Source organism: Alosa alosa, chromosome 4 (genome assembly GCF_017589495.1).
Source record: "Alosa alosa isolate M-15738 ecotype Scorff River chromosome 4, AALO_Geno_1.1, whole genome shotgun sequence".
Lineage (NCBI taxonomy): Eukaryota > Metazoa > Chordata > Actinopteri > Clupeiformes > Clupeidae > Alosa > Alosa alosa.
In genome coordinates, this window is record NC_063192.1 from 743,713 (window position 1) to 873,210 (window position 129,498).

The 129,498-nt window shown below is 38.9% G+C and overlaps 2 protein-coding genes and 1 non-coding gene across 7 annotated transcripts; 1 reads left to right on the forward strand and 2 right to left on the reverse strand.

The window, feature by feature from the left end:
- Window positions 1-9,779: 9,779 nt before the first annotated feature.
- On the reverse strand, window positions 9,780-62,866 carry kansl2 (KAT8 regulatory NSL complex subunit 2). Of its 3 annotated transcripts, XM_048240730.1 has the most exons (11): window positions 62,749-62,866; window positions 48,319-48,577; window positions 38,832-38,986; window positions 35,792-35,906; window positions 33,558-33,721; window positions 32,818-32,880; window positions 29,940-30,103; window positions 24,799-24,895; window positions 23,527-23,780; window positions 19,048-19,248; window positions 9,780-10,903 (listed from the first exon to the last, which is right to left on the reverse strand). In XM_048240730.1, the coding sequence occupies exons 2-11, from the start codon at window positions 48,567-48,569 to the stop codon at window positions 10,790-10,792; spliced, it is 1,578 nt and encodes a 525-aa protein (XP_048096687.1). In that variant the 5' UTR covers window positions 48,570-48,577; window positions 62,749-62,866; the 3' UTR covers window positions 9,780-10,789. The 3 variants fall into 3 exon arrangements, with proteins under 3 accessions (XP_048096687.1, XP_048096688.1, XP_048096689.1); XM_048240731.1 differs by lacking the exon at window positions 32,818-32,880; XM_048240732.1 differs by lacking the exon at window positions 19,048-19,248.
- Window positions 31,666-31,802, reverse strand: LOC125294073. The gene has a single exon (XR_007193485.1). It is a non-coding gene; the product is annotated as a small nucleolar RNA SNORA2/SNORA34 family (small nucleolar RNA).
- Window positions 62,867-63,081: 215 nt separating the features above from the next.
- Window positions 63,082-100,336, forward strand: LOC125293832. Of its 3 annotated transcripts, XM_048241977.1 has the most exons (5): window positions 63,082-63,227; window positions 74,529-74,626; window positions 74,732-74,871; window positions 75,947-76,034; window positions 99,649-100,336. In XM_048241977.1, exons 1-5 carry the CDS (start codon window positions 63,193-63,195, stop codon window positions 99,669-99,671), a joined length of 384 nt encoding a protein of 127 aa, XP_048097934.1. In that variant the 5' UTR covers window positions 63,082-63,192; the 3' UTR covers window positions 99,672-100,336. The 3 variants fall into 3 exon arrangements, 2 of the variants coding, with proteins under 2 accessions (XP_048097934.1, XP_048097933.1); XM_048241976.1 differs by lacking the exons at window positions 75,947-76,034; window positions 99,649-100,336 and having other exon boundaries at window positions 74,732-75,766; XR_007193438.1 differs by lacking the exons at window positions 63,082-63,227; window positions 75,947-76,034; window positions 99,649-100,336 and having other exon boundaries at window positions 73,551-74,626; window positions 74,715-75,766.
- The last annotated feature ends 29,162 nt before the right edge of the window (window positions 100,337-129,498 follow it).

Genomic DNA, 129,498 nt, shown 5'->3' on the forward strand with positions numbered 1-129,498 from the left:
TTGTCTGTGGGAAGTGTGGGGCTTTCACACTTCCCATTGCCACGTATGGCTGCTACCATTTGGCCATGTGCAAGTTGGGGTGCTACTAATTAACGACCGTCTTGGAGTAAGAGCCCCAAGTTAGAACAACAGATCACGCCCCCCTCTGTTGTAACTTACTTAAAGCTTAGGATTCCTCATGTATATAGTTAGAGATATGGGTGACTCCTCCCATTGAAGCTTGTCTCTCCCTTGATGCTCATCATTGAAAGTTTCCTGATTGACCTTCATCCTGACTGAGAGGCCGTTTACACGACACCGCCGGGTGGATTTTCTCAATGCGTTTCTCAACCGCTTTCACACCTTTAACGACTCCGGCAAGAAAAAACCTTGCGTGTACACACAGAGGTGTAACCGGCTAAATGTGCTGTAGTGCATATGCCAGACCAGTCGATGGCGCCGCTGTGCAGAAGCTTCACGATAATTTGGCGTGAATCGCGTGAGAAGAAAACATTGTTGAAACAGTTCGTTAAGCCAGAGAATGTCTAATAAGTGCTCTGGTTAAGCAGTCGCATGAAATAAGGAGACTACAGACAATTCGGTTTTCAATTCAACTGTTAAACTAATAAAGTTCATTTTCAAGGTATGTGACTGCTATGTGAAATTTCAAATGCTTTGCCTACGCATTGCATTAGGTCTGAGCACCACTGGAGAAAACACTAACATGCAGTAAGCTAATGTTTAACTAAGTTACGCTAACGTGTGCTTCTAACTTAGCCACTAAAAGCTGATAGGCTACATTGTGCACATAAATCATGACAGGGGAAAGAAAAACATTTTAATATGATAAATAAATGGTTTGGTTTGTTTTGACAAGCAACATGTCAGGTCGAGTGCCGTGGCTGAGTTGAGAGGTGGGGCTATGTCGTCATAAAGTTGCCGGCTTCGCACCTACAGGCATCTACATGGCGAAAGTTAGCCGGCGGTTTCAAAAGTTTCCACTTCGGAAGCCGGTTTCAAAAGCTATCGGTTTCAGTCTCCTAAACTGCCGGCGTCGTGTACATGCAAGGCGTAACCGTTAACAAAACCTCACCGGTTTCACAAAAACCGGCGTCGTGTGCACGGCCCCAAGGCCTAGTCCACACGTACCAAACCGATCTTTTTTTCCTCCATCTTCCCTGGAACCGTATCAAGAATATTTGCGTCCAAACGGATCCATCTCAACACGACTCAACACGTTACTTCATACCCCAGGCCTATAGGTGGCACTGTGTCTTTACAGAAATTCACCAAAACTTGCAAAACTTGCGCAATAAAAACAGACAGAATAGGCTACGGCGAAATGGCTAGTGCAAGGAAACCAGAATTGTTTGTGTGGACTGATGGTGAACTGTCAACTGTAGCCAACTGTAAAACTAATAAACTTTATTTTACGGTTTGTGAAGGGTGCAGTCCTGTCCTTTATTTGGCTAACGCAGGTAGGCCTACTAATGACCTTTACTTTCTTTGGTTGTAGGATAGTCTGTGATTTACATTAGTTTTGGCTATCACCGCAATTAGGCTACTAAACGCAAGGCTTAACGTTACCCAAGTTCTAGGCTATTCTGTCGCCACATTTATAATATTGCTATAAAACCTACGTTAGTAACAGTCAATACTTTTGCCTGCATCAAATCGTGCATTCGCATTCAGTGTGCTACCATCGGCTTAACGTGAGTTCTAAGCGTCTTTGTATGCTTATATCTGATTTTCTTTCGACTGTGAATGCATGTATATATGTTGTAAGACATGTAAAATAAATGAATGACACTGGCACTACGCACAAATTAATGTAGCCTAAACTTACACCGCACTTTCCTAATAACTTAAGTTCTCAAGCGTCACTGACAGTAGCTAGAATGCATAAAAAAACACCGGGAAAAACAGTGTTCAGTCCACCAAGTCATAAGCTATCGGTGCTTGCGCAGCATCAGTTGTGATATTTATCTTAACGGAGTGTAATCGTGAGATAATGTCATGTATGAAAACTAGTATTGTTAGGCAATACTATAAGTGCAAGTCCAGGGCAGCTGAGGTGTGGCGATGACATCATCGATCACGCTAAGCAGGATGTGCGGTTTAAGCTGTCTAAAACGAACTCAAACGGCTACGGTTTCAGATTTCTCCACTCTGGGACCAGGTTTCAGAAAAGTGCGGTTTCGGGCAGTGCGTTTACAGGATTCGTTTGGACGCTCGGCCAAGACGAAGCAAAACCTCTGCGTTTAACCTAAAAAGCGTCTCCGTGTGGACAGGCCCTGAGTTTCCAGATAACCATGGTACTAGGAAAATTACCATCAACACAAAACGATAGTCAGTTGAAGGATAATACTATGTGCTATATCACAGGGCTGTGCAGTCTGTGCGATGGATAATTTTCCAACGTAGCACTAGTACGATACAGTTTTGTGTATGGCAGTACAATGAATATGCGTGAGACTGACAGGGAGGCTACACCAATTACCTTCCACTGTGATCAGTGCAACTGGCTACACCAGATTACATTACATTACATTTGGCTGACACATTTTTAGCCAAAACGACTAATAACATGGTAAACAGTTTAAGTTTTAAAGCAATTCTCACTTTTAAAAAACGGTAGAGTATAGTAAGAATAAGTGCATCAGTGAGTGCTGTTTTCAACAGTTACGTGTCAGTTCAAGATGGCTGGTAAGTGCTAGGATCAGCAAGACTTGTTGTGAAGTGGTACTATGAGAGGAGATGTTCTCTAAAGAGCTGGGTCTTCAGGAGTTTTTTGAAAATGGAGAGGGATGCCCCTGCTCTTGTAGAAACTGGCAGTGTGTTCCACCAACGAGGAACAACAGATGAGGAAAGTTTGGATTGGCCTGAGCGTACCGGTGGTAGAGCTAGACGTCGTTCGTCTGAGGAGCGCAGCGGTCTAGAGGTAGCGTATGTCTGTATAAGGGCATTCAAGTATACTGTAGTCCGGCAGCCAAATGCCATAATTTAGGTGAACCTGGTTTTGTCGGTTAAAGGTTTATTTTTTGCTGTTTCTTGTTGTCAAGGGGTAACTCAGTAAGATTAGAGAGGGTGCCCGGTGATATCCCTTGGGCAATTCTCGATATTAAGCCTTTCTTGTCCAATGTGTTGAATATAAGGTGAGGCACCACAGGTGAATAGGGTAAAAAAAATTAACTAGCAGATATCACTATGACACTTCCCCAGTTGATTACTTACATTAATATGGAAAAAAATTTATTACAAGTTATCTATAATATAAAGTTTAAATATGCAAATTAAGCATAATCCAATTAAATATGTGCTGATTTGCATAAACTAAAAAAAAAAATTCGGAACATTGGATGAAGCCAGGTTCAAAATTACTTTTTCATTGTGTTGACATACTAGATGAAAAGTCTTTACACAGGGAATTTTAGATATCTCTTTTATTTATTCCGTAAATCAGAAAGTACTGCCAATAGCCTTAAAAAATAAAATGTTTCCATGTTTTTAGGAATAAAATGTCATATAAAAAGGCTAGGAATAATATATCAACAAACCCCTCAGTAGAAGCCTTTTAAATATAGTGACGTGTTGCCTGAACACCAACCGTATGGACCACAGAGCGGTAGCACAAAACCAATACGTCTTACAAGGCAAAAACGCAGAAAGGCTAGATTCAGTGCTAGCTATCAAGGTAATCTATCTGATCTAGAAAATATGATTAGGCAAATTAGGAAAGAAACTGACCAGGAATTGAATCGTAATGTTAAACCAATGACCTTGCAACCTACTCTTGAATTAAGTTCACCTGAAAGTGTGGAAGTGAATGAATGTGCTGAAACAGATGTTGAACAATGTGCTGGATTACTGAACCAGATTACCCTGACCTCAGAAATACTTGATGATTATTGAATGTGAATAAAAGAATGGAAAATGAACCATAACTGCAAACAATGACCCCATAATAAATAATAAAGTGCGATGAATGAAATCTGTCATTACAAGTACTTTAGTAGCCTGACATTGTAAAGTTTAGTGTCTCAAAACTGTGAAATGGGTAAAGTGCCTTAAACTGTTTAAATGAATGTATTCAGATTGCATTGTGTGAAGAGTTAATGCCATAAGTGTTTGTAACCTGTAAGAATGTAACCAAACTCTCTTGATGACCGTAAAAGTGTACGTTGCTAAATGTAATGTGTCACATTATTATAATTGTCATTGAATGTAAACTGTTTGTGTAACCTCTGGAAACTATCTGTAAACCTGAATGTAATGTTAGCGTCTCCGAAATGTAACCCGGAGAAGTAATGTGTGTCATTTTAAATTGTTGGGTAAGATCAGTGACTTCTAGAATGTGATGTACCGTGAGAATATTCCCAGCTATCGTGGGAACTTCTAGAAGGTTCTAAACTGTCGTGGGAAAATAGGATTGATTTGTCTTAGGAATGTGTGGGGGAGGTCAAGTCTACCTAGTATAAATAGGGGTCGAACCAAATGATCGGGGCTGCTTCTTTTTTCTTCTACTGCTATGTGCTATCTTTTTGCTGTTACGCTGGATTGTTAGGATTCGTCGTCTGTACTTTGTTGAGAAGCAAAGTGTTGGGACTTCGTGCCAGGCTGAAGCTGCGGACCGTAACTCCGCACCACCTGTTGCTGGAATTGCACTGCTACTCCGACAGTGAGAGACTGCAGAACGACAATCAGCGGATTTTTCCCTTTTTGAGGACTTACTTTTTTTCTTATATACCCTTTTTCTCCATTTGTAGATTACTATTGTATTCTCTTCTCCGTTTGTGGATTACTATTTTTATTGTATTCTCTTTTGTGGATTTACTCTTTTTACATTTTCTACAACATTGTAACCTGCAAGTGGATATTACGCCGCATTTTGTTAACATCACCAAAGTGCTGAAAAGTAAAGAACTCATTTAACCTTGGCATCCAATTCTTCAAGCAGTATTTTTTGTCTTTTCTTGGTCTTTCTACGAATTCCAGCAGAAGGGTAAGATAACTGGCTTCTTCTGTGGTTATTCATCTGCTCTGTCTAAGACTTGGGATAGTTGGACTTTAGCTTTAGTACTGCTGGATGGTAATAAAATCTCCATCCTTATAAAACCTGAGCAAGAAGTAGCCTATAACCTGTGTCTCTAGATAAACTCTAGGGTCAAACATCTTTGCAGGTTAGCCAACTGTTCGAGACCTAGGCGTAGTCGCTCCTCATCTAATAACATCATAAATCCACCACGGAAGCCTGATCAACTTCCAAGGGGGATATTTAAAATAGGAGTAATAGGTTATCTGCACCGCAGAGGGAAGACGTGCAACTTCGCTCGACAGTAGGTCCCTGCTACCTGCAATAACCTCTTGGGGGTATCGTGGGTCTTAACTGCCTAGGCCTGTGGTTACGTCTGAGAAACGGCTGACGTTGACTAGGTTCTGGGGGTTACCTGCAGGGGGCAACACAATAGTTAGGTATAAGACTGGAAAGTTTGGTGTATGTAGGTGCTTCTGAAGTGCAGATTTCATTCTCAGAGTGGGAGAGGAAACTAATCCATGGGTGCTACATGCTACCATCTCTCACTAGCACGACTCTTAGGTGTGGATGGAGGTTTACCAGAGACTTTCTAATGAGGAGTCACAGCACTCAAAAAATCCTCCATAGAAATGCATGGGGTTAGTTTGTAAAGCCAATATGGCAGTTGTCTACACATATCCCGCCCCTTCCGCGGTAAAAAAGTCAACATGTGAATACATTGTGCCAATTATGTGGTGTGTTGTGAATACATTGTGTCAATCATGTGTTGTGATCTCACTGCTGGAGCAAGGTTGGTGTTGTGAAGTCTTGCGCACGCCGAAATAGATGCCTGTTAAGTGCCCAAAAAGCACTACAATATGGCTGCTGAGTGGAACTTGCCTAAACTGCCCTCTATTAGCTGACAGGGTGTCTGTTCTACTGTTCTAATATGTATAAAATATAAAATTATTTTTATTCTTTATTGCAGTAGTAGTCTATGCTCAGAGACTAAACTAGTCATTCAAAAAGAGAATATTCATTTTTAAGTATTGAAGTATTTGGAGCCTGAAATAAAGGAATACTTCAGTTGGAAATTACACTGCCATTTGAAGAAAGATTCATTGATTCGTTACTGAGCCCAACCAGTGTACCAGAAAATGCACCAAACTACATTTTGGAGATGATCAGATGTGGCTGCAAGAGTGAAAATCCTTGAATCCTTGACTTGCTCTAACATGTTGCCAGGTTAATAGTGCCTTGCACAATGTTCTCTGCATGTTTTAGGGTAGGATGAGCCAGAACTGGACAATTATCAGAACTAATACTAGAGGAAAAGTGCACATATTCAGAATTATTATAGGCAATATCTGAAATTATTTGACATAGAAAAGGGTTATATTTTCCCAATTTGAATGCATGAAGTATTGTCTGAATAACTATCACACTGCAAACTGTATTTTAGTACATTCTATTTGAGTTGATTATTTGCTTTTCTTCATGATTTCGGCACATAGGGCTTTAATGGTTAATATAGGATATTGCCCAAGGGATATCACTGGGCTCCCTCCTAAATATTAAAGAGCCACCCCAAGTCAACAAGTCTAAGCAAAAATGAATAAATAAATAACCCACAAAAACAGGTCTGACCCCATGGCTCCCGGATTGGCATTATCTGAAATATAGAAATTCATTAATTCACTTAGTAAAGGGTTAAATTGTCCAAATTTGAATGTACTGTCTGACAAACTATCACACAGAACACTGTATTTTAGTACATTTTATTTGAGTTGATTTGCATTTAATATAAGTAGGTCTACTCAACTTGAAATTAGAGGTATATCCTATTTTTTCATGATTTTGGCACGTTAGGGTTTTTCATATTTAAACATTAAATTGCAGAAAACTTGTAATTCAAATTTCTTGTGTAAAATACTTTTCATCTAATATGTAAACACAATGAAAAAATAATTTTGAACCCGGCTTCATCTAATGTTCAGATTTTTTCTTTTTAAACTTTATGCAAATCAGCACATATTTAATTAGATTATGCCTAATTTGAATTTCCCCTGGGGATCAATAAAGTATCTATCTCTATCTAATTTGCATATTCAAACATTACATTTCAGATAACTTGTAATACATTCATTTTTTTCCATATTAATGCAAGTAATCAACTGGGGAAGTTTCATAGTGATATCTGCTAGTTATTTTTTTTGCCCTATTCACCTGTAGTGTCTCTCACCTTGTATTCAATACATTAAACAAGAAAGGGTTAATATACAAAATTGCCCAAGGGATATCACTGGGATTCCTCCTAAATCTTAGAGAGATACCCCTAGTCTACAAGATTCTGCAAAAAAAAAAAAAAAACTTTAACCGACAAAACCAGGTCCGACTCCATGGCTGCCGGATTAGTAGGCGGGAGCAGAACCGGAGACTACTTTGTAGATGCTAGCATGTAGGAGCCTTGAATTTGATGCGGGCTGCCATAGGTAGACAGTGTAGCTGGATGAGCAGCGGGGTAACGTGCCCTTTTGGGTTGGTTGTAGACCAGGCGCGCCGCCGTGTTCTGGATCATCTGAAGTGGTTGCACTGCGCAGGCTGGGAGACCTGTCAGGAGGGCGTTGCAGTAGTCAAGTCGTGAGATGGCGACTATTGCCTGAACCAGAAGTTGGGTAGCATCTTGAGTCAAGTAAGTCCTGATTTTCCGTATGTTGTAGAGTGCGAAACAGCCAGTCTACCAGAAAATGCATCAAACTTGCACCAAACTACATTTTGGAGATGATCAGATGTGACTGCAAGAGTGAAAATCCTTGACTTGCTCTAACAGATGCAGTTGCCAGGTTAATAGTGCCTTGCACAATGTTCTCTGCATGTTTTAGGGTAGGATGAGCCAGAACTGGACAATTATCAGAACTAATACTAGAGGAAAAGTGCACATATTCAGAATTATTATAGGCAATATCTGAAATTATTTGACATAGAAAAGGGTTATATTTTCCCAATTTGAATGCATGAAGTATTGTCTGAATAACTATCACACTGCAAACTGTATTCTATTTGAGTTGATTATTTGCTTTTCCTATTTTCTTTTATTTTCCGTATGTTGTAGAGTGCGAAACAGCATGACCGAGCGACTGAGGCAACATGATCTGAGAAGGTTAGTTGGTTGTCGAGAACAACTCCTAGATTTCTTGCAGTCCTGGTAGATGAAACAGACAGGGAGTCAAATTTGATGTTGATCGTGGTGTATGGTAGGTTTAGCTGGGAGGACCAGCAGTTCAGTCTTTGAGAGGTTCAGCTAGAGGTGGTGTGCCTTCATCCATGTAGCTATGTCTGAGGGGCAATCCAAGATCCGTGCTGAAACCAAGGGGTCATCAGGTGGAAAGGACAGATAGAGCTGTGTGTCGTCTGCATAGCAGTGGTATGAGAAGCCATGCGAACGGATAATCTGTCCCAAGGAGGTGGTGTAGATAGCAAAGAGAAGGGGGCCCAGCACTGAGCCCTGGGGGACCCATGTGGTGAGATGGTGAGGTGCAGATAGCTGACCAAGCCATGATACGTTAAACGAGCGTCCTGTGAGGTAGGATTCAAACCAGGAGAGAGCAGAACCGGAGATTCCCATGTTAGCAAGTATAGAGAGAAGGATGCGGTGATTAACAGCGCAGATGTGATAGCAGCGCGTAGACCAGCCTTCTAAACTATTTTTGCACGTAGCCTCCTGGTGTAGCCTCCCTGTGAATCGTTTGTTTGAAGTACCTGTGTAGGCTATACTTCTGTGAGAGGGGAATCGATGTAAGCTACTTTGATTTCACCTTGGTAGTTGTAGTCTACACGATTAAAAAGCATGTCTACTTGTGTGTAGGCCTAGTATCCAAACAATCCAACACTAAACCTTGCGAATTATCCTTGCGAATCGAGCAAGTGTTATAGCCTATTTGTTTAATGGTTTATAATAGTTAAGCCTAAAGTGAGAGTATCTTCCAACCGAGCCGAGGTGCATTCAGATTAGGCAAGCAGGTAGAAGTTTTTGGTAATTGCCTTGTTGCTTTGCATTTTCAGTTCAGTTTAAAACGAACAACGTAGAATTCACAACACCTTTCAAATGTAAAACTTAAAAGAAAAAAGTCCACCCAGTTTCTATCAGTCAAATTTAAACCCACTTCATGCTCAACATAACACTAGTCTCGCTTAGTAGTGCTTTATCCTTTACAAGAGTATTATCTGTTCCGAAAAAAACTTCACAACACTTTAATTAGGGCTGCTTTAGCCACGGACCTTCAGCGATCTTCAGTAGGCTACTGTGTACGGAACGGTCTAGTGACTCATTTCATGGATGCACTTTTTGACATGTCAGTTAGCCTATTCATTTGCACCACCGGTTAGATGTTTGTAATAAAAAAAAATTAAAAAAAATACTAAATAAGATGCATCATGCTGATGGCTTTAGCGCTTCTCAAACACAATGTAGCCAGGGCATTTTATCAATCCAGTTGCAGTAGGCCTAGATCCCATCCACAATTGATGAACTGCCCTATTTGTGATTGTTTTTAGAGATTTTAGAAGATTTATACCGATGCTACAGATTTTGTGGCTGGTGCTACAAATCTTGTAACCTCTGTAGCACCACTGCTACGTGCAAAAAAAGTTAACGTACAGCCCTGTATCAGATCATCTTAACCATGGCAGCATGGTATACCACATTTTAAACGACACAATACATATTATTGAAAATAATGTGCAAGAGACTGGAAATGCTATTTTAATTCTGAACTTGGGACACGTATGAAGTATTTATTTATTTATTTATTTATTTATTTATTTATTATCACCATCCCATATCAATGTAAACAATGACTGAACTAACAAGCAGGCTTTGTAACAGTGAAATCAACTGTAACTAAGAAACTACCCTTCAATATAATGTTGATTATGGCAGGTTATTGTACACAAAGTGCACACAGAGACAGCAAGGGGTAGAGAAGATAATTTACCCAAAAGTTGGCATGTTCCTTTAAGTCCATGTATTTACATCAATTTTGTCTATGTGAAAAATGCAGATAATAATTGTGATATTTGCTCTCATTTATCATCAATGCAGGAAACAGGCATTGATCCCAAGCCTTCTAATTCCTTAACCCTGCCCAGGCAACAGCTAATGTTAAATGCCACAACCAACCAAATACTTGTAAGTCTCTTAAAATCTCCTCGTTGTGGGCCAGCGCATAATGTATGTTTTAATTTCTGAAAAAAAATGAAGACATTATACTGTGAAATTACGCTACAATCTAACATGTGACTATTTAGGTCCACTATTTATATTTTCCATGAATTCAAAATCATACCTTATGGCTTTGGCTCACAGATGTGGTAACTGTACTAGGATGCCTGGACATGCACACACTTAGAAACAGAGGGTTTGATATGCTTAGAACATGTACTTGGACAAGATACCTGGAAATATTCTTCCTCCAATGACAGTCTGAGAAAGATTAAATAACTTGTATTGGTGGATACATGAAAATAACCACATTTCTCCCGTCTTAAGAGAAATACAAACTCAAATTGTTCTGTCCAAATTACATGAAATCACTATTAATGCTAAAAAGCGTGTTAAGGCTTTTGAAGGGCAATGCAAGCAGGGAGTGTTTCATGTTCAGTGACACAATCAAAATCCAGTGGTCTCACAAGAACAACGTGTCCAGATAGTGAATTGGAGAGGTTTGAAGGTTGTAGCAAATGAGACAGCAAGCAGTAGATACGTTACAGCATGTGAGAACTATGTCTTTTAATCAATCATATTCTACTGGCTACACCCTTGTCCTGTGTCCATTGTCCTGTCCTGGTCTGTGTTGAGTTCTGCTGGGCTGTCCTTGCTGGTTCTTTGGTCAACTTCCTTCCAGAGAAAATCTAGGATAAACAAACAGGGCATTGACTCTAAACAATCAGAAAATGTCATGTGATGTAAATCATTAAAATGACAACAATAAATAAAAATATATTTTTTTACTGCAGCTCAGCCTCAGAAAACATGGATTTAAACTGCATTTCAACCCTAACCAGACTAGGTCAGACTCTCACTAGGTAGGCTATGAGATATTGCATCCGTACTCAAGCTTAATTCTTTGTCCTTCCTTAATTAAAGGGACACCAGGCAACGTTTTTGTGTTAATTAATCATCTTCGTAAGTCGGTATATGGTTAAATGACTCATTACAGGGCGAATGAAGGCTCTCTCGCCCGCCCTACTGCCTGTAGGAAGAATATCCCACTTGCAAGTTGGTGTATCCTACCCTTTTAACGAGAAGCAAGATCAGTTTACAGCACAGAGGCAGGCTAACAAAAGCGCTAGAGATTGTTGCAAACGTGTGTATAATGGCAGAGCCGGCGAAGAAGCAGCGAAAACGCTTGACGAAAGACGCAAAGAAAAGGAAAAGAGCTTCAGACGAGCGAGGGGGAGTTTCGTAGAGAAAAAACATCAGGCTTGCCTGGTGTCCCTTTAAAATGTGATGGCTAACTGTGAAGCTGATGATAGACGGGGTAATGTTGCCGGCAACACAGGGCAACTAATGAGGGCAACAGACAACTAGCAACTTTGTTAGCAAAATCACTGCTAGTTAGCTAAATCCCATTCAACCTCAATGGAGCAATGGTAGCAAACAGTTTACTGGGAAAAAACAATGTCTTCTTAACCTCAGCACATAAAAATAGATGTTAGTTTTTTTTTAAGGAAAATTACGGTATTTAGCACTTCGAGTCCTATTTCTGGTTTGTTTTGGATGAACTAGAGTGGTGGACACCGAAATTTTGACGATTGGTCCCGTCTCGACTTTTCTGACTCGTTTTGAATCGCCTCTGACTTCTCAGAGTGGCTGCAAACAGGCATACTGTAGGCTACTCAAACATGTCCTAAAACAACCCTTAACGTTCGTTTTCAAAACTGTGCAACTCACCGAGTGGTTAGTGGTGTTTGTTGATTATTAAAAGCAAATATATCGGCGCAATGTATGATTTCCAGCCGTCTTATTTGCTATTGTGGAACTATTCACAACAGCTCAATATTTGAACCTGAAGCATAGACGGTGGCGCAGTAATATCAACGTGCAATGAGTCTTCCAACAGAAATCGATGGGATTTTACAAAATGCCAAATAAAACCGACAGAAACTGTATTTAAGCTCGCTACTTGTTTTGGAACATCAACGAACACCACTAACCACTCGGTGAGTTGCACAGTTTTGAAAAAGAACGTTAAGGGTTGTTTTAGGACATGTTTGACTCAAAGTGCTGACTCAAAGGGACTCAAAGTGCTAAATACCGGAATTTTCCTTTAAGCATTTGGTCAAGTAAAATGTCCATTTTGGGTTTCAACATAAACACTTAAAAAGATATGAGGCCTTTCTTTTCCCTCGCTTCCCATGTGATTCATTGCTAGTAGGGCTGAAACGATTCATCGAGTTACTCGAATAACTCGATTACAAAAATTACTCAAGTCAAAAACCCTGCCTCGAAGCCTCGTTAAATTCCTATGACGCGCACTATACGCGCAGGGATCTGATTGTTCCACACGGACAGTTGTTCAGGAAGCACACCACTAGCGCGTGAATCGTGATCTATTCTGAATTTAGCTGGCGCGATTGAGTCAAGATGTCCATAAATGGCAGAGAATGTCTAAAGTTTTCAAGTAAAGTTTTGGGATCATTACTCAAAAAGGAAAAGAACAAGCATCTGAACCGAAAAGATCCACTCCATGCTGTTTCACTAAACGTCAATAAAGTAGGCTATCTATCTACGTAGCCTATATTGATGTTGGCTAATTTTAAATCACATACTGTATTTGTAGCGATGTCGTGATATAATGTTTAGCTTTGATGTTTTTAAGTAGTAAACTTATTCACGTTCAATTGCAAGACAGTAGGTTATGCCTACTAAAAAAGAACCCCTTCTTATACACATGCATGCACCCTCATCTTCCCTCACGCGTGTGCACACACACACACAGGTTGCTAGGTTACCACAGCAAATAGGCTCACCCCAAAAAATATTTTTTAGTAGCCTAATGGTAAAAGTATTTGTTAGTAGCCTAATGGTAGGCTATTCTTTAGTAATGGTAAAATTATTTGTTAGTAGCCTAATGGCAAATGCTGCAGGTGTAGAAATCTACATAAAACAGATATTTACTTTGATGTCAGGTCTAGATTACAGCATGAAACTTGTTGTGCATATTAATACATTAAATTGCTTTCCCTCTTCTCCCAGCACTTCACAACATAGCTGGGCGAACAAAGCTGTCCATACTAAGTCATGCACAAGAGATTGACATTTTACAGAGAGAGTATAAGTGCCAGTGCCAACAATTAAATAATGTTCAAAATAAACACTAAATGGGTAAATTGCAATAAATGGGCTTAGTTTTAGAGCCAAATGTTGGAGTTAGAATAAATACCTCTGTGCCAATTGCTTGATCATTTTACAGCAGTGTCATTTTCGTTATGCATTATTTGTTTTGGTTGTTTCAAAATACAAAAAAAAAAAGTTATCCGATTAATCGATCGATAAAGTGCTAGATTAATCGATTACAAAAATAATCGATAGCTGCAGCCCTAATTGCTAGCATTGCCCAAAAAGTGGTCCTGTGATTCATCGTCAATAATAAACAGAATAAATTGAAACGAGTTCTATAAAGCACCACTGTTACAGATAATGTACATGTTAAAGCTGCAGTTGGCAAGTTGGACAGATTGAGGGGACTTAGCCAAAATTTTTAATGTTTACAACTCTCATGCCCCTCCCCCAGTACGACCAAGCATCCTCTCATCGAGTTTGTGCTCGTCAGTGTGCACCAGACTGTGATTGACAGTCAGATCTCACACAGCCCTGCTCTGATTGGACCAGAAGAACCGGGAGCTGTGGATTTTTGCAAAACAAATAACAGGCTCTAGGTGGAGGTAGAAGTGTGGGGTTTTTTCTAAAACCGGCTGATTTATGTTGTTCTGTTGGTGCATAGTGTTGGTTTAAGTGAATATGATCAAAATAATCTTGCCAACTGCCGCTTTAACATTCGTGTTCGATGTGAGTGACTGACACTTAGCTCCAAATATAAGATATGAATATCAGGCCTAAAGGCCTAATTCTTTCCGTGCTCAGTGTCTCTCAGCCAAGGGGTCCTTGGGCTAAAAAGGTTGAAGACCCCTGCTGTATTGTAATATGCTATAATGTTTAAAATATATGTATCTCAATGTATCAATACTTAAGGTGGCAAGACACTAAGGGCCCCATCTTACACCCAGTGCATCCTGGCTGCAAGCGCAAACCAATCTTGTTCCTATCTTACTCTCAACTCAGTTCACAAGTTCACAAGGTGTCAAATGGACAATGTGCTCCCACAGGTGTGTCAATGAAAAAAAAAAGGTGTGATCAGGTGCATGAACAAAAATTACTATTTTAACATCACTAAAAATGATAACATCACTGACCAAGAAATACCTGGTCTAAAGTGAAAGGCGCATATAATGCACAGCTATTTCAAAGCAGGGGAAATCCAGAAATCAGATTTGATCCTGTTAGTATAGATCTCTGAAGTTTGCCTACAAAAAAGCGGTCATGATTGCTCATATAAAAAGATCTGGGTACTTGTGATTTTTCCTATGGGAAAATAACATGGGGATTTTGAACAATGACACTTGTTAAAACTCTTGTGAAGACGAAGGCAAAGGTTTTGCCTTACAAACTTTTGTTATCTGATTTCAAGTGGGTTTTGTGAACTTCGGTATATTAAGACGTGTAACTTTGATTTTTGCTATGGGAGCTAACTTGCAGTGCAACTTGCAATAATTGCTTAGCTTCCGTTAGCTCCAGGATCTCATTATATGGGGAAAGATATTGGGTCCTTTTATAGGCAAACTTCAGAGGTCTATTATCCAACATAGCACACAAATTACCCTCTGTGTACACAAACTGTCAAAGGACTTATTTTGAACTGCCACCAAACTAGACACCAAAGTTTACAGAAACTTTAGACACACCACCTCAGTGTGGCAAACCCATTGGCTGAAGAAACATCAGGATGCAAAAGTGTCTGTTGCATTTATTTTTGAATGTAGTGTTCAGAATAAATCTAGATTAAATACAAGACAGGACGTCATGTGTAAGCAGTTTGTTTAACTTAAACATCTGTCCTCATGCTAACTTCACTTTCAAGTCTCGGTTCGCTTGGGCTACACAGGCTTGTCTGAATAACCAGTGTTGTGAGTGGTTATCTAATGTAACCTCTATGTAAATATCATGAGGAATGATTGGAGGATTTGATGCACTTAACTTACTCGCCGACTCAAAAACAATACAATTTCAATATGACTTTGGGTGTTGTGCCTTAACAATGTGCAAGTGAAAGTCATTACTATAGCCTGTGATATTAGGCTATTGATTAAGGCGAGACACGGCAGGTGAAAACATCGTTTTTTCATGCACTGGTCAATGTCGAGATTTTGAGCTAGTATGTTACCTTAGCATGTATTCTATCACACTACTACAACAAAAAAGTCAGATTTACACATTTAGGTGTTTATTTCATTATATTGTGTCTACTCGCGCCTGTATATTTCTCCTAAATTCAGCAAAAGTTAGCATTCTAACCTTGCATGCACTCCCGCGACCGTGGTTCAAAACATAACATGTGTACTACCGTTGGAAAGCTCTGTTTTTCCTGTATCACGCTATGTGATCCATATATGGACACTTCCTTTGTATCAGTAACCAATCGCGAAAAGTTCAAAGACGAAGTCTAGGCTGAGAACGGAATCTCATTGGCTGTCTTTCAAGGCTGTTTTCTCAAAATGAGTTTCCACTCACACTCTGAGCTCAAAACTCCACTTCAGAAGCATTACATACACCAAACTTTCTAGACTTATGCCTAACTATATGTGAAGATTTCTACAGAGGGGTTTGTTGATATATTATTCCTAGCCTGACTTACATGACATTTTATGCCTAAAAACATGGAAAAAAAAGCGATTTTTAGGGCTAGTGACATAATTTTCTGATTTACAGGATAACAAAAGTAGATATTCATAAATCCCTCTGTAAATGTTTTCCCATCTAATATCTGAACACAATGAAAAAACATAATTTTGAACTTGGCTGTATCCAATGCTCAGGTTTCGTGCCTTAAAATGTATGCAAATTAGCGCATATTTAATTAGAATGCCTAATTTGCATATGTAAACATTAAATTACAGCAAACTTGTAATACATTTTTTTTTCATATTAATGTAAGTAATCAATTGGGGAAGTTTCATAGTGATATCTGCTTGTTAAAAATGTTACCCTATTCACCTGTAGTGTCTCGCCTTAAGTGAAGCAACAGCCCTTAATTACACTGTGAATTCCACAACCACAAAGACCTTATATCTTCCAATGCTAATCTTTTAATTGTGCCCAAAGTGCTCCACAAGCAAGGTGGAGAAGCTGCTTTTATCCATTATGCACCAAAGCTATGGAACACTCTGCACACCAGACAGGCAAGTTCAGTTAATATCTTTAAAAAAAGTCCTGAAAATACCTGTATGAGAGCATTTAGTCAACTTTTTTTTTTTTTTTTTTATATCTCTTAGCCTATTTCTTCACACTATTTTACATTCTACTGCTGCTATTTACAGCATCTTCCTAAATTCACTACACTAGTTGTATTGTGTTGTTGTATCGGTCTCCTTACCACCCTGTGAATCTTGACTTAATTCTAAATCTCTGTTTTAATTATTTTGTTTGTTTGCATTATTTTTCTTTCTTTGCGCATTGTGTTAAGTGCTCCAAATATAAATCACTTTGAGCTGCATTCTGTGTATGAGAAAGGTGCTATACAAATAAATCTTATTATTATTGTTATCACAACGGGTCTCAATGTCTCTACAGCTGTTAAAGAGCTTGCCATACCAGATAAGTGCTCTCTTTGAGCAAGCACTTTCACAGATGTCAAGTCAACTATCAGACTCAGGGGACTTGGTGAAGAACTTTAATTAAAAAATGGCAAATATTATGGATGACATTGTTAACTTTCTTGAATTAAAATTCAAATTAAATTCAACTGACAAAATCTGACTCAACTATCTTCTCAACTACTAACTCATTTAGAACTTCTAGCTAAAAAGGGAGGGAAACTTAACTTGATGTCAGAGTTCAGCCTGATAGAAAAAAAAAAAAAGACTGTCCTGAATCTCAGCTCTTCTACATGTGGCTTAAACACTCTGCACAAGTCCCTGAAAACAGCGGTTTTAGTAGTCTTTAAACAACTAACCATGGGCATTTTGATTACTTTCAGTCTGGTTTTCAGGCAAATCACAGCACTGACACAGCTCTTATTAAGGTTTTAAATGACATATGCCTCAATACAGGTGCAGGCAAAACATCAGTCCTAGTGCAACTGGACCTTAGTGCAGCATTTGACACTGTCACAACATATTACTGCACAGACTAGAACACTGGGTTGGATTTATAGGTATAGTTATCAACTGACTATTATTCAACCTCTATATGCTCCCACTTGGAGAAATAATCAAAATGTACTTCATTTGCTTCATTCTCTCTCATCAAAACATACAGCTGTTCTAAAAGGATGAGCAACACAGAATACTGAACCAAAACCATATAAATGAGTGACAATGGGTTTGGCAGTTAATTCAATGGTTTTGGTTCAGTATTCTGTTTATACTGCAGTATGTTTGGATGAGGAAGAATGAAGCATACACTGAAAAGTGCACCCTGTCTAAACTGATGCAGGGCAATAACTAGGTAATACTCTAGGCCTATTTTGCTTCCTCTGGCACTGATAATCAGCTGCATATAAAGGGGCAGGTAGAGTCATTCATATATTTGGAAATCTTTGGAGAAAACATCACACTGTCCATAGAAACCAATAGAAATGTAAAGTGAGTAAACTTGAGTCTATTGTTCATTAGAAATGGACTGATATTACTCAGAAATACTACCACAGCTGATGTTTGACTACCCATAACCTTAGCACTGGATTTTAACAAAGAAAAGTGTGCTTTTCAGACACTTTTTGTGAAGGGTGACTTTTGACCGTCCCAGTTTGACAGTATTCACTTCCTGCAGCATTTTGGTGATATTTTGTGTTGAATGTGTGTTGATATTTTGTGGGTAATTCCCTTTGGTGAAGTCTGCACCGATGCAGACTCACGGAAAGGGCTCGGTAAGTGTGTACTCAAACACTCACACCCTTTGAAATCGACATTGGGACAGCCCTAAGCCCTTACGAAGTCTGTGAGTGAGTCTGGACTTTGGGATAGGTAGATAGATACCACTTAGCTGGCTTTACCACACATACACACTGCACATGCACTCCCATTTTCGTTGTGACATTCCATTCTCAAACTTTTGAGTAATGGATATGGCTGCAAAAATATTCCGGACTACACCGCACGGTATGAACGTTACATTTCAGATTCATGCAGAAATACGTGTGTGGACCATCAGTGGTAATGTCACTGCCTGACAATTATTAACTGCGCATTCAAAACTAGAGCTGTCAACTGAAATATCTGACATATAAGAAAGAGTGCCAGAGTTTACTGCCTTGAAATATAACAGTTAATATTATCATAGTTATTCAGAAAGCCATCTCGGTCATAGGGGGTGGAATTCAGTTGGACACATGGCGGATGATGGCAGAGAGGACTATGCTTCACAAGCTGAGCATCCTGAACAACGCCTCATCTCCCATAAATGATAGGCTTGTTGAGCTGAAGAGTACTTTCAGTGGGAGGCTAATCTTCCCCAAATGTTCCTCTGAGACACAGTAGGTCACTCCTTCAAATGGCCATCATGTCTTCATCACTTTGCCACAGTGATATGGCTGTTTGTGGCTGATGTGACACTTTTATGTTAATACAATGTTTGTGTTTATTTACATGCACAGGATGGTGCTGTTGTGAGTCAAATTTCCTTCGGCATGAATAAAGTATTTCTTAAGACTTTTTTCAACACATAATGCACCTGGCACTAATAATAATCAGACATCTAAATCTCTAAGCACATCTACCTCATCAGCAGAGACCTGTTCCCTCTCCAAGATATCTGCTCCAGGGATACGGGCATCCAATTCAGATGACTCCACCTCTGTAAGGATATCCATTGGGGCTTCTGCGATGGCGCGTATGGTTTGGTCCTCTAGAGCCAGTGCGGTGTCAAAGAGCAGTGGGGAGGGAGGACACTGCAGGCCATCTCCAACCACATCCAAATCCTATAATGCATGGGGTGGGGGTTGTTAATGTTCTGTTGACTTAAAAGCTTTGGCAGGGTAACCAGCAGCTCAGTCTTTGAGAGGTTAAAGGAGAAGTTTGGTATTTTTCAACCTAGGGACAATATTTGAGGGCCTAGCAGCAAATGCACCCAAATTGTTTATATATTTTCTTATTATTATTCATCTTCTTTCCTCCGTAACAGCAGCCTATAGAACCTTAGATGAAAAAGTTGTGAAATTTGGTACACTGATTGGGGACAGTCCCCCGATTCATTTCACAACGTTTTATATCTTCAAGCGCTCTAGCACCACATATGGGTCAAAGTTGTAGTGGAATTCATGTTTGTAACTTTTGAACCGTATGCCCGATTTCAATTACTGCCAAATAGGAGTTCCTGCCATATTGGATTTTATCAAAAACACAAAAGCTTTCACAAGTCACACATTGTGTCCATTCTTCACAAAATTTGTCACATGATACTTCAGACCAAGCCTCACAAAAGCTTCACATTTATGCAGGCGTTCACTTAATACAGCCAGTCAAAATTGACAGCAAAGCCGTCAAGCAGGAAGTGAGATAATCTCTCAGCCAATATATGGCCAACTGCCATGAAATTTGCTGTAATCCATTAAGGAGGAGGCTCAATAAATGTTATGACTTGACCACTATGGGGGCGCTATAATCACAGGAAGTATAGTCATATATTTTAGCAATGCTTTCACATATAAAAACTAAAGTCGGTACATGGGGCCAGGACGCAATAAGAAGGAGACTCAAGAAATCTGGTGACTTTTGACTACTATCGGGGTGCTATAATCACAGGAAATGAGTTCATATCTCGCCAATGCTTTCACGTATCAAAACCTAGGGGGGCACTATAATTAACAACACGTACTGATGAACACATTCTGAGGACTTACAATTAGGGTTGCAAAATTCCGGGAATTTTCAAAGGTGGAAACTTTCCATGGGAATTAACAGGAATATATGGGAATTTACAGGAATAAACGGGAATTAATGGGAATAAACTGGGAATTTTTAATATGGCAAGTTAGTCTATAACAGGGAACTTAAATGTAGTGGACAAAACCCCCCATCTTGCAGTCTAATATTAGTTAAAACAACCCGATTTAATGCAATTTCAGTCAATATCTTACCCTGCACATATGTCGATCACATGCACACAGCAATCGGCATAGGCTGCTAGAAACCTATGGTGCGTTCATATGCATGGGGAAAAAATGTTCCAACCAATCGGATTTTGTTGTTGAGTGGTGTTGTGTAACTTGGGCAGTTCAGTGTGGCTAGTTTAAGCACGCTAGTAAACCATAGGCAGAGAATGGGATTTCTGCTAGCATGCTAGCTAGCTTTGTATGCCAAGTTAAACGAAATACAAACATACAAATCATATTGCTTATTACGAAACAAAACGTTAATGTTTGTATATGAAACAGTTTGTATGAATTACCCAAAATTCCCAGTTCATTCCCGTAAATTCCCATCAATTCCCATAATTTCCTTTAATTCCATGAAAGTTTCCAATTTGGAATATTTCCAAAATTCCCCAGCTTAACTTCCCATGGTAAGTTTCCGGACATTTTCCGCCCCTTTGCAACCCTACTTACAATACATTTGGTTTGACCACTAGGGGCACTATAATTAGCAACACTTTCTCGTATCGACACCAAACTTGGTACATGGACTCATGAACAAATCATGAGAATGTGGGTCAAACAAATTTGAGATGACCTGTGACCACTATGGGGTTATAATGTAACACTGCATTGCCATTAGAACTCCTGCTCAACAGCTATATTTCTTATTATAACATAAAGCTCATTTGCCATTGAACCGTACAGTAAAAAGTTGGGAAATTTGGCACATTGATTCAATGTGTCAAATTTTGCATTACATCTATGCGCTTAACGTTTCAACCGTACACATGGGGGTATATTTGGAATCCTTGGATGAAGCCGAACTCAACGCACCCCATGATGTCAATATCCGCCATGTTGGACCTTCCGCCATATTGGATTTAATTAAAAACACCTAAAAGTTTTCACAGGTCAAAGTTTACCCAATTTTCACTTGACGCAGATGATAGTCAGACCATGACTCATAAACGCATTGCTTTTTGGAGCCATATCCAAAACCAGTCGCACGTCACGACCAATCGAGTTTGGCAAACAGGAAGTAGCCTCACAATTCGGCAACGCTTTAACATATAGTAACCAAAGTCGGTACATGGGGTCAGGACCCAATAAGGAGGAGGCTCAATAAATGTTATGACTTTTGACCACTATGGGGGCGCTATAATCACAGAAAGTATAGTCATATTTCAGCAACGCTTTGACATATAAAAACCAAAGTCAGTACATGACACGCACACACAGGGATAATGCTTTGTAATGTACTCCGTGAGGTGCTAGCTGTAGCTTTTCTCCTAGACAATGTAGTGATAGTTTTGGCTTTGGTATTGTTCCGTTGTTTGTTTCCCGAACGCATTACACAATAGTGAAAAGAAAAAGTACCAGGCGTCATGGATGGGCAGTGACAAGGACAGTAATGGAGAGAATCTCTTCACTAAGTCAGTGGACCGTCTAAATGAATTTGAAACCATTATTTTAAGGCAAAGTTGCTACATAACGTTGCTTTAACCGAGAGAGAGAAATTGGATGTTGCTTTAACCATGCTCCTTATTCCTTGCAAAATACAGAAATAATGCACCACTTTTTTGCAATAAAGGGGGCTGTGATATTTGTTTGCCAGACTGATAAATCAGGATTGGGAAGTGATGGAAATTGGATGGATCAGAATGTATTGTTCTCTTACTTGGATTATGATTAGCACATGCACATTTTCCAAGTCTCTGAAACTTTTAATCTATTGGCCAAGTTTAATAGCCTGGCGAGCCAGACCCACATTAAAATGTAGGGTCTGGGCACTCACCGTTCGCAGTGCTCAGTCCGAGGGGCGGGATAATCAGTTGTCTTTCAAATTCCCTCTGCACGCTAATAGGGCCTTAATAGGATATTTGTTTTCAAGTAGCAGGGAATTCAAGCCAAACCGTTGCAACTCTGACATTAATCATTATGTTAAGCCCACCAAACGACTCTATACACGATTTCAATGCCTGATTAAGTTTCGATTTCTGGAGCTCACAAGCCAACGGAGAGTTGCTAGACTAGCCCTGGCAGCAAATGTAATTTGCGGCCGCTAGGGGCGCGTCTAGATTTCTAGGCTACAAGTTTAAGACAACCTAGCAAAAGAAAAGCAGGAGCAGCCCCATAAATTGGATCCACTCCAGAAATTCCTGGGTGGCTTGTTGGCCCATGCTACCCCTTTCCACCGTTTTCATAAAAATCAAGCTGGCAGCTGATCCAAACAAACAAGCTAAAAAACATCACCTCCTTGCTACAGGTAGCGATATGTAATGCTGGTACATAAAATGATGTAAGGTTGTTATGGCAGCGAAGGGATTGTATTTAACTAAGTGGGGTTAAATTAATATATCAGGGCTTAATGCTTATGCAAGCACAATATTTTTTAATGAGAAACCTAGTCATTTATAACCTAGGCCCTATTTATAGATGTTTAGCTCCAAACTTTCAGTAGGGACCAAATGAATGAATTGATACAATATCAAAAGCATGCTATCTAGGGGCAAATAAAATGGACTGCTTTTCCACCACTGACTAGACTCAACATTACAAAGTGTCGTCCAACATGGACAGGAACTTTAGGGGGAAACCCCTATGCCTTTTACCTCAGTGTATTTAAAGAAACTATACAAACAAGAGTTTGTATCAGTGACCCATCGGTCTTCCTCCGGTCTAAAGTGTCAATCCAGAGAAAGTCTAGTCAATTTCATGGAGAAGATGCAGTTGTGTGAAGTCCATTTCCAAAAGTAATGGCTAAGCATGGAACTGATTATGACCATATAAGGCAACATGGAAAAGATCCCTACTGTGATAGACCTGTGCCAGTAGTGGAATACAAGAAACAAGCAAAAAGACTCAATTTGACACTTGACTGGAAGACGACAAAGGTAGGTCACTGACTATACAAACACTCAGATTTAATGACGTGTTTACAACCACGGTAGTGAGCCGTTTATAGCTGGTAAGAAATAAGTCCAATACTAGCAACACAATGCTGGTTACAAGCCAAAGCTAGCTGAATTGATAATGTCAACATCTCAAATGACAATTAATGAGCCAAACTATTTCAATGGAGTATAAGGTTTAGGCATGTGGAACAATGTTGTGTGTACGTACATCACTGAACTCGAGGGGCAAATTTTCTGTTGGCTGTAGCTCAGCAGTACTCAGATACAGCTCGGAAGGTGTGGGAAGCAATGGTGACTGTGTCAGTGGTGCCTCTTCAGGACGGTACATGGGTGGTGGAAGGGATGAATGCAGTGGACAATGAGGTTCCTCAGATTGACCCATGTGAACTGGGCGATCACATGGCATATCCTTCAGACCTGGGCACATCCTAAATAGAACCTGGCTGCTGTCTTGATAAATATCTACAGCCTGGGAGTTAAGGAGCACCAAAGTATTTGAATCCAAATTGAAACAGAAATTGTTCATATTGAAACATAACAGCATACAAGGCCACAACACAAACTATTAAGAGACACTAATACCTTATCTTAACATTTCCTTAACAATCCATTATCATTTAACATAACATTATATCTTAACATGCATCACATACATCTTAACATGTATCACATTATGTACTCATAATTTGCTGGGCTGTGGATTAAAGATGATCACAGCAGTAGTGTAATTTTCATAAAGCCGTTTTAATGAAAGTTTGTTCATGTTTTCAGACAAGTACTTCATAATCATTTATTGTTTGCATCTTCTTGTAATATATGGGCTAAGAGGGGAACATGCGCACCCCCCCCCCCCCCCACCACCACCACCTAGACTTAATTGTAGCCCTGGTCCCAGAGTTCAAGAAAAATCATGTTAACAAGAAATTAACTCATTCCCACTGTATCTGGTTGACCACTTTCTGACCGTCTGGTACCAAGTGGTGGAAAAATACCGATTTTAAGACAAATGAGTGATGAAATTGGCCATTGCTTATGCATAAAGTGGTCAATATTGAGCAAGTTGGGTATCAACACAAAGTATTTGACATGTTATATCATAATCTAAAGTTCAATTATGTATTACACCATGTTACTTTGTTTCTCTATGCCCCCACATGACAAAAATGTGTGATGGACTTTAAAACTCATTTTATGGATTTAGGTGAAAAAAAGTGTGCACCTAATACATTTTGGTCTGTACCATAAAGGAAAACTGATTCAATAATATAAACCATAAATTTTCTGAACGCTTATACCCTCAGCTTATTTTCTGAAAGATTATACCATAGCCCTATAAAAAATAGCCCATTGTTCTTTTTTTGATGCAATGACAAAACTTTCAAATATTAATAAAAAAAAAAAAAAAAAGACAAGTTCAATTTGGATATGGCTAATACCTCTGAAATGGTCCCATCTCCGAAGGTTTTAGCCAAAAGGATACGAGACACACAATGTCTGGTCATGGGGAGACACTGATTGGAGCAGCGTGTGCCCTCTACAAAGGAGATACACCTTTGACTGAGGCGAAGACAGTGAGCCTAAGGGACAGAAGACATTCACACACACACACAGTATCACTAAACTAAATACAATATATGTGTCAGATTTAAAAAAAATAATAATATTATCCAGGGCTCAGCCCTGGCACATAAGCCTGCTCGTTTGTGTCCGGATGTGCCTGCTTGCAGTCAGTTGCCTACTGGAAATAGGTCACATAAAATGTGATGAAAGTGATGTTTTTGAAAACATCATATTTCTGACAATAAATAAAAGATTTTTGAAATGGCATGAATTATGATCATCAGCTTCGCATAATGACAAAACAAAGAGGTCCATCTAGGTAGGCCTAGGCTTTATTTCAAAATGAATTCAAAATTTTGATTGAATTCATTCAATATTACAACAATTAAAAAAGCTTGTGTGTAACGATATGCGGTTCTAACCCGAAATTGCGACACTCATATCCACGAACCTGTGTCGCGGTGTGAAAAGGCAGAACCGACACACATATCCCACTTTACTTACCGGTAGCCTACGTTGTCCAAAAATGAATAAATAAATAAATTTCATACCTCTTGTTGCTTTCATTATAGACTGTGTTCAACTTTATCAAACAGTATATAAGTAAACCCCCTCTCCTTGCTCCACTCTCTCTCGCTCTCCCTCCCTTCTCCCTCTTCCGCTTGCTCGCTCGTTGGACACGCATGACTCGGCCAACACAATCCAAATAAAACATTCGCAATTGTGAAAGCAAGGACGCATAGAAGACGACTAGCTAAATTACTATAAAATCCACTTAGCATGATTAGCATGCTGCACATATTTGTTTAAAACTCTTGCATTGAAGTTGACTGATCATCTCAATACCAATGTTTCCCAAAAGGGCCTGTCCCAAGGATCACCTTGAAGCATCACCTTGAAACTTAAATACACATGGGGAAACTGAACAGTCCAATCAGTAGACTGTGATAAGCTAGCCAACTATGCTACTTTGTTTACAATATTTCCAGGCTTCAACCAGACAATTAAAGAGGTAGAGTTGTAATAGAAATAGTAGGCCTAGGCTATAGGCTAATCTGCATAAAGTGTGCCGTCATAAATATCAGATATTCAGTATTCTCTCGGTTCATATTAGGATATAAAATAATACAGATATCTTTTTATTAGTGGGTTTGATCCAGCAAGGCCACTATTGTTCTTCTTAAGTTTTCTTATTATTATTATTTATTATTCCTGTTCACCCACTTTTTGTACCAACTACTGCTCCTAGAGCGTTTGAGCTATCGACGCGGTTCAAACTCCATAAAAAAAATTCAGGCCCGAACCGGTGTAGAGCGCGTGTTACTTTCGTGTCGCTGGTCCTTGTCGTTTTCGCGTTATTTCCGTTTTTCGGCCCCATTGAAATGAATGGCGGAATGTTGGCAGGATTCTAATTCCGATTGTGACATCACAGCTCTAATTGTTTAAGCTTGCACCTGGAAGAGTTCTAAGCCATCTGGCACTGTCTAATGGGCTGGGCTGTCTGTGTATATGAAGGTGGGTGCATGTAACTTTTGACCCGTATGTCCGATTTTCATAAATGAGGTACCGTTGGAATCCTTGGATGAGGCCGAGTTCCATGCCCCTGATCAAACCCACTCTTGCAGTTCCTCGGAACCACAATTCTAGTTGTATATTATCCTGTGGTGTTCTAAGGTAGGCTATTAAAATGTTATTTAATAAAATGTCTAGCCCCCCCCCTCCCTCCAAAAAAGAAAAATAAATATTGAGGTTTGTATCGAACCGTGGGTCAAAAATCGTGATACAAACCGAATTGTGAGGTTAGTGTATTGTTACAGCCCTAGTGTGCCGTCTTAATTGAAACAAGCTTCGCACACAAATGATAACCTATGTTTGGAGCAAAGAATAGACATCAACATAAGGACAGGCCTACATTATCACTGCAAAAAATTAAATCTAACCAAGTGTTATTAATCTTATAATAAGTTCAAAAAATCGAATTGGTAGTGTGTTAAGTATGAAAAGACTTACCTAGTGCTCTCTCGAAAGATAATTTTGACTTAATTTAAGAAGACTTTCACTTATTTTAAGAAGTCTTATGAAGACAAATTTACTTAACGCACTGGCAGACAAATTTGCCTTTTTTTAGGACAAACTTGCTTAATGCAATGGCAGAAAAATGTGCTTGTTTTCAGTATGAGATGTCTTAAAATAAGTCACATTTTTCTTAAATTAAGTCAAATGATTTCACGAGAAAGGCCCCAGCTGTGGTGCAACTGGCTGGGGCACCTGCACCGTACACTGGCGACCCGGGTTCGATTCCCGCCCCGTGGTCCTTTCCGGATCCCACCCCTGCTCTCTCTCCTATTCAGTTCCTGTCACTCTCCACTGTCCTATCATTAAAAGGTAAAAAAAGCCCCCCAAAAAATATACTTAAAAAAATAAAAAATAAATAAATAATTAAAAAAAAAACTTATTTCACATTTATTTCACGAGAAAGAGCTAGGTAAGTCTCTTTATACTGAAAACAATACAAACTAGTTTTTTTATCTTGATATATGATTAATAATCTTGGTTAGAATTTATTAGATAAGCCATTTTTGCAGTGTAGAAGATGATTGGTGTAAACTTTGTCATGACATGACAAGCAGTTCTGGCGCTTAAGAACGCAACGTTCCATTCAGTCATATAAATCATTTAAGCGTAGTGCTAGTCATGAACAGAAAACAGCAGCTTAATATTTTTCAGGTGTTTAACAGTAAAAGGCGCACTTCTTCTTGGCAGTTATGCTGACGGCAGTGAGATTAGGCATTGCATCCTACAGTCACTCTGTTTGGAACATCGCAGTTCGGGTTTCAAGATTGATAAGATTCAGTTAATTTATTTATTTATTTAAGGTTTATTTAGACATGGACAGTGCACATTAATGAACATAAAAATGTAAATGCGCCAGAATTAGCCAAAATGGCTACTTGCATCTGTTGTCCATGGGCCGATGTTAACAGGCCAGATGTGCCTAAAAGAAACTCTACACCATAGGTTCTCAAAGTGCGGCCCGGGGGCCAATGGAGGCCCGCGGAAACATTTCTGGCGGCCCACGATAACATCTGACAACATCTGTGAAACTGTTAAAACTGTACAACTGTACGGTGTGATTTGAAAAGAATGAATCTCCGTTTAGTGGTTTTTCGTGGCCGTCAGGTTTTCCTGTGGTGCTTTGGTAGCTGGAATTGGCCCTGAATAAGGCCTATGCTGATAAGAAGCAAGGCACACTGAGAGTTTGTACTTGAAATGGACTGCAACCAGAACTGTTATATCCCAAATTTGTCTGTTGAGGGTAGAGAACCGCAGGGATTGTGTGTGCATTTTAGCCAGGTTTAGCCTCAGTTATGAATTAAAATCTGTTTAATGCAATAAATATAAACTGAAGAGATGCAAGCTAGTCATTAAAATGATTACAAATGGGATTTTTTTTCCAGGTTTTTTTTTTTTTCCTCTCCCCCCACCCCTTTAGCAGCCCTCAGTTCAATGTTGGGTTCCTGAATTGGCCCTCACCAATCAAAACTTCGAGAACCCCTGCTCTACACACATCATTGCAGACCTAAAAGATAAAACAACACTTTGCACATAAGATTTACTATAAAAAATACAAAGAAGTGAAAATAAGCTTAACCTATCATAATAAAATGAGGGAAAGTAAAGAAAAGAAAAGAAGAGAGCGCATGGGGCATGGATGGTAAGTGTGCAGTCGCCTGGTAAAGCTGGCAAGCAGAGTCAATAGCGGTGTGTTATTGTGTTTTTTTTGTTCAATGTTGACAGGTCTAGTTGCTGATTAGCCACTTCTTTAGGTTGGATTTGAATGTCATAAGTTTTCATGTCTCTAACATAGGATGGAATTGTGTTCCAGTCATGTGCAGCTCTAATAGAAAAAGCAGATTTGCCAAAACTACTTTTTCTCAGTTGAATTACAGTGTCTCCTCTAACTGCGCTACGTATAGATCTGTAAGTGGGTGGATTTGTTTTTACAAAATGATTTAGAACTGGACGAGCCAGTCCATTGATAATCTTATACACTAAACAGGAGTTAGTGTATTTCACCAGATATTCCCAACTTAATGTTATAGTTTTAAAAAATGTAAGATTCTGTTTGTTTAGTGGATAGAGGTATAGGAAGTGGTAGAGTGGATAGAGGTATAGGAAGTGGTACCTGACTGAGACCAGGTTGTTAAACAATATGCAATGTGGGAGAAGATCATTGAGTTGACATACAGTTGCGGATGTGTCTGAAGTTTGCCAGATTGAACTTGACTCGTTGACAAACCTTTTTTATATGAGGTTTAAATGATAACTGATTGTCAAAAAGCACTCCAATCCAATGCGTAATGCGAGTATGGATCATCTAAAAGTTTGGGATAACCAAACCGCAGTGTAAGCAAATCCTTATTGTTAGGTTACCATAGCTGTGTTTTCTCTAGGCCTATCGCAAATTGCGACATAAGGTTTCTTTTTTCTTTTCCTTGTTTGCGTGTTGGGTAGTGAAGCGGTAATGCATAATGCAATGTTCACGTCATGTGAGCCAGATCCGTATATCTCCAGGGTTGGGTCAGATTACTTGGAAATGTAATCCATTACATGGTAATTTTTGTAATCAGTAACGTAATCAATAGGATTACTCAAAAGATTTAACGTAATCTGATTACTTTGAATTACTTTTTAGACAATTTGCACACAACATATACATTCTTATTTGCCACTGTCTTTAATTCAGTTATGGCGAAGTACTAGTCTCTTTTTTTTCGAACTGGAACGGGTCTATTGGTCAACATCTACAGCTCCTCCATCTTGGATTTTGATATAAACCTTTTTCTTGTCAAGAAACTACAGCCATCTAGTAAACAAACGAATGCTGGGTGAAACACACTCCATAATCACGTCTCAGTCATGCGGTATCAGACTCAAATTCAGTATAGAATTGAGTATGGCTACGTCAGCCTAACAAAACTCCCTCAGATTGTGAGACTGTGCCCCAAAAATGCTACAATTGTTACATGCTTTTCCATGCTTACAAGAAAAAGGCCAAACCTGTGATAATCCATCAGTGACCGCTTGCCGTCTTTCCCTGAGCTGGCGATGGAGCAGTGCTTCAACACCATAACGGTACCGGTATCTTCGTAGAGCTTTCAGTTTGCGCAAGTTTTCACGCTCCTTCAGAGACAGGCCCTCAGGCCCAGTTAACAAACTGCTACCTATAGTATGCAGGCACAAAGACAAACAGAAAGACAGCAGTGGTGTAAAACAGACCTGTTTTCATGCCCTGTACTACCATGCGTAATTCAAGTTTGTTTCAAATTGCACTAGACCAGAATTACTTTTTGAGACAAGGTTCTTAACAGCCTCAAAACACCATTTGCTTTTACACATTCTAAGCAATTATCATACAGCGGGGGAAATAAGACTTTGGGGAAATTGAACACTGAAATCGATACTGTCCCCATCACATTTGAACCAATATCGGTACCGGTGCCTGAGTTTTGGTGTCGGTATTCAACAATACTTCGGTATCTTGCCCTTACTGAATCTCAAAGACTCAAAGTCAAACAATTAGTCCATTGGGGTTAAGTGATGAGGCTATTTTAGGCCATGTTCATGAAAAAGGCAATCCATCCACTTGTATGCGTCTTAACCAATTTAACAGTATGCTATTATTCCCTCCTTCCCATGTCTATCTTTAAGTTACTTGGTTTCAGTCAGTTTCTAACAGGCGTGCATAAGCCTAGTAGGCTAGTTTAAATAAATGTTCTGACTTTCGATGCTGGTTGCAGGTGGGGGTGGGCGATATGGACAAAAAAATAATATCGATATTTTTTGTGATTTTGACGGTAACAATAATTAGTCGATATCCTTTAAAAAATGTTTTGTAAAAGTCTGAGTTACTTTACAGCTCATTATTTATGAATAGCATCATTACAATAATAACCACTAACCTAACCTGTGACTTTTTAACCAAATCAACCAATGCATGGTCACTCTGACATTTCCAATTCTGCCCCCACTTGTGTGTGGCAATGACATTGTCTAGCCAGCTAGGTGTGCGTGTGACAACGTGGACCCACTAGCGATCATGACACTTGCTCTGCTGCAGCCAGGGGCTTCTCCCGCATACACTTCCTGGATTTAGTGAACGTATGGGGTTTCAATGCGTGATTTCAAGTGTTTTTTCCCCATAAGTAATTTAAGGGGGCACAGATTTTATTTGAGGGAACACTTGTTTTCAAGGCTGAAAGTTCAACAAATATACTAGCCTATTGTGATTGAATTAATATGAATTATATTTTTACTTCAATTATTACCAAATGTAGTCATAAAATAGACCTGGTCTAATATTGTGTTGGTCATAGGCTACTATAGAATGATGTTTTGCTGTCTGTTAAATAATACAGAAGATAAGGAGTTAAAAAAATAATCATATATTACGCTTAAATCGAAATAGCAATATTGGTAAAAAAATTAAAACTATTATGTTCTTACTAGGGATACTATTCTAATTCATAATTAATGCCTGCTCATGGCGCAACACATGTAGGTTTAAATGGTGCACTAACACAAATCACAAAAAATAAAGATTTTATTTTTTGTCCATATCACAACATCCCTAGTATTAACTCAGCAAATTCACAAATATAAAGAACGCACAACATTAAAGTCTGTAATTTTTTTTCATTTCCTAAAGAGGGATTTCATGGATAAACATCACTAATCAAAGTTAAGATGATCTGTAAATAAATAAATCTGTGGAGAGTGGAAGAGAACTTGTTACTTCCAAATGAATTGATTTTCCCATTTTAGGTTGAATGGGAAAGTCAACAGACCATTGGAAGAGTTTGCTGTGGGCCACAGTTTGAAGCCAGTAGCTACAACAAGCTGCTAGCCTTGATTCAGGGCCACAAATGTGATATGAGAGGAAAAGTCAGAGTGGTGTTAGGGGCCAGGTTTAGGTACTTCATTGATTCTGACAAACATTCTCAAAAAATGTAAGATGAATGTTATTTTACAATCAGCACATTTTTAACTAAAGTTTTATTTTCTTTATTTTTATTGTAATACTGCATCTAGTATGGTATATGCAAAATACCCATAGTAGCCAACTAAATAGTAGGTGAGAATTTTGAAACCGCTTTTTTATTTTGAAAACTGTTCCTACTGCCAGCAAGGCAGCTAAAGAAAACAGACAACAAGGACACGAATATTGAGAAATGAAATAACATGATAATTTGACTGTTATAACACACTCCGAAGAGAAACAAGGTTAGTGTTCACAGAATATTGCACTGTTATTGTGTGTTTTATGCCTTAAAGTAGTTTTGAACTCTAGGCTACCTAGAGACGACTTGCAAAGTTGAGTAGCCTTAGTGTTAACTGCCGTGAATGAATGAACCTCAAAATATTTCCACACAGGTCATTTCAGAGAAGCAGGAGGTGGTTCTAGTTAGGTTAACCTGTAGCGGCACGCTGTACAGCCCACTGTACGGGGGCGGGGGTGGTAGCGACAAGTTCCTTGACTGTTTTAAACACCAACCCCTGAATGCCATGCACCATTGGAAAGCTTAGATCACCAGGATTCATTTAAGACCACTCACGAATAATATGGTTGCTCACAGCTGTAATAGTATTAGCGGTTAGCTAGGTTAGCTATTCAGCTAAAGCATAGCTAGCGAACAAGCCTACATACCTTTAGTCTCCCCTTTATCCACAACGACCATCTTATGGCACAGGATGCTTTTTACAGATAGCCAAGTATCCATGCGTGTGGAATATAAAATCAGTTTTCTTCTAACATATTTCCGTCAATATCTCCATGTATCTAGCCCTACGACGTAACGTAACACAGGTAGATCCAAACACATATCGCCGCTTTATTTACATTGTATGACTCGCACTTGTATGTATGCATACATCTGACCTAATGTTGACGTCCGTGAAACTCTCCTGCGTTGATTGACACCACTCACGAGCCAATCGGTGCCTAGGATGCAGAAAAAAACGGCTGTGAATGTGAAAACCGGATGTGACTGACAACGACGGAATCGTTTTGATTAATAGTTCGAGCCAATAGAAATTTCCAGTGAAATGAAGTTGATACACTTTTAGCCAATCGTCTGAGGTTTCCAACAGTGTATGACACTATACCATCATGCCTGGTTATCCATAAACAAACCCCATGTGTACCCAACTTGCGCTAGTTTCGTATATTTACAGGCAGCGTTTGTTTGTACTGCAGTAAGGCGCATGCCCAATATGGCAAGGAAGTACACGGCTGCAGAGACAGCAAAATGGTAATGGTATCGACATGGATCGACCAGGAGGCGTCTGGCTCGGAGGCCAGTCATGTGTCTGAGAATCCAGAAGGATTTTGACCTGGAGATGTGAGTATATTTTGAATGGCCTCACGATTTTTTCACTGGAAAGTTACTGTATTTTGATTATGCACAAGTATATCATGAGTATTATGAATATGTGCATCCGTGTATGAGCCATTGCATGCATGCATAGTGTCACGCATTGCAGTGAATTTCGCTTCACTTTCATTCGGGTTGTATGGGAGTGATTCTGAGGTCATCTTTAAAAACATGCATTTGCCATAATCTGACCAACTCAGTCAAACCGGGTCCAACCTGAATGGAAAGCCAGAGGCATACTCACTAATGGCGTCATGCTCCAGTTTACGGCTATGCAAGTACCGTCTCTTCTTTTCTTTTAGTAGATGCTGTAAACGTTTGAACTGGTCAATGTAGAGGGACTGCAACCGGATAAGTTTCTCCCGTGTGATTAGGGCCACTTCCTCAGCTGTATAAACACCTGCATGTCTGTATTTGTGAACATAAATGAGAAACAGCACATTTAAAAATGTATCAACTTTCATAGCTTAAGAGTTCACTATTTGTTAAGTGGCTACTACTGGCCTTGAATGATCAATTTTCTGTCATTAAGTGATGGACAATAAAGTTTTTTAAATCCTTTGAACTTGTTTTCCTAAATAACACAGAGTATCTATCCACTAATGAGGTCATCTGTGTGTGTGTGTGTGTGTCAAACTCGGCAGAAGTCTTCCTATGGGCACGAGTGAGTGCAGTGCCAAGTTTAATTCTGTTTGGATAAGAAATATTAGAAGATATTGAGATTGAGACACCAATTGAGACACCCTACTGCACACCTTGTGGATTATACCGCATATTCATGGTTATGGTATTTAGCAGACGCTTTTGTCCAAAGCGACATACACATAACAATACAAAGTTAAATTTAACAGTAAACAGTTTAAAGGTCCCCTGTGTAACGTTTTCAGTTGTTTGTTAACAAAATCAACATTTCCCATACATAAATGTGTTAGGAGAAATATACAGGGGTGAGTAGACAAAATGTAACGAAATAAACACCTAAATGTGTAAATCGGACTTTGTTATTGTAGTAGTGTGAAAGAATACATGCTAAGGTAGAAAATTAGCCCAAAATCTCGAAATTGACCAGTGCATGAAAAAACAAATGTTTTCACCTGCCGTGTCTCGACTTAATAGAACATTTTAACATAGAAATATAATCAACTTTTCAATAATGGAATGGCTGTTAAAGTGGATGAGGTGAACAGACAGATTGCTCTTCAAGTCTAACTTTAGCTGCAGTATCAAACTAATGCTTCCCAGTGTGGGACATTTACACACTACTAAATGCACTGTGTTATGGAAACAACCATTTTCTTTTTCCTCACATCCAATATCCAACTAAAAATACAAAAACAATTTGATACATTTGAACATGCTGCCATGGAACATATTCAAATTTGGAAAATGAATACTGATATGTGACATTTTTTAAACAGATAATCGCTATAAAATAGAACTATATAAATAAAACCCAGATTTTCAACCTCAGAAAACGGCTGGTCATCTAGTGTAATGAATTACATTATCTTTCTCGTTTATCCCTTTTCCTTGCTTAAAAGAGCTAACAAAGGTTGCTGACTTGTGGATGGCTCAGCACTAGTTTGAGCTTGACATTTACCTTAAGCGTCTGAGGCCTAGATGTAGCTGGCAAATAACCGCCTATTCCGGACGCTTTTTGAACCTTACATGGCATCGTATGTACAAAACTGATCGCACATGGATCAAAGCGCATTTTGCGTTCCACTGAAATCTGCGCCATACATACATACATACATACATACATACATACATACATATCAGAGACAGTTGAATCAGTATTCAGAGAATCAGTTTTCTTTATTGTACTATGTCAAAAGCAACCTTAACTTTTGTTTTCCTTTCTCTAATATTGTATTTTCACTTTCACAACTAGGCCTACTCTGTATGTCGCTGCTTGTTGGCCTCTTATTATTATGTATGATCGCTAAACTTCTATTCTTTTTAATGTCAATCTGTTAACTCCATTTAACTGCGCTTGTAATGCAGCTGTGGGCACACAATTTGCGTTGTAGTAGGGGCAGGGACAGGCAGTGATGAGTCCTGCTTGTATGAAGTGACATCATCTTCATACACTCTAAAGAATTTCCATACAGCTGACATGTTGCAGGTTAATCCGAGAGTTTTCCTACATTTGTGTGCCACGTGCACGTGTGCTGCTGATGTTGGGCGATGTTAATCATGCAGCGCGTGAGTGCAATTAACTGGCATAAAATTGGCATATCTCAGACTGACTGACCGGCCGGTCACTCGTCATGTCCAATGACGTGAAAATCGGGCAATTCCAGGTCACCAGCCGATCAATCGGTGCATCTCTAATCATTTGAAAAGTCTTTCAGTAAAACACTTTTTTCTGAATTGGCAGTCCCATATGGGGCAGCACTAGGTGGAAATTTGCTTCAGGTAAATCAAAATAAGCAATAAATTGATGAAGGTAGACATTGTCAATTCACTACTTACTTGAGAGGGTCATCATGGTCACTGTCAATGCTGTCTGCTTCACTATCTGGGTCACCCCTCCATGTTTGATCAAGAACTACAGGATCCTGTTCCTCATCACTCCAGCTGTCCTCATCTGTACATGATCAGTCAGGTACCAACATCAGTATTCAAACAATCTTCTGGCAAAAACTGAAAAAATCCTACATATGTCATAAATGTCAAGTGATTCCCCTAGATGTTTCTCCAGCAGCGGTGCTGTGTGCCGGAAGTTGTAGTCAAGCCATGGTAGGGGGTACAGGGGCATGCTAGCCTGGGTGCCAGCCGAACTTAGTCCCGCCCACAACATTTGAGGTCGGGAAGTTCAGTCTGGCATTGCTCCGTTGTGGAGCAACTATGCTTGCCCTAGACCTGGCGGACCAATCAAATCGGGCTTTACAATGATGGACAGGTGAGCAACAGCGCCTCGTCCATCACGTCATCTGAGCATGTTTAGATTAGGCCTATGTTTGCAACAAAAACGCTGTGGCTAGAAGGAAACATGGCTTTTAGATAGATAGATAGATAGATAGATAGATAGATAGATACTTTATTGATCCCCAGGGGAAATTCAAGAAAGACCCCATATAGAAAATCCATATTATTTAAAGGTAAACTATGCAGTATTGGCAATTTCCTTACTGTTTTCTCGGTTTTTGCTTCTTTTTCGCTGGCTCTGTCATGACTGAGAAACTCCATCGCTACCTTTTTCTAGCCAGTGCCTGGCGTGTATGTGTATTTGAATGCAGTAAAGCAATTCGTTACACTCGTTATACTTCCTGACACGGAGGCCGTCGGCCCGCTGGCCCACAGTTGCAAAGGTGGTTTTTCCGCTCACAGGAGCTAGGGGGAAGCGAGATGGCCACCATTCAACCCGAAAAAAGTCATATAACCATTCCAATGACTCTGAAGCTGTTAAATGAAGGTAAATTAAGCTAAAAAACTTGCATATTAAGCTAAAAAAAACCTGCATAGTGTACCTTTAATGAGGTTTTATCACTGAAAAAGATTATTTCTGAAAACTTTGGCCAAAGTTGAGATGTGGGAAAACTCATGGTTTCACTTTCATCAAGGGAAAACGGCGTGTTGCATTGTGACATGTTGTTCCCTCGTTCGTTTGAAATCTCTGATTGACCACCTGTTCGAGGGATTTGCGACAGCCTTTTCCAGCTGTTTATAACATGTTTGTAGCATATCAGTGTTCAACAGAATTATTTTTAAAAACCGAGGGGATATAGGCGATATCAGTTATAGAGGATATCAGTTTTTTCCTAATAGCCTACCCTACTACGTATCTCTTAGATTTCGCTAATGAGTGTTGTAGGAGATTGTCAATGGCATGTGCAGTAGGCTACCCTAACACCAAGGTAATGTGTGGTATACCCCCCATGATTTGTCCTTTTTTTTGGCCATTCAAACATGTTGTAGATTTTTATTCACATAATTTATGCCTTTTCTATCCAGTAGAGAACAAACAGAAATATAATGTGTGAAGTTATTGGAATGGAAATAAATGTAACCACCTTCAACATACTTTCGAAGACATTTAGTTTCAAGTGTGCAACAAATGTAGTCGATTTAGTAAGGGAGTGCGTTGGTTAGTTTAGATTATCTTAAGGGAGTGCGACGGTTAATTTAGAGTCGGCTAGCTTAGATTCCACTCGTTCACATGATGCACTGATATATCTGATCAGTACTCTGCGAGAAGTTCAGGCTGGTTAAACCTGGACTTGAGATTTTACTGGGGCAGTTATTGTAATGCCTCCAATTATCACCACTTTCGTTCCAAAATTCTAAAACAACGATGTTTATCAATACTTCAAAATAACATTTGATAAAAGAACCTTACATTTCTCAGTAGCCATAGGTGTCTAGATTTGAACAAAATCTGGCTCTTCACGGGAGCATTTACTGCCTGAAATATCCGATTTTGTTTACCACGCTCGGAGGTTAGTGATGGCCTGGTGGGTCGCCTATTTACACAGTTTCAACGGCACATGAACGGTTAGACGAGAATTGTCGTCATGAAATTAAAATTCCACTGGAGCTCCAAGCGGATGTGTACACGCAGCCTTACAACACTGTTTACAGCTCTTCGAGTCACGGTAAAATGTCATTTTTAGTACATAGCTCATTTAGATACACCTATGGTGTGGGTGCTTGCGTTTCTTTAGGAATCCGCTGTCTTGGTTTATATAGAAATGGATATTAAGTGACACATACACGCAAGACGGCGGAAATACGGGACCGACGGCAATAGGGGGAGTTCCGATAGGGCTGTGCAATTAATCAAATTTCCATTTTGGCCCCAAACAATCACAAAAATAGTATTATCAAGAAAAAAAAAACAATTTTGCCACATTCCGTGAAGAAATAGTTTTTTTGGAAATGCATACAATTTCACATACAGCGCACTGATTAACGCTGCTTCTTTAAGCCTCACACTCGACACGCCCCTCCCCTCTGTGCACAGGCCACTCAAGTTTTGGGAACCTTGCGCAACATTTACCGGCGTCATGACTCATTTTCTATTTTAAACCATCAAAACGGCCAAGTCATACTTTTTTTTTTTATGAAACTGGTGTCAAATATTTAAATAAATCTGAAAATATATTGTAATGAGTTTGGGTGTTTTTTTATTGTTCTCAAAAAATATGTATTTTTCTCCACGTAAAGTGCTATTTTTTTGTTTTCTTCATGTAGTTTAGCTACATTTTAAGTATGAAATATAATTTATGCCCATCGATTGAAATATTGATAAGTTTGAGGACATTGTAGCCCAAAACTCCTTCAGCTCATCATTAGTCTCCATTCATTTATGTGCTTGTGTTGCCCCTACCAATATGGCGGCCGCGTTGACATATTCCTTCTAATAGAACTTAAAGGACAATGCGGCATCTATGTATATATACACTACCTAAACCTACATAAACCTAAAGTACTGGACAGCAAATCATTGCAACCCCTACTGTAGAGTATATTAGAGTTGGCTAAATGCTCTTTGAGTACCAGAGGAACTCACCTGTGCATTCCACACTATACACTTCAGCGTTGCTCCGGCCATAAGTACTCAGCTGGGAAAGAAGCAGCTCTGGGGACGGACCAGAGGAAGCCTTCCTCAGGTGTGCCTGAAGGGCTAGTGCATTTCTGTGGGTGTGCTCTGCGCAAAAAGCCACTCTGGTGCAGAAAGCCGAACAAGCAGGAAGGAAGACAGACAAACATGCTCAAAATGAGTTTGAGATTGGTCACATTTAATTCTACACCTGATTCATCAGTCTTCAGAATAGCTTTACAGTAAAGACATTTAAACACAACCCTAAAACACCACAACATACACCCAAGACGCAGTCAATGAAAGCAAAGGCAAACTTTTTGTTTGCTATGAATTCACTTTAGCAGCACACACAAATTGTCTGAGGTAGTTCTTGGCAAAAAAACTGGACACTGGATATTTCATAAAACCTATTAATCAAAATCAGAGATTTGTTTGGAAAAGTATTCCTGACATTGGAATGTGCTAGCCATCCATAAACATATAAGATAATGGCTATACAGCTTTAAGTTCCTAACTTAGGGTGCAAAGGATTGGAAAATGGCTGTTAAACGTTCCAGACACTTTCCAGGGGAAGTTAAGTTGGGGAATTTTGGTTTTGTTGGCCAATATTCCAATATACAAGTTGGATAATTTGTCAATAGAGTACCGAAGCCATGACGTAGTGTTGCCAAGGCAGCAATTTCACTGGATCTAAACAAATCAATCTAACTATCGAAATCACTTAGCGGTGGCTTTCTTAATCTATTTCAATAATTTTAAGTTTCTAAGATGTTAGTATATTTGTTTACACTGTAGGAATCATATACTACAACATATATTCATACCAACACAATCAAATTCGTGACTACAGAGTTTTATTTTAGCATGGGTTTCCTCTGTAAAAGAGACCTGCATGTAACTTCACAGCATGCGGTTAAATCCTTAAATTCACGCACGTATTTTGGCTTTATTTTTTAAGCAAAAAACGTCACTCTTAGCAGCCACCAGTCTTTGAGAAGATGTGAAATTAGGGATGCACGATATATCGGCGGCCGATATATTATTAGCCGATAAGTGAAAAAATGAAAATATTATTATCGGTCCGATAACAGAATTCTGGCCGATAATTTGCACCGATATTTTTTAAAGTCCTAATTTAGGCCTACGTAAGGTCCGTCTGGCTACACTGAGCTAGCCTACTTGAGCTTGGTTGGCTATACTTTTTCCTCAATATAATGTCAGCGGTGTGAATGTATTTCACCACTCTAACAAAATCTGTGGATATGCGTTCATTTGGGAATCTGTGCATCTCAAAATCCTCTTGTGAATGATCCGCCATTTAACCCTAACAGAGCGGAGCTCAGCCCTATCTAGAGCCGTCTTACCGCGCTTTACCGCGGTCGGGGTAACAAATAAACTCGTTAGTGGAAAGAGTACATAAGTAGGCCTAGTTCTAAGTTGTGTTTTAGTATTATATTTGCATTACTTTAGCTTGGGTTTTGTATTATTACCTAGAAATATGCTAACCATTCGTGCTTCAGTTGCAGACAGGTCATCATAATAAGTCATTAAAACCTTCGAGGCTAACGCCTTTCATTTCTGCTGCAGCAGGTTGTGCGCAACAGAGTAGACGGACACAAGATACAGTCTGAGGAGTTGCAGCTTTAGTCAGTTACCCGCAGTTGAAACTAAACCTAAGTTTCCCTCACAAACTCTGATTTGGTCGCTATACTGTAGCTTATTCCAAGCTGAGCCGTTTATGAGCGTTTAGTCCTAAATGAAAACGATTCAAACTCTCTAGCCACTCACTCGCAATTCACTGACGTCAGGTTCACTTAAAAGGAGCCACACATACTGTAGGGCAGTGGTCACAAACCTTTTTGAGCCCAAGATCCCTAACCTCGCCCTGAACAAAGGCAAGATCTACCTTGAAGCTTCAAAAGAAAATCAAAGCTAAAATACTTCCAATTGAAGGCCTTTTATTTAGGCAAATGTATCAGGTCAAAAATATCACATCCTCCACCCCCTTATACAGGCGTCAATGACATAACACTTTAACATAGTCTTTACTTACATGATTTTGGTTTTGATTTTCTAATTGAAGTGTTTGTGACAATACGTCATGATAAATTTAATGTTTGATCGCTGTTTTGGTATGAAGCATCTTTCACGTAATGAATGCGCACTCTACAAAGTGAAAGTAACCTAAGCCTAGGCCTACAATGCACTCCGTGTCTGTGCACGTCCGCAATCGATTACATTCTTCAAATGGAGAACAAATTTCTGATCGCTAAACTTTTGTTTTTTATTTTCTGTCAGTTAGCAGTTGATTTAGAAGCACCTAGCATAATTTGACTTCAGCGGTGACGAGTCCTGTTGAGAGAGAGAGAGAGAGAGAACCTGCAATGTGGTGCTATGCGCGTGTGTGTGTGTCTGTATGGGGTTACGTTCGGTTCAAGTCAGAAGTTGGTTCGTCCGGTCCCTCATTCACGCTGCTCCATTATTAGATTAACGTTATCAGACAGCACTGTAAATGTATGCAGGAATTTCTCACATTATGATGGCTAGGTCTTGAATAAATCATGCGCTATCCCGCGCTGAAATGTACGCCCTGTAAACGTTGGCGAACATGTGGGAATTTGGTGACTGTTTTTAATTGTCCTGTTATTCTCTCTACTGGGCAAGTCCAAAACATAGACTGTATAGAACTGGACAGTGTGGCTGCATTCTACAGTGTTCTATGGAATTGAAGCCGCCGAGGCGACACCATCTTGGAAAATTTGGAGCCAATTTGAAGTGCGGCTGCACAGCAAAAGTTGAAGCATGCGCAGTGAAGAGGAGTTCGCGGTCAGGCACGCCCACTCAGTTGCCACTCAGCGAAGTTAAACACGCCACTTGTCAAGTGAAACCCCCCCCTTCTCCTTTCCACAAGCAGGTCGACTTCGGCCGAAGGCTAGCTGGCTGGATGAATTTTACGGCTGTGACTGAGTTAGCTAAACAGTACAAACAACAATCGGTTTGTTCTTGTCTGGTAAGTGTTGCGTATCAACTGAAAAGTTTTTTTGTCTATTGGTGTTCTTAAATACGTCTAAGAGAGCTTATTATGTTGATTATAGACTGTGACAATTTAGTATGGTGAATACTAATGAGCTAACAGAAATACATGCTAACGTTAGCAGCTACATTAACGTTACCGTTAACGGGAGGCTAAGTTAGTCGTTGAAGTGAAGATTAGCACACAGCTCCCTTAACAGTCGATGCATGATATACTTGGTTTTATTAGTTGTTACTGTTTTCAAATATCATGTATGCCATCTCAACATGGAGTAACCATTGACTGTACATGGGGATTAATAACACTAGACAGTCAGTACAGTATATGATGTGATAAAGAAACGGTATGATGTGATAAAGCAACGCAAGTTAACGTTAACATAATGTGAAGCATGGACCTCATCAACCTCATGTTAATGTAACTACTAGCCAGTTTGCCAGCTTTGCATTTTTTCTAACGTTAACGACAGACACCTCTGTTAGAGCTACTTCTGTGATGGTAGGTCGGTAGCATAGACTGTAAAAAATAGATCGGTAGGTCAGTAGTTGTAGACCGCATAAGTGAATGATCGATAAATGAAACGCCTGCATTAAACACTAGCTGCTACGCCAAGAACCAGTCACTTCTCGGTGAACATTTGAGAAAGACCTTAGTTTGTCATCTAACGTCCATGATCAGTCATACTGATAGCGTTATTTTTCAAGCTGACCTTAAGTTAATAACATTCACACCGCATATTTAAATGTGTAGTTAACATTATAGATAGGCTGTGAAGTTTATTGCACACATATATTTAATTAATTGGTATTACTAGTGGTGTTGAGTGCCTGATTAGATGCTTTGTAATGTCGTAAAATTGTCTGACTAACTTTTTGCAGGTAAGATATGGGGCCATCCTTAAAAATATTTTTGTTTGCCGTAAACCGACCGACCCTGTTAATTTAGAACAGACCCAAATATTATTTTTTTCCCCTTTTACTCCGACCGACTTGCCGGTTGTAAACTTGCGTTAATACCGACCGATTGTTTTTTTTTACTCTAAACAACCAATACAAATGCAAAAAAATAATATTTCTTTAAGTAGGCCCAAGTATTGTGAATATAAATTGCCTACATGCAAACGTGGCTCACTTAAATAAAACCCTGTGGCGTCATCTCTACACCATTGGTTTTACGCATGTCACACTATGGCCTACGCTTCGTTTCATTCACACAAACTGATAATGCTTTTACTTGGCACGAAGTTCTGGAAGAACTGTGGCCAGATCTTTTCTCATCCCTTCTCCCCCCCTAGTCTAACGGTGACCGTGTCAGAGTATAGAAATTGGTTGTGGTCTATTTAGCATTTCTCAAACTATGGGTCCGCAACATGGAGACTGCTGGTCCGCGGAGTCGTGGAGTGAAATTTGGCCCGGTGCTTCATTTGATAATTTGCTGCGCAGTTGATCAAGAAACCACGGATCGACGAAAAAATAAAACAAACGTTTCTGCTATCGAGGTCATTAAACATGGAGCCCTACAATTAAGTGGTGGTATGAGCATTCATTCAATGCTGGCGTCTCTTGAGAGAGAAACTGAAACTAATCGATAGCGTTGGTATCAAAGCTCCGCTTCAACCTGTTGGAAGGCTATTTATTTATTTAATTAAACTTAATAGAACGGCGTTGTTTTTGGAACTTCCTTAGAAACAGAGCAGAGACTGTATAATACACTGTATAGCATTGAGTATTGTATAGTCAAATTTCAATATAACGCGTGGCCAAGAGCTATTGTAGCCTTCTTTCTGGGTACATGTAGATGAGCCCTATGACCCCAAAAGTCTGCCATGACCGGGCCTCAGGTCAAAGAAGTTTGAGAAAGGCTGGTCTATATAACCTGCATCAGAATGAGGTTTGCAATGGTGCGCCTGAAGGTATGCGGGTTGAAGACCCAGTCAGTTCACGATCACAATATGCACATTTGTGTAAATTCATTCCTACGTAATCACCATGACTAAAATTGTACTTTTTTTTTTTACTTTGAATCTTGAAAGAAAAAAAAAAATATTGACCTACCTACCGACCCACCCATTTTTTTTTTTTTTGGCTGTTACTGCAAACAAAAATATTTTTAAGGATGGCCTGGGTGATGGCTGAATGTACTGGAGGTGGCGGCAAGGTGGTCTCCATGGTCTACATTAGTCTGCAAGCAAGGGAATGCCTACGTGAAGATGTTTGGCTGGGGTGGTCTGAGGTGGCATGTCCTCCCCCTTTCTCCAAGTACCCTGACATCCATCTCCCTGACATCATCACCCACCGTCACTGGATCAACCTGAAGCCCCTTATACATGGGACATGGCACAGCACCACTACGTTCTGAAAACACATGACTTTCAATAACTTGCATGGCACCAAGAAAGGTCTGCCTCTGCTCTGAACCTTCTGTTAATGTGACATAATTTATACTTGAGGCTGTACACATCCCTTTGTTTCTATTTTCTTTATTGATGTCACCCAAACTTCAACTTTCTGTATGCCCCTGAACTCACACAAATTGTAAATTGCAATGCGCCATTTAACTAGTGGTGTAGTCGAGTTAGTATACCCACCACTACAACTAACTATGAGCAACCCCAAATGTTATTAATGTCCTTGCCTATTTTAAATGGGTTTACTGTGTAGTCCTGTGTGTCACGTAGACTATACCATACCACGGTCATTTAACTGCCTTGGTATTTAAGTCAGAGGCCATTGCTTAGTATTTAACTGTAGCCTACACAAAGATGTAGATGTTACAAGAATATTAATATCAGAATAATTATTGGTTGATACTAAATCAATATTGAATGGTTTTTTTTTTTATTTCTTTTGTGTGATCTATCATTCAGAATGCTGCAACATGACTGGTCTTCAATCAGCCAAAGAGGACACATCGTAACTCCTCTCCTAGTTACTCTCCATTGGCTCCCTACAGTAGACAGAATTAAATTTAAATCTCTCACTTTGGCCTATAGGACACTGACTGGATCTGCTCCTTGTTATTTTAATTCAATGATCAAGATATACATCCCCAACCGCCCACTGTGGTCTTCTGATGAGCTTCTGTTATGTCGACCAGTCTTAAACGCTAGGTCAAATTCAAGACTCATTTCCTCAGTGGTTCCATGTTGGTGGAATGAGTTGCCCAGTGCTCTTCGTTCTTGTGATAGTTTTTGGTCTTTTAAGCATTTCTTATACATTATGGTTTGTATGCAGTAGTACTGTTTTATTTTCATTATAGGCTGTTGATTAATTTGACATTGTTTATTATTGATATTCTCCTTAATGTAGTATTACCATGTTATTGTTATTATATTATTGATTGAATGGGCATTATTATTTATTATTGTTTTCCCCCTCATTGTTTATTTCATTAGGCTATTGATTGATCCCTGTTTTAAGTATTATATTGTTTTGTATTTGTTAAGGGTAACCATAACCATCATCATAATGTGGTATTTTCTTATGCACTTGAAACAAAGAATAAAAATGTTTCTTTAAACGTAGTACCACTTTAAACACATCACACACTGAACAGCAAAGTAGCTTCCTGATTATGTGTAAAATGTTTACAGAGTATCCGGTCCTGATGTAGTAGGTCCATGTTATCATATTTTTACAGCTGACATGAAGGCTGCAGTATTACATTTTTGATTTATAATGGGAGCACCCTCTCTGGTGAAAGACTAGCAAGCCTGTGGTAGAGGCATACGATTACAGACATATTGAGAGAGCCCATCAATGAGTTGTCACAGTTTTCAATTTAGATGTATTAATTTGAAATGATGTACGTCTACGGGAGGATTTACACATCACTGGCAAGACCTGATCAAATCATACTAATGCAAAATGCTTCTCCAGCAGTGCAATCGCAGGTAACAACGATACCTTAACGCATTTTCAGATACCGCTGTTCTGAGCATACTAAGCAAATTGGCCATTTGTAACTTTGAATCCCTCCTCACGTTAAGCTATGGTCCAATAATGTGTTCACTAAAACACAAGTAACGTTATTTGTCGGGCTTCATAAATGGGCATACCGAGGTTGTCGACCTAGCAGGCTAGGTGGCGTTTTTTGCCATTCGCAAAACTAAGCAAGAGTTAACGTTAATAAAACTTTACATTGCCTTCTCCAGTGACAAAGTGTATTCAAATGAAGTTGCAATGATGATGGCGGCAATCACTGGTTACGTTAAACCATTTGAAACAAGTAGGACTGTAAATGATGGTGACTATGGCTAACGTCACTTCGGATCAATATAGCAGAGCCCTTTTACTTTACCCATCAACTGGCTAATGCTAGCATGATGTAGCATGCTATGAGCTAATATACTTAGCATCTACGAAAGAACAGAACATATCTTTTTTCACAAAGAATCTGTCACAACTAACAACGATGTCTCTTACCAGCAACTACACAATGTATGACTATCAATATGTATTTAGTCAGACTGTGATAAGATATAGCCTAATTATGATAACAGCAACACTTTTTTAGGTTAGATTATGTGTCGAAATCAAGTGAGCGATGACGCGGTAGTGTCTACAGCCTAGACGGTAAAACATAATGGACAAAGCGTCGTGTCTGCAGCCAGCCAGCTGTCAATCATAGGTGTAAACACGCCCTTTTAGATTTGTTAATATAACATTAAAAAAAATAATTTCAGCGAGAAAAGAAAAATTGTGTGTATTGAAGCATCTTGAAAACTATTTTTTCGAATAAAAAAAGTTGTTGATACAAAAATAGTTTTAGATGAGAAAAGTGACACGGAAAGTTGGCTACTTGGCCATTGAAATACATGGGGATGGGCGGAGTTACACATTGTACTGCAGCCAGCCACCAGGGGGCTCTGGACTAACGCTCGCATCACTCTTAACAGACGGCACACTGTCCAGTTCTATATATACAGTCTATGGTCCAAAAGATCTACTGGTCGATCGCGATCGACGGGTTGGCGACCACTGCTGTAGGGCTAGGCTACTGTTATGTTGTTGACTGCCGTACTATTGAGGACTATTATGAGTTCTGTCCATCATTTGGTGGTAGGTAAAATTACTGCAATACAATTATTTGGTGGTAGGTAAAATTACTGCAATACAATTATGCTTATTAAATGCTTTCCCCAAATCACTTTTCACAATTTTTCAAGAGTAATATTATCGGTTATTGTATCGGTATCGGCCACAACAAACCAATAAATATCGGTTATCGTTATTGGCCCTAAAATTCCATATCGGTGCATCTCTATGTGAAATATCCACTGGAATTTTGTTTCTTTATGTTACACCTGCCAGGGAATCCGTGTTATGTGGGTAAGCTGCTGCCTAGCAGGCAAAGCACGTTTAAATGGCTATAGCCTACATTTAAAACAATTTATTAGCTAGAAATGATGCCACATGTCTACATTCAATGCTATTTAAGCCACTTCGAAAGTTTGTTTAGATCCAGTGATTCTGCCGCCATGGAAACGCTACGTCAGACTTCGGGACTCTATTAAATGGTATTAGGTAGCGTACATTTAGCATTTACATTTTTTGTCCAATCAGTGCCCCATTTCTTATGACTAGCATACAAAAAAATTCAGCCTGATATCTTAATTTGCTAAGATATCAAGCACAATTCGAATTGCAATTCTGCTTCCTGTTTGCTACCTCAATTGAAATGCAAGTGAAATTCAAGAATTGAATTGGAATTTAAGAGCCAGTTTTTAATTCAATTCTAGAATTTTGCACAAGCCTGAAAGATATGTCTTTTCAGTTATGGATAGACACAACCCAGAAAACTGCCCTGAAATCTAGTATTTTATGTTTACCTTTTTGTAAAAAAATATATATTCCTCTCCTTTCTCAACCAAACCATATTTTTTGCTGAATATTTACAGACTGGGGTAGAAACGTGTAGATTTCTAATCCACACTGGAATTGCTGTCTTACCCACCATTTTTGTTTTTATTGGACTAGTATGCACATTGTAGCCAACTTCTCTGCACATCATTATGCTGATAAACAAACTCAAATGTACCGACTATTGGTCATTCCAAATAAATGAATTAAATATGTGTGTGTGTGTGTCTGCCACTAGTGGCAAACTTCTGTATGCAAACATTTTATTTTTGTAAGGGAGTAGTATATTTCTTGAACTTCCAGCCTTGTAAACATGTAATGATCATCATACACTTTGAAGAAGGTAGCTAGTGTCGCGCTGGTCCCAGGCGCTTGGTGACGTCACACATTGATCGCACAGTGGTCAATGTATGATCGGAGTGTAATCGCAGCCTTTGCGATTAGAAATATGCGTTTAATAGCGTGATAATATTGCAAATGCAATTAATCGTTCAGACTTGCTCGCTTTAGCAATTTGCCAAATTTGAAATTCAACAGCGAACATGCAGAATTCACTTACCCCTCTTTCTTTTCTGGCTTGGGGGCAGCATTAGGGCAACGCTTTCCATTCTTGTTCGAGACATAGCTGCATTGCTTGTAAGGGGCACTCTTGTCCTCAAGAACATGTTTGATGCAAAACTCAAGGCCATCAAGGCATGGTTGGGAGCAAGGTCGGTGACTGTATGAGCAAGTCTGGGGCTCGATAGGGCGCACTGGCTGCACCATCCTTCCCCTGCTGGAAGGTAGCACGTGGATACGAATCCGGTTCATCGTTATATCTGAGAAAACAACAATTATGTTGTTAGTGCTTAATTTTACCAGCAGAGAAATGACAAATTTGCCATTCCTAAAACTTGCGAAAAATGTTTTTACACACAGTGCTGCAATATGCTTAATTTAGGCATCAGCCAGACATCACTTCATAAGTGGTCCAAAACACAAAAGCTGTGGCGCAATTGGTGAATTTTGTTACCCTGAATGAAAAAAATGTGTTTATGAATTGTTTTTTTTTTTTAGAACAGTATTCCCAAAGTGTCTTCTGTCCACTGGCCGGCTGTCAATGTATAACAGGTAGGCTGTGATGGGTAGCCTACTGTACATTATTACATACATATTTTTCTAATTCTGTAATTGATGTTGAAATACTGTAAAGGGTAATGATCAATAGTTAGTAGCTCACTAACACTTAGTCTAGTTGCTAGAGATATTTAACCCTTAGAACCCTAGGCTGTTTTTAGGGTATTTTTCACTACCTTTATTCATAAGGATTTATTCTGGTCATTGTAAGTGCCACACACACATATTATATATCGTTTTTTTCAGCAGAGACTAGACTATCCAGATCTGCCATCATTTCATGTATTAGTACTAGCATAGATTTTATTTAGATTTTTAAGTAATTAAAATATAAAAAGTGTATTATAAAAAAATCTTACATTTCGACATGTATCTCACCACAGCAAGCTCATAGCTCTACATGCATTTCATGTGTGTGTAGGGCAGACCGTCCTGAATCGGACAATATAATTGCCATGTTGCTGGGATACTCTGGGGCTGAGCAATTTACAGAAATATGTGGTGTGTGATTTAGGAAATAAATGCCATTTTTTATTTAGTGATGAAAAATAACCTTTCTGCGCTCCATATCTGTGACACGAACTGATCTGACTTGACCCAAGTTTGCGTGTTAGCATGTGTGGTGTGCACTGATAATGATTCTCAACTTTTTACTGCATTGCCATGAACAAAGTAAAGGCAAAAAAGGTGTTTCTTTGTTGAACAAATTGGGATGCAATGTGAGCCTTGAATTGGATGCCATGCAGGAATTTGCTAGGATCTCAAAACTGGATTATGAACATGCTTTGCCATAGAGAAACACACAATAGCGTTGGATTATAAACATGCCGTCACAAAAACGTGGGGTAAGTCCAGTTATATGAAGTTATTATTTTGCTGTCACTTCGTCTGTTTTATAACTCAGAAGGATGTACTTGGTATCAAATGATAGCTCTGTCTCCTTGCATATCTATCCGATCACGGGTCCGCGAGTAATTCAAACGAGAGTAATGGGTATGCAGCGTTGGTTTGTGTACATGACGTTAATATTTTGCAGTCACTTTGTCTGTTTTTATAAGCCAGAAGGATCGATATACATGGTACCAATGGATAGCCATGTGTCTCCTCTTTCATCTGATATGCTTGCCATATCTATGCGATCACGAGTAATTCAAATGAGAGTAATGGGTGCGCAGGTGAACGCAGAGAAGTATAGACTGTAAATATGATGCAATTTCATTTAATTTCATGATTTTTTTAAATTTTCATACTTGATCGTACAGACAAGTGCGTAGTCTCTTTGGAAAGCCCCACTTCTTCTCTGTCATGCAATAAAGGTTTCATCTCGCTGCAATGAACAGTCGCGGAGCAATGTAAAAGAGAAGTTTTTTGACGCACTTTGCGTCAATCGGGTTCTAAGGGTTAATTAAATTCAATATTTTGTCAATTGCTAAGCCGTAGCGTACCCAACCATCATGATTCGTATATTGCCAGACTCCAGACAATCACATACATCAATATGAAGATATTACTGGCATGATGCCTGGTGACATGAATGCAAAAACATGAAAAATCCATGTGAAGCAAATGTTTTTTCCTTAATAGTATTTCCACATCATACATTCCCAGATAAGGAAAGCCCAGACCGTCCTGAAAACAAGATATAGCATATAGCTGACCCTTACAATGGTACTTTAAAAATGTTTTATTTTAATAGACCTCTGAAGTTTGCCCACAAAAAAGCTGCCATCGATTTTTCCAATGGGAAAATAACATGGGGATTTTAAATTATCGCACCTGGAAAAACTCTGAAATGCAGACGTTTTCCTGAACACACTTTTGTCCTCTGCCTTCGAGTGGATACTGTGATCTCCGGTAAGTGTAGACGGTACAGTGGGCAGTGCTTCGACTTGGCCAGCTTCACTCGCGGTCCGCGCGTGGGATCACGCGACTTTAATTTGTATTTTTCCAATGAGACGCTGCAACAACCCAAACAACCGTAGATGGCTCAAGTGAGCAGGGTGTCTCAGAAAAAGAAATGGAGCCTGGAAAACCCTACACAGACTTCACTACAGACTTTAGCAGACTGGTTTAGAAATAATTGAATAGCCAGAAATATGCCTGCCCTGCCCTAATAAAGAAATATTTGGTTAACTGCGAGTGAATCCCGTTTGCAGCCGTAGAATAAACACAGGACAAATTAAACATTCTGGTTTTCTCCGAGTGCAACGATGATAGACAGACATCATTTGGACAAAATATAGACAGGGCTGCCAACTTTTCAAAAAACCTTGGAGTGAGATTTGGTGGGGCCAACCAAAATTTTGCTGCGGAAAATTTAGTTTGGCTCATTCAGCATTATACCATGCAGTAGGGGTGTAACGGTACACAGAAGTCACGGTTCGGTTCATACCTCGGTTCGGACATCACGGTTCGGTACGAGTTAGGGTACAATGGAGGGAAAAGCAAAACCAAAAATGCAGAAAGCAATTTTTTTTATTGTGCATATATCAGGCTGTACCACATAGCTCAGGGAAGAGACTGTATGACACTATCTGCAACTGCCTGAAGTGTGTAAGATGTAGGGTAAACAGTACAATAAGTACCCAGACTCCATCTGTAAGTTGTAAACAAAATAAGACAATCAGCTATAAAACTTAAAATAGGCCTACAGCATCTCTTATTTCTGAAAGTGCAAATTACATAGAATAATGATTTTTAAAAATCCACTTAAGCAAGACCTTCAACATCTGCGTTTAGTTGTATATGGAAGGGTCTACAATTTGCCTCAATATTTTTCAGTGTGTGTAGAGTAATAATCTAGCCTACTAACTGAAAATATCACACTATTTTGCCTTCTTTTAAAAAAAGAAATTGCTCCTTTCATTTCATAAACAGACTACAACTACAAGTCACATGACTTTGCCCTTCGACGTTAACTCACCGTAGCATTGTTTATTAGCCTGGTTAGCGTTGACACTTACTGTCTATGCACTTAACACTACCAGCTCCTCATGTGAGAAGTTACAAGTTACCCCAACATAAAGGTAATTACCACGCGATTTACATGGCTTTCTGTCATTACGAAATCATTTAATTTAAGCCATAGGTTTTGGCTCTATTTGTATGTGTATCCAAAGGCTGGTGAAGCGCAGGGGAAGTTTTTTTTTTCTTCTCATTTCGGTGATTGGTAGCCTACATCATCTGGGTGATTGCTTCGAACATGTGTAGCATATATTTCCACTCACATACCCAACAACTGCTGAACAACGCCGACACAGTTTTTATCCACCTCTCTCGCCTGTACTACTGTAACTGAAGTTCTCAAACTTCATGAAGAGACCAGCGGATCCTCTAATGTGTGTCGCCATCTTAGTGCTACCATCTCTGACTGACTGACTCGACCAACGACCTGACAAAAAAAAAACAGGCCAATCAGAGCTTCAGAGCTAAAGGCGAGGCTACAGATTAGCGTTAGGTGTCGGTAAAGAACTCCCGTGAATCCTCGCTACTTAACAGTATCGATGACATTAATTAATACGCACACGAATTTTATGTTTTTTTATACCGTGTATTCTCCGTGTAAATTCATGCACCGAACCGTGACGCCCATACCGTTTCGGTTCAATACGAATACATGAACCGTTACACCCCTACCGTACAGTAAAAAAAAAAAACTTACATCAGTGGTTCTCGGGTGTAGGGACCAGGCATGGACGGATTTTGAACTTTCTGAAGTGTCAACCTGGTAGGTCAAATACCTGGCAGATGAGGTTCAACTAAACTAAACCTATACATATGATATCACACATCGTGAACGTGCGGAATCTAAGCTTTCCAATGATATTAGCACCAAGTTGCTGTGATAAATGGTTCGCGAGTGCAATTTAGGCTAATCATATGCATTTTGCACACAGTGCACACCCATTACTCTTGGTTTAATATTTCACTAACCCTTCACACAACACGTGGCAAACCCAATATCAGAATAAACAGCAAACCGTACCGAATACGAGGATATAAAGCATGCCTCTGTGCAATAAGTGGCAGATGTATTAAGGGCTCCCCACTAATTGTTGCATATGTGGAAGGGGGGTTTGGGGGTACTCCCCCAGAATTTTTTTAATTTGTTTAATGTGATTTCCTGTATTCTGGTGCATTTTGGGGATGAGCAATACTAAATTCAATCAGATTCATAGGCTACATCCTGATGTGTTGATCTTGAGGCAATGATTCCATGCAAAGGCTTGGGCTTAAGGGGTCCCCTGACACCCATTTCGCCCCAATGAGGCTATGTAGAAATGTGTTGCAATTTCAAAACCGGATTACTCAGGAACCACTTATTGCACAGAGGCATGCTTTATATCCTCGTATTCGGTACAGTTTGCTGTTTATTCTGATATTGGGTTTGCCACGTGTTGTGTGAAGGGTTAGTGAAATATTAAACCGAGAGTAATGGGTGTGCACTGTGTGCAAAATGCATATGATTAGCCTAAATTGCACTCGCGAACCATTTATCACAGCAACTTGGCGCTAATATCATTGGAAAGCTTAGATTCCGCACGTTCACGATGTGTGATATCATATGTATAGGTTTAGTTTAGTTTAGTTGAACCTCATCTGCCAGGTATGACCTACCAGGTTGACACTTCAGCGTGAAGAATACTCAATAATACTCAAAGCATACCTGAAGCCGGGGAAATGCGGGGGGGAATGCGCCTGGGATGGCTTCTGAAGCATCGCAAATGAGAGCAAATGTAGAAAATTCCACAGACGGGGTGCTCTTGAACCCTCTCACAGTCTCTGACAACAGGTAGATCTAGATAGGCTAAACTCATTTTTCAGGCATCTGACCGACCGTGTTGACACTTCAGCGTAAGAAATCGGGGGTGTGGCGTGTGAGTGTGTGAAACTATTAAAATGCATGTGTCTCACGGCCAATGCGTGAGAGTTGGCACCTATGTATAGAGCATATTAACCTCCGTTGCTCAGCCAAATGCCTTCCTGTTGCGTCCTGTTATCACGGAGTTACAGGCAATAAACGATTTTTGATGGTCACAAGTTTACTTCATTAGCAGTTTATTTTATTTTTTTTGATTATTAAAGAGTGTTTTTCATTTAAAGGTTTGACTTCGTGCTTATTCAGTAGAGCATTTAGTGCTCTCCCCAATCCCAGACGATCACATTGCATGTTTGTTTGTAATGGATGCAACTGCGAGATAGGCTATGCGTTTGATGGCAATGAGTTGTTAACAGACATGAACCAAGACATATAGCCCAGCAGCAATCTAGGGACTGTTCGTTATTTATTGAAGGGGCCACCGGAGGAATTTTGAGTGCTTCAGTCAAAAGTTGCATGACCCTCTCTTGCCTGCTAAAAATTGTTCAATGACCCTCCGACAGAATTGTTAAAAAAGACATGACCCTCCCCTGCCAATTGTCGCTGTCTTCCGCCCGCGCCACAGCCACACACTGTGATTACGTTCTTAAATCAATCTTTCCCGTGAGCTTGCATGCTACCAGTCCTTCCTTTTCAAATGTATTTGCCTGTTTGCACAATTTCACAAATAATCATATGTGATTAATAGTATGACAAATAATCCCTGTGCACGGGACCTAAAACAATACATGCCAACTTTTTCCGTGTTCCTCACGATTTTAACTTCCCCCCGCTGTCTTGCCGTTTTAATGTTTTCCCGTAGAATATCCCATATTTTAATACTCTCATAACAGCCCTGCCATCGGGCCTGTCTCTGTGTTCCCCTGTTGCTACCCCTTGCCCTTCCAACTAAAAACAGATGTCTTCAAATCATCGTTTTCCTTGCTTGAAGGCTAACTTAGAGTGATGTTAACCTATTTAAGTTTAACGGTATTGATTGTCGGAGAGCACGCGATTCATTGCGCTTACATGTTCGGCCTTATGTCTACGTGCACACCTGAGGCTACTCAGCTACAAGAGAAAGAATTTCCCCTGTTTGTATGTTCACTCCAAGTTGTCTTACCATAACTTACCAACTCTGTACTGTAGACCCTAACTGGCTATTTATATTTTCTGTGAAATAAGCAAATGTATTTGTTCAACTTTATGAAGCAAGTGCGATAGGCTACTTGGAACATAATACATTTGACAAAGGACAGATGTATGTTGCTAGTGACAAAATATTAACTTTCAGTGTTTTACGATATCTTTGTCATGGGGAAGTGTTTTTCCCCATGCATTTATTCTAGGTTACCGTCAGTGACTGCCGTGAGAGAAGCGGGTTCTGTGTTTCGTTCATGTCAGTGACTGACGCGAGAGAAGCGGGGTCTGTGTTGTGTTGCGCTAATTTATTTTCATTGGGCATGCCGTGCCGTGCCGTCCACAGCTCTTCAGTTCTGACAAAGCCAAAATTACTCCTTTTGAAACAATGAGTGCAGGAAGCGCGTTTGTATGGTTATATTGCTTGACGGGGGGGGGGATCCCAAGCAGCTTTCAGCCATAAGGCTACTTTGAGAACATTTCAATTCACCCGACACCAATAATCAAAATGTTGAAAACTATTGCATGTGCAACTATTGCATAACTATGGCATAGCCTATAAAAGCAGTTTAATTAAATGGAATGTTAGTTGTAAACAAACAAGCTACTTGGTGAGGCTTGGCCTCACAGATGGGCTCGTGCCTTAGATGGCAGGAAAAACGCCACCAACAACAACCAAAACTACTCATTGTTAAAATATAAATGAAATGTAAGGTTTCATTGTGAATCAAGTGTGATAGTGTGGAATGTTCAAGTAATAACACAATCCAATGTGTGTCTCGATTGTCCCCCGCTGACCACCTCACACATTTCTCTAGATTTTGCAACAAACTTACATGACACAATGCCATAAAATATGCCAGTTTTAGGACACAGAATAATGTTTGTAATGATACCAGGTAGGCTTACGTTTAACAGTAACAAGTGTAATGAGCTATTCATTGTCGAAGGTGAAATTGTCGATGGTGAAATTCTTACTTTGGAAAACAAACATTTGCCGATATCATCGCCGATCATCAGAATTGCAACATATTCTGTGTGTTCTGGACTGCAAGTAACTTGTTAAACCAGTGGTTCTCAAACTTTTATTTCATTCCCCACTTTGATCAAGGGGCATGACTGATGATAGTGGAGATAACGTGTTATCCCGAGGATTTTGCAAGTCAGCATCTTCGACGGTAGTCTATTAAAAATATAAGTTTTCGATGTCCCAAACGGAGAGCCATACTTTATTGGTTTTTAACGATCTCTATGCTACTCACAAAAATGTAGGCACACTCTAAAAAACATTGGGTTAAAAACAACCCAATTACTGGGTAAATAGTGGTCGAGCCCAGCACTGTTTTATATTAGCCCAGAAAATTGGGTTATACGATCAACCCAATGAGTTGGGTTGATGGTCTGACCCAAACATTGGGTTATTGTAACAAAACTGTTAAACCTACATAATTGTTGGGTAGGCCATCTTTTTCAACCCAGCATTTATGTTGCTGTTTATGTTCAGTTATTTTCACTGTCCTTTCTGGGTTATATTGACCTAATTTATGAGTTATTCTAAGTAGCCCATCTTATTTTCCTCCTTAATCCAATCACTATTAATTCATAATAATAACAATAAATGTTTGCAAATTATGAATGTTACAATATAATGTTTTAAAATCCATCCAAGGCAACAATAGCCATGCAATGAAATAAAACAGTTCGACATAATTATTCATTTGGCAGTTTATTTTTTGAACAGATAGCCTAGTCTAAAAAGCATGTGATACTTCCATGAAGGCAGGCAGATTCCACGGTCTGTTTGGGAGGTCAGCCCTGTCAATCAAAGAAAAAAAAAAAAAAAGAGTGCATTAATCACTGTTATTTACAGAACTTTATATCAAGACTTTCATGAACCATTATCAGTGAATGATGTTGACTAACATTAAAAATCGACCAAGAGACAAAATATTAGCAACACACTCGGAAACCATGACCACCTATGGAGTTTTAAACATATCGTGTAAAGGTAGTGGTGCTAACTGGTAAGTTAGAAGCTACCGGTAACATTAGCTAAATGACTGTCTGATAATGTTACCACCAAGAAACAAAAAACACCCAGTAACATTAAGTTGCATGGCTATAATACGAAGCTACCCTGAATGAATTCATATACGATGCTGTTTGGCATGATTATTACCGAACGTGTGGCTTGTGAAGACACTAGCTTTACTTCGACTGTGTTAGCTAATATTAGCTGACAAACGTTAGCTGCACCCATAGGCTGCACCACCACGTAGCATATTTAATTAACATGGTCTGCTAACCAACTGTTGGTAGATAGCTATGCTAATTATAGTTTGTTGTAAAAGTTTGTTTTGTTTCTGTTCAGCAGTTCATACGCAGTGAACACAGAACTATGTTTTTATGAGTCTGTCTGTGTATATTTAACATCAACATTAGCAGTAACTTAATTGTAAGTTAATGTTAGCTAACTTTAGTTAGCATGAATGACACAATTGAACGAAATTGGCAGGCAGAATATCCATTCATATCACGAAAGGTATGTCTCTAGGTGGACTTTTAAAATGAGTATAAAAAAATATATATATAAAAAAAAGGTTAAAAGCCGATACATACCTTCCAAAATCGCCTGATTTCCATTGCATGTTGACCGCTGCTGGACTGGACGGTTGGAAGAATAGCTTCTAACGATTTTTTTCGAACTCTCAAATAACTATGCAGCTGTGTTAAAGTCACCCAGGTGCTGGGTAGTGTACTCCACGTCAGGTGGGAGAGAGGAGGGGCACTATCAACCCAGCAAGCTGGGTTACAGAAAATAACCCAACATGAGTAAAAACAACCCCACAATATCACCTAACTGCCTCAACCCAGTATTTTTTAGAGTGCATGGGGACATGATGAAGTAGGCTATCCAACTGTCGTGTGTTAAATTATTGTGATTACGAGCCAGTGGTTTTCAAACATTAGGCCCATGCGTGACTCGGACATCTAACTAAATGCAACAGGCTCATATCGTCCTCGCATTCGCAAAATGAGGACCAGTGTTTTGTCAAATTACAAATAGCTATTCGTTTTAACAAATTTTTATGATGGTAGCCTATACAAAAAGCACTTCATACTATCTTAATCTTGGAATATGGGGAGGGAAGTGGCGCGTCTGCAGTCAGCCAAATATGAATGTAATTCTGCGGCATAATTTGTTTATTGTACAGAAAAATAAAAATGACATGTCAAGCAGTCAATTGACTACATTGCAGTCAAGAAGTATGGCAAATTAAGACACTGTTTTGATTTGCGTAGTTGCGTTACCCCCAACACTGACAATAACATAGACAGCAAATTAAGATATTTTTTCGTTTTGTGGCGCGGCACCGGTAGGCTATCAAAAGCAGATTTCGAGTTTCGCTACCACCGTGTAGTCAAGCCTTAAGCCATACCCAAGTAGCCTTAATCGAGGTAATGTTTAATTACGATTTATTTTGTTATTGAATTCGTAGGCTGGGATTCCTCTCGGTAACAATTACCACTGACAGAGCGATGTACAGTGGCAGAGCGACGCACAGTGGCTGAAAGTGGTACTAAAGCTTCACGCCGCGTAATGCGCGACTGAAGTGGCCATTTGAAAGCGATGCCCACTGTACACTTTGATTTTTGCTACCCCAGAGCTAACCTGCAATGCAACTTGCCATCTAGGTAGTTAGCTTCAATTAACACCCGGACTGCACATCCAAATAAGTGCCCTTCACGACCCACAGTCCATCAGTCTCCATAGGTTAACATGGCAAAACTTGATCTCCTACTACCTAACATATTTCTTAAACTGCTTTTCCATGTCCTAGCCCCTTAAATGATAAGAGATGAATTAACAGAGATCAAGGATAAAACAAATAAAACTGAAGAGATGGAGAAGATTAACTAGCTGTAACATTAGCGAGTTGTATTTGTGTGTATTCAGGCGAATTGCAATAGAAAGTGATGAACTGTGCTACACAAACAATACAAGTAGTTTTATTGACATATACTCAAAATAAATTATAAGTAAGCTTAATGAAATTCTTATGCTCAAGAGCCAGCTCAACTTATTAGTAATTAAAAAGGTGTATTGTTGTGTATGTTGTGTGTTTGGGTGGGGGTTCTGAGGTTTGAGGTTGATTAGCTATGAGGAAGAGTATGACAGTTCAGCATCCTGGTGGCTTGTGGATAGAGACTGTCTATCTGCTGGTACGGGTCCGCATACTCTTGAACATTCTACCAGGAGGGTGAAGAGACTGTGGCTGGGATGCCTGGGGGTCAGCAAGGATTCGCTTGGTCTTTCTCCTGCAGCGCTGGCTATAAAGGTCCTGAATAGTTGGTAACTCAGTCTTTGTAATGTGCTGCGCTGCACTGACCTGACCACCCTTTGCAGAGCTTTGCGGTCATGGGCGGTGCGGTTCTGTTACCATACCATGCTGTGACGTTGCCAGTCAGGATACTCTCAATGGTACAGTGGTAGAAGTTGGTCAGTATTTCACCGTCCATACCAAACTTCCTCAACCGGTGAAGAAATAAAAGCCACCGTCTTGCTGACTTTGTGACCATACCTATGGACCCTTTCAAGAGAGTTCCATTATCAGCATCATAGTTGGCCCCACAAGACTTCCTTTTTAACATTCCATATGTTATCTTAATGCAGAGGAAGTAGATTGGGGCCCAAATAGAATGTTCAAGCATTGTTTTTGTTTACCTTGTTGAAAGGGTCTATATGGTGTGACCAGCTCGGATCCTCGCTGATGTTAATTCCAAGGAATCTGAAGCAGCTGACTCTACTGCCTAGTCAATGAAGAGCATCCGTACATAGGGTTTTTTTCTTATCCAGGTGAGAGAATCTTTGGTTTACAAGCCGGTGTTCAGTTCCCTGACAACCGTCGTTAAGGACTAACTTGGAGAACAAGCAAACCCAGAGCCGACATTGAAAGAAAGACGCAAGGTGCTTGAAAATGGTTAACTTTTGGCAGAGAAAAGCAGACTGAATTTCCCATTTGCATTACAGGAGACATGTAACTTTTTTGTGATGTGTCAGTTCAAGGCTAAAAATGTTTAAAACGCCAATAAAATAGACTATTGCTCTGTCCAGGGGCGCCATGCAAGCCAAAACAAAGCTCTGTTCTAGAATCTTTGATGTAAACCAGAGCCATATAAAGCTAGAGTTGCGACAATGGGTGTTCAAAATTCGTTAAGGTCACGTGGTTCATGTAAACTTCAAATAGTTCCCGGAAGTGATTGACAATGGATTAGAATGCATTAAATAGGCTACTGTTCAATGATGGACAGAGCCACAATTTTGGTTAATTGACAGTCAATAAATGCATTGATATACAATATTTATAACACAGTGTAATTATTGTGTAAACTATGTAGTTATCCTACCATTACAACAATATTAAATTAAATTCCAGACCTTATATCTTAGCCTGCTATATAAGGTGACGTTTTTTTCCGCCCTTTTACGTATGCGTCACTTAATATTAATTTCTGTACAAAAGAAGAGATTCTTTAGAAAACGCAATTGCACCCACCCCATAAGTGTATCTAAATTATCGCTATATAAAATAAATTACCTCGTACAGTGACTCGAAAAGCTGTAAACAGTGTTTTTGAGACTGCGTGTAGCCTACAAAAGCGCATGGAGCTCCTGTGAAATTTTGATTGCAACGAGAAACTGTAACACAGCTAGTCTAACATTACTTGTTTGAGCTTTCTACCCCGCGTTTCCTCTGGTAGTCACTGATCTGAGCTAATGAGCGAATTACCTAGCCAAGCCTAGCCTATCGTCGCGGCAGAATAAAAAAAGTTTAAAAGTTTTTTAACATCTCCAGTGTAATGGTGGGCATTCTAAGTTAACCGTAGCATTATACCTACCTATTTAGTAACCCCATGGTAGTGACTGATCATATGAGTGATTATGAGTGATCATAATAAAATATGAAACATGACATGTAAGTCCTTCGATAAATAACCAGGATATGAACTGATTAACATGAACAGCATTTTGTCATCGTTTGTCATTCACCGTGCTGTGAACAGCAGATGCTAGGCTAAAGAGCTTGAGATTCAGACAGGTGAGCACCTGGAAATGGTGTGCATTGTGTCAGAAAATAGCAATTTGATCAGTGATCATGCATCATCAGCGCAAACTTTCTGGGGATGGGGATTTTACACGATCCTTCATCACTGGGCTAGTGTGCCCTGCTGTGTTAATATGACCTGCTGATGCTAACAGCTGCAGCTCCCTCAAATCTAGGTTCTCTTATGCATAGGCTAGCTTTTGCCAATGAAAATGAATGCAAAATTTAAAAAAAACAGTCCTGCTCCTAACTGAAGAAACGTTTACGTTACCAACCATGTTAACAACAAACTCAGTTTCACTGCTGCAAGTAGGCCTACAAAGTTGGCTGTAAATATACTTAGCCATATTTAACGAACCAGCTAGCTTTGTGATAACAAAATCTTACCTTTTATGTGTTTAGTCCACTGAAAGTTATCCACATATCAAACGATTAAATCCACAGTTATGGAGGAATTGTTTTGGGGAAGCAGTTGCACTTTATCCCACTTTTGCTGCCCTTTTTAAAATTAAACCACTTATCCATAGCCTAGATGAGCATTGCATAACGTTACAACTATGTTGACATGATGGTAAAGCTAAATGCCCAAGGCACGTCACGTCATAAAAGTTGTAGGCTACAAACGCAAAAACTTAATGACAGCTCGTTTGTGGTGTTGCCTAGTGCTGCCTAATTGAAATGGTATAGGCAAGGTTTATCTTATATTAGGTTATTATATTTATTGGGCTTTAGCCTCTTTTAATTGATTTGATAAGGAACTGATAAAAACTGAGCAGCAGAAAAGCTGTCAGTCGATACATAAATAGTTTATTATTATAATTAGGTTATTAATACTATTACTTTACTACTATTACTGTTGTTACTGTTATTATTATTATTATTCGGATGAGCCAATAATGTAAATCTGAGTCTGAAATGTTGGCTACAAACAGTCTGTAACTGCACTGCTGCTATTATAAATTGTTAACTTTCGGGAACTAGCTAATATGAGGCTTCCATTAGCCGCCATTGTTGAAAAAAAAAATGGAACATTAGCGTCAATGGAGTTGTCGCAACTCTACCTTTATATGGCTCTGATGTAAACACTCGCGGTAGGAAGTACCAGGCATTTTTAAACATACGATACGGTATAAAGACGTCTCCTCTTCCCCCTAATTTTGCGCGATCTTAGTGTAAAAATGACTTATGACGTACCTAGCAGATAATACCACACTGCCAGTTAACTATAGAATCTTTGACACTGCATTTTAGTTAGCTAGTTGGTTAGCATTATATTAGGTAACGTTCCAAAAAGACGTCCAGGCACCATACGCCAGGCACACGGTTTTGGTAACATAGCAACAAAAACACCAAAGTGCTCTGAAAATGATGTTGAGGCCCGCTATCAGCGTAAAAAACAGTGTTTTTTGTTGTTTGGGAGTGCAGTAGGTTTAAATAGCGTTAAGAGTCATTCTTTTCACGTCTCAACTTAGGCCTACGTATTGCTTTATTATCTAACGCAATAATTAAAAGTGGTTGATAATCTGCTAATTGATATTTCACAATGTATTAACAACACAGATAATACGTTAATCAATTGTAACGCACGCGATTGACTAGTCGGCCATTTTTATCAACACGTCTGGTTTCAAAATGTGGCCGTCCAATCTTTCACATGACATAATGTCAACACAGGTATAGCAATATCCATAGACAACGTTAAAACAGACTTATACGGTGAAATCGTAATATATATTTTAAAATAACACGACTGAGCGCATTTACTTACCATTGCAAGACCAAAGATGAAGAAGACGTCCGTGAGATTCGACAGTTAGCAGGCTAAGACCAAAGATTCTAACCGTCTCTGCTAAGACTGTGCTTCCGGTCAAATTTAGAAAATGACGTCTCTTCTTCTTCTTGGTTTATTGGCAGATTATAACTTACGGTGCATACCGCCACCAACTGTACAGGAGTGTGTAAAGGAACTTGGTAGTAGATAACGTTAGCTACTTAATCAAAAGAAAGGGAAATAATAATAAAAAAAACAATAAATAAATAAATAAAATAAAAAAAGAATAATGCAATTCAATTATTCTAATCAATCCAGTATAGACCGATTTACAGTTAGTAAACAATGGAGCTGCGTGCGCAACCTGGCAACAGAAGTTAGTACTGTTTACCTCGCAACCGCTTGCAACGACATCAACAACCATCAGCTGATTGCCAAAACATGTCGGGTTGCTGTGTTTTTGCCTGCCAGAACAGGTATTCCTATGGCCTGGGATTAAAATTTTACCGCATACCCAGAGGGAAAGGGGCATTTAATACAAACAGAAGAAAACTGTGGCTTCAGGCAATAAAAAGGGTGAACTGGATGGAGGAAACCATTAACAACGCACGGGTGTGCAGTGCCAATTTTATTTCAGGTAAGTTTTGGAGAACAAAAATAACAATTATCTTGAAATATAATCTAATGTCAACTTCTCAATAATGCCCATACAAAAATGTGATATATGGCAATATATGTAAATCACATATATTATGTATATGTCAATGTATGCCTCACACATATAAGTCATACATGTCAAATATATTTCAAAATATAGCAAAATTGGCCGTTTATATATTTGTCACATATATTTTCCCAGATACAAATATATTACAAATATATGTCAGTTCATATTTGTTAATATATGATAAGTTATGTATTTGTACGCATACTAGGGATACCAATATATTGCAAATATATGTCTATGGACATATATTTGCACTCATATTAGGTAAATATATTGCAAAATATATGTAATGTTCTGCTATGTCACATATATGTAATGTTCTGCTATGTCACATTCATATTTATATGTCACAATATATGTATATTTCAGAAATATAACATTGTTGATGTTCCAAAGAAAACACACAAAATATTTGTTTAACCTTTTATTAAAGTTTATTTTTTCCACACAAACAGTGAGTAAACTTTCCAGGTAGAAACTTTTTTTCTCTGTATGGAAGTGGCACACATTGATTTGGCAGAATGCACTCAGTGTTCTCAGGGCAGCAGTCCTCACAAATCACCACCTGCAAACAGGGAACAGAGAAGATTAATATGCTGTAAAACACACAGAACATGAAAAGACCATCACTGAAGCACTACTACCTTCACATGCATCTTTAATAAACACACGCCTTGGCACAAGTAAGCTTAAATAAGAGCTATGAGATGAAGAACATGTAGCCTAATGATCCATACATTGACAAGATTCGGGAAAGATTCTTGAAAGTTTGGAGTCTTTTAACTAATGCCCCCCATTCAAGCTTTACTCAAAAGACTTTCAAGAATATTCCCCAAATCTTGTCAAAGTCTTCTGTTGTAAGGATGGCTTAACACTACCCAGAGGAAAGAAAATGTTAAAATGAGAGCTCCTCTCTTTCTCAATTGTTTCTCCTAGACAATAATGAGAACACAGTGATATAAAAATGAGATAATTGCTTTTGTCTCCCGCTTCTCAGGTTTGTCTCTGGAGCAAAAGAGTTAAGTTATCTCAGTGTAGACTCCCTTTAATATACAAATGAGATCTCATCAATATTTTAAATAATGCTCAGTGTTGTCTAATTTATACATCTCACATTTTACTCAGGCTGATCCATCAGAGAGCTCTCTCTGTAAACTCATGCAATTCTCATTTCAGATCTTTTTGGTAAATCTCAGATTAGGCTCCATCAGTTCTGTAAAAGAGATCTCTTGCTTGAACCGTTCTCATTCTAGTTATCTCAGTTTAGTCCTTTTTTGATTTACAAAAGAGATCTCAGCAAAGGCTTATACAATACTCAGACTTGCTCAATTTATGTATCTCATATTTTACTCAGGCTTATCCATCAGAGAGCTCTCTAAGTGAACTCATTTAATGCTCATCCAGACCTATTTGTTTTATAAATTAGTCTGATCTGTAAGAGCTCTAGCTCAGGGGTGTCAAACTCAAATTCACAGGGGGCCAAAATTAAGAACTGGGAGTATGTCGCGGGCCAAGCGCAACATTTATTGAATAACCGATGTTTTTATTGAATTAAAACTATATACACACAAGAAAAAAATAGAATGCAGGCATTTCTGAATATAGCCTAATAGAAAAAATATATTGAATATCTGAACAGAAAAAATATATTGGCCTATTTTTTGCAGGTGAACTATAAAAATTGTAAATAACATTTAACAATTATCAAAATTGTAATTGTAACTATTAACAGTTTACAAACTCTCCCTCTGAGAATGGCCGTGCTGTTTGCGCGATATCCTGTGGAACAGTCAAACTCGCTTTTGCAGCATCATCACTTGTAACTTGGCTTGGGTAGTCTGCCTTGAAAGCAGACTTGCTTTCAATTCTCCCACCTTCTGTAGCTTAAGCTTCGCATCCAGATCTTTGTATTTGTTTAGTTTCGTAGTGCCGTTTTATGTTGTACTCTTTAGAGACAGCTACGGTGAATCCACATACCAAGCAAACGGGTTTCTCCTTGAATAATATGAATGTAGCCTATAATCGTTTTCCCACCTATCTTGAAAGCTCCGATTATCAATCTTTCGCTTCGCCATTTTCGTTGATAGTTTGTCTGGTTGCATGGATACGTGTTTTGTTTATGAACAGAAAAGGCGACATTAACGATGCAACGCATTTTGGGATTTGAAGTGTTATCAATGTACAGTATGTAGCAACTTGATGGGCTGCGCTCATGCGCTGAATAGAATAGCGTGCTGGGCCAGCTCTAACGCGGATGCGCTGAAGAGAATACTGACGGGCCAGCTCAGAAATGGATGCGTTGTATAAACTACGCGGCGGGCCACTTCTAATAGAGATTGAATAATGACCTCGCGGGCCACAAATGAGCAGCCCGCGGGCCTGAGTTTGACATCCCTGCTCTAGCTGTTGTAGCTGTACAACAATTCTCAAATGATTTTCATTGGCTTATTTGTTTTAAGTTTACATTTGCAAACAGTAGGCCTAACCATGTGATGTGATCACCACACATGACGATGCTCTGACAGACCTCTGAAGTTCGCTTACAAAAAAAGCTACCATCTATGCCCATAGAAGGAGATCACCTGTTAAATTCTCGCGCAGGCCAGGGAGACGACGAAATCGGAGAGGCAGACGTTTTCCTGAACGCACTTTTGTCTTCAACCTTCGGTAGATATTATAATCAATGGTACGTTAAAGGCGGCACAATTTGATTTTTTGCTACCCCAGAGCTAACTTGCTAACTTGTTAGCAAGTTAGAGAAATCAAGTTAGACTCAGAGGTCTATGATGGTCGGACGTGATAAACTTCAAGCAGAAGACTCCAGAAAATGCAGTCTAGATTTGGCCCAGTGAAACCAAGTGAAACGGTGTGTGGGTATGAAGGATTGTGCAGAACTTGCCACCACGAAAACTCAGAGAAGGTACACTAACATTTTGGTAATTTGCTAACGTTCTTGCATATTTTTAGACTCAATATATCATTGAACAACCTGACAAAGCAGCACATAAAGTTAGCTAGTTAGTTAATGTTAGCTACTTGTAAGTTACATCACTGGCTGTGCCGCTTGTATATAAAGCTAACGTTAGACAATTTAACGTTGCTAGCTTACTTTGCCTTATACAACTTTAGTCTGTATGTTTTGAATGGTGTTAAGCCAAGCTGTAGCCAAAATGCACGGAATTTTAAAATGTCTTTTGGATGTCAGTCAAGATGACGAAGCTAACGTTATTGCCACTGGTTTAAACTGGTTCCAGCTCAATGCCACTGAAAAGAGGCCGGCAGCTTCTTAAAAAAATGGAAGACTACGCTAGACCATCAGATCAAATTGCTGAACAAACAGCGTACCAAAATGGTAAGTATATTTTTCCCCACAATATGTTCTCACTTTTGTTTAACCTGCTATAAATTACATATTGTAACAGGAGTGAAAGGGCATTCTTGTAACCCAGGTAAACTAGGAAAGTAGCGTTGCTGCGGTCGAGGGATCGAGAGATAAGCAAGTCAGCATCTGCGGTCATGAATAACTTACCAGTCAACATTTCTTTTGCAATTAATAGAATCTGTAGCATGCAAATCAAACCAGCTATTAGCCTAACTGAAATAAAACCATGATATATCTAGGTATGGTGAAGGGTAGTGCTATGTGATGTGGGGCTATCTACTGTATCTATCTTTTAATTACAAAGGCCAAGGGAACTTTATCAGGATGCATAGTATCCTGAGTCCATTCAATAACTGGCCTTTAAAAATAAAAATCTGCCTGCCTCTATGGGATTTTAACATAGGGGGTTCCTTACTTATGCCTCCTGTATTTTAAGGAATAACATTTATTAATTTACGATACCTGGTTCATTCACAAAGAATATTGGTGTGTTTAAAGGTTGGATTTTTTCCTCATTTTTTAATTGAGGCATTAAGATAAATTTCCAACAGATTATTGTATTCCTCTTTTAGTCATTTCAGCCTGGTTGTCTTACCTTATGCACAGTTGATGGTTTTATAAATTCACCCCTACACCAATAAATAGTTCATGTAGACTGTCACACAATGGTAAGTGGAACATTGGCCACAGCTTGTAACAACTTCATTTTTTACCATTCTTTGCGTAGGGATGTGTACACAAGGTTGTGTAACCTTGTGTAAGGTTAACTTGGGAATTACAACAGAAAGGAACACGTTTCAGCTAATCAAAATCAATGACTGGAACTGTCAGTTTCAGAGCTATTATTACCACACTGATAGATTGATTTTGCTTTTTATTTGCAGCCTACGTTATGCACTGTGGAACGCTCTGCGGATGGACAGCTGTGGAATCCACAAAGGTCAAAGAGGCTTTTGTTACGAGGGCTGGAGGTTCCAAAACATCCATGGAGCTGGGGTAATCTCTTATTTTAAATTATTTCCAATTGTGGTGAGCATTATTGGTGGGCTTTTTATAAAGGGTAGGCCTCTATTGCACTAAAAGTATTCAACTTTTATACAGTTAACGTCAAACTGTGTAGCTACGAAAGTTACAAAATCACATTGTCATAGAAATGATAGAGGTGAAATTTTAAGATATTTTACAGATGGGCTGAACATACATCAAAAGTAAAAAAAAATGACATGGCCAAAATGATTAACTCATCAACAATATTTGTTGTATGGTGTATACTGTATTTTCTGTATTTTGTTTTTGTTCTTGACAATTGTCAGTGTCTCTTGAGTGATCAGAGCTAAATGTTTTGGGCTAATTTAGATGTAATATTGAGTCATTGTCTTTGATTTACCGGATTGACCCTAAAGCACTCCTACTTGTTTACAAATCACTTAAAGGACAAATCCGGTAAGAATTGATCCATAGCTCTTGTTGGAAATCACTTTGTGCTGTTCATAGGAAAAAGAAAATATGGCACAGCCAATTCTGAGTTATGGACAGGGAAGTATAGCCCAGAGCCGTATAGAAGTACTTTTGGTATTCCTGACCTAATGCAGGGTAGCCGCGGGGTCTTAAAAGTCTTTAAACGGTCTTAAATGTCATGTTCCTTAATTAAGGTCTGAAAAGTCTTAAATTCCGTTGTCAAGTCTTAATTTTTTTAAACGAAGGTCTTAAATTTTAATTATACTAGCCTGCAAGCAAGGAGAAATGGGGGAAAAACAACAACAATGTGAAAATTCAACAGGGGGTTGCGTAACATCAGAGATCGTCTAATTTAGTGTTGCACGGTGCACCGATACTACAAAAGTGTCGCAATAGCTATTAGCAGTTGTCACAATACCTAATTTTATTAGTATCAATACTTTTAAAGGAGAATTCCGGTGTGATATTGACCTAAAGTGTGTTGAAACATGATACCGAGTGTGAACGTATGTTTCATAGGCCATCTCGGCTTGTCCCCTGCACTCCAAAATCTGGCGCTAGTTAGCCGATGCTACCAACAGCTTTTTCAATGGTGGTGCTTCGGCATCGGGCTAGCCATGCAAATAAATCACTGTTTTACACCCATTTACAAGGCTCAATGTATCTCCACACTTCATTGGTAGACTTCCGAGGGCCCTGACATTTAAAACGAGACATTGAGAACTTTGAAAAAGCACTGGTAGTTTACTTACAAGACGATTTATACAGTATCTTCACGAAGTTTAGCGTTTGCAGCCATCTTGAATTTAGTCACGATAAGTCGAGCTACGAGTAAGAATGAACAGGTATGATAAGGGATCAGATTCCAAAAATAATTCCGTGGAAATGCATGGATTCCAGTTGCTGCTACTGGAAGAAACTGGAATCCATGCATTTCCACTGAATTATTTTTGGAATCTGATCCCTTATCATACCTGTGAATCATTAAAATACCATTTATTTGCATTGCTAGCCCGATGCCGAAGCACCACCATTGAAAAAGCATCGAGCATCGGCTAACTAGCGCCAGATTTTGGAGTGCAGGGGACAAGCTGAGATGGGCTATGAGACATACGTTTACACTCGGTATCATGTTTCAACACACTTTAGGTCAATATCACACCGGAATTCTCCTTTAAGAATGACCGTGTTCTTGTTCGTGTGCACAAGGCATGCTTCTAGTGCCTCCTCCCCAAGCCTGTGGCTATGCGTCTTTTCTCCTCACACACATATGCGCAGCTGTCATGCCATAAACAGCGAGACATGGCTGCTAGTTTAGCTTAAGTGATTCTGTGGTAACACATAATAATCGGCTAATATCAAGTTGATTTGCTCACTTGCACCTCTCAACTTTGTGTTGCTAACCTACCTAGGCTATGAGATGTACTTAGGTCTACTATTGGGTTTAATGTCATTTAGAAATAGGCAGCACAAACTTTTACATCTGGAGAGAGCTCCTTGCTAACTAATTCTGCAAGCTCAGGTCATGTATGTCATTCGTCATTAGTGCTAAAATCATTATTGAACATGATCCCTTCTACTTAACTTGATAGTTTTTATTTACATTTATTTTATCTAATGACAGACAACAATTAATTGCATCCACATATCCTTATACATTATGTGCAACTATTATTCACTAGCCTAAAACCGTGAGACTGAAGGCTACAGTAATTACTCACGTATTTCTTAAAGTGACAAGCACTCAATTACACCTAGGCCTACACACCACATTAAAATTTGCCTAGGTGTAATAGTTTAAAAATAAATATTAAGTATTCAAATGACTAAATATGTTTAGCAATTAAGCAGATTAATAGTAATTATGCAGATTAAAAAATACTATACATTAACTGTACACTTTATATGAATTTGAAGGTATATGAAATAGAAACATATGAAATAAGCCATAATTTTCTGTGTGTGTGGAAAGAGTCAAGCAGAATCTAAGATGCCCACTAGTGTGAATGATAACACTATATTCAATATTACTGATGATGTCAAGGTGGTCTGGGCCCCCAAATCCAATAGATTTTTTAAGAATTATCGAAGAAGTATCGAAATCGCTATTCTTGATGTGGTATCGTCATCGAAACAATAATTTTGGTATCGTGACAACTACACTAGTCTAATTTCTTGGAATATGCGCATAAAACAATACTTTGGGTTTTCGTGACCGCAGCAATGAATCAACATAATCAGTCAAAAGGAGAGGACAGCACATCATGAGGAAGTGTTGTTTTAATTGTCATTATGGATTTGATCTGATCAACCGCATAATGGGTGTGATGTAGGTCTTAATTTTCATGTAAGTGGTCTTAAAAAGGTCTAGTCTTATTTGGGGTGGTCAAACCTGGGGAAACCCTGTAATGGAAAGAAGATACCGAAGGCTTTTTTGCCATATTGAGTCAGCTTTACTTTCTTGTCCATAGGTTATGACACATTTTATTGTTCTTTGTCCTTTGGACAGTGCCTGGTGAGCTCGAACAACAAGGCTTTGAATCAGTTTATACCAGATTTGCCCTTCAATGAGACTGTGTGACATGTTCCAGCAATACTCATCACTTAAACCTCACTGATCACAGGAGAAATGTTCCTGTTGAAACCCACTATCAGAACTAAACAAGGCAACGCTGCATTTAGTTGTTATGCGTCCTGACTATGGAGCCAGCTCCCAGATGACAAAAAAAAATTGCCCAAATTACTTTTTTGACATCAGGACTCTGAACTAAACTATTTTCAGATGCCCATTTTTTTTTTTTACACTGAATAGGCTTAGTCCAACCAAAACAAGGTTTTGCCTAGCGGTAAGCTGGATAGGGGTTAATCCTAGCCTGACAATACAGTTTACTCACTAGATGAGGTGAGGGAATTCAACAAACTTGTTTAAGCTTGACAAATATATCAATAAAATCTGTTTTTCAATTGGGCAACATATAGCAAATGTGAGTGGTAGCTATCACATCCCCCATTCTGTGTTTAAGTGATTAATAAGGTGTGTCTGATCTTTGTGCTGTATCAAAATTCCCACAGTTATGAAAGCAGACGGTCAAACAGATGTCTTACTTTGTATTTTTGAGTGGCTCACAAACTAACAATGTTCTATTTTCTGCTCTTCTCTCCCTCCTCCCTTTGGTTGGTTCCACCACCAGGATAAAAGACGAGATTGACCAGCCCACGCTTTCATCCACCATTGTACACAGTATTTATGCGGCTTTGGCACAAGTTCATTTTGTTTATGTTATTGTTTATTAGTTCATTTCTCCATGTTGTATGATTTATAGATAGTCTTAAATTGTCATTGTGCAGTTGGTCCGTACAATGCAATTTGCTTGTGCAGCTTTTAAAAATAATACTCACATACACACTCACACACATTATACTATATACAAAGAACATATCAAGGCATTAACATGCTTCCATTTCTTGAAGTCCATTTTAATGTGCGTCTGTGCAAGTTCCCATTGCTTAAAGTCCATTTTTAAAGTACAACTGTTTTGCTTTGTTTTATAAAATACAAGTTTGAAATGCTATGGAGTGCCCTATTTTTTGACCCTCAAACTGATATCTCAATTGTAACTCCTACTTCTCAACAGTTTCTCATTGCAATGTCTCCTCATTTGCTCTATTATTTCTCCTAAGGAGAAACAAGTTGTAAATGAGACTACACTCAAACATATAAGAGATCTCCCGTATTTCTCCTGCTTCTCAAACTAATATCTCTTATGTGACTCCATCTGCTCTATTATTTCTCCTAAGGAGAAACAAGTTGTAAGTGAGACTACACTCAAACATATAAGAGATCTCCCGTATTTCTCCTGCTTCTCAAACTAATATCTCTTATGTGACTCCTACTTGTCTTATTGTTATGTGTCTCATCTTTTGCTTGTTTTATTTCTCCTAAGGCAAAATTAGGAGAAATAATTGTGACAAAAGTAATACTTAAATGATCCTTAAAAGAGAATCACCATTTTGTCTCTTTAGCAACAGAAGGGATACAAATGAGAAGCAAAAGTTTCCTCTGGGTACCCTTCACAAACTAAAGATCCATTTAAGCCTACTAACATTCACGTTAGCCTGCATGGTTATTAGCAGCCACTTTAAATGTAGCCTAAGTTATTAATAGCTAGGTTAGCTAACTTACTTACACCTGATATTTCATTCAAACTAAAACTTATAATCATAACAACATCTCAGACAGGCTTGTTGTTGGATATGATGTTAACTATCATTCTAGATATTCCACATAATGGTAAAGTTAGTTAATGGAAAAGTTAACATTAATAGCTAACATCACTAACGTTAGCAATATTAGCTCGCTAACGTTATCGATAGCTAATTGATAACATTAACGCTAATTCTAACATGATGGTTAGACTGTTAACAAACGGATTTGGTTAACATTACACACATTATAAAAACAATATTTTTTAACTAATTCCCATTTACTAAAGGCCTTCTTACCTTGGATATGATGACAGCAGAGTTTGCACAGCTTACAAAGTCAGATGCATGACAGGACAGAAAAGTGACGGTTGAAGTCACCGTGGTTGGTGTTCAAAAGTCAATCAAGGGTGGGGATGGGTATTGCTGTGTCGCATGCGCATATCAAGATACTACAAGCATCCGTTATATTTAAAGTAGCTTTGGCCTCACACATTTTTGTATGCACATGGTGCAACGCAAACGCTCCACACAAAACATTGACACATAAGGCAAAAGATGCCGAGCAGCATAGTCGACACCATACCTGTGACACCAAGACATTAAAAAATATATTCACACTAAGTTCTCCATTTGGAAAATAAGTAGGCTAATAGAATCTAGTGTATGGATATGTATGCCACCAGATATGGAGACTACAAATATGTCTGCCACATATTCACACATAAAGTTATCCATATATTTAGAAAATAAGTAGTGGAATCTAGTGTATGGATATGTATGCCACCATATATGGAGACTACATATAAGTCTGTCACATATTCACACATAAACTTCTCCATATATTTGCAAAACAAATAATTGGATATAGTATATGAAGATATATAGCATCTTAAATGGGAAATTAAAATATTTTGTATGCATGTATGGACATATAGCTTTGAATATTTGTTTGACATTAATATTTGAATCGCATATGTCCATATAAGTAAAATTATAAGTCCCTGTTATTTGACATATATGTTCATATATTGCCATATATCACATTTCTGTATGGGTGGTCATGTTAACAGTCATGTGTTGCTTATGTTTTGTTTATTAGCTGCTAGCTAGATAGATGAAACGATGATGTTGCTTTTTCTCTGTGTGTCGCCTATTAAAGCTGCCCAGACAACTAGCTAACTCACTATCCTAAAATTGTCCTTATCACAGGAGAGGTGTCGATGGACATCGACAGTCCAGATTTTGTGCCCTCCGTGTTCGTCTACACAACAGAGGGGGAGAATCCTCAGTCTAAATTAGACAGGTCAACGTTAATGCTAGCTGCCAGCATAAGGTTAGCTAGCTAACGCTAGCATTCTCATACCATAGGCTGTAGCCTACTAAAGGTTGTGTACTCTCTCTTGCATTGTTGTGTTACAGACGAAGCTGTCACGTTTTCTTTGGCTATCACAGCCGTTTATTCTGATAAATAGCAGAATAGTGTTTCACAATCACGTTCTTTGCTATAAAAAGCTTCAGTTAGCTAAATGAAAACAAAAACGATTCAGTTCACTGTTCCCAAGTTATAACGTAAAAGTTAGGTTATCGAGCTAGGCTCCAACCAGATTAGCAAGATAGCACAACGTGGTGGACTTTTTCATTTAAGCTAAAACAAAACAAAAATGGTCTCTAATATAAAAATGAGAGACCTCCTGTGTGGATATACTGCTTGCATACCAACATATTATCACAATGAACACCTTTAGCTATAACAGTGTGGAGCTTATGTTATGACTTCCCACGAAACAGGCTACTGCAGACTGGTGATGGTGTGTAATAACTTGACCTAAAGTTTGCAAAATAGCACCAATAGATGGCGCTCGTGTTACAGAGAATGAATCTTTACCTTTTAATGGCAAGTGGAATTATTAACTCCACTACGTATGGGCAAACAGTAGTGTTACTTTGAATGAACAGCTACTATAAGTGAAACTTTGACAATGACTTCAATTTCTCTCACTGAAGGTTCAATCGTAAGAGGAGGAGGGATGAGATAGGCCTACCTAGTTCTACTATTCCAACAGACACCTCCATGTCAGAAGAACAGCTGCCAAGTGCTACTGGTAGGTATCACTACAGACACAACAAGCTAAAATATTACAGCTCCTCAACTGTTAATCTCTGAGTGACAAGTTGTTCTGATATTTGTAGTTGTTGTTGTGAAACAGAAGAAGAGGATGTGGTCCCCATTGCTGAGTACAATGCACTGCGTGTGAGCCATGACCGGCTACAGGAGGAATGTGCCAGTCTCCATCGGGATGTTATAAGACTGACAGCTGAAAACGAGAAGCTCAAAGAAGATCTCAAAGTCTCACGGTTTTGCTATAGCACTATCAAAAGTGACATTGCTCAGTTTATATTTCTCACAGGTCTTCAGACCATAGTCTTTGATTGGCTCATACAAACGTTATCTGGCACTGTTGATGTGGTTTGTAACAAAATTAGTTTCCAAGATCATTTATTGGTAGTACTTATGAAATTAAAAATTGGCTTTAGCAATAAATACCTGGCTTATAAATTCAATGTCTCTAACAGCACTATATCCAAAATCTGTCGCACGTGGATACCAACCATGGCAATTGTACTGAAACCCCTCATAAAATGGCCAAGTAAGGGAGCGGTACTCAAGAGTCTACCAAAATCGTTCAAAAATTTCAAAAGATGTAGATGCATTATTGATTGCACTGAAATTTTCATTGACAGAACTACAAATTTAACAGCAACAAACATGGTCAAATTATAAACATAACAACACTATAAAATATCTAATTGGAATTTCTCCTGCTGGGGCAATAACTTTTATTTCTGGGGGTTGGGGTGGTCGGGTCTCTGACAAACAAATAACCAAGGAGTCTGGCTTTTTGAGTCTTTTAGAGCAAAGCGATGACATTCTGGCTGACAGGGGATTCTTAATCAGAGATGATTTGGCAGCATTAGGCGTAACATTGCGAATACCCTCTTTCACAAAAGGTAAAAAACAACTTGGAGCCCATGAAGTAGATAGGTCCAGACAACTTTCACGGGTACGTATACATGTGGAGCGTGTGATTGGCCGTTGGAAAACATTTAAAATATTGCAGACCGTCATTCCCGTGTCACAGGTAGACATGCTAGATGACATTGTTGTAGTTTGTGCTGCCCTTACAAACCTCTACAACAGTGTTGTGCAGTAAAAACATGATTAAGGCTATGGTTTATGATTGGTTATGGTTAATTTTATTCATATACTAATACAATTGTAAATGAACAATTTATCAACAATACATTTTAATTGCACAGTATTGATGATGTGTTTTTATTTAACATTTGACTACAATTTCACTTTAAAGATGATGGTGAGAAAATGTAATAATTTTTATGTTTACAATTTGTATTCTATGCAGACCCAGCCCTGGTCTCTTGTAAAAAGTCCTGATTTCTCAGGATGCGCTGGACAACAAGGTCTTGCTTTGTCCATACAACAAAATCACAGTGAGAAACATTGCATACATACATCTGAAATTGAACCTGATAGTAGTAGGGGTGTGTTTGTTTCAATGTTTGTGTTTGGTCTAGACAAAACTGTTTGTCTGCCACTTGTAGAACCACTTAGGCCATCTTTGTACTTATAGGGGCATTTGATTTCGAGTACTCCTTTGCCACAACAGGAACAATTTATGATTCCATCTGGGGATGAACCAAGATGTGGCTCTTGCGGGGGCACGACTAATCCAGAGCAGGTGTCACTAAAGTTTTGATGGCTTTTTGCAGCATACATGGCATAGCACTGTCTTGCAACAGCCTCCATGTTTCTTCCCCAACGCACAGATGGAACCTCAAGTGATGCATTGCTATAATGCATAATGTCCTTGAGGCATTCTTCGCTTAGTGTGTCAGAGGTACACACACGATAGAATTTTGTACTTGTGATGCGACCTGCTCTGTATGTGTACCACACTTTGGATTGTGACTGTTGATGAGTTATTAATTCTAACTTTTGATATTGGATGGGCTGCACATTTGATTGTAATTTTTTAAAAAACCTCTTCACTTTTACTCTTAATTTCCTGTGGGCAACTCAATGTTGTGTCATATAGTGCTGTCAATCGATCTGGCAAACCCAATTCCTCCTCTGTGTCACTGCCAGATGATGCTGTGTCTGTCTCACTATTCTCCAGGCTTGGTAATACTGCAGCATGTGGAGCAATTCCACGGAGCTCCTCAATGTTGTCATCTGTTAGTACTAAAGAGTAGAACATAGCCATAGATTTATTTTATCAAGGGGCATGTTGCAAAGAATAACTATAGTACAATTGCTTTACCCTGTTGGTCACCCATTTGCCTGTCCTAGACACTCTCCACAGGAAGAGAGCTATTACAGGTAGCACACAAGATTGCAAAGACTATTGCCAATATTCTCTGAATATGTTGAATAGGCCTGTTTGTCAATCAGTATCTTTCTGTTCGCATTTATTGACATTAGCCTAATTGCGGTTAATGGCCACTAGAGTGCAATAACATCATTTGTTATCAAAACAAAGCTAATTGGTTGAGAGCACCAAATTTGAAGATCGTGACGTCGAAGGACGCGACAGTGAACTCTCAAAGTCGTGAGAAGCTGGCGGATGTGCTGAAGTAGCGAAAAGCGGGGGGGGTGGGGGGGGGGGGTTTTCCTGTGGACATGTGCCTGCAGAAGACACGAATAGGCGATTTTGCAACAGGTGGCAATGCAAACAGGAACAACATATTTTAAGCTAGCCTATTTCCCTATAGCACTACATGCCTTTTGTGATTTTCGGGTACTTAATAGTTGCCCCAGCCTTCTGTCTGCGGAGTTGACTGCCTGGTCTTTTGGGGTTTTGGAAGTTGATGTCTTTGAGTAAAGCTGGTTTCACTTCTTTCCCGCAGTCTCTCCAGAGACAAGGTCCAGATGTCACTGATGTTTCTGTCGTGCCCACTCTTTCAGCAATTTCAATTTTGAACATGACAGCAGTTGCCTGACTACAACAGGAACCTAGCCTGTGAAAGTTAATTAAATTATAAAGAAATGACGATGTAATGATCTGTGAAAACCTGTTTAACTAAGTTCGCTTGTTTAGCAACATCGCTATGGCAAAGCATTAGTGTTCAGCTAACTAACTTTTTAAGTTATTTAGACGATAAACTTCTATTTATTCACATTTCCAGTGGTTCTAATTCACTACATAATTGAGGGGTTGGTTTACTTTTTGTGCCGTTTTGTGTATGGTTTTCTTAGGCTACTTCCTTACCCAGCTATGCAGGTACAATTAGCTGTCAATATCCAGTTGTCAGATTTATGGACGATGGCCCAGGCATCATACATGTCTTTGCCACTTTGCCTCTGACTTGGCAGGACTTCTGCCCCATTACCACACAGAAGTCTGTTTCATCAAAATCGTGATACAAAATTTCCTGGACGTGTCCAGATAAAACATACTGATACGCCTCTAACGATTTATATGCTAGCAGTTTCTCTTTGGTATATACGCTCGGCGTTTCGATAACATAATTATATATATTGGGCCATTGAATATTAGGCCACCTGCTGGGGTCCTGTACCCAATTGTTAATCCTGTAAGGATCCGGAAGCACTTTACCATTTACCAAAGTCAACTTTGCAGCGTATCTTTGTCAGTCTAAAGCGGAGAGTTGTTGACAGTAATTCGCCATTTTTTGTTTTACAGTTATTTACATTGTCGGAGTGTTCTGTTGCCAGGTTAAAACTTAAAACTTCTTCCAAAATTTGGCTTGGCGAAATAAAATAGCAAATTTGAAGAGTTGTTGAGGCCCCAGTTTTTCAGATAGAAGACTTTACAGAAGATTTTACAGTAAGCATCTCTGGCACCAGGTTAAACACTGTACAAAATTTGGTCTCTCTTAGATGATTAGTTTCACAAATATTAAATGATAATTCCATTATTTAGCACTTTAAGTCCTTTTTATGGTTTGTTTTGGATGAACTAGAGTGGTGGACACAGAAATGTTGACAATGGGTCCGGTCTCGACTTTTTGACTTGTTTAGAATCGCCTTTGACTGCTTCAGAGTGGCTGGCTACAGGCATGCACAAACATGTCCTTAAAAAAACCTTAATGTTTGTTTCCAAAACTGTGCAACTCACCGAGTGGTTAGTGGTGTTCGTTGATAGATAGATAGATAGATACTTTATTGATCCCCAGGGGAAATTCAAGGTCTCAGCAGCAGCATACATACAACACAAACACATTCTTTAACAGCAGAAAGAGTAATTAGGGCCATCCTTAAAAATATTTTTGTTTGTAGTAACAGCCAAAAAAAATAAAAAATGGGTCGGTAGGTAGGTCAATATATTTTTTTTTCAAGATTCAAAGTAAAAAAAAAAAAGTACAATTTTGGTCATGGTGATTACGTAGGAATGAATTTACACAAATGTGCATATCATTGGCGTAACTGACTGGGTCTTCAACCCGTGCCTTCAGGCGCACCATTGCAAACCTCATTCTGATGCAGGTTATATAGACCAGCCTTTCTCAAACTTCTTTGACCTGAGGCCCGGTCATGGCAGACTTTGGGTCATAGGGCTCATCTACATGTACCCAGAAAGAAGGCTACAATAGCTCTTGGCCCACGTTATATTGAAATTTGACTATACAATACTCAATGCTATACAGTGTATTATACAGTCTCTGCTCTGTTTCTAAGGAAGTTCCAAAAAACAACGTCGTTCTATTAAGTTTCGTTAAATAAATAAATAGCCTTCCAACAGGTTGAAGCGGAGCTTTGATACCAACGTTATCGATTAGTTTCAGTTTCTCTCGGCGCCAGGCACTGACTGAATGAATGCTCATACCACCACTTAATTGTAGGGCTCCATGTTTAATGACATCGATAGCAGAAACGTTTGTTTTCTTTTTTCGACACGGTCACCGTTAGACTAGGGGGAGGAGGGATGAGAAAAGATCTGGCCACAGTTCTTCCAGAACTTCGTGCCAAGTAAAAGCGTTATCAGTTTGTGTGAATGAAACGAAGCGTAGGCCATAGTGTGACATGCGTAAAACCAATGGTGTAGAGATGACGCCACAGGGTTTTTTTTAAGTGAGCCACGTTTGCATGTAGGCAATTTATATTCACAATACTTGGGCCTACTAAAAGAAAGATTATTTTATTGCATTTGTATTGGTTGTTTAGAGTAAAAAAAAACAATCGGTCGGTATTAACGCAAGTTTACAACCGGCAAGTCGGCCGGACTAAAAGGGGAAAAAAATAAATATTTGGGTCGGTTCTAAATTGACAGGGTCGGTCGGGTTACGGCAAACGAAAATATTTTTAAGGATGGCCTAAAGTATATAATATAAAAACACAACTAAGCAGTAAGAACAGTAGAAGATAAAGAATATGCTAAATATACTAAAATACAAATTATACTAACACTTCATCTAAATCAATTCTAAAAACAGTATCCACATAGTGGTGATTAATAAATCAGAGGCGCTTGCAATGACTGAGGCAGGGACTGAGCCTGTGATTCTCTGTGCATAGTAAGGTATGGTAAGGTGCTCTAAGGTGCTCTGTGTGAATGAGTGTCATGGTGGTAGTACAGTAAGTCAACAGTGCAACAATGCAGAAATAAAGTAAAGTAAAGTCTATATATCTATATATTTAACTATTTAAGAAAATGTATAAGTGTGGCCACAGTTCGGCTGTGGCATGGAGGGGGGGGTATGCATATGTGCTGATGTGCTAATATAGCACATAAACAGTGAGGCATAAAGACAGTGGTACAAGTGGCTAGTGGACAGACAGTACCAAACATGGAGGGGGTGAAGAGGCAGACAGACTATGCAGAGAAGTCTATCTCTCCTCTTCCCTTAAGTGAGGCATTGAACAGTTCAGTGGCCCTGGGGACAAATGACTTTCTCAGTCTGTCAGTTGTGCAAGGCAGTGAGCGAAGTCTCCAGCTGATCAGGCTCTTCTGCTTAACAATAGTGCTGTGGAGTGGGTGACACTCATTGTCCAAGATGTTGATCAGTTTGTTCAGGGTCCTTTTGTCAGATAGTGAAGTGATGCACTCCAGTTCAGCTCCAACTACAGAGCCAGCTTTCCTTACCAGCCTGTCAATTCGCCCCACATCCTTCTTCCTTGTGCTTCCTCCCCAGCATACTACTGCATAGAAGAGGACGCTGGCAACAACAGACTGGTAGAACATCCTGAGGAGCTTACTGAACACATTGAAGGACCGCAGCCTCCTCAGGAAGTACAGCCTGCTTAGGGCTGGGCGATATGGACCAAAACTGATATCCCAATATTTTGGGGCTGATTGGCGATATACGATATCGATACGATATTGGTATTTCAAACAGAAAGAGCGAAGTGCTTCATATATTCACTCAACACAACAATTATGACAACACAGGCAGTTTTATTCATTTCAGACTGCTCTAACAGAGCTGTGCAAAAAAGTGTAAACAATAACATAGGCCTACAATAGGCATAGGCTACAGTTGCTCTGATAAAGCTGTGCAAATAACAAAAGACCAAAAGTTGACCCTGACTGACAACGCAGGCCTACATTGTACTGCACAATGCAATAGGCTATTTTGGGCACAACAATATTGAAAAAACCTGGAGTTTGGTCACACAATGCAGTTTTTTTTAACCTGTAAGGGTTTGATAGGGCCTAGATGACAAGCAAATGTAGACTATGATGGCCTAGACATGTTGCTATCAACAACAAAAATAGTTTTAAACAATTAGGCTACTTAAACAACGTAACTGAGTCACTCATCAAGAGTGTGATGGACTTCACCGTCGCTTTTGTATCGTTCATTTTGCATGTTTCGTAAGAAAAATCCCTATGCACGATTGAATGGGGTTTCAGGAATGATAAAAAATGATGCCCTAACTGCTCGCGAGTCGTGTGCATATCCTCTTAATAAAATCAGCGTGTAGGTTGTCTCCCTGAGGACTTTAGATCTGCTACTGTATATCGCTAAACGCAAGCATTCATCAGTGTATTTAAATTAGCTAGGCTATGTACCAAAAATGACATTTTACCTTGAGTCAAAGAGCTGTAAACAGTGTTGTAACTTAAATCTGCGTGTACAAAACCGCTTGGAGCTCCATTGGAATTTTGATTTTTTACAACGAGAATTCTCGGTCTAGCCGTTGATGTGCCGACGGAATAGGCATCAGCACCAACCTCTGATCAAGGTAAACAAAATCTGACTCGGTGTCCGTCATGTTTGAAAGTTTGTAGTGCTGCGAGGGAGAACGCGTGCACACGCATAAGGGGCGAGTTGAGCAGAGCTGCGGCTATCTGAATGGTCTGAACACAGAAGAGCAAGTGGCTTTGATAAAATGGCCCATTATTTGACATAATACCGGTATTACGATATTGTCTCAACTACATATCGTTTTCAAAAATATATCGGTCGTAGTCGTAATACCGATTTATCGCACACCCCTAAGCCTGCTCTGCCCTTTCTTGTAGAGTGCGTCAGTGTTGGCTGACCAGTCCAGTTTATTGTCCAGGTGGAGACCCAGATACTTGTAGGTGCTAACCACCTCCACATTGACCCCATCAATGTGGACTGGTAGCAGAGTGGGCTTAGACCTGCGGAAATCCACCACCATCTCCTTGGTCTTTGAAGTTGAAGATGATTGAGTTTGCACCATTGCACAAAGTCCTCCACCAGGCTCCTGTATTCCTCCTTAAAAACAAATAGATCGGCGCAATGTATGATTTCAATCCGTGTTATTTCCTATTGTGGAACTATTTTTTCAGATACCTCACAACCGCGTATAAACTTCCGCTCGATATATAGAGCCGAAGTCATGCCCCTTCCGTTATCCACCATGGGACCTATATCTTTTGAAAAATTATGAACGGTAGTCAATGGCGAAAGATAAATTATTTTCTGGTCTCGACCGACTTGTGCCTTGGATGTTGGTCCATTTTAAAGATAATTTTTCATGTAGACATTTGCAGTTTGTTTTGTAACTATTGAAATACAACACTATGAAAGATTGTAATTCCAATTACTACAAACCCATCAGTCGCGATAGTGACGTTAGCCCATTCACAGCCACACCGGATTGTACAAGCATACCAGCAACAGGTCTTACTTGGGCTTCACTTGCCGATGAAAATACCATGAGTCAGAGGATTAAACACATCAGGTAAGTTGTATTCGTCCATAGACTGTAGGCCTACATAAACTACTGTTACGTGACATAGCAGGCAGCAAGATGTAACTGTCAACTAGTCGTATCGTTTCACTACATACATTGTTCAAGACGAGATGTAGTCCACTGAGCGGATTCACACAAAACCAACATAACATCATATGTGAAATTCATGCCACAATTCGAAGTGGGACGCCACTCTGAAGCAATCAAAGGCGATTCTAAACGAGTCAAAAAGTCGAGACAGGACCCATTGTCAACATCTGTGTCCACCACTCTTTCATCCAAAATAAACCAGAAAAGGGACTCAAAGTGCTAAATACCAGAATTATCCTTTAAGGCTCAAAAAAAAAAAAACACTTATTCGCCCAACTTCAGAATAGGTATCAGGTCCAAACTTACTTTTATTGAATGATCAAAATCATAAACAATTGGGAGGGTCATTTTGTCTTTGAATTTTTAAAATCTTAGATTTGAGGGTGAATGAAGGTCAGATAAAGTTTAAAGAAATACACCAATTTTCTGGGAAGTTAGATTAGAATAAAATAGACTAAAATAGAATAAAAGAGTAAAATAGACTAAAAATACCAAAAAATAAAACACTAAGACTAAAATAGACTAAAATAAGACTAACATAGACTAAAATAGCCTATTCAAGTTTTATTGTCGCATATACTTTGCAGTAGGCCTATAGTGAAATTCTTGTGCCACCATTGCAATAGTGCAAGGAGGGGTAAAAAACACAGGGGGACAGTAGGGGGGACCTTAAATAAAGGAAGTTGAAGAAGGACTGTACAGTACCACACATAGCCAAACTATCCAAACATGCACACATTATACAGCCATAAATACACACACACACACACACACACAGTCGTGGACGAACCCTGACCAGTATGAACGGCTGAAGTGCCCTTGAGCAAGGCACCTAACCCCTCACTGCTCCCCGAGCGCCGATGTAGCAGGCAGCTCACTGCGTCGGGATTAGTGTGTGCTTCACCTCACTGTGTGTGTCACTGTGTGAGTGTGTTTCACTAATTCACAGATTGGGATAAATGCAGAGACCAAGTTTCCCTCGCGGGATCAAAAGAGTATACTTATACTTATACACACACACAACCACTATAAGTGCTCTCTGTGGATGATACAAAAAAAAGTGAAGACACAGCAAGAGAGATCAATGGGTCATTCCATGTCAATTCAACCAGGGCCCACGCACTTACTGTAGGTCTCAAAAAAATCAGAAAAACTTACCAGGTGTACATATGTTACCCAGGAGACACACTGTAAAATTACTTTTATGTAAGATCAATACTTTCCAAGATACAGCCAGTTTTACAGGGGGAGGGGGTGTCGATTTTGTTCGGCCTCTTTTTTTTTGTGTCAAAGTTCACAATCCCATAGCGCAAGAACTAAACCATGTAGGAGGCTCAAATTTTGCATGCTGGTACATAAATAGGAATAGTATGTAGCAAAATCGTCACGTTTTGGTCTGGATGAACAAACCACAGGTTACTCTATACAACCACAGGTGGCACTGTGTAGCAGCCGATAATGTAATAACGTCCAATAACGTAATAACGACCAATAACGTAATAATTTTATTGTAATAATGCCAATAATGTAATAATTTGCCAATAATGTAATAACATTTCTGAACCAATAATGTAATAACGTTTTGCCAATAATGTAATAAGTTATTACATTATTGGCTGGTTATTACGTTATCGGCTTGGTTGGAGGAAAAAAACTATAAAAATGTAATAACTGCAGCCAATAATGTAATAACATACTGATATCCCTTCTTTTAAGGTTTATTTACTGGATATAAAGTGTCACACTTCCATGGCACAGTACTTAGCTCTTCCAAATAGCTTGAAAACATGACCATAAACACCCTCTCTGTCTTTATTTATTGGCTCTACCCAAAGTTTATATGAATATTGCACAATTTATTCAGCTAGGTTAATACACACGGGTGGGCTGTATATATTTATTTTCTTCATTCTTTTAGATTAAATTAAATTAGATTAGATTAGATTCAACCTTATTGTCATTGTGTACAAGTGTACAGAGTACAAGTACAGAAACAACGAAATGCAGTTTGTGTCAAAAGTGCAAAAAAAGCAGAAAAGTGCAATGTGATATACAAAGTATAGACAGGTGGTGCATAGACAGGACAAGAAATATAATGCAGTGTAGACAGTAGTATACAGTTGTTTTGCAGAAGGTGGTTTAGAGTAGTATAAATTAAATATAATTATGTGCAATGTATTAGCAGTTACCTTATAAGAGCAGAATAAATATGTCTATGTAATATGAACAATGTATAAACAACATATACAGATATGTGCAATGTAGTGGCAGTACCATTATAGTAGTAGTAAGAACAATGTAGATATATGCAGTGTATTGTATTACAGAATATGTTACAGAAAAACTGAATAAATATGGATATTTAGTATGAACCATATAGACAGATATGTACGGTATGCACAGCTATGTGCAGTGTGGTAACAGTACCATTGTAGTGCAGAAACAGTAACATTATAATAGTATTAAGAATAAGTGTATGTGCAGGATGAAGAGCAGTAGAATATGGCTATGTATAAGTGTAATTATAGTATTTGTAAATGAATAGACACTATGGGTGGGATAGGGTAGTGCAGTTGTTGTTGTCCGTGTCAAGGTTGCCATGGTCGTGGACACCTCAACAGGCACAGGCAAGGAGGCATCAGGTGGGGGCGGGGGGTGATGGGGGATAGTTCGTTGGATGTCACCGGGATGCAGAGCTAGAGTTCAGTAGGGTGACAGCCGCAGGAAAGAAGCTTCCTCTGGAGCAGGTTGGTTTGGGTGCAGGTTCGAGACCTGTACCACCTCCCGGAGGGGAGTAAGGTTAACAGTCTGTGGTTGGGGTGAGAACAGTCTTTGATGATGCTGCGTGCCTTACGCAAGCATCGCTTGCCCTGGATGGCATCGATGGAGGGGAGTGAAGAGCTGGTGATGCGTTGGGCAGTTTTCACCACCCTCTGCAGTGCTTTCCGGTTGTGGGCAGAGCAGTTGCCAAACCAAACTGTGACACAGTTGGTGAGGATGCTTTCGATGGTGCAGCGGTAGAAGTTCACCAGTATCTGAGGAGACAAGTGGACCTTCTTTAGTCTTCTCAGAAAGAAGAGACGCTGGTGAGCCTTTTTGATCAGGGTAGAGGTGTTGAGGGTCCAAGAGATGTCCTCAGAGATGTGGATACCCAGAAACTTAAAGCTGGTGACATGCTCCACCTCAGTCCCAGTTGATGAGAATGGGTGTGTGTGTGCTAGTTTTAGACTTCCTGAAGTCCACAATGAGCTCTTTGGTCTTCTTGGTGTTGAGAGCCAGGTTGTTATCAGTGCACCATGATTTTAGGTGCTGGACCTCCTCCCTGTAGGCCATCTCATCGTTGTTGCTGATGAGACCAATCACTGTAGTGTCGTCTGCAAACTTGAAAATGGTGTTAAAGCCATGTAGGTGTGCAGTTGTGGGTGAAGAGGGAGTAAAGGAGAGGGCTCAGCACACATCCCTGTGGTACGCCGGTGTTCAGGGTGATGGTTGAGAATGTGTGATTATCTAACCTAACAGACTGATGTCTGTTGGTTAGGAAGTCCAGAATCCAGTTACAGAGAGAGGTATTGATGCCCAGTTCATTGAGTTTGGTGACCAGTTTGGAGGTGATGATGGTGTTAAATGCTGAACTAAAGTTAATGAACAGCATTCTCACATAGGTGTTGCTATTGTCAAGGTGGGACAGGGCAGAGGGAAGTGCCGTAGAGATGGCATCCTCTGTGCTCCTGTTCTGGCGGTAGGCAAATTGGAAGGGGTCAAGTGAGGGTGGTAAGCAGGTCTTGAGGTGGACCAGGCTCTCAAAGCACATCATGATGATGGGGGTGAGTGCAACTGGATGGAAGTCATTAAGGCTTGTTGCAGTGGAATGTTTTGGCACCGGTAGATGGAGGTGTTTTTAAAGCACGCATTGTTTCTACTGCCCACAAATTTCAAAACTTTCTACCATACAGTTCTATGGGCTGTCATAGACTCCCATGGCAGAAGAAAGATGCATACTACTACTAATAATAATAATAATAGAAAGAAAAGGTTGAAACACTATGGGTGCCTTCACCTCTTGGCCTCCAATAAGGTGATTATTACATTATTGGCTGCAGTTATTACATTTTTAACGTTTTTTTTTCTTAACCCAGCCGATAATGTAATAACCAGCCAATAATGTAATAGCTTACTACATTATTGGCAAAAAGTTATTACGTTATTGTTTCAGACATTTTATTACATTGTTGGCAAATTCTAACATTATTGGCTTTATTGCATTACAATTATTACATTATTGGCTATTACGTTATCGGCTGCTACACACTAAATCTATATAAAACATATTGATCTCAATAGTGCATTTTGCCCATGTTCAGGGTGGAAAATAAAAAATAAAGATTTGCATAAGACAAGTCAGTCAAATTGGTGTTTGTAAAAAGAAGGGATCATGGAGAATAAAGAAAAAAATCTTTTTAAAAAATCTTTTTTTAGATTCCTACAAAGGTGTTTGAGTGCTCTGAAAAAGAGAACCAAAATGTTTTTTCAGACTTGTGTGGTCTGCTGTTCAGACCCTGAAGGAATTTATTTTCTGTTCATTGCTTTTTGTGAGAGTGTTCTACTTATCTCAAAGGAACATAAATCAGTTAAGTACAAATATGCCTTCTGAAGGCCTAAACAGAGTCCCGCAAAAAACTTGAATAACATTTTGGTAAACTTTGAGGGACCACTATGACCATGCAGGATCATCCAGACCAAACGTGACGATTTTGCTATATACTATTCCTTTTTATGTACCAGCATGCATTTGAGCATGCATGCATTTGAGCCCCTACAGTTCTTGCGCTATGGGCTTGTGAACTTTGACAAAAAAAAAGAGGCCGAACAAAATTGACACCCCCCTCTCCCTCGTAAAACTGGCTGTATCTTGGAAAGTATTGATCTTGCATGAAAGTAATTTTACAGTGTGTCGCCTGGGTACCATAGGTAGCCTACACCTGTTTTTTCAGAATTTTTTGAGACCTAAGTGCGTGGGCCCTGGTTGAATTGAATGACCCCAATGTAAAAACGCAGTCAATATATTACATTGGATGTAGGTCTACTGATGACAGCAATGGGCAGTAAAAAGTCACGCATGTTTTCTATTTCAAATCTTGAAAGCTAGCCTAGGCCTATATCAAATTAAACCAACCCATTCCACCAATTTTGTTACCCGGCCACATTGGCTCCTTGAAATATCCGAGTGGATATTGCAGCTGCCTATTTCAATTCTATCCATATTGGACAACAACATAATGCAATCTTGTTTTATTAGAATTGTAGCACATACTCTGCAGGTATAATAAAACCCACCATACAAGATTACCATTGCTTTTCAACGTGCAACGTGAACGTGCAGGCAGAGCAAGAATGTAGCCTACGTTACTCCCACCTCCTCTATACCCAATCCAAGACCATTGAGTTCAAGCGGTTTCAAGGCGCCCTTCGTTTCATTGCGAAAGCCCACCATTACACAAAAAAACGTCTAATGCACTTGCTGATCACGTCAGTACGGCTGTAATCTCCGAGGACCCCAGTAAAATCCCACCAAGTTAAAGTGTACCAATTCAACTACTCTGAAAACCACATTATCTGTGATGTTTATGTGTAGTAAGGGGAACTTGAAACTCTCTTCCCCGCCCCGTGTGCTCGCTTGTTTTGACTCCAGTCTGGATTCTCCATGTTGTTGGATCCTGAGGTGAAGACCGAAACTAGAGGTGAGAGCGTAAACACAACCCCAAATCAAGCGCGCAGGAGAATCACATATAAGAAAACACTCTATGTTTGAAAATTGGAAATCTGTTTCACATGGTAAATCTCATATAATTAGTGTAATAGACAGAATGTCGTTTGTTTGAATGTTAGCTTGTTTATGAACACGGAATATATTTCCAATCCGCATGGTCAAAACATGGGTCTTGCTAATAGGGCGTAGGACTGCGATTTCGTAGCACTATAAGCTAAATATGAAGTGCATAAACAAGTTAACAGGTATAGGCGCTTGGTAGGCAAAGGCTTAATGTTATTCGTTTAAAATGTTACCATTATGCTAAACGCCTATCCCTATTGTCCAACTGGACTGAATTGTTTTGTGGTCTGTCCTTTTGTGGTAACTACCATCCTGTTTATGGAATAGTCATCATTGTATGGTTACTAACATAAGCCCTGCTGAAGTTCGCTGGAATATTGTGAGAGTGCCTTCTCATTCTCTATGACCATTTGATAACTTGTCAACAGCCCCTCCAGTATTTGTGAGCTTAAGCCTACTAAAACTAACATAACATGCGCTGGATTGTACGTCGTCTGTCACACGGTTTAGAGGTAGCTGCAAAATCACTTGCAGTTAGTGCAACCTGCAAGTCTTCTTTGTGTAGCCTAAACTGAACGCCACCTTCAATAGGCTATTCATGCTGAATTGACCTGTTGAGGCATTCAGATTTAATCACAGCATAAATTGCTGCTTATATTATTATATAGACATTTTTAAATAGGCTAAACAGTTTTTGCATTGACTCTTGTCAGTTTCATATGGCTTTGGCTACCAGAAGCACTATGAATGAAAGGAGTCATGACTTACAAATCTGCAAGTTTTTTTTTACATTTTATTTTAATTGAAAAATGCACTGGGAGTTTGTGTGAAAGAATAGAAAAAAACAGGCTGATTTTGCAGCTGTGCTTTTATTTTATTATAATTTACACACATTTGCCTTCAATCTGATCGGCCAACATCTTTAGGCATCTTCTAGGCGTATCACTAGATTATTGATGGTTCCATTTTATTCATTTAGATTGCTATAGACCTCGACAGTCACGCCCACAGCCGATTCCGGAAGTAAGAATCCAATACAATTTCTCCATTGACAATTGGGGTATAAGCCATAAAAACATAACCGTACAGTAGACTTAAAACCAGTTACGGCTGGACTAAGCGATTGTGTATTCTCATATAAACGCCAAAAGTTCATGGGGCACCAACCTTGTTTTGAGATAAATGTATTTTATTCGCAATGTCTTGGATTAAGTACTTCATTACCCATAATCCTGAACAATCCCACAATCCTACAGTGATGCCTCTGATTGGTGGAAAGTCTGTTACTGTAAGGTTTCCCAGCGAAATCGCTGACCAAGATGGCAGGGTCTTTTACTGTCTATAACGGCTATAACACAAAACTCTTAATGTGATTAAAAACTTTCTAGACGAACATTGGTACTTGTATCAACAAGGATTGTGGTTTATATATCACACAAACGTCGAATCAAATAGACCACTGTAAATTCTAGTTTAAACACTCCAACTTTTCAGGTAGCCGACAGGCTAACCATTAGCATTTCATTGTAAGCCAGACAACAACTAACATGCTGCAACAGGTATAAAATATATTATATTTTAGTGACCTTGTTGTTTCTATGAACATGAATTGTTGTGTATAGGCAACATCAACTTAGTCGAGGCATAAAGACCTCTGTATATATTTATTAAGTACTTGAGCTAGTTGATAGCCAAATTAGCTCGTTTTGCCACAACCGGGTAGACACTGCAGTAAAATGGTTTGGCTGTCCATGCCCCTGAGGCAACATTTTGCTGTTTCAAGGACGAGAACAAGTGTCCAAAGGGGTGAAAACCACTTTAAATTGGGTCACATTATTGAGTGTTGTGTGTCCAAGAGTCAGCTTGTGGGTTTTGTAAGTCCCGCCCCTCCTCCGAGAGCACTTAGTTTCCGGATGTAAGTTTCCTATTAATTTCTCCAATCGACGTCTGGGAAAATCCATTCAATAAAGAGTTTTAGACCATGCTTTAGGCTGACCAGCTATGATGTGATCATACAGTAATCATACATCTCAGGTCAAGCAAAGAAGCAAACAGATTAGTGCTGCAGCAATTAGTCGACGTAATCGACCATGAAAATTAGTCAATGGCATTTTTCTAAGTCGACGAGTCGTTTTACTTTTGACCACCTACTTATTTTTGGCCTCCCGTCTCATATGGCTCGCTGTAATGTTATTAACTCTATGTTATTAACTCGTGATAAGTCCAGTGACTGTCTTTGGATGCTAAACAGGCTACTTAGACTTTGGCAGGACATGTTTTAAACCCTGCCATGCACGCAAGTGTAAGCGAGAGCAGCCAAGCTGCGTGCCTGCCTGCTTTCAGCGTGATTCATTAATAGGCAGAGCTAAGCTAAGCGTAGTAGGTTATGCTAGTACAGACTCTGACTAATATAGTATAGTGGAAATTGCAATAAATGAAGTAAAGAGAGTGTCTCACGTTGACAACGCAACGTTGTGTCTTTTATTCATTCATACAAAAAACGTAAAAACGAACATGACGCCGTCTGTGATGTCAACAATCAAGGTGCGCGTCATTTCCCATGGTCAATAAGTCACAATCCATATATTTTAGCGTTCAAGCCAACTGATAAAGTGAGGTAACCTATTAGATGCGCAAAGTGCAGCCTGCTTCAGTTCAGTTCAGTGTAGCCTGCTTGTTTGGGACATGCTGATGTTAGGCTCATTTGCAAAGTCCTCAATTCCTGTTGCCTTTCAAAGTAGGCTACTCGACAGGTTTGTCTATGATAGTAGTGTGCTTTGTTTCCATTTCCATATGGCGTTTTAGTTTTGATGGTTTCATGCTCTCATGTGCCAGTAATTAACTGCACACCACACACTGTTTTTTGCCCTTTTTGCAAGTGAAAGCATTGAAGTATTAATGGTCATTTTGCCTTATTATGCCATGCTAAAATGATGTCTAACATGACCTGTCACAAACATTGAACATTGTCTATGTCCATGGCAATGGCTGGCATACAAATAAAGTCTATCGAAGGTCTGACATTAGATCTGAAGGTAGCATTTTTAAATGGGCGATTCTTTTTTTCTTTTTTTAATATACATAATGTTTTTGAACAGTTTACTTAATGAGTTTCTGTATGCTGATAGATATTTTATGTTTTGGCCCTTCAGTTGAGTTTAAAATAAAATGGACAAAACAAAATAACAAACACTTGATTTAAAAAAAAAAAAAATAGTAGTTTGGAATAGTCGACTAATTGAAAAATTAGTTGTTAGACAATTAGTCGTTAGTGGCAGCACTAGAACAGATAAATGATAAAAAGGCAAAGATATAACTTAAGACTGCGTACATAGCTTTATTTCTGAGCAAAGGGACTACTCATCCCATGAGCCTTTGCTAATTATACTATATGATTACGACAATTATGACAAAATGATAATTTAACATGTTTACTTTTGAATGTAAAACAACAAGATGACTAACTTCCTTACCCTAACCCCAATCCTACCCCTGGGTTATTTTAATAGTTAAACTTCCTTACCCTAACCCCAACCCTTACCCCAACCCCAATCTTGGGTTTTTGGATGGTATAAAGGAAACCCTGATACTCACCTTCTTATTTTACTGGAGGTCCTCCTGGAGATCTGTCCATATGGCACCTGCAAAAGAGAAAAGTCACATTAGTTAACACACAGGAAAAACCTATTTGGGTACCTGTAAAAGAGAAAACACACATTAGTCAACATACTGGAAACTAATCATAGGCATGCATAACATAAATACATACTTACCTCATTCTGAGCCCATAAGCCACTTGGGAGATTCAAAGATTTGTGTGCCAGTGCATTCTGGCTACTTTTCAGCAGCCAGAGCTGGTTCCCCTAACCATAACTCTAAACCTAACCCTAATCCTAACCCTAACTTGTTATGACAAAAACCTTATGTCACTTAATAACAGAAGCGTTATGTCATGTCACATTTATGACTTGTTTATGACACGTTCATGACAGTGTCATGTCACTCTTATGTCAACACTGTCAAGTAAAGTGTAACCAAAGTTGTTTTTTTCTCGTTTCAGCTTTGCATCGGGTTCGCTGTCAGGATTTTCCGATAATGAATCTTGTGATGCTGATATTGAATTTTAATTTCTGCGCGTGTAAGCTGTGCTTGAAGTTAGCTGTGACAGACTAGCCTAACGTTACTGGTTTTCATAGTTTTAACCACAAAGCCTGTCTACCTTAGGCCTACTAATAGACCACACTATTCCACACTGATCCTCCCATTCTTTATTAATGCAGTCATAAAGAATGTGGAATATTGTATTAGTCTTGCACATAATATTGAGCTGAATATTTAGTGGAAATAGCCTACTGTAGCATTGTGCTGATAGATAAAAAGTTGCCTATTTAAAGGCGCAGTCCGAACGAACATCACTAACCACTAGGGGTGAGCGATATGGACAAAAAATAATATCTTGATATTTTTTGTGATTTTGACGATAACGATAATTAGTCGATATCCTTTTAAAAAAATCTGTAAAGTCTGAGTTACTTTACAGCTCATTATTTATGAATATCATCAATACAATAATAACCTAACCTTGTGACTAACCTAACTGTGACCAAATCAACCAATGCATTGTCACTCTATGACACATTTCCAATTCTGCCCCCACTTGTGTGTGAGGCAATGACATGGTCTAGCCAGCTACATTAGAGAAGATGAATAGGCCTGACAGTTTCCCAAGAGAAAGTAGGCCACGGCTGCCCATAGGATTCACTGTAAAACTAAGCAGACCAACAGTGTACATCTCTGTTATTTCCTTTGATGTTTTGTTTAAGAGCAATCATGCAGACTAGCATTCCAAGTTACAGAATAGAAACTAATGTGTTAGCTTATGGCTAATGTATATGAGAAATCCCATAAAGATGTTAACGGTTAGCATAATCGATAAACGTATTTAGAGCGAACTTCAGTCCATTTGCAAAAGGGTTACATTAGAAGAGTTCTTTGTTTACAACTGACTATCAAAATACTCAAAGGCTAATGTTTTCTCGCCATATAATACCGTGTAGGAAAAAACGTGACTGTCTCATCAATGCTACTTGAACAGAAGTAGCTGCACAAAATCCCAAGTATGTCTCGCTGCACAAAATAAACATTAGTCGTGCATGTGACAACTGGACCCACTAGCGATCATGTGACACTTGCTCTGCTGCAGCAAGGGGCTTCTCTCGCATACACCTTCTGGATTTAGTGAATGTATGGGGTTTCAATGTGTGATTTCGAGTGTTTTTCCCCCATAAGTAATTTAAATACTCGATAATGTCAATTTGCACATCGTTAAAACAACAATCATGATATTATCGCAGACGATATATATCGCCCACCCCTACTAACCACTAACATCAACGAACATCACTAACCACTCGGTGAGTTGCACAGTTTTGAAAACGAACTTTAAGGGTTGTTTTAAAGACATGTTTGTGCATGCCTGTAGCCAGCCACTCTGAAGCAGTCAAAGGCGATTCTAAACGAGTCAAAAAGTCAAGAAGGGACCCATAGCCAACATTTCTGTGTCCACCATTCTAGTTCAAACAAAGCAGAAAAGCGACTCAAAGTGCTAAATGCTGCAGTGTTTCCCATACATTGACTAATCTGTGGCGGGGCGCCACGAAATAAAAATCGACCGCCACAGATTAATATTCTATGTTTAATTTAATTTAATTTAATTTAATTTAATTTAATTTAATTTAAATTAAATATAAGGTCAAATCCTTGCATTGCCATTGAGCTGTTTTTTTTACGACGCCAGCCTTTCCTTGCCCCCAGCTCTCTCTCAGAGCCCGCTGCCACTCCTCTGCATGTGCATTTAACAAAATATTCACGATTGTTGAAGGATTGTTGTTGCCACATAGAAGCATTGCATAGAAGACGCCTGGCTAAATTGCTATTAAACCGCTTTAGCATCGTGACCATGCTGTGCAAATTTGTTCAAAACTGCTGCATTGAATTGAACTCTGCTAAGGTCTTATCACAACATAGTAGGCTACATTGAAGAGACTAAACTAAGTTAAGTTATGAAATCAAGCAGTATCTCAAAGCTAACGTTAGAATACTGTTTGGATGTCGAATTTAGCATGCTTAGCCTACTTACAGCTGCTTGTCAATTTCGTTGAAGGGCTCATTTTATTGACTCTGAATGTTTGCAAAATCCCGATGTAAATGGAAAAGTGTTTTCCAAAATTCAAAAGTGCTTGTCCCAAGGAGAAGTATGTGAACCTTTATTTTAACTATTTAGAAAACGTTATGAATTGCATCCACACATCAGCAGCCTTTCAACTGTGTTACAATTGCAGGGGTTCCCTCAAACGTCATAAAGTGACAGGCACTCAATTAGACCTATACACTACCAAGACGATCTTAATACCAATTCTGTGGGAAACACTGTACTGGAATTATCCTTTAAATAAAGGTATTCACCAAACGGCATTGTGTTAATTTGATGACTAAGGTTGATTAACTAGCATGCTCACTTGATCTGACTAATCCATCAGCTGTTTTCCAGAGAAAAAAACGGAACAATGAACCTTGAATTCACATGAAATTTCTGCACAGCGCTGTGTCCATCTCCACACCCATTACTCTCAGTAGTATATCTCACAAACTCTTCTCTTCTCTAATTTGTTTAGGAAACCTATTCAATATAAATAATGGGAATTCCCTCAAATTAATTGTGAAATTTGCAAGGTGTCCTTAAATATATTGTGCAAAAAGTGTTAATGTAGATGAGCATTTACCAAATAAGATAATGAGATTTTCTGGTCATTCTTACATGAGTTCTTAGATAAAAAATCATGCATAATTTTTGAGCAGTAATATAATTTTCCAACAGCATTGTTCTAGAAGTTGTATGCATTTCATTACTTGTTAGTGTACTTGCATAACATTCATATGAATAACATTCATATTGTAAACAAAACCACACAGACAGCCTTTTAGTCTTTCATAATTGTATTGTAGCTTCAATAAACAGTTGTACATTTACTAAAAATGATTGCAACCAGTATTTATGTCAGGGCACACTGAGCCAGGACTGGGAGGCTTTATTCCAAATGGTGGTTGACACACAGGAAGCGACCAGGGAGCTGTACAATCTAACTATATGTCTGAAAACGCCCTAAACATGTTTGAAAAGCTATACCCATGGTTTCGTGAATTGAATTTCTTGGAACAGCAGAAGCAATGCTACGTATTATTCTTTGAAAAACTATTCAGATCAGATGTGCAGCAGTATTGAGATTTTAAAGGCTGATGTAATAGCCTACTGTAAACTGTGACACATTCCATTTAAAGGTATTGCTCAACACCATTGGTCGGCTTTAACCAAATCTTTCACTTTGAGCATGCTCTCCTGTTACCGCCGGGAGAATATGATCTCAAACTCATAGTGTATTTGTTTACATGCATCAGACAGTGCTGTTGTGACAATCACATTTCCTCTGAGATTAATAAAGTATTTCTCATTTTATTTTTATTTTTTTAGGTTTGGCATGGCATCACCTGTGATTTTTCTTTTTTTTTCCTGAGAGGGTGACTTGTGAGCTTCAGGGTCATTTGACTTGGAATGACCCACTAGCGCTTCAAAAAGGGAACATTTGGAATGACAAACCAACTATCTTTTCAGAGTGGCACATTATGTTTGGAGCACTGAAATTACTACTGTATAAATGCATTTGTAATCCAGTTGTGTAATCTTTAAACAGTCATATGAAGTGACTGGATAACTCTGGACATAAGCAGTGTAGTACAGAAGCAGAATTGAAATGTACTACAGCACATTACTTACAGCTGTGAAAGGTGGAAATAATGCAGAATTTTAATTTAGGTAATTTCATTTCAATTTAATTTAATTGAATTATCTTAATCTTACAGTAGTTTCTAACATCATACCTAAACAGCCATATTTTCATGTCCACCATATTCATGTTTTAATTGGAATAATGACAATGTTTTGATTGTGTATGAGTCATGTAAAGACCTTATTCCAGTTGCAATTAAGATCATAAAAAAAACCTGAATAGGACCCCTAGCATATTTTAACTGGAATATTGGGGCATGTACACACATTAGTCGTAAAATGCCCCTTTCAGAATATAACATTACGACTGAGCATGATCATGCAAGGATGTTGCTCTGTCTTTTGGCAAACAACGAAAAGCGTGGCTAAAAGTTTGCCCTTTTAGAGTGAAGATGGTCAATTTATGCATATACAATGGATGAAAAACATTGCTAGATTTGTTGAAAAGGTGCAGATTTCATAGCATTTACAATATTTATACCATAAGATCACTTTAAATAGTTAAGCCAAGAATTTTTCATTTGTTGTACATCACATCACATATTTGGCTTTTACCTGATTCAAGTAATCCAGGATAGGCTGTTTTCATATGGCATAGCCTATTCTTGATTACTTGTTTCAGGAACTTGCTGGAAGCAGCAGCCCACAGTATGGAACACTGGAGGATCTGATAATGGAGGAGAAGTCTGATAATATTTGTCTTGATCCTGAGAGTATGTCATTTATTTAACAGAGTTTGAACTGTTCCCTATGCTACTATAACATCTGTAAGGTAGAACAGTGCACGTTAAATATGTTGAGGAAGGAGCACATTAAAGTAATATACAAATGTTGTAGTTTTCATGGTCATGATTTTGGCATTTAGTTGGATTGGACTAGCCTGATGAGCCAGACCAGGGGTGTCAAACTCAAATTAGGTAGTGGGCCGGATTTGTTGGAATGAGACCTAGTGGGGGGCCGTTATTGTCATGGTCATTATCATTTTTCTGCATGGGTATCAGTGTTGTTTGATTATATCACTTATGAGCAAACAAGTACACAATAATGTACTGCTGTGCTGTCATATACCAGTACGGCTCTTTCTCTCTTGAAATGCCCTACTTCCATGTTAGTTTTTCTGCTTCTTCCTTCCTGAGGATGGTTTGTAGTGCTAGGTTTATTCAATTTATCATATCATAGAGATATTGATTATAACAAATTGTTGAAGACAACTGGATGTGAATATCTTTTTTTCTAACTAGAAAAGCATTTCCTGAAGAAAATACAGTGCATGAAAATGCAAAAATATGATGTAAAATATCATACAGAGTAAAAACAAACTATATTGGTTGCTAAGTAGATGAGGTTTAATATAGTTGGAATGACTGAACAGTTAAATAGGTGGATACTTTAAATGGTTAAATTATTTAGGTAGATAGTTGACGATAACTGACAGTTGGAATGGCTCTAATGTTTGCAAATATGTTTACAAAGATAATAATGTTAACCAAGTTACTATGCTAACTAGCATGTTAACAATGTTAAAATGTTAACTATGCTAACCATGTGACTTAGCTAACCTAGCTAATAATTTTTAGTAGGCATGCTAACTATGCTAACCATGTGTCTTAGCTAATCATTTTTAGCAGTTATGCTAATTAACATGCTAACTATGTTAACCATATGACTTAGCTAACTTAGCTAATCATTTTTAGCAGTTATGTTAACTATGCTAACCATATGACTTAGCTAACTTAGCTGATCATTTTTAGTAGTTATGCTAACTAGCATGCTAACCATGTTACTTAACTAACTTAGCTAATCATTTTTAGCAGTTTTGCTAAAAATGTTAGCAATGCTAACTATGCTAACCATGTTACTTAGCTAACTTACCTAATAATTTTTAACAGTTTTGCTAAAAATGTTAACCATGCTTACAATGCTAACATGCTAACTATGCTAACCATGTTAACTAGCTACAGTGGGTAGGAGTCATAGTTGATGACAAGTAACAGTTACAATGGCTGAACAGTTAAAAAGTTCAGTAGTTTAAAGGGTTAAATTGTTTAACAGTGAAATATTGTAGTGAGGACTTTTATTTTGATTTTTGGCAGAGGAAGCAGTTGAACAGGATGTGTAGTCTTAATAGGGCCAGTTTGTATGCTTAAAGCCTGAGACTGGCAGTTGATCCAGGTGGCCGGAACACCTGCCATAGGATTCTAATTGCTTAACGGCTCTATTGTGATGTCATCAGCCAATGTTAAGTCTATGGAGAAATGTTGAGTAGTTTTTAATTAATAGTTTAAAAAGTATAAAAGTTACAAAGATGAAAAATACATTGCCCGGGTGTCCTAAGTAAGATCTATGTGACAAAGTTTGAATGAAGTTTCTACGTTAAGCGGTTGAAGCTGCATTAATTGCGTTAGAAGAAGAAGCCTAGGAAGAACAGTACAGTGCATGAAAATGCACTGTACTGTTCTTCCAAGGCTTCTTATTACAGTGCATGAAAATGCACTGTACTGTTCTTCCTAGGCTTCTTATTACAGTGCATGAAAAGTGCATGTCTTTTTGGCACCGGAGTAGCCCATTGACTCAGATGTGATGTGATCAGGTAAGAGGTTTGGAACAAAAATGGCAATGCTGCTTTGCGATTGTTGGACTTTTATTTTGACAAGTTGTTGTCGTTCCGTCTTCCACATTCATGAAAGGTTTGGTATGAATGTTGAGTCATGTCTCATGAAACAGTCATGAATGCTTTATGTGCAGTTTATGACAGCTGCTATGAATGTGTTATGAACTCACCCGTCAAGTAAAGTGTTACCAGTAGGTCTACATCGTAATCTGTAGAAAAAATGTGGATGACAGACCTAGCAAGCTGTATAAACTATTGTAGTTGGTTATCAAGATACTGTACATAATATCAGAATGGTCCATCCTTAAGACTCAGTTGATGATTTTCAACAGCAACAACACACCCTTTTCCTACCAACTATCCTTAAACTGAAATGAATAAAACACAAAATGTTGCTTTGTTTGCAATACTATAGGCTAGTATATTTAACTACCATTACAAATTTATGGTGCAACAATCTCACTTAAATATCTAAGTTGTATTGAACAATTGTACACATTCCTTGTTTTTGGTATAACTAACTTGTTTGCTTTTGTCTTTTAGGTTCCAGACCAGTGTGGTGGTGACCATGTATTACATTTCGTGTGTGCCTGTCTGTGTGCATATCCTGCCAACCATACATCGCTGACATTAACCCTTAAAGGAGTACGGAATGTTGAGAAATGAACATTCTAAAGAATATCTGGGTTCATTGAATTCAACATAGAATTTTAGAACCTTCAATTGTTGCGGAACTTAGAATGTTCAAAAACGTACACCTTTAAGGGTTAACACTTACATTCATTCCTAAAAACATGTGACCATATCTCAACATATCTGCACATACCTTTGAACTATAGACGTAGATCTGAGATCTACACTGAGACATTCTGAGTATTATATTGTTGCAGGAGGACTATGCCGACAACTATATGAAGCATGCATACATTTGAATCATGTGCTGTGACATCTGTGAAACTTAGCTATGTTGTTAGACCTCTGTTTTTAGACCTGAGCTGTGCTGTGTGAAAATTAAGATTCTAACCTAAGTTCTGTCTAAAACTGATCATCTGAAGGGCTGAATCTTGTTCTTCAGTCTATATCACCATCAAAAGTGACCTATTTATTACAATTAACTGAGACCTCTAGCTCTTGCTGCCATTTCAGAATTACCACTGATAAATAGATCTGTCTTAGGATAATATGATTGGCATTATCAAGTTCTGTATATATATATATACACACACACAACTGTGACTTTTTTTTTTACTTCAAGCTTACATTGGTTGTTAAGTGTTCATTAGTGTATTCTGAGTATCATTCTGCTGTATTAAAAAAAAGAATGTTGATCAATATTGAATTAACAATTTATTTTTACTGACTGTCATATACTCTAAGCTAACATCTAATCAAGTGGTTTTCAAGAATACTGGACACGTCTATGTAATCTGAATAATCATACTGTAAGTAATTTAATGTTATACACAGCAGCTTTTTTACATTTACATGCAATGGTAATTCCCTGGAATTGCATTTTCTAGTTACAGTGCATGAAAATGCACTGTACTGTTATTCCAAGGCTTTTTACAGTCATGCACTGTACTGTTCTTCCTAGGCAACTTATTACAGTGCATGAAAATGCACTGTACTGTTCTTCCAAGGCAACATCAACAACTTATTATTATTCCGCTTACCACTTTTTCCGTACACTATTTCTCTTGAACAGAAACTTCATTCAAACTTTGTAACGTAGGTATTCAAATGGACAAAGCTGCTATGTCTTTTCAACTTTGAAACTTTTATACTTTTTAAACTTAGCTTACTTAGTTTAAGAAAAACTTTTTAAAAATCCCCATAGACTTAACATTGCCGATTGTGACATCATAATACGGCCGTTAAGCAATTAGAATCCTATGGCCGGTGTTCAGGCCACCTGCAGCCTCAGGCTTTAAGCATACAATCTGGGTCAATTAAGGCTACACATCCTATTGAACTGTTTCCTCTGCCCAAAACTGTTTAAAAATAAAAGTCCTCACTACAATAATCCACTGTTAAACAATGTAACCCATTAAACTATATTCAACTTTTAAACGGTCTACTTTTAAACTATCATTAAACTATCTATCTATTAAACTAGCTGTCTATCAACAACTTTTAAACTATCTACATTCAACTTTTAAACAGTCTACTTTTAAACTATGATTAAACTATCTATTAAACTAGCTGTCTATCAACAACTTTTAACTTGTCATCTACTATGTCAACACTTGTCATCAACTATGACTCCTACCCACTGTAGCTAGTTAGCATGATTAGCTAGGTTAACTAAGTCACATGGTTAACATAGTTAGCATGTTAGCATTGTTAGCATGCTAGTTAGCATAACTACTAAAAATGATTAGCTATGTTAGCTAAGTCACATGGTTAGCATGCTAGTTAGCGTAGTTAGCATAACTACTAAAAATGATTAGCTAGATTAGCTAAGTCACATGACTAGCATAGTTAACATGCTATTTAGCATAGTTAACATAACTGCTAAAAATGATTAGCTAGGTTAGCTAAGTCACATGGTTAGCATAGTTAGCATGTTAACATTGTCAGAGCCATTCCAACTTTCAGTTATCGTCAAATATCTACTTATACACAGCCATTAAACTATTTGAATATCAACATTCAATAAACTGCTAGAAAACGTTAGCTAAGTAGCATGGTTAAATGGTATAAAATATTAGCTAAGTAGCATGGTTAGCATAGTTAAAAATCTTAGCATAACTGCTAGCAAACATTAGAGCCATTCCAACTTTCAGTTATCGTCAAATATCTACCTATACACAGCCATTAAACTATTTGAATATCAACATTCATTAAACTGCTAGAAAACGTTAGCTAAGTAGCATGGTTAGCAGGTTAGCATTACTAGCACTGCTATAAAACATTAGCTAAGTAGCATGGTTAGCATAGTTAAAAATCTTAGCATAACTGCTAGCAAACATTAGAGCCATTCCAACTTTCAGTTATCGTCAAATATCTACCTATACACAGCCATTAAACTATTTGAATATCAACATTCATTCAACTTCCAGTCTGTCAACAACTTTTAAACTATATTCAACTTTTAAACGGTCTACTTTTAAACTATCATTAAACTATCTATCTATTAAACTAGCTGTCTATCAACAACTTTTAAACTATCTACATTCAACTTTTAAACAGTCTACTTTTAAACTATGATTAAACTATCTATTAAACTAGCTGTCTATCAACAACTTTTAACTTGTCATCTACTATGTCAACACTTGTCATCAACTATGACTCCTACCCACTGTAGCTAGTTAGCATGATTAGCTAGGTTAACTAAGTCACATGGTTAACATAGTTAGCATGTTAAGATTGTTAGCATGCTAGTTAGCATAACTACTAAAAATGATTAGCTATGTTAGCTAAGTCACATGGTTAAGATGCTAGTTAAGCGAAGTTAGCATAACTACTAAAAATGATTAGCTAGATTAGCTAAGTCACATGACTAGCATAGTTAACATGCTATTTAGCATAGTTAACATAACTGCTAAAAATGATTAGCTAGGTTAGCTAAGTCACATGGTTAGCATAGTTAGCATGTTAACATTGTCAGAGCCATTCCAACTTTCTCAGTTATCGTCAAATATCTACTTATACACAGCCATTAAACTATTTGAATATCAACATTCAATAAACTGCTAGAAAACGTTAGCTAAGTAGCATGGTTAAATGGTATAAAATATTAGCTAAGTAAAGATGGTTAGCATAGTTAAAAAATCTTAGCATAACTGCTAGCAAACATTAGAGCCATTCCAACTTTCAGTTATCACAAATATCTACCTATACACAGCCATTAAACTATTTGAATATCAACATTCATTAAACTGCTAGAAAACGTTAGCTAGTAAAGCATGGTTAGCAGGTTAGCATTACTAGCACTGCTATAAAACATTAGCTAAGTAGCATGGTTAGCATAGTTAAAATCTTAGCATAACTGCTAGCAAACATTAGAGCCATTCCAACTTTCAGTTATCACAAATATCTACCTATACACAGCCATTAAACTATTTGAATATCAACATTCATTCAACTTCCAGTCTGTCAACAACTTTTAAACTATTTACCTTCAACTTTTAAACGGTCTACTTTTAAACTATCATTAAACTATCTATTAAACTAGCTGTCTATCAACAACTTTTAAACTATCTACTGTCTATCAACAACTTTTAAACTATCTACATTCAGCTTTTAAACAGTCTACTTTTAAACTATCAACTTTTATTAATCTATGCAACCACCATGTCTATCCTAGCATCACCGTAGTAACCATCTGTATATTATCTGTTTTAACTATACATGATATTTTACATCACAACTTTAGCATTTTCATGCACTGGTAATTCCTTGGAATTGCATTTCTAGTTCTTATTACAGTGCATGAAAATGCACTGTACTGTTCTTCCTAGGCAACAACTTCTTCTTCTTCTTCTTATTCCGCTTACCACTTTTTCTGTACGCTATTTCTCTTGAACAGTTTAACTTAGAAACTTCATTCAACTTTGTAACGTAGGTATTCAAATGGACGAAGCTGCTATGTCTTTTCAACTTTGAAACTTTTATACTTTTTAAACTATTAAAGAAAAACTTTTTAAAAATCCCCATAGACTTAACATTGCCGACAGACATCATAATACGGCCGTTAAGCAATTAGAATCCTATGGCAGGTGTTCAGGCCACCTGGATCAACTGCCAGTCTCAGGCTTTAAGCATACAAACTGGCCCTATTAAGACTACACATCCTGTTCCTCTGCTGCTTCCTCTGCCAAAAACTGTTTCAAAATAAGTCCTCACTACAACATTTCACTGTTAAACAATTTAACCTTTTAACCCTTAGCAGACCGCGCCGAACATTCCATTTTTTCATACTCGATGGCCTTATGGCACAAAAAGGCTTATTGTGTGGTTATGCTACATGACAGAGATGATTTACCCACCATTATAATCAGGAGAAATAGCCCTTTCAAATGGTATAAAATATAATTAATAATTTTGAGGAGAACACGCATATTATTTTAAAAATATCTTTAAAATTCAACCCCAAAAACACAAAACTATCAGTTTGTCAAGATTAATCTCATTTTCCCCAATTTCTGTTGTAGATAGAGAAAAACTTAGAGTGTATGGGAGATTCACAATTTTGTCCTCTACTCAGTGATAAAAACAGAATCAATGCATCACCTTTTGTTCAAAAGTTATGATAAATTTATTAGACCTTTGCAGACGCAACTTAAACATTCCGCTTTTTTTCATACTTGATGCCCTTGTGAGACAAAAGGCTTTTATTGTGTGGCCATGCTACATGACAGAGATAAGATATACCCACCATTGTAATCAGGAGAACTAGCCCTTTAAAATGGTACATATCATAGTTAATAAGTTTGAGGGTAACACACATTGTTTTTAAACAATACCTTCAAAATTCAACATCAAAAAACACGAAAATATCAATTTGTCAAGATGAATCTTACTTTTCACCTAATGTCTATTGTAGATATAGTGTGTGAAAGATAGACAGTGTTGTGTTGTCCTCAGTGAAAAAAACAGAATCAATTTATCCCCTTTGGTTCAGAAGTTATGATTAATTTACTCATAACTGCAAGTCGCAGTAACAAGTAGAATTTTTTTTTTTTTTTTTTTTTTTTTTTTTTTTATTTGCAAACATCATTGACATTACAGAAAATGCAACACTACGACATGCACATGAATACTACATACGACAAACAGACGTACATTACATAAACACATACTGTAACTTAACAAGACATCACATTGACTTGGCTTCCACAAACATAACACAACATAACATTAATAACAGAAAGGCTAAGGATGATTTTAGGCCCAGGATGATTACAGATATGATTATCAGGGATGAAATTGATGACCGGAATGAAAAGAAGGGGGATGGGGCGGGGGGGTGCGGATGGTAGCTCTAAGAGTGTGAATGAGGTGGTGTTGGGATGGGGTGGGGATGGGGGTGAGGGGTAGTGAGTATGTGAGGATGTATGTGTGTGTGTGTGTGTGTGTGCGCATATGTATAAGGCTGGTTTGCTGTTGGGCCAGGAGGAGAGAAGCTGGAACATAGAGAGGGAGAGAGGGAGGGTTTCAGGAGAGGAGTTGTAATTATTCTATTAATGATAAGTATAATAATAGGAATAACTGATTGCCTGGTTGATTGCCTGACTGATTGCCAACCTGGGCACCCATTAATGGCCACAGTTCCACCCAGCCCCTGCAGTTATACTGCGACGAGCTGACAGAGGGGAGGACCTGCGTGCCACCCATCGCCTCAGGCCCCCAGCATATGCACACATCCCCCACTACCACGACCAACCACACCTCGCCCCCAGACCTTCACCCAACACGCCACTCTTGACCTAAATATGTACAGTATGTGAATGGCTAGGTTGAGGGGTCTATCTAGAATGTAGCATTAAAAGAAGTGGGCATGCATGGTGAATATCTGTCAGGATTTCCCCATGCACACCACACTTACCCCTGTGTAAGATGTATGCCTCAACAATGTGTGCATTAAAATAAGTGAGGCATGCAGATAGACACCTGATGAGGCATCTACCTGCACTCCACTCTTACCCTAGCCTGTTTTGTAGTTTTTTGTTTATGTATGTCACCTAACATGTAGTGCGATTAAAAGAGAGTAAAAGCGTGCTGTGTGCTTCCAGGACAAGGCGTGTGCATGAGCTGCATGAGGAGGGTGCACACCGGGGCCCAGGGCCAATAGATAACCCACAGGACCCAACCAATGCCAAAACCACACAGCTAACCAGGGGACCGAGTCTCCCAAGCCATCCAATGGGGCCCGGCAGAATAACGATGGGAGAGGCAGAGAGAAAGAGTGAAATTAGTAAAGTTATCAGAGAATGTAAATAAAAGGGGAGGGAAAGAAGGGATGCTATTTATATTACTACTACTACTACTACTACTACTACTAATAATAATAATAATAATAATAATAATAATAATAGTTCCAGCTACCCTCCCCTGCCTAGTGTTCGATGATATGTGTATCTGTTGATGAAGTGTGTTATGATCGTGTGGAGATGGAACTCAGGCAAAGAGGGTCAGGACTGTAAGTAGGTGATAAAGGGGTACCAAGGAGAGGTTGTATCCTGAGTATTGATTAAGTTTGTAGTTGATAGGTTTTCTAATGATATATAGTCTGTTAACAAGTTTTTCCAATGAGTGATGTGAGCTTTTTTCTTAGATTTCCAGTTCATGAGGATTGTTTTCTTGGCGATAGTCAGCGCTACCAGTAGTGTTTTATTGCCGGAGTTGCTTAAATTGACTGTGGATGTATCACCAAGTATGCATAAGGAAGGGATGCTGGGATGTGACAGCCAAAGATGGAAAGAGAGATTTTGTGACACTCACCCAGAAGTGGTTGATTGGAGTGCAATGCCAAACCGCATGAATGTATGTATCTGGGTTATTTTGTGTGCAGTGAGTGCAAAGATCCGAGCCAAACCCCATTTTTGCCAATTTATGTGCAGTGAAGTGGAATCTGTGAAGAACCTTGTATTGTATTAGTTGTAGATTACTATTCTTTGTCATGAGGTAGATGTTTTTGCACATTTTGGTCCAGAAGTCGGCACCGGGAGTAATTGATAAGTCTGATTCCCATTTGTGATATGGCAGGCCAATTGTTTTTCTGAACAAGATATAATTTTGTAAATTTGGGAGAGTATTTTTTTGGGAGAGGGAATATTAAGCAGCTCTGAGATTGGTGGGGGAATGTCAAGGTTAGCTGTCTGGATGTTAATTTTTCCTAGGATAGATGATTTAATTTGCAGGTATTGTAAGAAGTGTTTACTCGATGCCGTGCTTCTGGACCAAACAGGAAAAATGAGGCCAGATTATTGTCTTGAAGAATGTGTTGAAGGTGAGTGATGCCCCTTCCCATCCATGTGTGAAAGTTAAGTGTTTTTATTGACGGTGAAATCTGGGTTATTCCAAATCGGGTGCGAATTGATGGTGCTATAGGTGAATCAGTGATGTGGTAGAATCTCCACCAGGCTGTCAGAGTAGCTGAAATTGTTGGGGCTTTGAAGGATGGATGTTTTTGACCGACTGACTGCAGAAAGGGAGATCTGAGATTTTAATTTCTTTACAGATTGTTTGTTCTAGGTCTAACCAGGTGTTGTCTGAGGGGGTGGGGTGTAGCCATTTGTGGATGAAGTGGAGCTGGTTGGCCAGGGCATAGTGCTGGAAGTGTGGGGCCTCTAGTCCTCCCATTGCTTTTGGTTTTGGAGAGTGGCGAAGTTTGATCCTTGGGGTCTTATCTTTCCAGTAGAATTTAGTGATTAATGAATCGAGAGACTTAAACCAGAGGGTGGTGGGCTGGGTTGGAATCATAGAGAATAGATAGTTTATTTTGGGCAGTATTGTCATTTTGATTACTGAGATTCTGCCCATGATGGATAATGGGAGGTTCTTCCAGCGTTGAAGGTCATCATCTATTGAAGTGAGTAGAGGGAATAATTTAGGCTAAATAAGTCTGACAGCCTGGGGAGACTTTTATCCCTAAGTAAGTGATATAGTTAGTGCAGAGTGGGATAGGTGAAGAGTTGGCTGTCACATCCCAGCTGTTGGGATGTAATGGGAGAACTGCAGATTTATTCCAATTGATTGAGTATTCAGAAATTTTAGAGAATGTGTCAATGAGTTTGATGGTTTCTTCTACCGATGTTGTGGGGTCTTGAAGAAAGAGAAGAATGTCGTCAGCATAAAGGCTGATTTTGTGATGCATATATGGAGTCTGGACACCTTTGATGAGGGGGTTCTGGACGGATGGCAGCTGCTAGGGTTCAATGAAGATTGTAAATAGTGAGGGGGAGAGGGCACCCCTGTCTAGTTCCCCCGTGAAGAGTGAAACTTTGTGATGTTAGTCCATTGGTGATTACTGTGGCTGAAGGAGAGGTATATAGAAGTTTAATCCAGTTAATGAACGACTCCGGAAGCCAAACCTCCCTAATGTGGAAAACAGGAAATTCCAGTTCACCCTATCAAAAGCTTTTTCAAGGCCCAGAGTTGCTATGATGGTATTATCTTGAAAATTTGTAGAGTGATACATTATATTTAACAGTCTGCAGGTGTTGGTGGATGAAATTCTACCTTTAATGAAGCCTGTTTGGTCTGGGTGGATAATGGATGGGGTGACCTCTGCTAATCTGTGTGCTAGCATTTTTGCGATTATCTTATTGTCCACATTGAGGAGAGAAATTGGTCGGTAGCTGGATGGCAATGTTGGGTCCTTATTGGGCTTGAGGAGCAGTGAAATTGAGGCTGTGGTGGAACTAGTTGGAAGACGCCCTTTCTGTTTTGATTCATTAATCATTCTGATGAAAAGTGGAGCTAAGATGGTCCAAAATTGTTTGTAGAACTCAGCAGGAAAGCCATCCGGACCTGGTGCTTTATTATCGGGCATCTGTTTCAGAGCATCAAACAGTTCTTGTTGAGTTATAGGTGATTCTAGGTTTTTTATTTCGGTCTCATTGAGTTGTGGTAATTCGATGCTATTTAGGAAAGAGTCTATGAATTCCTGGTTGGGGTTTATTTCTGAAGAATATAGTTTATTGTAAAACTGGTAAAAAACATGATTTATTTCTTCAGGTGAGCTGGTTAGCTTCCCTGCTGAGTTCTTTATGACCGGGATTGTTGATTTTTCTTTGTTACGTTGGATTTGATTTGCTAAGTATTTACCTGATTTATTGCTATGGTGGAAGTTTTCCTGCCTTAGACGGTGAATCATAAATTGAGTGTGTTTATTGAGTATTTCATTGAGTTTGAATTTATGTTTCCTAAGTTTTGCCTGTGTTTCTTCAGTTGGGTTGCTTGCATTGGTTTCTTCTAACTGTTTAATTTTATTGTTGAGTTCTACTTCCTGTTCTTTTTCCTTCTTTTTTTTGTATACTGAATATGAGATGATTCTTCCTCTGAGTACTGCTTTTCCTGTTTCCCACAGAAGGGAAGGAGATGATTCAGGGGAGCCGTTCATTTCTAGAAAGAATGCCCACTCTCTCCCAACAAAACTGATGAAATTTGGGTCTTGTAAGAGGGATGTATTAAAACGCCATTTGCTAATTGGTCGCTGTTGGTTCGTTATGTTCCATTTAATTGTAACTGGGGCATGATCGCTAATGACTATGGGATGAATAGTTGAATCAGAGATATTTTTCATTATAGAGTTGCTGGTTAGAAAATAATCAATACGGGAATAGGAGTGGTGGACCGGAGAGAAAAAAAGAGTAGCATTTGGAGTCTGGGTGCTGAAGCCGCCAACAATCGCCAAGGCCAGAATCGCCATGAACTGTTTTATTGTTTTTGTGGATTGCCAGATTCGTTTGCTTTTAGAGTGATCAGATCTGTCAAATGTGGGTCTAACACTGTATTAAAGTCGCCTGCAATTATGATGGGACAGCCCGATAGAGTTGAGATGGAGGTGAAGAGGTTCTGAAAGAAAACTGGGTTGTCTGTATTAGGGCAATAAACATTAACAATTGTTACAGGGGTATTGTGAATTGAGATGTTTATGATGACAAAACGTCCTTCTGGGTCTGTGATGGTGGCGTTATGGATGAATGAGATTCTTTTGTTAATCAGAATGCAAACTCCCTTTGTTTTGTATTGTAATGAGATGAGAAAATGTGATTGAATTGTCTTGATTTGATGCGGGTGTAGTCTAATTCTGAGAGATGAGTTTTTGTAGGAGACATATGTCAGCTTTTTAAACTATCCAAATGATTTAAGATTTTCAGCCTCTTTGCCTGAGATCCAATCCCACGGATGTTCCAGGTCAGGAATGTAAGTGTTACCATGTTGTGATTGTACAGTTATGAAAATGTTTGATAAGGTGGGTATTGTGTGTGAGAGTGTGTGCAGGTGTCAGTTAGATAGGAGAGGGGGAAGGGGGGGGGGAGGAATAGGTGTGTAATGGTGTGCGAATGAGATGTAAAGGGTAGGGCTGAGAAGAAATATAGCATATAAAGAGGTAGGAATTTGGTTCTGGAGTGGTGACAGCATGAACATTTCCTGTTTAGCATTGAAAACATACAGATCATAATTTGACTTTAGCCTATAGACATAATAAACAAAAACAGACAGGACACACAAGCAAACATGTATAGACAAAACACCATGAATAACATTAAACATTGAGAGAGCAAAAGAGAATGGGTGGGTAGGGGGAGCAAAAGGAATGAAACATAAGAAGAGAGAAGAGAGAGGTGATCCAAGCATCAGTAGGCAGTGGGTTAGAGAGAGTTGAGGGTGACAATGTTATAATCAAGATGTATGTTGGCATGATGTATGATGTGCTATAGCCAGGTGGTGATATTGGGGTTGCGATACAGAGTTCCATTGACATACAGTTTATCGACTGACAGTGCTGCTCGTTTGCCCTCTTGCCTGAGTTGTTTCATTATGGGCAAGAGGGCTCTTCTTCTTTCCTGTATTACTTGTGGGAATTGGTCGTTTAGTCCGAATGAAGTGCCTTTCAGTTCTTTCCCTTTGCTTTTGATGAGTTCTTTGTGTTTGAAGTGTTCGAACTTGGCGATAATGGAGGAGGTTTTTATTGTCTTTGGAAGTGAGACGGTGTACACGGTGGAAGGTAATCTTGTCAACTGTTTCTGGCGGTAGTTTGAGAGATGACTGCAAGAATTATTTAACTGCTTTCTCTGGTCAGCCGGGTGTATCTTTAGAAGTTGGCAGGGGAATTCGAAAAATGAGGTTATCGCAAGATGCTGCGCACTGGAGGTCTAGGATTGTTTCATTCATGATCCGATTTTCGCTGGTGAGTTGATTAACATGGTCGGATAAGTTTGTAATATTTCCTTTGAGTTCACGGTTTTCTAATGCGAAGTGTGTCGATCTGTGATTGGGAAAATTCGAGGCTGGCTTTAAGTCCTTAATATCTGCGTGCAGATGTTCCAGTATTGCAAGTTTGTTGTTTATGGATTGTAGTAAACTGACCTCGATGGATGTAGAAGTAGCGCTAAAGCGTAGGTGATTCTGGTTCAGTCTCTGTTGAGTAGTCACGAAAAGGCTTCTTGCTGGGTTCAGATGACATAACGTCCAGAATGAAGAGGTTGCCGTTGCAAGTAGAATTTTTAAAGAGTAGGATGTTTTCCTTTCCTGGTTTGACATCTGACCAAAAATACACAGATATAATGGTCATGTAACAAATATAAGATGTTTTACCATAAAAACAAGATGCATAGCTAAATATAGGATGTCTTACTGTACTCTGAGGAGGCAAAATCAATTGTGGGGAGGAAAGATAAAGGCTGAAATAAAGACTAGGCAGGTGGTAACTGCTTCTCCGTGTGCTTCATTCTACTATGAAAACAAGAATAAGAGACACTGGCACATGTGTTAGGTTTTACGAAAAGAGGAAATAAATAATTTTATTTAGATAAGTCTTTAACAATTTCATTAAATAATCAGGAACAACAACTTCAGGTAAATAACATAAACATATGTTTACAAACAAGCAGTAACTATTAGAACTACAAGAATGACAAGACAACAGTATAACAAAGATCAACAAAATAATTTTAACATGATGAACAAAGCATCAATTCATATTATAGCATAACAAAGCATCAATTCACATTCACACATATAAACAATTAAAACATTAGAAGAAATTCAATACATTTAACAACCATACAGCATATATTTCGATACAATATATAATTATCGATATCATTTGCCCTACACATAAGGTGATACACTAACGCCACACACACACACACGCCACAGCTGTGACAACACACACACCACAGATCTGGTGTGAATGCGGCGTTAGTGTGTGTGTGTGTGTGTGTGTGTCTGTCCATCTAAGCCTAGCAGACGATGAGGTGTAAATGCTACTGGAGTTGGTGTCCCTGTCTGTGTTAGAAGGATAGGCAAAGTGTATGCTTTCTACCTGACATGGGACTTGACCAAGCTCAAAATAAAGAAATTGTCAGATAAGAAAATTAGAAATTGAATTACAAATCTAAGCAAACTATTATCACTATAATCCCTGTCATTATTGTTATAAGCAACACTCTTATCACAACCAGAAAATGTGCATACTCCAGTTGGGCTTAACACACACACACACACACACAAACATGCTTACCCATCTGAGGATGATGGGAGATTACTCTCCTCCTCTAGCACATCATTGTCTTCCTCTTCATCCAGAAACTACCCGGCCCATGCCATCGTTGCTATCGTGGGTCCTTGGGTCATGTTTGCCATCAGCAGGCGGCTGCTTTCACCTCAGTTGCACGTGACTTCTCTCCCTCCATCTAAAATAACAAAAATCACAGGTCTGATAGTGAATAGGTTGTTTAGTTTTATTTTACATTACTTCCACATAATCTTAATCACCACCAACCATGACTCTTTTCACTAAAAGTATTTTTGTCACTAAAGGACTCCAATATTGCTTGGAGAGGTAACGTTAGTCTCAGAGCTCACTATAAGTGTTATTGCCTTGGCTAAACTATACATAGCATACCAGCTTACAAGCAAACATTGATTCATGAACATGAGTCAGGAGATATGACAGAAAACATCTAAACAGCGATGCATACACATACACACCGCATACATAGGCTACTGCAGTTGCGTGAAAGACAAAACACCCCCCCTTAGAAAATGATATGTCGACGAAAGTAGGCTTGGGTGTATGAGCTCCCATCATAGTTAGCCAACCAAAAACCTCATAATCGTAGCAGCCAACCTTACAGCCTAAAAGTTAAACAATACTAAGACACATTTCTAACAAATATTCAGTCATGTATTGATGAAAACAGCAGTCAATGAATAAAATCCTTACGTTACACCATCGGTGATCAACACACTCACGTCGGTAACATAACATTAACGTTGTCATTCATGTCAGATGTTTCTATCTAAGTAAGCTAAGCAACTTGGCTACAAAACAACTGTAAATTGTGCTATACATATTACTTAAGGAATGAAAGGTTTATTTGACAATAAAATACCGATTAGGTGTACTTAACATAAAGTTGCCAGTCATGAAGCAGGGGAGTGAACTTTATCACGACCACGCCAAGGACATGTTGCAGCCTCTCCTGATGCTAACGTTACCTAACTTAGCTAGTTTTCTGTATCATCAGATGACAAGCAAGCAATCGTTCAAAATAGAACAAATCGTTAAAGTTTTAGTCCTAGTAGGTCTGTAATCTTGGTTGACATACAGTATAGTAACCCCCAAAAATGACTGAAAATAATGAGTTTACTAAAGATTACAGTGTGCTAAAATACAAGCTGTCATATCAGCTGAAGTGAACACACACACGCATTATGTTACGGCCATGTATACAAGGTGTAATTACCAGGAAAAATAACTTTTAAAAACGATTTTGAAGTAATAACATGGATAACAAGTAGTAATAACATAAAAAGACTTGTTTTTACCTCAGATGATCCAGTAGTTTCTCCTTTGGACGACGTGAAGATCAACGATGCATAGTGCTTCCTGCTGTTTTTCCTCTAGTGGAGGGAGACGTCAACTCTTGATTTTTCCTTCAAGTAGTAAAAGTAATTCGCGCCACAAATCCCTTAACTAATCATATCGCCAGAAAGCCTATGATGTGACGTTTTTGAGGAAGTTTTCATTGATAAAATTGGTTGGGGTATGGCGGAGTTATTAGACTGAACGTCATCGGTACTGGGGTACCGAAATTAGAACGTGCGGTCTGCAAAGGGTTAAACTACTGAACTTTTTAACTGTTCAGCCATTGTAACTGTTACTTGTCATCAACTAGGACTCCTACCCACTGTAGCTAGTTAGCATGGTTAAGATAGTTAAGATGCAAAGCATTGTTAAGATTTTTAACAAAACTGCTAAAAATGATTAGCTAAGTTAGCTAAGTAACATGGTTAGCATAGTTAGCATGCTAGTTAGCATTATTAACAAAACTGCTAAAAATGATTAGCTAAGTTAGCTAAGTAGCATAGTTAGCATGCTAATATGTTAGCATGTTAGTTAGCATTTTTAGCAAAAATGCTAAAAATGATTAGCTATGTTAGCTAAGTAATATGGTTAGCATAGTTAGCATGCTAGTTAACATTTTTAGCAAAACTGCTAAAAATGATTAGCTATGTTAGCTAAGTAATATGGTTAGCATAGTTAGCATGCTAACATGTTAGCATGTTAGTTAACATTTTAAGCAAAACTGCTAAAAATGATTAGCTAAGTAACGTGGTTAGCATGCTAGCATGTTAGCTAGCATTTTTAGCAAAACTGCTAAAAATGATTAGCTAAGTTAGCTAAGTAACATGGTTAGCATAGTTAGCATGCTACTTAACATTTTTAGCAAAACTGCTAAAAATGATTAGCTAAGTTAGTTAAGTAACGTGGTTAGCATAGTTAGGATGCTAGTGTGTTAGCATGCTAGTTAGCATAGTAACTTGGTTAACATTATTATCTTTGTTAACATAGTTAGCATAACTGCTAGCAAACATTAGAGCCACTGTTCAGTCATTGCAACTATATTAAACCTCATCTACTTAGCAACCAATATAGTTTGTTTTTACTCTGTATGATATTTTACATCATATTTTTGCATTTTCATGCACTATATTTCCTTCAGGAAATGCTTTTATAGTTCTTATTCTTCCTTCTAACGCATTTAATGCAGCTTCAACCGTTTAACGTAGAAACTTCATTCAAACTATGTTACGTAGGTCTTACTTAGGACATGGGTGCTATGTATTTTTCAACTTTGTAACTTTTATACTTTTTAAACTATCAAAATTTCCCCATTGACTTAACATTATGATTATGACATCACAATACGGCCGTTAAGCAATTAGAATCCTATGGCAGGTGTTCGGGCCACCTGCATCAACTGCCAGTCTCAGGCTTTAAGCATACAAACTGGCCCTATTAAGACTACACATCCTGTTCAACTGCTTCCTCTGCCAAAAACTAAAATTAAAAATAAAAGTCCTCACTATAATATTTCACTGTTAAACAATTTAACCCTTTAAACTACTGAATTTTTTAACTGTTCAGCCATTGTAACTGTTACTTGTCATCAACTATGACTCCTACCCACTGTAGTTGGTTAGCATGGTTAGCATAGTTAACATGTTAACATTGCTAACATTGTTAGCATTTTTAGCAAAACTGCTAAAAATGATTAGCTAAGTAACATGGTTAGCATAGTTAGCATGCTAGTTAGCATAACTGCTAAAAATGATTAGCTAAGTTAGCTAAGTCACATGGTTAGCATGCTAGCATGTTAGCATGCTAGTTAGCATAGTTAGCATAACTGCTAAAAATGATAAGTGAAGTTAGCTAAGTCACATGGTTAGCATAGTTAGCATGCTAACATGTTAGCATGTTAGTTAGCATAGTTAGCATAACTGTTAAAAATGATTAGCGAAGTTAGCTAAGTCACATGATTAACATAATTAGCATGTTAGCATGTTAGTTAGCATAACTAATAAAAATGAAGTCATATGGTTAGCATAGTTAACATTTTAACATTGTTTACATGCTAGTTAGTATAGTAACTTGGTTAGCATTATTATCTTTGTTAACATAGTTAGTATAACTGCTAGCAAACATTGGAGCCATTCCAACTGTTAGTTATCGTCAACTATCTGCCTAAATAATTTAACCATTTCAATTATCAACCTATTTAACTGTTCAGTCATTCCAACTATATTAAACCTTATCTACCAAGCAAATAATTTAACCATATGAACTCATCATATTTTTGCATTTTCATGCACTGTATTTCCTTCAGGAAATGCTTTTCTAGTTCTTATTACAAGTGCATGAAAATGCACTGTACTGTTATTCCAAGGCTTTTTCTTCTTCTTCTTCTTCTTCTTCTTCTAACGCAGTTAATGCAGCTTAAACCGTGTAACGTAGAAACTTCATTCAAACTATGTTACGTAGGTCTTACTTAGGACATGTGGGCTTTGTATTTTTCAACTTTGTAACTTTTATACTTTTTAAACTATTAATTAAAAACTAGTCAAAATTTCCCCATAGACTTAACATGGGCTGATGACATCACAATAGAGCCGTTAAGCAATTAGAATCCTATGGCAGGTGTTCGGGCCACCTGGACCAACTGCCAGTCTCAGGCTTTAAGCATACAAACTGGCCCTATTAAGACTACACATCCTGTTCAACTGCTTCCTCTGCCAAAAACTGTTTCAAAATAAAAGTCCTCACTACAATATTTCACTGTTAAACAATTTAACGCTTTAAACTACTGAACTTTTTAACTGTTCAGCCATTGTAACTGTTACTTGTCATCAACTATGACTCCTACCCACTGTAGCTAGTTAGCTAAGTTAGCTAAGTAACATGGTTAGCATAGCTAGCATGTTAGCACGCTAGTTAGCATTTTTAGCAAAACTGCTAAAAATGATTAGTTAAGTTAGCTAAGTCACATGGTTAACATAGTTAGCATGCTAGCATGTTAGCATGCTAGTTAGCATTTTTAGCAAAACTGCTAAAAATGATTAGCTAAGTTAGCTAAGTCACATGGTTAGCATAGTTAGCATGTTAGCATGCTAGTTAGCATTTTAGCAAAACTACTTATAATGATTAGCTAAGTTAGCTAAGTCACATGGTTAGAAAGTTAGCATGCTAGCATGTTAGCATCTTTAGTTAGCATTTTAGCAAAACTGCTAAAATGATTAGCTAAGTTAGCTAAGTCACATGATTAACATACTTAGCATTTTAACATTGTTAGCATGCTAGTTAGCATACTTGGTTAACATTATTATCTTTGTTAACATAGTTAGCATAACTGCTAGCAAACATTAGAGCCATTCCAAGTGTCAGTTATCGTCAACTATCTACCTAAATAATTTAACCATTTAAACTATCTACTTATTTAACTGTTCAGTCATTCCAACTATATTAAACCTCATCTACCTAGCAACCAATATAGTTTGTTTTTACTCTGTATGATATTTTACATCATATTTTTGCATTTTCATGCACTGTATTTCCTTCAGGAAATGCTTTTCTAGTTATTTTTCTTCTTCTAGCAGTTAATGCAGCTTCAACCGTTTAGCATTAGAAACTTCATTCAAACTATGTTGCGTAGGTCTTACTTAGGACATGTGGGCTTTGTATTTTTCAGCTTTTTAACTTTTATACTTTTTAAACTATTAATTAAAAACTACTCAAAATTTCCCCATAGACTTAACATGGGCTGATGACATCACAATGGACTAATTAACTTGATTTGCACCTGTATCATCTTCCAGCTGCTCATCTAGGCCCCATCAAAGAATCAGTTCAACTGATTGCACCTGTATCAACTGCTTTCTACTGAACTAGACCAACTCTCTCTGTGTTTCTCCATTCTACAAGGATATGACACATTTAATCTAACTTTCTATCCATTCATCCTCTTCAAACCATTCACTCATCCACCCATTAAACTATCCATCAACATCCATTAAACAATCTGCCTATCAACATCCATTCAACTTTCTGTCTATCAACATCCATTACACTATCTACCAGAGGTGGGACCAAGTCACTGTTTGGCAAGTCACAAGTAAGTCCCAAGTCTTAGCAGTCAAGTCCAAGTCAAGTCCCAAGTAAATACAGAGAAGGGCAAGTCGAGTCCAAGTCCAAGTCACATCAAAGCCAAGTCGAGTCCAAGTCCAAGTCCCAATCTTTTTCAAGTCCTGAACAAGTCATCAGGTACTCTTCACTTAATAATGCCATTATTAGACTATCGATCATAATTTTAGCACTTCCATCTAATCCACAGTATTTTTTTTATAAATACAGATTAAAATATGTTCAATGTTTTCTTTTACGACATTTGCATGTGCATACCTGAGTAATCTGTACAAAACGGATAGCTACATGACACTCAGCACAGCTGCAAATATATATAATGTTTTTCCAAATTGCGGAGCCCACTGTAAGGATGAGTAATAATTTGACTGATGGTATTTCACTGCGCTAGGCCACAGATTTGCCTGCAAACAATTTATTAGGCTGTCTGCCAGTGGTGACTCATAAGGGAAGCCAAGGTCAACACTTTTATATTATTTAAAAGATAATAATGACAGTAATTTTGTTTTAAAGTATTCATTTCTTAAGAAATACTAGACATTTGATGCTGTTTATCTAATTTGTAAATGGTGCACTGTCACTTTAAGCCCATTGTGTGCCACTGTCCACATGTTCTCATAATGATCTTTTTTTACCAGCTCCGTTCAAATATAGCCTATGGCTAGTCCACAAACTCAAACATTGTTTGTGCCACATGTATAGCACAATATTAACAATGATAAGCATGATATGAAGTTGGCACAAACAGCGTTCATTCCTTTGGAAAGACAAGCATGTATGACATGATGCTCGCTTGACATTTTCTGTTTGCAATTAAAAGTGAATTATGAGCCTGGTAGCAGTAGCCACAGTAGCTGAGTGGAATGCGTTTCAATCGGCATATCATGTGCTTCATGTAAATAAATTATTGAATACTTCAAGACTCACCAGTTCCATTACACAAGGCAAAGACAACTCTTCAGTGCAGCTATGTCATAGTGACCTGGATCTCATAGTTTATAACAGTATAGTAGGCTAGTGAGAACCGGATAAATTCACAATCTCCTCTAATCTCGTATTTGTTGCCTCCACGATTTCTTTTTATATGTTTCTTATATTTAAAAGAAGATATCAATCATCATCAACAATGACAAGCCAGCTGGAACCTACTAGTTTTCTCTCCCTCTCGTGCGTGCTTAGATGTAATTCTCAATTAAATGCAGTAGCCTAGCATAAGTTTAAGTTGGATCTTAATGGAGAGGACTCGAAAAGTATTATCTTTATGTAACATGCTGTTGGTGCTTTTTGACAAACGTTCTCTAACAAGAGTGCAAATCAGTTTGCAGTAAAGCTACTAGTGATTGGCTAAATGTTGGTCCTTCCTCTGTCTCTTGGTGCCCTACACACAGTGTGTAACGCGTGTGGGGGTAGTGGCAGTAGGCTACTGAACTGTGCTCTGGCCGCTTGTCTCCGCTATTTTTAATTATTTTTATTAGTTTTTTATGGGAAAGCGTCTCTGGGTTGACTGGTACACGATCAGGAAATTTTGTTTTTGATTCGAGACATGTCAAGTCATCACAAGTCAAAGAGGCAAAGTCCGAGTCAAGTCTTGAGTGAATAGTATTCAAGTCCAAGTCGAGTCGCAAGTCATGCCGAATTTTATCAAGTCAAGTCTGAAGTCATTAAAATCATGACTCGAGTCTGACTCGAGTCCAAGTCATGTGACTCGAGTCCACATGTCTGCTATCTACATTTTTAAAACTATATACTCTGTCTCAGGCTTTAAGCATACAATATGGCTCTATTAAGACTGCCGTTAAGCAATTAGAATCCTAGGCCAGGTGGCCAGGCTATATTAAACCTCGTCTACCTAGTTCTGTCATTCCAACTATTAAACCTCATCTACCTAGCAAATAATTTAACCTTTTAAACTATCCAACTATTTAACTGTTCAGTCATTCCAACTATATTAAACCTCATCTACCTAGTTCAGTCATTCCAACTATATTAAATCTCATCTACCTAGCAAATAATTTAACCATTTAAACTATCCACCTATTTAACTGTACAGTCATTCCAACTATATTAAACCTCATCTACCTAGTTCAGTTATTCCAACTATATTAAACCTCATCTACCTAGTTCAGTCATTTCAACTATGTTGGTTGCCAATTAGCACATCATCTGTTCTGTATCTGTTCAGTCATTCCAACTATATTAAACCTCATCTACCTAGTTCAGTCATTCCAACTATATTAAACCTCATCTACCTAGTTCAGTCATTTCAACTATATTAAACCTCATCATGTTGGTTTCCAATTAGCACATCATCTGTTTTAACAATATATTTCACACCATATGTTTTGCATTTTCATGCACTGGTAATTCCCTGGAATTGCATTTTCTAGTTTTCCCTTCCTACCCAAAACATCTTGGGGACCATATGAAACCTGCTGGCGCGCCTGATCTGTCCCCCCGGCCTTATGTTTGACACCCCTGAGTCAGACCCACATCAAGATGTACAGTGTAGGGTCTGGGAACTCACCATTGGCAGTGCTCAATCCGAGGGGCTGGATAAGTATAAGTATATACTCTTTCGATCCCAATCCGTGAATTAGTGAAACACACACAGCACACAGTGTACACACAGTGATGTGAAGCACACACTAATCCCGGCGCAGTAAGCTGCCTGCATCAACAGCGGCGCTCGGGGAGCAGTGAGGGGTTAGGTGCCTTGCTCAAGGGCACTTCAGCCGTGCCTACTGGTCGGGGTTCGAACCGGCAACCCTCCGGTTACAGGTCCGTAGTGCTAGTAGGCCACGGCTGCCCGTAAACGGTTGTCTTTCAAATTACCTCTGCACGCAATAGGATAGCGCCACAACTCATGAGTCCACCAGTGGAGCAAGTTGGATAGTTGATCAAACTTTTGCCAACTTAATAAAAAAAAAAAGCTTAACTTAAGTCACAATTCAAAGACCGCTGTTCGCCAGCAGCAGCATCCATCTTCTTTGTTTTCAAAGTAGCAGGGAATTCACGCGGAACCGTCGCAACTCTGCCGTCATTATGTTAAGCCCGTCCACCTAGGATTGGACAGCACTAACAGGTCATTTCCCCACAGAGTAAGTCATCGTTTAATGTTACAACAAATTCACAACTTGTTTGACACAAACAATGACAACTTGACTGCTGTTAGAGAATCTTTCCCAGATAATTGGCGTCAGTTGTAAATGGGTGTCTGTAACGTAGCCAACAGTTACAGCCTGTTCACCGACAACACCTGCTCAGAACAAGTAGTCTAGGCCAGGGATTCCCAAACTGTGGTACGCGTACCACCGGTGGTATGCGAGCTGCCACTAGGGGGTACGCAAGATGAATAGGGCAATGTCGGAAAGGTGTTAAAAATTATTAATTAATTAATAATCTAATTAATTCATAAATAATAAATAATTTTGAATCGGGTTATAATGATATGGAAACGTTAAATTAAAGGAAATCATTTGTAAACTCTATAGTAGGCTATGTTTTCGTTAAAAAATAAGCTAACCACAATGCACATGATTTCCTGCGGGCAGCCAGAATACCTGACACGTTAGTTTCGTGGAAATATAGGCTGGGTAGAAGGCTACGCAAACATGGAAAACTGTCTGAAAACTAAATTAAAGTGATCGAAGAGGAGAAGCTAGAGAAACAGAGCAGGAGACAGGTAACGATGGGATGGGGGGCAGAATGATGAAGGTGCAGTGAGGTGCTATCTAACCAGTCTAATGTTCTCCACACTGTTTTTTTTAGCGTGCAAGCTCATAGACAAATTGCACATTTTGATTTTGTTATCATGTAGGGCGGCTAATTAAACATGATGCCTGGAATGCGTCAATAGAATGTGTTGCGTTTTTATGTGTCGGATGGTGGGGGTATGCGAGCCGAGTCAGGATGTAAAAGGTGGTCCGCGGGGAAAAAAGTTTGGGAACCGCTAGTCTAGGCCTATAGTCATATTTGCATTATCACACGATGACTGACATATTGTTACATTATCAGGCTTAAAGTGTTCTGGCACCGTTCCTGAATTCAGGCGTGAGCTGGTATGCTTAAGATTTGAAAATAGGCAATGATACAACAGTTTATATGACGTCCTCATAAATGTCTGATAACTTCAGACACAGGCAATTTTTATTGCTTTATTAAGCCCTGCATTGTAAACATCTCTCTCACCAAATAGGCTTAATCATTTTATTAGCACTAAATAAATAAAAGTAAATAAATACTAAATCAATTAAAGTGTATTACATAGTCGATGTTATAGGTCACTTTTAAAATCTTGTCATATTTTATAATTATATCCTGGCCATGGATGCATTAATCATTGCATCTGTCTTTCAAAAATGTCAGGTAAAAAAGCAATTAAGCATCCTCTCATTCGCCCTGAGAGGAAAGCCCCCTAAAAAGGCCAGGTTAGTGGATGCTTGTGGACAAACTGTCTGCGGCCCCTATGCACTGAATAAAAGCCACAGTACACTGTGAAGACAGTATGGAGGTGCACAATTCATGATATGAGGATGTTTCTCATACTGTGGTGTTGGACCTATTTATTGCACACCAGAGATCATGGATCAATTTCAATACATCAAAACATTTGAAGAGGTAATGTTGTCTTATGCTGAAGAGGAAATGCCTTTGAAATGGGTGTTTCAACAAGACAATGACCCAAAACACACCAGTAAGCGAGCAAAGTCTTGGTTCCAGACTAACAAGATTGACGTTATGGAGTGGCCAGCCCGATCCCCAGACCTCAATCCTATAGAAAACTTGTGGGGTGACATCAAAAATGCGGTTTCTGAGGCAAAACCCAAAAAATGCAGAGGAATTGTAGAATGTATTGTGTTCACAGGTGCCAGTAGTTGGTCGACTCCATGCAACACAGATGTGCAGCAATTATGGTAATGCAACTAGATATAAGTGCAGTGATTCAAAGTAAAACAAAATCTTGACATTTTTCAGTTCATACAGTAAATGTTTGAGTTTGTAAAGAAAAATGCAAACACTGCTATTTTTTTGAACAGCCTAACATTCCTTTTTCTTCACTTTCTGTAAAGGTATAACACAAACTTGATCCATTTTGGTCATGTTTTGATTTGAAATTGAATGTGCAGTGTTCCCAATGCATTGATATTATGGAATTGACAGCTATTCTAAGGATTTTGAGCTTTATTAATTTTTTTAAAACACTGCTATTATTCTGCACATAACTACATAACAAAGATTGTGATGTATTGATTCCCAAGAGTCCAAGCTTTCAAATGATATATGATATGGCTATGCTACATAACAATCTGATGTATACAAATTATTATTTACAATATTGGAGGGGTAACCGACCTGGGGGACTTGAGCCCCGTAAATATAATGCAATTTGATTTAATTTCATGATTTTTTTCATTTGCATACTTGATCGTACAGACAAGTGCATAGTCTCATTGGAAAGCCCCACATCTGCTCTGTCACATATTAAAGGTCTCGCTGCAACTAATAGTTGCAGAGCAATGTATCATCTCATCTTGCTGCAACTTATACAACGTAACAATGTTGCAATGCAACAATATATCAATCTCATCTCACTGCAACTAATAGTTGCGGAGCAATGTAACAGAGAAGAATGGGTGTGTTTTTTTGATGCACTTTGCGTCAACCGGGCTCTAAGGGTTAATCAAGAGTCTTGTAGAACATTTGTATGTTAATTAAGATTGTTGGAACTAATAATACACCTGTCTCTACGGATAAAACACTTCAGCCAGCATGTCACATGTCTAACCACTCGCCTTTGTATCAATGCAGTCAGTGAGTTCCCCCCTCTGGCCTGCAGAAGAGGGAAAAATCTAAAAGAGTGACAACTTACCAAATTTCCAAGATCAACTGGCTCCCATCCGTCAGTCAAAGGAAAATAAGTGGTTACTCTAGGCCATAGGTTCTCAAAGTACAGCCCGGGGGCCAATGGCGGCCCGCGGAAACATTTCTGGCGGCCCGCGATAACATCTGATAACATCTGTAAAACTGTACAACTGTACTGTGTGCTCTGAAAAGAATGAATCTCCATTTAGTGGTGTTTCGTGGCCGTCAGGTTTTCCTGTGGTGCTTTGGTAGCTGGAATTGGCCCTGAATAAGGCCTATGCTGATAAGAAGCAAGGCACACTGAGACTGTTTGTTCTCAATAAGTTTGTATATGAAATGGACTGCAACCAGAACTGTTATATCCCAAATTTGTCTGTTGAGGGTAGAGAACCCCAGGGATTGTGTGTGCATTGCAATTTTTCACAAAAAAGATTTTCACAAGTTTTGCCAGGTTTAGCCTCAGTTATGAATTAAAATGTGTTTAATGCAATACATTTAAACTGTGGAGATGCAACCTGGTCATTAAAATTATTAAAAAGTGATTTTTTTTCCAGGTTCTTTTTTTTTCTTTTTCTCCCCCCGCCCCTTTGGTGGCCCTCAGTTCAATGTTGGGTTCCTGAATTGGCCCTCACCAATCAAAACTTTGAGAACCCCTGCTCTAGGCCAAGCTGGGGGAATATGTCCTCTTTACAGAGCGACCAGACAACAAAAAGTCTTTTAACTCTTCCTTACTAGAAGTAGTTTATTATACAAGAATCAAAAGGATTACAGAAAAAAGAAACAACATACAGTATATAAAGTATACAGTATACAAGTATATAAAAATGCCCCAAATAAAATAAAAGTTAAATATAAAAGTACTTAGTTTTTCCCGTGAGGGATAAGAAGTGTTAAGGTCCCTAGTTTAGTTCTGTCCTAGACAGCAAAAAGTGTCAGACATGGAAACGGGGCTCTGGGATGTTTCTCACCCTTATAGCTTTTATATGTTTTCCCATTATCATATATGGTATGTTTCTGTGCCCTCTGTTTATTGAGCATGCTGTGTAGTGGGTGGCGGTCATTGTCCATGATCGCCAGCATCCTGCTCATGGTCCGTTTCTCTCATGGAGGTATATATATATATATATATATAACTGGAGAGAGTGATTAAGTCCCGCCCCCATTCATTTCAATAGCCCATGCTAGGCTAGCTATTTAAGCCAAAAAAGTTTGAAATTAGCTACAGCCATCTTTATGAAAATGGCGTTTCATGGGTGCTCATTTCCAGCACCAGCTAAAATTAGCCAATTAGGTTCCACGTTATAGACAGAGAGAAGGTAAGGTACAACGGTGTGTCGTTGATGCAGAGTAAGGCCCGGACACACCAACCTGATTATCGACCGTCGGACGTCATCGGACAGTTGGGCGAGGTCCATGACTCGAGTCGGTTTGGTCTCTGCGTTCATTTTGGCCAATTTGACAATTATCATTTATCATTTATAATTATCTATTCCGTGTCTGAAAGAGTGTTTCATTGGTATCACATTGGCAAAACAATGACAGTGAAATAGTACACAATACAGTATACATTTATATTTTCTTATTGCTTAATCAGAAAAGTCTGAACCTATTGCCATTTTGTTCCATTGGCTGCAGTTATGAAAATGTATTACATCTCGCGCACGTGCAGAACGTACGCTCGGTGTCGGCTCGGTGTGTTCCAAGCCACTTTTTAAACCGACTTGGGGAGACGGGAGCCAACTGATCAGTATGACTGCTTTTCTGCCGACGGTCTGCCGTCGGGTTGGCGTGTCCCGGCCTTTAGATATTCTGTCAGAGGAAAGTAAGTTGTTCGGGAAACGCGCTTCACCTACCAAATGTATTTCATTGGTTGGGATCACATTTTGGGGATGGTGGTGTAGAAGTTTGCCCCTTGTCTCGAAATCCTATACTGTGATAATATAATAAACATGGCGAGTCAATATTGAGTAAGGATTCACTTTAGGCTATACAAATAAAGATCCCTAAATGTTTGGACTGGCTGTATTAGGCTATTAAGTGTGCAATATGTAGGCTGTACAATGAAAATGACTGTAATTAAGTAGGCATGGGACGTAAGAAACTTGTGGATAGCTGGGATTTTTTCTGCACCCAGTGTGAATTTGCAGTTTGTAAAACTTAAATGTGCAAGCAGACGAAATGAAGGCAATGCAAATTAAACTTATCGATAGAAGCGCACACCCCTCAGGTGTATTGTGGTTCGAGAAACCAGGCATTTTAAGAGTCTGCAACTGCCGTCACTATTAGAAACTTTCCTGACGCTATCTAGGCTAATAGTAAAGGGGACAGACAGGATTGTTGGATATTTTGCTTTGGCCTCGACTGGCAGCCTGACCATTTAAATCAAATGCATAGCCAATTGCTAGCAGTAGGCTATGATAACAATGTAATTTCGTTTGGTGGGCTCTGTATGAGATTTGAAATTCAACTGATCTGAGCTTACATTATTGCTATATGCAATATTGTGCAAAGCTATAGTCTACAGCTGGTTGATAAGTATATACACTCTTTTGATCCTGTGAGGGAAATTTGGTCTCTGCATTTATCCAAATCTGTGAATTAGTGAAACACACTCAGCACACAGGGAACACACAGTGAGGTGAAGCACACACTAGATAGATAGATAGATAGATAGATAGATACTTTATTGATCCCCAGGGGAAATTCAAGGTCTCAGCAGCATACATACAACACAAACACATTCTTTAACAGCAGAAAGAGTAATTAAAGTATATATAATATAAAACACAACTAAGCAGTAAGGACAGTAGAAGATAAAGAATATGCTAAATATACTAAAATACAAATTATACTAACACTTAATACAATATATAAAAATATACTAAAATACAAATTACAAAAATCCAAATTATACTAACTAACACTTAATCTAAATAAATTCTAAAAACAGTATCCACATAGTGGTGATTAATAAATCAGAGGCGCTTGCAATGACTGAGGCAGGGACTGAGCCTGTGATTCTCTGTGCATAGTAAGGTATGGTAAGGTGCTCTAAGGTGCTCTGTGTGAATGAGTGTCATGGTAGTGCAATGGTGATAGTGGTCATGGTGATAGTGCAAATGAGTAAGCCAACAGTGCAACAATGCAGAAATAAAGTAAAGTCTATATATCTATATATTTAACTATTTAAGAAAATGTATAAGTGTGGCCACAGTTCGGCTGTGGCATGGAGGGGGGGGGGGGTTATGCATATGTGCTAATGTGCTAATATAGCACGCAAACAGTGAGGCATAAAGACAGTGGCTAGTTGACAGACAGTACCAAACATGGAGGGGGTGAAGAGGCAGACAGACTATGCAGAGAAGTCTATCTCTCCTCTTCCCTTAAGTGAGGCATTGAACAGTTCAATGGCCCTGGGGACAAATGACTTTCTCAGTCTGTCAGTTGTGCAAGGCAGTGAGCGAAGTCTCCAGCTGATCAGGCTCTTCTGCTTAACAATAGTTCTGTGGAGTGGGTGACACTCATTGTCCAAGATGTTGGTCAGTTTGTTCAGGGTCCTTTTGTCAGATAGTGAAGTGATGCACTCCAGTTCAGCTCCCACTACAGAGCCAGCTTTCCTTACCAGCCTGTCAATTCGCCCCACATCCTTCTTCCTTGTGCTTCCTCCCCAGCATACTACTGCATAGAAGAGGACGCTGGCAACAACAGACTGGTAGAACATCCTGAGGAGCTTACTGCACACATTGAAGGACCGCAGCCTCCTCAGGAAGTACAGCCTGCTCTGCCCTTTCTTGTAGAGTGCATCAGTGTTGGCTGACCAGTCCAGTTTATTGTCCAGGTGGAGACCCAGATACTTGTAGGTGCTAACCACCTCCACATTGACCCCATCAATGTGGACTGGTAGCAGAGTGGGCTTAGACCTGCGGAAATCCACCACCATCTCCTTGGTCTTTGAAGTGTTAAGTTGAAGATGATTGAGTTTGCACCATTGCACAAAGTCCTCCACCAGGCTCCTGTACTCCTCCTCCTGCCCGTTCCTGATACACCCCACAATTGCAGTATCATCAGAAAACTTCTGCATGTGGCATGACTCGGTGTTGTAGCAGAACTCAGATGTGTACAGGGTGAACAGGACTGAGAGAGCACAGTTCCCTGTGGCTCGGTGCTGCAGATCACAGTGTCAGAGAGACAGTTCTTCAGTCTGACGAACTGTGGTCGCCGGTCAGGTAATCTGTAATCCAGGTTACCAGGTGAGCGCCCACACCCATCTGCAAGAGCTTGTCTCCCAATCTGAGGGGCTGGATGGTGTTAAAAGCACTTGAGAAATCAAAGAACATGATTCTCACAGCACTTTTCCCCTTGTCCAGGTGGGAATGTGTCCTGTGTAGAAGATAAGTGATGGCATTGTCCACGCCCACTTTCTCCTGGTAAGGAAACTGTAACGGGTCTAGTGCATGGCGTACCTGGGGTCTGAGCATGCCTAAGACCAATCGCTCCATTGTCTTCATCACATGTGATGTAAGAGCGACAGGTCTGTAGTCATTAAGCTCACTAGGGTGTGGCTTCTTAGGGACAGGGGTGAGACATGATGTCTTCCACAGTGTTGGAACAATTTCTTAAGTTGGACTGTCACTTGATCTTTTGTAATGGTGAGGGGTGGGGAGGGGTGCATCTGGGATCTGTGTGTCTGATGGCTGTTGACTAAGGGCCTGTCCACACGGAGACGCTTTTTAGGTTAAACGCAGAGGTTTTGCTTCGTCTTGGCCGAGCGTCCAAACGAATCCTGTAAACGCACTTCGCGTGAAACCGCGACTTTTCTGAAACCTGGTCCCAGAGTGGAAAAATCTGAAACCGTAGCCCGCTTGAGTTCGTTTTAGACAGCGAAACCGCGACATCCTGCTAGCGTATCGATGATGTCATCGCCACACCTCAGCTGCCCTGGACTTGGACTTATAGTATTGCCTAACAATACTAGTTTTCATACATGACATTACCTACGATTACACTCCGTTAAGATAAATATCACAACTGATGCTGCTTGGCACCGATAGCTTATGACTTGGTGGACTGAACACTGTTTTTCCCGGTGTTTTTATGCATTCTAGCTACTGTCAGTGACGCGAGAGAACTTAAGTTATTAGGAAAGTGCGGTGTAAGTTTAGGCTACATTAATTTGTGCGTAGTGCCAGTGTCATTCATTTATTTTACATGTCTTACAACATATATACATGCATTCACAGTCGATCAGATCAAATCAGATATAAGCATACAAAGACGCTTAGAACTCACGTTAAGCCGATGGTAGCACACTGAATGCGAATGCACGATTTGGACGAGGCAAAAGTATTGACTGTTACTAACGAAGGTTTTATAGCAATATTATAAATGTGGCGACAGAATAGCCTAGAACTTGGGTAAGCCTTTGCGTTTAGTAGCCTAATTGCGGTGATAGCCAAAACTAATGTGAATCACGGACTATCCTACAACCAAAGAAAGTAAAGGTGATTAGTAGGCCTACCTGCGTTAGCCAAATAAAGGACGGGACTGCACCCTTCACAAACCGTAAAATAAAGTTTATTAGTTTTACAGTTGGCTACAGTTGACAGTCCACACAAACAATTCTGGTTTCCTTGCACTAGCCATTTAGCGTAGCCTATTCTGTCTGTTTTTAAAGCATAAGTTTTGCAAGTTTTGGTGAATTTCTGTAAAGACACAGTGCCACCTATAGGCCTGGGGTATGAAGTAACGTGTTGAGTCGTGTTGAGATGGATCCGTTTGGACGCAAATATTCTTGATACGGTTCCAGGGAAGACGGAGGAAAAAAAGATCGGTTTGGTACGTGTGGACTAGGCCTGAGGTCGTTGTCACCT

What these genes read in the sequence shown, in the direction of transcription:
- kansl2 (XM_048240730.1), bottom strand. Translation starts at nt 48,569, where the DNA reads ATGAACCGGATTCGTATCCACGTGCTACCTTCCAGCAGGGGAAGGATG. An exon ending in AAGCCAGAAAAGAAAGAGGG is followed by an intron (nt 38,987 to 48,318) that starts GTAAGTGAATTC and finishes TTTCTGCACCAG; the next exon opens with AGTGGCTTTTTGCGCAGAGC. An exon ending in GACCAGACATTGTGTGTCTC is followed by an intron (nt 23,781 to 24,798) that starts GTATCCTTTTGG and finishes CCCAGGCTGTAG; the next exon opens with ATATTTATCAAGACAGCAGC.
- LOC125293832 (XM_048241976.1), top strand. Translation starts at nt 63,193, where the DNA reads ATGTCGGGTTGCTGTGTTTTTGCCTGCCAGAACAG. An exon ending in GTTTTTGCCTGCCAGAACAG is followed by an intron (nt 63,228 to 74,528) that starts GTATTCCTATGG and finishes CTCTCACTGAAG; the next exon opens with GTTCAATCGTAAGAGGAGGA. An exon ending in ACAGCTGCCAAGTGCTACTG is followed by an intron (nt 74,627 to 74,731) that starts GTAGGTATCACT and finishes GTTGTGAAACAG; the next exon opens with AAGAAGAGGATGTGGTCCCC.